Below are 144179 nucleotides of genomic sequence, written 5' to 3' on the forward strand. Positions count from 1 at the left end.
ATCTCATCGTTCACCAGTGACGCAAACTTCCAAAGATTTAACTTGTTCCCCAGTTCAAGCAGAGGCAACAGGTGACTGATCTCCATCTGTTTTACCTTGAAAGTTAGAGTCTAATCAAAGTGCCAAGGCAAGGCGCTGTGAGAAATAAGTTCCCCGAGAGAACCTGTTGAGAACTGCTTTTCAAACCTCATTGTATATCATTTTATTTATGCCCAAATCTATACTTTACAACCACGAGAGAGACAAAGACAGAATAAGAGAGAGGGAGAGAGAGAGAATCTTTCCAGGAGGAAAGGAAGAGCTAATTAAGAAAAGAGAGGTACAGGACCATGCATTTACTCTCAAAAGCTTGTTCACGAGCAAGCTAACATTTCTAACACTACAACCACTCATCTACATCTGTTTGCTAAGTAACTGAGTTCTACCTACAACTAGGGAGCAGAAGGGGTTTTTTCTTTTCTTCCCCCTCCCTTTAAAACGTCAATAAAAATGTTTTCTGTACAAGTTGAATGGCACAAAAGGTGGTTAAAATGCTAAATAACTCACCACAAATGGAGAATGCAAAATTAGTTCAAAACATGCATGGACTGTGTACAGGTAAGCAAGGAATCATTGGCATAAAGCTGCAATATATTACAAGATGATACAGTTGAGATCTTTTGGAATAACCTCTGCTTGTTCTGTCCCTTTAAGAGAACTTCACATAAAAATTCAGTGTAAAGGGAACTCAAGGTATGTATCCAAGCAGAAAGTTAACTATGGGCAACATTATTTGTCTGAAGAGAAAAGCATTTCCCCTCCCCTTCCACACACTCCCCCAAGGTACAAAAGTCAACTTGATTAACATTGCTGCAGGCTTGCCAAAAAGAAAGTTAGATAGATCTGTTTTAGGAGAACGAAAGCACCATTTAAATTAATAGCTCTTTGTACAATGTCATTAATTAAATACCTTATTATTTAAACAAAAACAAACTGAAATTTACCAATCCCAACACAATAACAACTGAACCCTTACCACCCACAAGTCCTCCAAGGTTATGTACACAGAGTTTAAAGTATACCAGCTAAACTTTAAACCTGGCCGCCCCTCCAACCCCCACCCACTGAATGACAATAGAAAATACATCGTGGCCTCTCAGTTATATTATATTGCAGCTTTGTTATTAATGATGAAATCATACAAACTCAATGAATGACCTAAGACAGTAATCCATGATCAGGTTCCAGTTCAGCTGCATATCTCCCTCCCTCAACACAACTGGTCGGCAGATTAGCAGCTCAGAGAGAGCCGCAGAGCGCAGGGCCGTGAGCGAAGGCAGTTCCTGCTCTTCAAAGAGTAGCGTGAAGAACTCAGGCTTGTGCGATGAGAGCCGCTAACCCTAGCTTGTGATTATATTTGTGATTAAGAAAATAGGCAAAGGCTAGTAACAGCAAAGTCAGCAAGCTGATACTCCTTTCCTGTGCTTCTAGACTAGACAGTGTCATAAAATACAGAGTATCATGGAGGGGAATGTGTCGTCATTTCAGAGAATAGAAGGAGATTTGGCTAGACAGGTTTCCTCTTTCTAAAAGACCCTGGGTGTCTTCTAAGTTGATAATCGCAGCTGTACTAGTACTGCCACAGTGATAAAGCTGCCTGGATCACACATCATTTAAATAAGAAGCAAACTAACAACAATTTTACATGTCAGAATTCAGCATGTAATTATAACTCACAGGCTTTCTTGTTCTTACATTCAATACTTCTGCTTCACCTTATCTATAAACACCAATTAGCAGTGCAATTAATTCCCTAGACATTCTTCTTTTTAAGGAGACGCATCATTAGACATCACTCTAAATCTGGAAAAAGCTTTTCTGGTGGGAGGGGGGGGGGGGGAACCCAAACCAAAAGAAAAAAAGCTGTGAGTTCTGCAACCCCTCGGTGACTGTGCGGTCAGCATGAGAGGGAGACAGAATATCACTACATTTCAACTGCCACCTGCAAAGGGAAGCAAATTAAAAAACCATCCATATCTGCTGTGTGATGGTTGGAAGCAGACAGAGAAAAGCAACCGTGCTGGAATTTAAAAACAAAAACAAAACAAAACAAACTCAAAAACACAACCCCCAAAAACAAACAACAACAAAAAAACCCCACTAAATGTTTCACAGGGATTCTCTGAAGGTAAAATTCTTCAAGAACTGGGCCTGGACCCCAGCTCGGGGTCCATTTGGTCCATTACAGACATTTCCTAAGTTTGACTCTGCACATGGTTTTCTCAGAACCAGGTTCAGAACCAGGGTTTGGTTCAGGTCCACCCTGACCAAGTGCCACCAACGTGTTTCATTCTGACTGCATATGCCAGGTAAATCACTTTGCTCTGCAACAACCCCGCTGTTCAAATGTGACTCAAATTAATCTCAATTTCCTATATATAACCGTTGCAAATAGAAATGGAAGAACCAGCTCGGATAAAAACCAAAAGCAGCCTTGAGTTTAGACAAGTCACCTGAAATGAACTGAACCTTCCTTTTTATGTTCAGAGACATTTGGTAATACTTTTCTCAAAAAAACCAAGCCAACCATAAACTTCTATTCTGCTTGGTACTAGCTGGGACTAGGGTAGAAAAATACTGGAAGAAATAGAAATGCTATTTCTAGTTCCATAAACCTGCTGTGCTCAGGGCATGTCTATTGGTAGACTGAAGTGAGATAAAGCCAACACTCTTTAGAACCAGAAAATACAGAGGAGACCCTGATTTGCTATGGTTCCTTGTTTCATTTTAAATTCTAAAAGTTTGAAGATATTTCAACAAAGAAAACTATTTCAGCTTTATCATTAACTATAATAAAACTATACAAAATATCTCCCATATATAACTTGCTATTAGAGGTTCATACAAGAGATCACCTTATAGCTGGGGTCAATGAGGTTTTCTCTGCAAAGTCTGCAGCTGTCACCCAGGAAACTGAATCTGCACTTAAGTAATCAATCACACAAGAATTATTGACAGTAATCAATCTTTGAAATAGGAGACCACCCTTGGACCAAATGGATTCAGCTCCCTTAATTACAGAGGAGCTTCTGCCTGTTTAAAGCAGCGGAGAATTAGGTGTATTGGGTTTCACTTGTGTTATATTGAGCATCTGAGAATCTACAAAAACAAAGAGGTGCAATCTTTATGCAAAAAAAAAAAAATATCTGAGACTACACATCTAAACACATTTTTTTTGCTAAGTCAGTTGTTTTGCCTTTTAGGATTAAATTCACAAGCACTGTAACTGAACTGAATTTAGAAAAAAGATAAAAAAGATCTCATGAGAAAACCAGTGTTAAACACAGATCCCCTTGTTCAGCACGGACTTCCCATTGATTTATTGAATGCAGCAGCTCTCACATATGTGGCTAGGCATTTCATGGACAAGATCATCATCAGCCCCTCAGCCTGCACAGCAAATCAAGGTAACCTCCTCCAGGAGCCTGTCTTGGCTTTTCACCCTGATGCTGGTGGGTTGCTACTTTTTCCAGAGTTTGCTGAGCTCCATGGGAAGGGATGGAAGGTTCAGAGGTGCCCTCATTATTCTCTTGCACATGTCTTGCAATTCCCCAGTGTGCCAGGGCTGTCCTTCTCCATGCCAGGGCATGCTGATGAATTTCTATTTCTGATTGATCTCATAGGGAGGAATAAAAATAAAACCAAACCACAGGTCGGTGCTGTCATTCAGCAAAGGGCTGGATCTTTTACAGATCATCCCTTTTAGGGATGACACGTGCTGGCAGGAGAGTAAAACAGGAGCAGGGGAGGAACTTCAAACCAAGTTCTCCTGCCTGCGGCCAAGTGTGACCTTATTTCTGCCATCGGGAGTGGGGGACACACTGTTGTGGCAGATAGCCTGCATCCTGGCTTAGATACCTGCAGGGGCAATAACTCTCTCAACATGCAGCCAGGAAGCCCTGCTGCTTTTCTGTCCAGAACCAAGCTGTAGATCCTCAGCTAGCCCCAGGCTCCCCTTTTGTTTGTCCCTGGAATTTCTTGGCTTTTGTCTTTTATTATTCCCACACTTCAATGGCACTGACATTTCCAGTGCTCTGCCTCATGCTCTCCCTTCCATTTGATTTTCTGTGAAGTTCAAGCTCATTTCATGACTCAGTAAATATCTCCTAACAAATGTCCCCTACCATTCCTCTTCGAAACAAGTCTTTTTCCTTTGTTTCCCATGACACTGGCCACCATGGCATCTTTCTCTAATGATGCCAACTTTCTTTTTTCAGCTGACAGACTCTTAATTACTGCAAAGATTTGTTAATTCCCTTTGGACATCCTCCTCCTTCAGTTGTTTGAGTCATAAACTGTCAGACCTAGGGAAGCTCTAAACCGGCTCAAGAGTCCTGACTTACAGTTCATTGAGATATAGAGCAAGAGCCAGAATAGGTTAGTTCAACTAAGTGCATTAAGTGATGAAACTGAAAGGCAACTCTTTCCCATGAAGCCATCTGGCCATGAACACTTTCTAAACAAGAAAGCTTTCAACAACAGGCCCACTGTTTTCTTGGTAGAAGGCCACTGAAATCATTAGACTTATTCATCGTTTACAAATACAAGGCCCACATTTTGAATGGTAACATGAATTGCCCCCGATATGTACACGTACATGTAACAAAAAGAAGGGCAGCAGGGGTCTGTGTTCAGGACAGAGGTGGCAACTCCAGATGAGAGAATTGGGTTGCTGGATGTGGATATGGTCTCGCTCTCAGGGTTGTTGCTGGCTCTTCCATGGGTTTTGGGGGAACTAAAAATGATGTGTCTATCTTTCACCACAAGTGAAATAATGAAACATTTTTACAGCATAGTTTTGAGAGGGCCAGAGTTCCTGAAAAGACTTGTCAAAGACAATGGACCATAGTTTGCTTCTTCTATAAGGTTTTCAGACTTTGCAAAGTAATTAATAAATCTTAAGAGCAAGCTCTTCCATAGCTCTGTATCAGCCTATCTCAATGCACCTTACAGATGGAGGTAGGTATTGTGATCAGCTCTTTATGCATTGGGACACCATGGCACAAGGAGAACTGATCTGTCCGCAATTATGCCAAAGACCAATAAGCTCCGAAATCCCAATGGCTCTGAAATCCCACTGCTGAATCCACTAGGTTTGATTCTTATTTGCTCAGAAGCTCATTTATTGCCTGAAAATTGGTGTCAGTGTTTTTAATCATCTCTAAACAGAGTGTCCTGAGGGATGGATAGTGGTCTGTGACCCCAAAGCTCTGCATTTTCACCTGCAGATGTAGTACCCATACCCTACTTTGCAACTGGGATTCTGTCAGAGCAGCTGTGCAATGGTATTGCTGAAAAAAAGCCTTTCCGTCTACCCACTTACAATCTCTGAGCATCTCCCCTCTCCCTATTAAAATATGTTTTTTGTCAGCTTGGCACCAGACCTTCAGACAAATATCAAATGACTAGATCTGTTCCAGAGGAAAGAAAACAAAACAAAAAGAGGGCTCTATACATATTGCTAGCCCCAGCCTTTCACCTGGAGGCACCCGCAATGAGAGATGCCAGATCTCAAGCCAGGAGCAAAGAAGGAGGGTGAAGAATATCTGAATGACAGAATCGATAACCAATGCAGCAGAACCCAGCCCAGTTCACTCCACAATCAGTGAGGAGTGGCTGCACTGTGAGACACAAGACTCGGCTTTAACATTTCCTGAGATACCATGGAGAGGCCTGCTCAGATTCATACAGATGGGACAGAGGCATCAGCCAGAAGAAATCTGTGATTCTGGCTGAATAAATGCAAGATGGGCTAAATATCTCAAGAATCAAAGTCTGTCCTGTCCCCTTTTGTCAAGACCATTTTTACGTAGGCCTTGTTGGGCACATGTATAGTCCCACTTCTGAAGCCCAAAGCGTGTTGGAAGGCACTTAAAGTCTTAACCTTCTTGGTCTCGTTACACCAAGGTGGTATTTCAGCTGGATCTCTTCTAGGTGTCTTGTGCAAAGCACTAACCCTGTTGCATGGACTGACCTCACTCTTTATCTAGATAGACAGAAGATCTTCATCTTGTGCCATCCATTTGCTTCTACAAAGAACCTCACCAGTCCCAAATACTGTTCCAGCCTGCTTCCATCAGCAAGCAGAAAAATAACTTTGAGCCTAAATCACCACTAGAAAAAAGAAGCTGTTTTGTTCTGTCTTGGTCATGATCAGCACCTTGTGTGTGGTAAATGCACCTCTATATAGCTTTTCTCTGGTTGTGGATTGTCTTAGCTTGAGGAGACACTTTCTGGACTAATTTTATACCTACTTTACTTGGCTATTTTTTCTTCCTTTCTCCAAAAATTATTCTGCCTCTACTATAGTAAAAGACAACTCTCCAATTGCCTTGAAAGGATGTGGTGTACCACTGAAGTCAATGACAAAATACACTCACGTGCTCTCACTGCAATAAAGGAGTCTCATACTGTAAAGTCCATACCGTGCCCCTGCAGAGAGGATGCAACTTCCAGGGATGGCTGTCACTGGAACAGCATCTGTGTAGGGGTTCAGCATGATATTACAGAGCAATTTCACAAGGTGTTCTGTGAAGCAGCAAAAAGACCAGCACTGACCTCAAAGGCATGAAAAAACAAATGCAAGGCATCCTAGAAAACGTCATCAGTATCCCTATGGATAAGGGCAAACTAACACTTTATGCCATTATTTCCTATTAAAAATGCCTGGGTGTAACATTGTTTTGCTGTTTGCCACAATTTTTGGTCCTACCTCCCTTTTTTCCCTTCAAAAATACTGTTCAAGCAAATGAGAGAGGAATAACAGCTAGACTGCATGTGTGATTTTTTGCATGCGTATGTGTGTGTTAGCTAAATGTGAAAGAGATGTGGCAGTTTTTTCTAAGCAGAATTATTTTTCTGTTGTCTATGAAGATAACACAATTAGTGTTTCTAGCTCCCAAGATTGTAAATAATGCGCAGATACAAGAAACACAGACAATGGTAGGCAAAAGCTATTTCCATCTCCCATTGCAGAGTGGACCAAGGTAAAATCCCATTACCAAACTCTTTCAAAATTACTTCGAGGTGTAGAGTCTTGGTTGCCTATTTAGCTGGTGGAACTGACCTAGCTCCAAATCTTATACTAGATGAGGCTTTAACCCAGAAACTTCAGGATTATAAATGCTTTACAAGTGACAGAAATCCTAAGACTGAAGATTTTGCTGCATTGCCCTGATCTTCTACAGTCAAGACCATCACTGGAATGTACAAATACTAAATACATCAGTCTATACTTGGAGGATTGCTCTAATTCCTTCCTAATGATTGTGTGTCTGAAACAGGTATTTTTACTGCATATGCAAATTTGCTAAAATATAATGGATACTGAATAAAGACAGATTTCAAAGAAACAAAGCCCTACTACTTTAAGAGTCTCTCCAACTTGCTTTTAAATACTTTATTGTTTTAAAACAATGTAGTCTTAGTGATTCAATTAGTCTCCAAAAACACTAAAGGCAGCCTCATGAGGCAAATTAGACAGGGTTTTTATAGCAGAATTAATATGGCAAATCCTCATATCCTGTGGAGTTTTATGTGCTTGTAAAAGTAGAAAAAAATATAAAAGGTAAACTCTGGAGTATATAGTGAAATTACTATCATCTGCTCCAGGATCTCATAGGGTCTGGAATTATTATAGTATATTGAAAGTAATTACTAATTCATTCCAGTTCAAGAAAGCTTTCTGACCAAACCCAAGCTTATCTCTTGTGAAAAATCAACAGGAGTAAAGCATGTGCTAAAAATTAAGCATGACTTTAAGTTCTTTCCTGAATCAGGGCTGTCCTTATATTTAAATGACTACGGTACGATGCTTGTGCATTGTTTCTCTTTGTATTAAAATCTATGTTAGGGATCCTACAAAGCCAAAGATAACTAGTTTTGAATGGAGGTAACATTCCACATGCATTTCTGTACAAGAACTCATGCAATATTGGCATTAATACAGACTCAACTATATGTTACAGCTGAAATACTCGCTGACTTCTCCTACTGCCCAGGCATTTCTACCTAGAAAATTGCTTTTTAAAACTTGGGAGTTTGACCTCATACCCTGTTTTCTTTGTGGCTGCTACTGGTTTGAATGGCTATTTTTCCCACTGAACAATTTTTTTTTTTTTTTCCTTCTTTTAGGCCTTTTCAAGGTGCCCCTAATTCCCTGAAGGAATTGTTGGGCTCAGCCCCACCCCAGGATGAGCCTCATGCAGACAAAACTCCACTCCCAAGGGAGCACTTGCAGGATCAGATTTTAGATGTGTCACTAGGTGCAGCTCAGGAAGAAGACCTCAGTGATTCCCTAGCACTCTCCACCAGGAAGAGCATCTTCAAATAACCAAACATGACTTGTGGCCAGAAGGAAAGGAACCACTTCTCAACAGCTACCTCAACAACCATCCATCCAAAGGGTCATTCACCCCTTGGGATCCTGCTTTATCTTATACAAAGTGAACTCATGGATACTGGACGAAAGTACAACTCGGACTCCTTTCCTACCACCATCAGCTCTAGCAGTTCAGTCTGCTTATGGCTATCAAAGATTTAGGTTTTCCTGGTGGATCTGGGGTGAGTGTCCTGTACTGAATAGCAAGAGAACCTAGATGTGATTTCATGGCTGGTCTCTGGGTTTAGCAGAGACTCAGAGGAAAGGTGGCAGGACACGGTAACCCTGACTATGAGAGGAATGGCCTGCGTCACTGAAGTGACAACACCTTTGACTGGAGTCCAAGTCCATCATCTCTTACAGGCAGGGTCCTGACTACTAGTCAGGATCCCTGGAAAAGCAGAGACCTGGGGAGGGACTCTGAGATTTCCACCAACAGAACAGAGGAGAGGGTAAAAGCACGTCAAATTATCTATCCAACTAAAGCTTTTACTAAGACAAAAGCTCTGATGAATAGTGTTGTTAGCATAACCATGGCCTTCGACATCCTTATGCTTAAAAAGTCCTATTTTTTCATGACCAGTATCTACAGTAGCACCCACAGGATTAAACAGCCAAAAATTAGCACCCATAACCAAATCTGCACCCAGAATACTTCAGCACCTTCTGTTAGAGGATCTGAAAGCACTTTACAAACGTTAAGCAACATTTGGCCTCACAACCCCCAGTGAGGTAGAACAGTATTGTCCCTGTAGGGACAGATAGGCAGATTGAGGCACAGGGTTACTAAGAGACCTGCTCCCATTCAGACACTAAATTTAGCAGTGCCAAGGGCTGAATGAAGGTGTCCTGACTACTATACCTACGCTTTGTCCACGCTACCATCCTTTCCCCACAAACCTTCAACATGAGCCCTTAGCCTTTGAACTAAAACCAGGATTCTATATACAATGGGTGAAACGATCATTTAGCAGTCACGTAGTCAGAGAGTTATTCAATTAAATGAAGTTATTTGTGGGAACGAATGATTTCTTGTGCAAAACTCTGGGTGTAAATGATCATGCACTAAGACTACTGGGTGCAAATTTGGTGCATGACAACTCTGACCCCTTGATAATTCCCAATCCTGGCCTCTCTCAGATTAATCTGTTTTTTTAAGTTGCATTATATGTATCATCACATGAACCTCTAAAGATGCAACCTGCACAGATTGTTTTATACCAGCAATGCAAGCAAACAAAATGTGGAGCGGCTTTGGGAACAACCCAGCATTTATGTAGCATCAAACATCACAACATTATAGTTCATTCTAATCACAAGGGGTTGCAAGGCAATAGGGAATAGGTATGAATGTTTAAACAAAGGCAAATAGAGCAACAAAGAAAGATTTGATTGCACAGATTTCATTTAGGTAAAGTTCTGTAATAATCAGTTTCATCGAAAGCTTATTCCTTGAGAAAGGGAGGCAATGCCAGCTAGCCTATGACAAAGCTTCAGCATAGTAAAAACCACCAGCCCTGCGTGAATAGATGAACTTTGCATTCTGTAGGAGTCATTACTGATTAATAAAAGCAAAAGATTTCTCTAAATACAGTAAGTTTGTTTTTGTCAGATAGAAGAGTTTCTTAAAATACTGGTTTTTGAACACCACAAAATTCCATTTGTTATATAAGTAGAGAATCTGGCCATAGTTAGGAATACTGAAGTGTAAAAAACCAAATACGTAGTCTTAAACATTACAAAAACTATCAAAACATTCAATATTTTGAATTGACCTTTTTTTTTCCCCCTACGAGTGTCTGTTTTGGCAGTGATGACAAGTTTTCTAAACTGAGTTGTTAGTACTGTTCTGCAGTTGTTGGTTGGTTTTTTTTGTACATTTTTCTGAATGTGTTTTTTAAACAAAAGAAAATTACCAGCTTTTATAAAAAAGAAGGAGCTTGAATCCTTACTCCCAAAACACAGATACAAGGTTTTCCTTTATAAAAAGTGTATTGATTTTTTGCTATAAAAAGTGACCTATAGGGTGTCAAACCTGAAAACAAATTTTCACAGTGTTTTCAGTGTTGGCTGTTCACAAGGCATTACTGTTACAAACAGAGATAGAGAGATACCATAGGGTAGGTATAAAAATTTGTTACCAGCTAGCAGTATCTTTGGATCATATGTGAAAGGTGTTCCACTCCAGATAACTCAGCTGACTTACACTTTTTTTACTTAATCATTAAAAAAAAAAAAAAATCCCAATATTTGAATCACTATCGTACTAACCTTACTTAGCATCTTAAGCAACGATTCCTAATCTCATCCAAGCTTCTGCTGGCATATTAAGCATCAAACTAGTAAGTCATTTCCCTTCCTGCCCTCCAACAATAAAAACAATACTAGTTAGTATGCAGGTGCTAAAATCAGGGCTGCAAATGAGGAGCAGGTGAGCTGGCAAACATTGGCAGTTTGGACAGGTGGAGAGTATCATTTGCTCTACTTGAGCTTGCAAATTGGTCAGCAAGCAATCCATTTGCACACTTCCAGGGGGAGCTACTTTACTATCACTAGGAAAATTACATAGTTGCAGCAGAAGAAGAAATAATAGAAGAAAATGGGAAACGGACAGGATCATTGGCATATTGGCCCCAAATTTCTCGCAATGTCCATTTTGCATCCCTATAACTCAGAAGAATGGTATCCCTCTATCTCTATAGACTGGTAGGTGTTGATTTGTGGCACGAAGGATAAATCACAGAAAAAAAATGACATATAACTGTGTGTCCTTTGTCTGATTTGAAAGCACCAGTCACCTATCTGCTTATTTTGGCAGAAGTACTCTACTGTATCTTAAACATAGCTTGCAATATGGACATTTAGCTTCGTGTCGCTTTACATGGAATCTCCCAGGGAATCAGAGTCATCCAAAGACAGAGGCAGATACAAGTCCTGTAGGAAGAAAGAAGAAAATGTTAACTCATACAATCAGCTTCCACCTTTGGTCATGTGTAAGGCAGCAGTTGAATGGTCTAGCTCTGTGCAGTTCACAGGGACAGCATGGAAAACCCATGCACTGGTTACTGAATGGGCTGACCAGTTGTCCAGGTAGTTCAAGGCTAAATCAAGGCAGGTTACTTGCACAGTGGAGCAAGAGAATCTTGGTACCAGAAGAAAGATGACTGTTCGGTGATAAGTTTGAGAAGTATTTTTTTACCGCTTCCGGATCAATGTGTCCATTATAGCACATGCATGAAAAAGGAGGACCTTTCCTTAAACAGATCTCTTTGAACCTGTCCACAATGAAGTCTTACCTTGATTTGACAGCTACCCTTAGAACAAATCTCTAGGAAAATCACATTCCATGATTTATTCTTTAAGTCATTTCTGATGAATTAAAAGGGTTAAGAAAATAATCTCAAGTTTATTATTTGGATCAAATGCTGAATGTAAAGCTCTTCCAGGGTGCCTTTCTGGGGAAACCATCTTATTCCAATTCCTTAAAGTTCTGCATGGAACTAGGTACACAAACTGGCTCAAGGGCTAAAGCTTTTCTTGGACCTTTTTGAACTCTGACCCACACACAGGTACTAACTGTGAGCAAAATGAAGAAAAGCCTAAATACACAAAGGAAATTCACAACAGTCTTGATAGAAGAAGAGGTAGAATAGGACTTTGTGGTGAACTCAACCTAAGCATTTATCATTGGAGCTTTAGGGGAAAAAAAGAAAAGTTATTACATCATAAGCAGGAAATTGCTCCTCGGAGAAAGACAATGATGCATGAATATTCCGGTATCCTAAAATGCTACATTCGTGTTTGCTGATTGGCTTAAGTTAGTGGAGAAACTCATAGATGTATTGGCTTTGCCCTCAGCAGTCACCATCTATTACAAATGTTCTAGGGGCTTCACTGGAAAGGTCATAAATCAGCCAGCTGAAAACATACATAAAACATTAAAGGTGGTAAGTTTTACTTGTCTTTACCAGGAAGCAAATCCTCATCTCCAAAGTCCTAAATGAGATAGTGTTTGGAAAGTATTTTAGGTCCTTGATGGCTGAAGAAAAGGATGCAGTTTACAGCATTACTTTTGCTGAAATACACACAAGCAATTGTTGAATTCAGACTATGGGCCAGATCCTGTTCTCAATTATAAATTAATAATAAATCTGGACCCATTGTGTTAAAATTGGTGCGTTTCCTCAGACTTAGACTGAGCAGCTGAGATCAGCATGAAGTCCTCAGGAAAACATAGATTTCATTTGGATTCAAGCTATACCTTTGTTAAAGAAAGTCAGATAAAGCTGAGTAACTACAGCTTCTCCATATGTTGGCAATATTTTAAAGATCTGATTTTTGAGAAGCTGAAAGTCCACCTCAGGCTCTCCCAGTACCATTCAACCCCATGTCCAAAGGTCTGCAATCCAAAATCTTACATGGTAGAGGTATAATCCAAAGCCCATTGGACTTCTGGGCATTATTCCCATTGACTTCTCTGTGCTTTGTTCCACCATCATAACAACTGTAGTCCAGCTGCTGCTGCTACCACTCCTCACTTTGAGAAAAACCATAATCCTCAAACAAAATGAGTTCAACCCATGCAATCTATACCACAGTGGGTTACGTGTGGCTGGCTGACTGCAAAACCTCAACACTCTCAGAATTTTTTAATTACTCTGCCAGAATTTCAAGTCAATGCTTTCAAAGTCATACTTGGGCTGAGAGGTACATTCTGATTACTAAACAGAAATCCCACTGACCTCCTCTCACACTTAGATTCATGTCCAAATTCCAATTTCCATATCCAGTAAAGACTGTTGGAAGCAACACTGTGGCTATTGCAGAAATGAGAAAGCCCATGGAAATGCCAATCTGGACTCAGCGCAGAGTGGCATTGAATAACAGGAACATAAAAAGCTGTGACTGCTACTATACCTTTTAAATAAATCAATACATGAATTATCTATGAGCTGGCACAGGTTTACTGATCTCTACTAGGATGCCTTGCTACCTGTTAGACAACCTGTTTGTTACCAGGAAAAACAGCTACCGTACCAGAGCACAATTATTACACCAAATGTAAAAAATCACTTATTTCCTGTAAAACAGAGGATGGCCTTAAATAATTAAAAAAAAAAAATCCTTGAGAAGCATCACTAAAGTGATGTCTTAGAGCTTCAGTAACATTTGCATTTCTTCTGCTGTTTAATGGACCAGATTTGCCAACACTTAAGGCTTTTCAAGGGAGGATTTATATGAAGATCATATCCATCAATAACTTGTGAACGTTTTCAAATAGTGATACAAGCTCAGGGTTAAGTTATCTGTTCTGATCCATATGGATGATCTCCAGCACACAGTAATAACTCCAGTGGAAGAAACAGGCCAATGATTTGTTATTCACCATCTTGCTAGAGCTCGAACTGACAACCCTTTTAGGTAATGGGCCAAATTCTCCACTGTTTCAACATAAGGAGTTGTGCTTCCACAGAATATGGCCATGACTTAAATGTCATACAAATCTGAGTAGACTAAGGAAGAAACAGATGTAGTAAGGTATAAGAAACATAATACCTTGTGCTTACGGAGGCTCCCTGGGCTGGTAGGTGTGGAGATTGGGGACTGCTTTGATTTGGGTGTAGACAGCTGACTGCTTGAGGTCCCATTTGCTGTCAGAAAACAAGACAGAAGCTAGCAGTCAGATAAGCAAGAGGAAGATCTTTCTCCTTTGGGGAGATGGAAGGTATCCAAACATTCAACACAGAAAAGCTATAGATTATTTATGTTAGGCAGGAGAAAAAACCCAAGTGAACACCATGGCTATGCATCCAACTTAAGGTGTTCAGCTGTTCAGGATAATAGACTGTAAAATACAGTGAAATACAAAATATATTGAAGGACCAATATTTTACATTACAAATATTCACCAAATTGATCCAAAGTATACATCCCCAGAAAAACAGGAAGATAATTTCTATGTTCTCAAACAGTTTAACACAATTGAAACCACATGGCGTTTAAGGGCTTGAGTGGCTGCAGATATCCTGGGTCCTACACAAGAAATGTTAGATGTCAAATATTCACATTACAAATTAGACAAACAGCTGCCTGGAATGCCCTGGATGTAGGTAGCTGTGGCTGGGATTAAATGACCAAAAGAGCCCTCCTGAAGCCCTGGTGTAAGCCCAGGGTGGCATGTCCCTGTCCATGTCTCTGGGGAGAGGCCAGAGGTGGCTCTCCTCTTCCTCCACTGCCTGCACCAGAGAAGTGAACGCGGTCCATCAGGAAGAGGAACAGGAGAATCACATCAAGCGACAATCCTCTTGCAAAGATCAAAATCTGGCTTTTTGGGTTGCTTTGTTTGTTCCCGTTGCTTTGAAGAAAACATAGCTATTCTCCATTTAAAAAAATATGATCCATTTAAACCAAACAGCTTTTGGAAGGGTTCACTGAGGCCTTTACAGACCTGGCTTTCAGTTAAAGTGAAGGGCCCTGGGTCTATGTCAGGGCAAGGTATTTATTGGACACATTTATTGGACTAAAAAGGAATCAAAGTAAATAGCATATTATGCAGAAAAATGAAGGAAAACAAAATAGAGTAAGGAAAAATTAGCCTTTTCCTACCACTGATGTTCTTTGAAGTAAGCTAACGTCTTTGATAATTGCCAGGTGCCACAATACATATTTCATAAGGACATACTTATGCATAGTGAACTTGGTCATTCATAGGTTGTGTATCAACTCCAGGGATACAGACCCTCTTGTTACCAGGGGTTGTAAACACATAGCTCCATCAGCACAAGCAGCATTACTTGAGGGAAGGAAATTCAAACTCATGCTGGCTCTGTCCAAGTATATTATCTTTTCTGGCCTTCTCTTTTTGCAATCCAAGCAGCAGCAAGCTGGAGGCCTTATGAGCATTAAACTACATAGCCCAGTCAAGTCTACAGAAAGTGACATTTCCAAAACCTACTCCAGATGTTAACATATTCAGCACAAGCCATAAAACTAAACCCCAAGTATTTTGATTGTCATTTCCTTAAATGGCAATAGTGTTGCCAGCCCTCCAGATAACTGTACAAATCCCTACCCCTCTTAAAGAAAGCGTTTTTAATTGTGTTGATGTTTCACACAGAGAGAGAAAGACAAGCATATAATGATGCAGGCTTGTTGTCCTGCTCTCTAAGTGCCCAGTATCTCTCTATACCATTACTCTAACTGTAAAGGCACGCGCACAGGAGGATGGATGATTTCAGCATATGGGACTTATGCTTTCAATTGTAATAGCTGAATATGCAAATCTGTTACGTAAAATTAAACAAGTACTTGAGTGTCTGGAGGAGACCTAAGAAATGTATAAAGTATCATACAGTAAGATGAAGAAGGTGCGTGAGTGTTGTATTTTCAACAGCAAAACCAGCATAACTCTTGCTTCAATGCCTAAGACAGCTTCATTCCTCTTCTCTGTTATCTTCTTGTGAGAAAGAGGGGGGCAGTTAAGGTTTGTTATCACTGGCCCAAATGTAGAGGTCATACATGTGAATTCAAGTAAGTGTAAAGAAACATGTGCTCTAAGCCACAGGACAAAGGAGGAGCTGCTGGCATGTTAAAGCAGCTCAGACTTAACAGATTCATGGTGATGTGGGCCCTCTGTCTTCATATCCATCATTTCTATGCAGAAGGCACTATTGGGAAAGAGGGGGCTATTCATCACAGACAGCTTTTTCCCCGTTACAAATGCACCTCGCTGAGGAAATAGGTATTTCTTAAAAGGTGGTAGAAATAATGATCTATAGATAATCGGGGAACAGAGTGACCCTTCACCTCCCCATTCTACTCAGACCATTCTTTATTGGTGGGGGGAAAAAACTAGTTATGGAAACCCAGAAACTATTACACACGGATCCCTGCACTGTGACATGCCACTCTTCACTTTGCTCCAGTTCTACAAAGTAAGTGAGCTGCCCTTGAGGTTGGTGGGAAAAAAAGTAGAGTTCACTAACTATATGCCACATAATGAAGGCAATTCAGAAAAAAAGAACTTGGATCTCTTTTATGTTTTTTTTCACCAAGTGACTTTGGGTTTTTTATTAAAGAAAATGTGGGGCACAATAGTACTAATATAATCTGTATTAGCTAGAATCCATCTCTAATTTCTAAAGTGCCTCTTTCTTTCTTTATTTCCAATTGTCAGTGATCCTGAGGCAGGAAGTAATCCTTCCTAAGATGAAGAATGACACTTAACAACTCTATAAAGAACCCTAATTTCCCTTCCACAAACAGGAAGACTAGAACGGCTAACAGTCAGTGTGCAGCAAATAGATGTAATTGCTGCAGGGAAGGACAGAAATTCCCTAATACAATGAGACTTCTAAGTGCTACAGCAGGGATGTTAATATTTTATGAGCACCAACGAAAAAACAGATGTGACATCCAAATCAGAAATCCAATGAGACGGATATATATCACTACGAATACTCACAAAGAATTTTGCAGCAGGAGCAGCAACTAAGAAGCCCAGTTTAATTTTCTATATATCTGCTAATGAAGAATAGTGTTCATAATCAAACTTGCATGCATTTCTTTTGAACTCAAATGCAAGAAAATAAGAGGCAAAGAGCAGATCCCAGGTGGTGTATAACGCTGCTGCTCCACTAAAATCTGCTGATGACTTATGATAGCTAAGGATTTCACATAAGCTTGACTATTGGAAACCATTCTTTATAAGCAGCTTTCATTTGAATTCATTTGGGTTTTTTCCCCCACATTATTGTCTGTGTTTTACGTCTTAATTATGGCATTGTATTTGCTTTGCAACCTCAATTTACCTTAAAGCCCCTTTGTGCATATGACACATCCTTTAATTGCATGTACACATGCACTGCCTTTTTTCATAGGATCCTTACCTCCTTCAGTGCACAAGACAATTTATACTCAGGAGATAAATCAGGCTTGTCCAGCAAGTGAGAGGGAGGATGGAGAATATAGCATCACGTCATGTCATGTCTGAGATGGCTATGAGAGATCCAGGTGAACTGAATTCTCTGCCTGTTTCTCCCACAGATATTTTAGCCAAACTTCTCTCATGCAATAGTTCCTTGAGTGTTGCTGAGGTTTGCTTGGATGACTGGGACTCTGGACCTGAATTTCCAGCAATGATAAGCACTAAGACCTGTAAATGAGGTGAGTGAGGTCCATGTTTTCAACTCACATTTCTATCTATGAACAGAATTGGAAACAGCAGGGCCCAAGGATCACAGTGAGTGCTCAAAATGTGTGCAGATATCTCTTTTTCTATCAATTTGTAAAATAATCCTTGCTCCATTGGGGTTCCCGGGGTTCTGCAGATGCGTTCCTGGTTTGAGGAGCACATGCTTGTACATCACAAGAGGGAGAGAAAGAACCATGAAACAGATGGATAGTTTTGTCTCCAGGTCAGGGTTTGAAGTGTCACCAAGAAAATAAAGAGAGGCAACAGCCAGAACAAAGACAGCATAAAGCAAATGTAGAAATAGCAGCTCATTTAGTGAGCACAAGCCATCCTGCCCTCCAGGACAAGAAGCCTGTGGGAAAAATAAAGACTCCATTGTAGCGTTAATCCAGGAGTGGAAGAATTCAGATTGCACAGGCATCCTTTGCTCAGGCACCTCCTAACTTCCAAGCACTCAGCTCTGCAGTGTTGGCACCCTTTCCTCATCACGTTTTGTGAGGGTGATCTCTCCACTGGATGCGTACGGTGGATTGTCAGCTAGCAGAACGTAAGTAAGCGCAAGTGGGATAACAAGCTGCTCTATCTTGTGTGCAATCCAAAAGACATCTGCTGCCTTTTTAACACATTCATATATAATGACCCTGGGGAGCCAGATCTGCAGTCAGGACAGACTGACGTTCTGTATCTGTTTTGCTAATTGCTGCTGGCTTGTGAATATGCTTTTGTCCCTCTATCCAAACCCTTCCATTAGAGGACTGAGAAATTAAAGTCCTGCAGCAGTGCCTCATTCCCGTTCATAGCCCCGTTCACAGGCTTCCTGCACCAAATCAAGGCAAGGCTGGGGGAAGACATTTTCAAATTTCAGCTCAGGTACCTGTGGCTCTGTACTGCGAAGGACTAAGATCATGCTGGTTTTAAAAATCATAAACTCTCCTATCACAGCACATGTATCTATACAACTGAACCCTTGTTTGTTATGTGCATTTCTGTAAGAAAAATTTGTATTTTCATAACAAAGAAGTAATGGCAAATGACATCATTATCTTCTACCCTGTATTTCTCCCCTGAGATTTAGCTCTGTCTTTTGTTTGGTTTTACTTCTTACTGGAGTGATCTGTTAAAGAAATTTTGCCAAACGTCATGCTGACCCTACCCCATTTAAATCTCATGGACTATAGCAGCAGCACAGGGACTTATCTCCTTATGCCCAGTTTTCCTTTGTCATGTTAGGAGAAGGAATTGGATGGTATACTGCAGGTATAGTTTATATATACTATACACTATAGTTTAGTCTGGATTTTATTGCTCTAAGCTATGTAATTTAGCAAAGCTGACTTCATAGAAAGAAAGACAGGAGCTAGAAATAACCATAGAAGCTTTGTAACTCCAATTCTGTGCTTTAAATTGGGATCAGATGCATTTGGGTCATGCCCAATAGAGATCTTATTTTTTAAAAGCACCAAGTCTGACAGGGACTCACAGGCTCCCTAGGAGACCTGCTTCAGTGACTAAGATGCTTAAAATTGAAAAGTGTTCCTAATATTTGATCTATATATCCCGTATTAAAGGTTAAACCAATGTCCTGTCCTCTTTTTAATACTTCGAATGCATTTGAAGAGTGTTAAATTGTCCCTTCTCAAACTTCCTCTTTTCTATGCTGAATCAGTCCATTTCATTCAACCTTTCCTCCCAAAGTTTCTGAACCCTAGGAAATTTCTTCTGGATTTTCTCTAGTTTGCCTTTGTCTTTCTTTGCATATTCAGTCCATACTAAAACACAACAACCCAAGCTCAACTAAGGCAGGATAGAGACACCAATCCCTTCCAGTCTCAATTCACATCTGATATGTGAGAAACTAGTTCAGGTCTACTAGGTAACATTTGGGAGACAGAGAAGAGAAAGGCACTTGGATACATTCTTGTAGAGGGAGAAGTAAAATCCTGCTGTATTTTGCTAATGGCACCTTGCTGAAAGCAACATGTTGGGAGAGTTCAGTGGAGGATATAGATGAACGATTGCATCACAGCTCCCGCACCAGAGAGATAGGAAACTAAAGGATATATTGGAAGCCCAGTGGGAACTGCTGGCAAAGCAGCCAAGGCCTTCCATTCAAACTGAACCAGGAGGTGAAAACAGCCCCATGATGGAATGATCAGCACAGTGGCGGGAGGAACAGCTGGATCAACACAGAAGTACACTGGCATTGCTGAGAAGGTATATATATGGGTTGGGGGTTAATGAGAGAAGGAAGAAAGGATTCCCCTTGGGAATATAAGGACCGTGGTCTGTTACCATCTGCTTATAGCAAGACACTTCTTCATTCTTCATTCATTCTTTTCATATTCATTTAAAGGACTGTATGGTAAATAAAGAGATAAAAGTGCCATGCCAAGAAAACAGTGTTTAACATGTTTCTGTGGATTAGCTACCTCATTTTTTGAATATCCTTGGAGCTGAAGGTCTCTGGCTGCCTAGAGGGAATTGAGCTTTTCACAGCGAGGCCATGACACATCTAGGCAGGAGGCAAATTACCTCCGGCAGAAGGTAGCAATTCAACCAGTGACCTCAAATCACTGCAGCTGGGAACTGGCACTCTGTGCAGTTGCACTTCTGTGCACAGCCTTTTGTCCTGACGTTTTTTAACAAAGTAGTTTGTTTACGTGTTCGTTGTTGCTCCATGTTAATCCTTGTTATTTTGGAATGGGAGCTGACCACTTACTTAGGTGGCACACTACCAGGACTGCTGTAACAGCACAATCAAAGAATACATTACAGTTCACATCTAGCTGGTGATAGGAACAATTAAATGGCTTAGAAGCTGCTTCCTTTTCAGTGCTAGATTTACAGACTTGCTACATATATTTCCTTCTGTATTCTGCTGTCGTTCTGACTCAGAGGTGGCCCCAGAGACCACAGTCAGGAACAAAGCTTTGGGTGCCATCAGGGGAAACTGGATTCCAGCTTGTAGCACACTCTCTCTGTGGCTCTTCCAGAAAGCTAGTTATACCTGGATCTATGTTTCTTATTGAGAAGTAGATCACTAAATCCATAGCCAAAACCAGAAGGAGCAAAGGGTATCAAAGATGAATGGAGATCACCTGGCACAGAAGGCAGATCCCTATATAGAAAGCTTCCAGGCTAATAAATCAGCTCAAATGGGAATCTACACAGTCTGTGATGATGGCTAACATGGCATCAGGCCACACAGTTGTATTCATTCACCTGCATAACCTGACAGTTTACTGCGGCAGGATTGAATGTGTTAGAGAGCCTGCAGGTTGCTGGAGCAGTCTCTGATCCACGGGAGTGTAGGTGGTGGCCTTGCTAGAGTGTGGCTTGCCTCTCTTGGAAGGTCTGGAGCACATGCTGCATTCACTCTGCTGCTGGAGATATCTTTTGTCTTTGGCAATCTGTGAGACAATAGCTTTGGTTTTAGCAATATTATTCTCCAAATGCTTTCAGAATACACAAAAAGCCCCAAATAAAGAGCCTCGAAGCTCTTTCCTGTGCATGATTCCATGGGTAGGTTACAGAGCTCTGTATACAGACTGGTTATCACTGTCTTGGATGATCCATTGGGAAAGAAGGCATGAACAGCTTAAATAATGTACTCAAAGCCACGGAATGAGTCAGTGGAGGAGACTGGAATAAAACGCAAGTCCTCAGGTACTCCAGCCTGTGTGGAGGATAGCAGCTGCTTGGGCACAAAGCATTTCCACAGCTTTGAATAAGAAGTGTTTTATTTATGTTGACACATAAGATCAGAAGCGTTCCTACAGTGAGTGGAAGGGAAAACGGATGCAATGTTTGCATGCTGTCAACATTACATCCTCAGAATTAGCACTAGCAAGCTCTGCTGAAGCAGTTTTTTCTGCTCTCTCTGTGCTGTAACAGTTGACTTACTACTTTTGTCCACTACCTGCTGGCAGCATCGAAGGTCTTGCCAAGGAGTGAGACACAGTTGTGCATGCACCATCTGCTTTAAGCCTTAGCTGCCTCTGTGGGCAATGCATGTGGACCACTGTCCACACATCAATCCACTGCATTCTCATTTTTGCTGTTGATAAATAATATATACCATTTTCCCATATGCATTAACAGGGAAATGGAAAAATTAGGATGAGAAATGGAAGAAGATAACACCCTTTTCTGTAACTATGGTGTGCTTGTAATGAGGAGGGTTCAGACTTCTTTCACTTAAGCAGCATGGAGATTTACTTCAGAATCTGCATTTACATCAGTGCCCAGATATGTCACAAGGGCCTTTGAGACTATGGTGGAAAAAATGATACAGAAACCTACATGGAAAAGAACTGAAAAGAACAGAAACTAACAACATAGAATCAAGGAAACTCCAACTTCTGATATAACAACCATAGCAGAATGAAAGACAGCAAAGACAAAAGGTACAAATGGGTAGGAGATCAAATGCATAGCAAAAATATTTAATATCCTTGAAATAAAACTGCTTTTAAATCATTTCACAAATGAAACAGGTGAGAATTATGAAAAAAAAAAGGGTCAGATCATCTTTTATTAATCAGGCTTCATTCAGCATTCCTTGCCTTTTTAATGTGATAACTTCAAAATCCAGCTAAATGTAAATATTGACTCTTAAGCAATGTGTAAACCTCTTACTTTATTACAAATTCAAGGGACAAGAACATGAGATGGTATTCTTTTTTCTCTCTGTCCTGAGAAAACAACGGTCTTTGATTACCTTTCCAGCACTGAAAGAGTTCAGTCTTTTTTCATTCTCATTAAGCAGGACAGGCTGCCATTTTTTTCTGTATTGAAATCACAGGAAAGTACGAAAGACCCTTGTCTAGATGGATTAAAGAAACCTGATTTGTCCTTCATTACTGGCCTTAACTCCAGGAGCTGGCTATTGTTCAGCATTTCTGGTTATTTTAATCTCCTTCTGAAAGGCTTTACTAACTGTGTTCATTAAACTTCATCAGATGACTCACCATTTTGTCCCTGTGAGTCATTCAATCAGTTAAAATCAGGAACACAATAGTTGCCATTTCACATTAGACTATATGTTCATGCAATAAGTCTAGTTCTGATGGTATTTAGCACCTGATGCTTATGGAGAGGGTTTAAATGCTGTTTCACAACTGATGCATGAGCTGACTACCAGATCAGTGAATGCGAGTTGTTTGGTTTTTTTTTGGGGGGGTTTTTTTAAATGAACATATTTTCCATCATGCTTTCAAAGTACCTACGCAACCTTACCACGCATTTGGGACTGTAAAAGCTTTTTAGATTACGGCAAGCCTGGAATCTTGAAGGAAAACTCTATGAATGAAGAATCACCTTAGAGAGAAATAACTTTTTAAAAATCACAGTCTTGGCATGTACCAACCAATTTCACATTGTCTCTTTAAGTAGCTGAAGAACATCAGGAGACCCTAAAAAAATTAACTGCTTCCTGGGGAAAATCTTTCTGAATACTGTCAGGAAAATTTTATATCCAGTAATCCAGTATCTACTTATGGTCAACTGTTGTGTGGTGTTCACATGCAATATGCAATGTGTTACTGTGAAGGTGAAAAGCAATTTCTGGTTTATATCACCTGTGTTAATACTGTAGGTCACTTGAATTTAAGTTATGAAGCTTTCCTGGAATCCTGAAGTGCTTATTTGGTGATTTGGCCATTTTAGTGAAAGGCCATGTCTGGTTCTCTTTTGGAAAAAAACGGGCAGACAGATGACACACCTAGAGATCCACCCTCTCCATCATTACTCTAAAAACTATCAATTACCAAAAGTGTGATATTCAGCCCGGCCTTTAATTTATAGGCTCTGCGGCTGTCTGGGTGTGCTACACCACCAATCCAGTTGCTACTGAAGAGGGAGGGAGGCATTTCAAAGTGTGCAAGCTGCTGCAGCAAATTGGGATTCCCATTTCCTTCTCTTCTATTACTGAATGAATGTCTCAGTATCACGTCAATAACCCCGTCACCAGTTCTCCAATTGCAAGGTCAGTCATCTTCTTTAAATAATGATTAGAAGGGAACACTTCTGACCTGTACAATAATTAACATTTGCTTTTCACAGGAGGTTATTCTAAATCAGTCTGTATCTATAGGGAACATATGGGAGCACTGTGGGCCTTGATTTCCTGCCTGTTAAATGGAAACTTCTTTTAAAATTTTGTTAGGGCAGGAGGCTGTGAGGCTGTGGGTGGTATGACCTAAAGCCACAACTGCACTTAGCTGACCAGAGAATTCCTCTCCAATATTTATTAAGTGCCCCTGTACACTAGCAGCAGCTCCTTGTTTTTAAAAAATGCCAAAATTTCATATGCAAACACCCAAGGTCAATATATCCAAAGACACACAATACATGTTTTTCTCTTGAGCACAGTTAATATTCAGACACCAGAAAACAATCACTCACCGTCTTGATGGTTACCTGAATCGGCTGGAGACTTGCTCCGGCGCATGGGGGCTGGACTCTTTGCTGAGCTCTTCTGAGGGGTGGGAGATGACTTACTGCCCGTGGCCGTTGCAGGGCTCCCTTTCATCACCCGGCACTCTAAGGAAACAGACAGCAACCGTGGTTATGTCCTACCTACTCTTGCTGCCTATGGACACCAGGTATGAAACACCCATGAGCAGCTTAGTGCTTTGTCTCCAAAGAGCTGTAGAAAACATGAATGGCAAAGGAAAAGCTGGTATCTCCACATTTTCTCCAGAGCAGAAATGAGGCTTTTTAGGGGGAGGGCAAAAAGAAGAACAGCTTTGCTTGTCTAAAGGAGGTGCTGAGACAGCATACGTCAAGATCAGGCTCGCTCCCTAGCAGGGCCCATCTCCGTACCTGTGTCCTACCAAAGATTTTCTGCCCTTCCCCTTGCCTTGATTCGCACCAACTGGTGAGCACAATGTAAACGGTCAACACAGACTGAGGGAAGAATCAGGCCAGTTAATTTGCTGTAACCCTTCCTTGAAGACCTAGTAGTAGGAATGATGAGTGCAATCCATGTAGGTGCAGAAAGCCAGCAAACAGCTCATGGGATGACGTAAAGGTCTCTAAGTGGCAGATGGGACATCTGCCCCAGGAGGCTTTCACCCAGCCTGAATCAACCTCTTCTGTGGTTTCAACATGCTGCAACTTTTCAGAAGCAGAAAGCAAAGAAGACAAAATGGTTTTACAAAACACATCCTCTGTCCTGGCCACTCATCCCTTTCAGAGAGGTTTGTATAAACAAGTCTAGTAGATTTATGTACTTAAAGACATGAGCAGATGAGAACCCCAACTATGTTTTCTTAAAAAATAAATAGGCCAGGAAGAGTGGAAAATGTAAACATGATCTACAGTGTCCTGCAGAAGGGAACTGCAATACTAACAAACCTCTGTGTGTCCCAGGATTTCAGGCGTGCCAGATCTTCAAAACCAGGGTTTATTTACACTGAGAGCTAACAGAAAAAGCACTTTCCACCCCTCAAGTTATTAACTTAACCCAGTTAAGAAGAAGGCAATAAAAAAGGGATTTCCTTTTTGTCAAACGCTAACTGGTCTCACCTCATCTCCTGCAACAGATTGGCCTCACCAAGATGTGAAAAACAGGTCTTTTTTACAGACGTGAATTACATGTTCCACATACAGACAATCTTTTATGGAAAAGTTCAGTTCAGCATGCATGGGCTGGACTGAGGACTTCCTTGACTGGATTCCATAATGGGAATCAACTAAGGCAGCACATAGCTGATAAATAATTGGTCAACTGAAAACAAGTTGCCTGACCTAAATGTATGTGTTATTTATTTGTATATCAGTATACCTATGAAAATGTAAATGCCTTAAATTTTTCCCCAGGCTTTCCTCATTCTCAGACAGTCAAGAGTCAGTCTCTTCTACTTCCAGATGGTCTGCATGAGAGTTTGCTGTTGGGTCGTGCAGTACAAGAAGATGAAGAGAGGATGCCCTGTGCTCCAGGATACTGCATGGTGATAATTACACCTACAGCGAGTTTATTCTCTCTCCTGCTAAATGGATTTTGGGAACTGTAAATCAGGGATAGAAAAAGTTGTGTGGTGTTTTTTTTTCAAAGTACTTGACTTCTCACAGATGATGCCAGAGAAAGGCTTGTAGCGCTCCAGCACTGATATAGCCCCAACTTTTTATACAGGAAGAGCAGTAATGACTGGGAGGGGGGAGAGGTGTGGAAGGTAGACTATCCCTCCTCGATACTAAAGAATATAGTGTTTGATGAGACACTGTGAAATAGCCACTAGGGAGAGTGTGCAAATAACTGCTCCTGGTGTTAACCAGCCAAGCCAAAACATGGGGAAAAATCTACTTCAGTCACTGCAGTCAAGGCTCTTACATATAGCTGTTAAACAAAAACAGTGCAACATCTTGATCTTAGAGCACAATTTGTTTGCCCAGCATAGGCACCAAATGCTATGTGAGATACACTAGAGTACAGCCTCCCCGGAGCAGAGTGGGTCTCTTGTGTCCCTGGGTGATATCTGTCAATCATATATCACGTGGGTATCTCAGAAACCAAGGGGGTCTCAAACGGTGTCAGACATCTGTGTTTAGTCACCTGAATTACTCCCTAAACAAATAAACCTAAAAAGTGAAAATACTTTCTTGTGTCTTTTCAAAAGCTTTCAATTTTATTTTCTTCCCAGAGGAGTAATTCCTTGAAAAGAAACTCAGCTTTGCATTTTCCAGCTCAGCCGTTGGCAAGCGTCGGTACGCCAAAGGCAATCAGTGAGCATTTGGACATTTTGAAAGGTGGAAACCTGGCTGCTGTGCTGAAGTTAGTGTAAACAGCCCTCTACACATCACGGGGGCATGACATTTCCGTGGGCTGATGCTGAAACCAGTGGGTACGAACGAGACAGAGCAACCTCATCTGGAAGGAGCTCAGCGACAGGGATTATAGGGCGGAAGCTGTGGTGGGCAGTCAGGAGGAAAAAGATGACTTAATCCTCTCTTATGCTATTTCTCACTTTGTTTCCTGATGTCCTGCCAGAGTGAACATAATAACCAGCAATCCAAGTGCACGTCATCCAAACAGGCAAGAAAAAGCACCCCATGACAGAGGAGATTTTAATAAGTGACATTCATCTGCAAGACCTCAAGACTTGCAGTTCTCCTTGCAGCATCTGACTTACAGCAAGGAAGGGTGATGGCTGCATAATGGGAAAACGCCGCTGGCTAATAGCTCCTCATCTGCTTCTTGAGAGGTGCAGGGCACCCCTACTCCCCTGAAAATACCACTGAGAGCTGCAGTTACTCGGTGCCTTCCCAACAGCACGCTTGGCTTATTTTTGTTAGAGAAATCCAAGCTGGAAAAACCAGTAGTAACCAGGAGTGTAGGCAGAGAGCTGGGCTTCCCATCAAGTTGTTCTGCTAGGATTGCATCCAAACTGTTTTACAGTGTGGAACTCCCTGTGGAGCTGACTCAACTGCCGAGTGTTAAAAAAAATATGAAGCTCAGGTTACAGATCGCTTCCCCAGCCTGACACAGGCTTTATTCTCTGCCTGCAAAGTTTCAGCTGAACTTGGAAACTTCCTTTGAATTACCCAAGACCATCAAATGGGTTCATCTGGAGTACACAGGTCAGAAGTACCAGCATCAAATAAAATCAGCCTTGCAAAGGAGTCATAAAAATTCAGTGTTTTAAGATTAGAGGCTGTTTGACTTCCTGGTTTACAGCAAAAGTCCTCTTTGGTCTTCAATGTGGAGCCAGTTTGAAGCATATAAGAGAGCATGGGGCTCCTGTTCCTTATACAGGATACCTAGAGCTTTGGCAAATGAGCCTGAATGTTTGGAGACCACATTTTCTTCTAGTTTAAATGGTCACAGTTACATTAATTTACACTTGCTGCACTCACTGGCAGCAGCAGACAGTTGCCAGGTTGGGGTAGGTGGTAACTCCTGCAAGCAAGCTCTGTATATTCTGTGAAATCAAAGATTTCATGGCTTAATTGATCATAGAGACTCACATTATTACAAATCTGTGCTTGGCAGTTGTAACAGGGACAAGTAATGGTGCTGTCCCAGTCACCCCCCTAAAAAGGGAATTATTACCCTGCTTTTTGAATCAGCAGAAGAAAGCAGTGGAGGGAGTGATTTTTCTTTTAGCTGTGCTTGTTCCCATTTTTTTAATATTCACATGTATATGTAAGGACAAGAGTCCTTCCACTGTTTAATTCTCAAGAAAAATGTTTCTATCTGACTGCAACTGGATAAGACTGATTTTGCAGTAAATGTCAAATGGTGTAGGAGTCCATCTACTCTGACTTGGGCTACCTCAGTCAGTGTTTGCTCGATTATAATATCCACTGACTGTACAAGTATCACAAAAGGATGTTAAGTTCTATGTACTAGGTCTTAAAAAACAGAAAAAAAACATGCAGCGTTATTATCTGATAGAAGCAACTGAATGGAAATGAAATAAAAACACAGACTGGAGGGCAGTGTGTGTTTGATGTTACCGCTTTCATCCAGAGAAAAGTCATCCTGTGCATAGCGGAATTTTTCTGGACCACAGGCGATAAACACATCATCATCCCCAAAGAAATCGTGGAGACAGGTCACCTACAGAGAGAGCAAAGTCATTCATTTTATTTTTAATTGGCAACATTCTGATGTGGCTTAGTTTTAATTTAAACAGGAGGGAGCTGCCTCTCCACTGTTTCCCCTGTCCCATGCTAATTTGGTCCTACTTCCCGTAAGCCTGGTGCACAACACACAACTTCTCTGCGCAAGTCACGCGTAAAAGTGTAATTAAAAAAGAAGAGAGAAAAAAGAATCCCAACTACCTCGCAAATTCTATGAGGTATGGCATTTGCAACCCATTCAGGAGCTTACAGAATACCTTAGTCACCCTAACGAATGACACAGGCATTCCTGAGCTACTGCTAAAATAAGAAGCAGGGGTGCCCCCCATGCCACATGGGTAGGCAAGGCTGTGACACCACTGCCCATGCTGATGAGTATCTTAGTACCAACAGAGCCTAAAACCTCAAAGAACCACTAAGAAGGCAAAGAGCCACTGGGCACAGCACAGGTGCAGAAATGTGACTCTTCCTGAGCAATCTTGATGACAATAGGTTTTAAAGCCAGAAGGTTTATCGGCGCCATTGAAGGAGAGGCCAAAGGTATCGTTGGACGCCCTTCCCACCCCAGCATACTTTAAATACACAGATTTACTCCAGATGTTGTGTCTCCTTCTCTCTGCTTCTGCCACCCAGACATGGGAGGATAAAGCACCATTCCTCGCCGCAGAGCTGCCCATCCCACCAAAGGCCGAGTGGCGGGGAAGGTGGTTACCAAGTGGGAAAGGCACAGGGCAGGCGAGAGGAGGTGTGCGGCAGCCGCCAGCATGGCAGCTCTGCCCTAGGACAGCTCTGCCAGAAAAGGAAAAACAATTGCTTTCAGTCACCTAAACCTAAGACCCCTGTCTGGGGACACCACAAAAGCAGGATGTAGAAAGCTGTTTGAGATAAACAGAAGACATGGTCATGCTGGCTAATGGCTCTGAATACCTTCCTTCTCTTTTTTGCCATTCTAAATGGGGGGGAATTGTATCTTGCAGTACCTGGAGCTCCAGACCTGTGCCTTGCCTCGCAGCATCAAATAGAAGTAAAGCACATGACGTGGGAGCTCCAGATCCACTGATTTCATCAGAGACCTGATATCTGAGAGTATGGAAATCTGAAAATGCATGGCAGGTCACTGGAAGCATGCTATCAGGAGAAAAGTTTAAAATGCCATCATGCTGGAAGCTAGTCCTCATATTCAACTGGCAGAGATCTGTAACTCTCCCTACTACTCTACAGATGATGGACTTGTTGTTTTAACAATATTTTTAACAAAATCAAGAGGTGAACAACCAACATTCATCACAAAAAAACAAGCAAAATACCTGATTAGGTACAGGAACAAGGAAAATGGAGGAAGTTCTAAAGACTTTGAAAAGCACATTCTAGTGATAAATCTTACTCAAAAGGTGGGCTGACTGTTGGGACACGAGGGCACATCGGGCTTGTGTCTTTGTCTTCTGTCCTACTTCTCTGTAACTAGTTGCGAGATGAAGTATAGGATGAAATTACCATCTGCCACTGTCCTCCCAGCTGGCTGAGGAATATCATCTCACTGACTGGGGGACAACTCAGCTCTCTATACAGCTAGAGGGTCCTATTTAATTTTTTCCCACTGTTTGGGGCATTACAAACTACCTAAGGATATCTCAGTGACCTGGGACAATAGTGATGCCCATGGTTGGCTTCTACTCCTTTTCTGCAATATAATATACTTGAAGGCATTGTTATTGGGTTATTATATTTGGGGTTGTTTGAAATAGGACTCAGATTTCTTATGTCATGCTAGGGAATATTCTTATGGAGCGTGCAAGTACATGGAATGGATATTCTCTAGGCCTCTTGGCTACAGACACCTACTTCATACTTGCAAGCTGTTGCAAGGAAATGGGCCACCACATCCTGTCCAATGATGCCATCATAATGAGAACTGAAGCCACATGAAGATACTCTGGGACATGTTAAGATCTCTTGTTCTGTACTGACTTTCTAAAGTAATGAGCCTGGCTCTGCTGCAGCTCACTTTCAGCCGGAGCATACTGCAGGAGGTGCAGCCTCTCATTCCTGTCTTCTGCCACCTGCCATTCAATATTGACAAATGAAAGGATATACAGGTTTTGCTCTGACTGAAAAAAGACCATGGCTGCAATCTTATTAGACCTTGCCTGTCCAGATCCCAATGCACATGAGTGTGGGAGACAGCAAGACACCAAGTCCAGCAGACTCCAGATGTCCGCTGAGGACATTTATGACTTTGCTTATTTTAGTGAGAATATCAAGAAGGGCTGAAAAGCAACACATTCCTACAGAAGGTGTCTCCACTTAGCACCATTAGCACTTCAAGCGGGTAACACCTTTGCACCTGCAGGTACTTAGGGGCAGGAGACCTTAGTGCCACTTGTGCAGGGGGTTGGCCAGCAAAGCTGAGAGCACTGCTGTACATCTTTAGTACCAGCCAGGACAGTATTGCTGGTGACTGTTCAGCATCCACTTTTCTAGGTACTGTGGTGTGAGTAATTAGCCATTTGGATCTTTACACAGTTACGGTTGTGGTAATTTACACAGTTACTAGTGAAATGATTGATGCAATTACACAGCAACAGCAAGGTAACTATGCCAGTGGTAACTCCACTGGAATCACTGGTAATCACGCAGTAACTCATGATAATGCTATTGTGTTATCTCCATGTACCTAAGGTTAATCTGAATCATCTCAGCGTAACAACTAGTGGAAAATGTGCACATTGCTCTTTGGAGAGAACCATAAACACCTGGACTTGTCATCAGTATCTTGTAGAAAATTGCCTTTTATTTAGGCTCCTGGCAAGCTGATAGGTGCTCTTCTGAGGCAAAGAAAGATGATGCTCTCCCATCTTTGGAAAATGCTTTGAAAACTCATTTGAAGTGGAAAGTAACACTGTTATTTTGAAGAGGAGAAAAACTACTGAGAAAATGTTGGAAGGCCCAACTTCAAAGCCTCTGTGTAGCTATTCAAGAGGCAAGTGTTCAGCACAGCACCCGCTTCCAAGGGTGAGAGGGACAACAAAGTACCTCTATCCAATTGATTTTTGTCTAGAACTTCAGTCTGAGCTCCTGACATCCCAGCCATATACGAAGTACTGTATCAAGAGGAGCAAAAATGCTCATCAGCAAACACACCAGAGTGGAACATCTCCAGCATCAGCCGGCCTGCTGCAACCCACCAGCCACACATCTGAGCACCCAGGTGAGCCCAAGGTGAACATGGTTTTTTTAAAGTTCCATTTTTTCAGGAGACCATTCCAAGCAACCACAAGTTTGGCACTGACATTTGTAACGGAGGTATGAGGCTGACAGCTGATGCCCAGTGTTTTGGCATGTCTGGGCACTGGGGTCTTTACAGAGGGTAGAGGCATTGCAAGGGACTGGAGAGCACACTGGAGATAACTATGGGGAAACTTACTGTAGACAGAGCTGAATTTCCATATCTACTGATCTCTTTGAGCTGGACTGTGAAAAGTTAATTTCAAGCTCTAATAAATCAACTAGAAAGAAGGCTTTTGGCTATCTTAATAAGGCTCAGTATTTCACACTGGTTAATATAATGTATAATTAAAGCACTGCCTAAGAGTGCCAGCTCTGGTTACAATGCCAAACATAGTGAAAAACTTGCTCTTCACATCGGCATGACTTTCAAAATGGAGCAAGCTGAAATCTGCTATGGCTTTGATCAAAGGTAGAATTGTCATTGCAGACTTCTGTGAATTCCAATTTCTGTTTGCCTAAAATTAGCTTGAAAATAGTAGTTAATATGTTACCTGCAGAGAATTCTCCCACAGAAAAGATGACATTTCAAACCAGCACTTGGTATTACAGTCCTCCCCGAGGATGAGTGGCACTGATTTATTTGCAAATAATTGCGTTTGGCTCAATACACAAGTTCCCATTTGAATGCTAAGTACTATACTTATGCCATGGAAAAGACTCATGGGTTGCTTAGCTCACCCTTCAGTACAGAAACCACTGTGCAGTTAAATGCAGTGAAAGCTAGATCACAACATAAGGGTTCAAAAATTTCCCAACCTTTTAGATGAAATTAGAAATAACCCATAGGTGCTTTTATTGTCTCCAGGTCATAAGTCGAAGTGTATATTTTGTCCTTGAACTCCTCACAACCACCACAAGCAAAAAGAAAGTCCAGGCAACGAAGAAAACCTTCAGATCAAGGGTCCAAACACAATGGAAAACTGCCAGCATGCACAAGGATAGAAACCTGATTACGTGTCAAGCAGAGATACTTGCAATTCACTTTGCTGAACTCTTGTCCCTTCAGATAGTACATTATTATGTGTATTTTATAATTATGAACAGCTGGCTGGATGACCACTGGAGGCTAGTAAAGAAATTAGATAATCAACTTGTTGAGCTCCTAATATTCAGGAAACACTAACTTCTCTATTTGCTTTATTTGTTCCCTTTTGTTTCCTGCTGTAACCTCCACCATTAAGAACTCACCATAACATGGTAGAAAAGAGCCAAAAAACAACCCCACTCTCATGAAATAGTGCAAAACATTGCAAAATTCAGAAAATAACAGGTGTCACATATTATGCAGTTTTAGCTATGTTGCTTATGTTCACGATGTGTGTGGTATTTTCTATTTACCTTTTGTTTATTAAACTCAAATCCTTGGTCATTACTGTATGTCCCTAAAACATGCCCCATACGTATTGCTGTCTACATAAAGTCGCTGGAGTAAACTTTCTTTGTGAAAACATGTGACTTCAGTGCTGGATCTTACAGCACCAGAGCCAGCTTGCCTAAGTGGTGCATAGAAGAAGAAAAACACCAGGAAAAAGCCCTAGATATGCTCATCCCTGAAGGACATGAAGCTAAAGAGGATGCAAGCCAGGAAGCAGGACCATGGGCTGCTCTGCTGGGAGAGCTGGTTTGAGACCTTATTAGCCAGTATGGGACATTTGAGGGTTGTTCTTGACAAGCAAGGCCAAACCTCTACACTGCATTAATTGTTTTAGGGGTTTTTAGTGACTCCTGAATAACCTTTTAAGTATTCTTATCTCCAGTCTTCAAAAGTCTTTTTTCTCACATTTTCTCAGTTAAAAAAAAAAAAGTACAAGTCTCCCCCCAAGCAGTCTGGACTGTTTTGAAATTATACGTTCTGCTTTATCTTGCCCTAATCTACTACTCTAATTATATCCAATAATTAGTCTGGAACACCATGAAAACCCTGAAAGAAAGTTCACATCAACAAAAATTTACCCCAGCTAATAACCTGAAAATCATTGTTTTTAAATGCTGCATTTTGCTCTTAGCTATAAATTTATTAATGCACAGAACCTGAAGTAGCCTGCTAGTGCAAGGACCTATGCTGCTACCCGAAAATGGTGATTTTGCTGGTGACTGTTACCATGCACCCTTAGCAATGACACTGGAAACCATCAAATTAGTAAGATTTTGTCTTTTTCCATTTTTAAGCCTATGAGCTTTTTTATTTATAAGAAAAATTAAACTTGTGTATGTAATTACAGTAGACAGGATAAATAGCATTGATTTCCAAGATATATGTGCATGCCTTTGTTTAAAGGAGGATAATATTTAATTTGAAATTCAGGATTAAAAAGACAATATTAACTTAAAGAGGATCATACTGCATGAAATGTTTTCTCTCCAATTCCTGTAGCTTAAGCAATTCCAATGAAGGAAGTTAAATCTTCACACTCCAGTCAATGAGGCACAAATTTATTTCTTACAAAGTAATTCTTTCTAATCGATTTGATGGTAACATTTTTCTTTGTGTCAAAGTTTGATTTTTTAGAAACTTTATATTATGGAAGAAATAGAAGTTGGTAGAGATTAACAGAGATTTTGGGAGTACAAAACTGTTTGCAATTCCTTAGGTTTTCATTAAGCGTGGTTTCTTTTCTCGTTAAATGAAATCCTTTGCTGTTTATATTAGAAAAACCTTCCCTGAGAGGACAATATAGGTAGGATTTCCAAGAGGGGATTTCTGCAGTGACAGTCCATTAGTGTCTGCTGCAGCAATTTTAATTGCAGAAAGGAAAGGTACGGCCTTCTGAAAGATGCTGAGCCTTCTTGTTCATTTTAATACAGTAGTTGTAGAACTAAGCATTTTTCAGGATTTTAACAAAATGGAGCTTGCCTCAAGCATCTCTCTGGATGTGAGCTCAGTTTGCTGAAATATCTGTGATGCTACAGATATTCTGAGTTCACCTGGAAAAGGAGCAGTAAATATGCAGGATATATACCTGGACAGCAGTGAATAACCAGCTATTTCTACCATCCTCCAGGAGGCAGCAGCAGTATTTAAAAATTGTAATTCACTAATAAATAAAATAATCAAAAGCCTGAAGACTTAAGCCTTAGTCTGAATCACCTACCAGTGCAGAACCTTCTGTGCTTTAAAAGGGTGTTATGATTAACCAGCTCCTTTTGTTCCCTTTCATACTCTGCAGAATGACAGAGTTTGCTGTGTCTGCATGGCTAATGGGCTGCCCTCGCTGTCATTCTCTACAACTACCAGTATGAACATCGTCACAGCAGTAACAGAGGCTCCAGCCACCTTTTGGTTGCTTTCACTGCTGGATCAAGCTCTGCAGCTCCTGTAGCTGTCACTTTAGCAGGAGGCCTCCGGTAGCTGGATTGGCCATCACGGTTTGCCAAGGTGACGGAGCACGTCTCTGAAGAGGAATACATCACCAGGAGGGTTAACTGAACTGTCTTCTTCACCTTTCTGAGAAACGTCTTTATCAGAGGTTCCTATCTTTAGCTGATGGAGCCGGGTGAGGCTGAATGATAAATGATCAGACACTGTAGCTAGTGATTATTCAGAACAGTGATTTATGTTCACAGTCCTGCTTCCAGACTTTCCATCTCTTCCTTATGTCATGGGATGAGGAAAGACCTCTGCCTAAATGGCCAGTAGAAGTCTGGCAAAGGAGATTTGGAATAACACCACCACAGGTTCAGCCTGGGGGCTGAACATCTTCCATCTTGGGGACTGTCATCTTTAACCAACTGCTTGACTCTGCACAAGTCTTAGGATAAGGGAGGGCCAGCGCAAGGCTTCTTCCTCTGCGCCTCTCTCCCTTAGTCATAATGACTTTGTTCACTGTTCTCTGTAATATCCCTCCTCTTTAAGAATTTAGACAGCAGAACAGAAAGCAATACCAGAACATAGGTAGCTTCGAACTGTTCCCTAAGTTTCTGCAGATCTGATGGTTATGCTCAAAGAAAAGAGATGTCCATTTGCTTTCTTCAAATCGTCATACTTCTTCAGCTTCCAGGCTGAGTTCAGAACAGAGGAAAAACTGTCTTCAGAAACAGCTTCCTTTAAGGCCGAAAATACCATAGAAGACAATTTGCATGCCATACACACGTAAAGCCTGTCGAGAGCAGAACTGAATTAAGACATACTCTTATTTTCTAAGTTGCCTTGATAAATGCTATAAAATCGAACCATGTGTTAGCTAAAGACAACGTGTTTTAGATGCCTGCTCGTGTCCTTTCTCTTTCAGCACTAGATGCTAGATGGAGCTAAGTCAGTCAGACTAGCAGCTAGACAGGCACTGAGAGTTAACTGAGCTGAGGATGTAACTAAAATCTGTTTAAACTCTGTTTTAACTCAAAGCAGAAATCCGATGGACTTATACTCCAACACCTGTACCCCAAGTCAAATTGGCAGTGGTCTGAGAAGCCAAAGTCCTAAATCACAAAGGAAACTGTGCTTTACAATTCATCAGTTGGGTGTTTGCAATCAATAAAGAAACTACAAAAACCAAACACATACAGACTTGTCCACAGGACAACTCAGTAAGGTCATGTGCCAGAGTGAATATCGGGAACTAATGAACATGCAGAGTAGACTTTAAATGAACTGCTTTCTCTTCTCTGACAAGCACTTCACCACATGTCCAGAAAGAAAAAGATTTCAGAAGACTTAAGGGGTTAAGGGGATATGATGGAAAATAAAAATGTTGATATTGGAATGCACAACACTTAATACATTTATTTTTTTTAACAGTCTGAAGACTGCAAGCCCAAAGCAGACACTGAATTGATTTACATTTTATTAGATTCTGGTTTCCTCCATTTAAAAAGAAGAGATGTTTGCATTCATTTATTTCTTTAAAGTATGCACACACCCACTCAATAGATTCCACATTTGCATTCACAGAAAGAGAATTACTTATCTGCTTTTATGAAAAAATACTGCTTAAGATGGATAAGCACTAGAAAGATGAGCAGAAAAAGTGTGGATGTTGACATTCAAAAATGGATCAGGAACACTCCCGCATTCCCAGCCCATGCCATAGAAGTACGTGGAATTACACTCTGGGGAGCCCCTCTCTGAGTTACCCATCAGTAAGGGAAGGGGACTGTCATCTGCTCTTGAATCTCTTGTTCTCCTATGCCACCAAACGTACACATGGAAACCTGGCAAGACCAGCATCATGCTGTCCCCTCACTACTGTGTTTGCAGTGAGCCATCACGAAGGGTAGGAAAAATAATCTCTACCATCTAGGTTTCAGGGCCCATAATTTGACCTCTCAGTAGAAACACACAGTGAGATTTCCATTCTTTAAAACATTATTCAGAGATCTCAACTTTTTCTTGTAAGCCATGGCTTACATTTAAGCCTAGACAGTTTGATTGAAACAATCAAATTCTACTCTTCTGTAGAGATTTTTTCTTCCTTTCTCACCCTCAGAAGAGAAAATTCTGGGCAAGTCAGCATGATCAAGTGTTTTTCTTTGATGCAAGAGGGAATTTTTACACCTTTTTATTGATGAAAAAATGGAGATCCTCTTAATAAGGCTGTATAACTACAGTAGGTTGATTATGCGTGCTTTACGTCCACATGGACTATTTTGTTATAATGTGATTAAACCAGAGCAGGGACACCAACTTCTGACCAATATGCATTATTTCTATGATAAATATTTGTGATGCTTATTTAAGTGGAATAAGAAATATTCATGCATGTATGTGCACAGCAGCTTGTAAGACTTGGCACGTGAAGAAACGCTGCTCTCAAAAAGGCTGCAGCACAAGGTGCCTGTTTATTTAAGTATTAGAAATGGGTAAGTTTGAAATGGAATAGAATAAAAAGCAAGGTCAATAGCCAAGCTACCCAGTAGGAATGTTAAAGCTGAATTTACTATATCTGGTGAATTAGTGGTGCTTCCAAACTGTGTGAAATCCAATTAGCCTCTGGAAGAAAGGTTAGTTTGTTATCCCCATTCCCTATACATAGGGAGGGGACTATGAAACATATTCAGGCTGTTGATTCTTTTTACCTAGAAGAAAGACTTGCTGTTGCATTCATGAGGGTATTATGCTGAGGATAAATGTGCTGTGCAGTTTGGGGGCATAAGGACCACAGCCGTCAGCACCAATATATAAAAGATTACCCTTTCTCCAGTCAGAAAACCATAAAACCAGAAATTCTAGGTGACAGATTAAGACTATGAAAGGAAAGATTTCCAGCACAAATTGCCTCAAAACAGGTAGCACTTTAAGAATTCAGAGAACCGTCAAACCATTCTTCCTAATCGTCCCCCCTCGTCACTCTTGAGAGGAAACAGTAGTTCTGGACTAAAAAGAGCACCAGAGACTTTGGAAGTAGCATGACTATAGGGCCAAGGTCAAGCAACACTACTTGAAATGGGAGTCTTGAAAGTAGGGGCACAGGGACGCTATCAACCTACTCAAGGTCAGGTTGAAGAAACAACGGGCTGGAATTTCCAGTTAATAGGATTTCCAGCAACAAGCTCCTAAAACCTATAGCTGTAGCTGATCCTATTGTGCGTATCTCCATAAAAGAGAAAGGCTTTTGTTAGCTTTGTGCGAGTTTTTCTTTAACTGTAACAATGGTACTGATGGTGATGGAGAGGCATTGGTAAACAGATCCTCGCCCTGGTTAAAACACAAACAACCAAAACACCCTGTACCAGGATTGAATGGCTTGGTGCGTGCCTGCAAGCAGCCCCCTCCATCTTCAGGGAGCACAGAAAGAATATTACCATTAGCTGACCAACAGGCCCGGAAGGATGAAAAGCTACACCAAGCATTTACTGCTTGTAAGGAAGCTCTAAGGGGCTAGAGGAGACCAATAGCCATACCCTGACTTTGTCTCACAGCTGGTCCCTGCTTCCCCCAAGGCCCTTATCTCTGTATCCCATGCCACAGCACCAACCTGGTGCGTGAGGAGGTCAGAACCAGCGTCCCCACAGGCACCCTCTGCCTGTTGACTTTCGGTTGGGGAAGATGGTGGGGAAGGGAGGAAGTAAAACTGTGGCTGTGAGAACTGCTCTCGTCCCCATGTGCAGTGTGTGTTGTCTGCTCAGAAGACTAAGACGACATCTCTACTTTCCTTACCCACTAGCAGGGTGCCCTGGGAGAGTCTTTCCATCTTCAATGTCTTACAAGCGTTCCTGGCTCCTGCTCCTTCTTTTCTCTTACCAGTCAACATTATGTAAAAATACTTCCTCCAGTTAATTACTTCATGGTCAGGTGCATCAAGAACTTAATTCTCAGCCCAAACATTTCAAAGGACGGTACGTTGGCCAGCTACCAAAGAGCTCCCTTCGTACTTTCACCCACCTGGGTTCGATTATGGACTTCAGCCCAGTACAGCAGTGGCCAAAGATGAATCCTCACTGGGGGACAAAACTGATCTATTCATGCACTTCCACTTTCCAGGGGTAAGTCCACTATCTCACAACCCACCCATTCTGCCTAACTATTGCCCGGCATGTAGCCCTGGAAGCAGAGGGTAGCATGCCTGCACAGTGCTTTTGGGCAGAATAAAGTTCTGGCGCAATGAAGAGGGTTACACAGTTGTATGAAATAGCAGGATTTGTTCTTACAGCCTCTTTGTGATGTGGTGTAAAGAGACATAAGAGAGGAGATTCTGTCTTCAATAATCACCCAGAGTGACACAGGAAATTATATTGAATATGAACAGATTTGGTTTCCATGTAACAAGTGGATGTGTTTTACTCACTGAGGCAGTCTCTCTTTAAGAAATGTAGTTATTCAACCTTGTCGTGAGTCCCGCTGACATCACTAACTTCCTTCCAAAATAAGTGCTAGGCAAAAATCAGTGTGTCAGACTTGCCATTATTATTAGTGCATCAGGAGAGCTTGAGGACACTTCAGTTTAAGTCAGGCATCAGCACTGACTTTGAAGGCAGCGCGTTTTGAACTGACTGTGTCTCCCCTAACACAATTCACTACGGATAACCTTGTCTTCCTTGGCATTTGTGGTAGACAGCATATGTTAATTAGGACTATGGCAACGCCTTATCACAATTTTTCCTGGGGAAGATGCACTGTAACTCTGTAATTAAAAACCTTTTCTGACCAGACAAGACTATTCTGTCAATTCAGCTTATGCACATATTTGTATCTCAGCCTGCACTGGTTTTATTCAGGGTCTAGGTCTCCAACTACACAGCCTTTCAAACATTTCTGCTATTTTTATCGTATCTAAAGATAGTTCTTCTATTAATTAATTCTTAGATGTGTCACTGAGCTCATATTTTGTACAGGTCCCCCTCTGTTTTGTTCAACATCTGCAAAATTCAAAACACTTTTTCATCAAAAGAGATGTTGAAAAGCTAACACTTTTACTTCATGCTATCAACTTTAACGGAAGAAAGACACAAGTATGAAGTATTCAACCTTCAAGTCATCCTTCCTAATATGCATCTCCAAACGTGACAATGAACAAACCGTCCTGTCCTCCAACAATGTAACTTCATTTCCAGCCTATGGATCCAAGTCAGCCTAATTCTTGAAGAAGATGAGAAGATGCAACCAGTTCTGTATCTAATTAATGCTGGCTTTGCATTTCGCCCCACTGATGGCATCAAAGCTGTTGCTCAATTGCTAAAATACTCTGTAAAGGCTCCTAAAGTCATTTTGACTAGTTAAATTTCAATGCTTGCAAGGATCTTTATTACACTGTTAATTCTGGAGATTAATGGGAATTAAAAATGGTGTTCTTTAAGAATTAAATTGTAGCAGATGCTACATTAAATCTAAAGGAAAGTAACAATTGCCATCAAGCTGTTCTTTCAGGGAGTTAAAATTTCTTCCTTAATTATAATTCTGAACATATTCTTTGTGTTTTGGGAGATTTCCTGAATTTACAGCAAATGCATATGCCCTCCCTATCGGAACAATTTTGTTTTCACCCTAATTTCTGTTAATCTTTGAATAAAGCTATTAATTTTTTTCTAATTAACAGGTCTTTTCAATTCAACTGACAGCTAACAGTGTAATGGAAAATTCAGCATTATGTCTTGAACTAAACCATATTAGGGTAGAAATTAACAATGTTAAGCAGGCTGTGAGATAGAAATACTTTGTAGAGAACATGCAGCAAGGCTGCTGAAATGAATGTCCCAAAGCCTCTCACATGGAAATGCCTTTTTTTTTCTTTTTTTTTCTTTTTTTTTTTTTAATTTGAAATATATCCCATCCCTTCCATGTCTACAGGACCAATGACAAGTTCTAGCTTAGTATGCAGTAATGTTAATAGAATAATTGATGCAGGAATACTGAAATAGATGATGTGTAAAATGGCAGGCTGCATAATTGTCTGGAGTGAGTTCAAGCATTTCTGCAGTGAAAAATAGTCCTGCTTTATAATCCTATCACGTCTCCTTGCTGCTGTGTAGCAAGTAAATTTCATTTGGAGATGATCCCAAGATGCAGTTGATTTACTAGGGGGATTCCAAAAGCCAAAAGGTTAAAGCCTTCTTGCCCCAACTAAATAGCACCTGGGAGAGGTATTAAAGGGTCCACACTAATTTTGGGACTATCATTCAAATTACATCATTATAATAAATGTATAGCACATCAGGGTGAATCTTTGCCATTAGGCAGTGTCAGAAGAGTACCGGATTAAAAAAAAAACATTCCTTTTTAATTTTTTACCTTTCTTTTTGAAATATTAAGTATTATGTGATGGAAGAAGAGGGAACAGAAAGGAGTTTTTAAAAATATGATGCAATTCATTTCTGCTTCTGTGAAACATACAAGAACCATTATGTTTGGATGGCATTTCTCATAAAATGAGTTGTAGACTAATGAATCAATTAGAAACTAATTGGTATGAGATTCCCCCAAGAGATATATGATAAGAGAAACAGGAGATGGCCAGAGACTTTCAAGCAGAACTGTATCTGTTTCTTTCCTAATCTCTAAGAAACAGCAAATTCCACTTCTACATGTGCAGAGGTGACTATATGAGCTCACAGATCAGCCAGCTGCAGATGGTTGTACACATTTACATTCCCTTTGTGCACTGTCTCCGGGATAATTGGGTACTGCTTTTCTTATTTGAACCACAGAAATAACACAGCTGGATTTTTTCCTCCTTTCTCCATTGCTGCATAAATTCATCAGCTCTTCACCTACCCTTCACTGTCCGTCTCTTCCCCAGTCCTCACCCCTCCAGACTGACCATGTCATTTCCATGATAAATGGATCCTTTCTGCTGGTGTGAAGAACACGAGCCTGGCATTTGCCCACGCAGGGCTTCTCTCTGCTGCTGCCACTAACAGGACCTGGACTGAGCTATTCATCCTCAGCTGCACTCTGGTGCGAGACAACAATCAGACAGCACCTTGCAGGAGTCGTCACCTTTCCAGGGGTAGATATTGTAGATTCTTTCCTCCCCCGACCCTTCCTGCTGATCCTCACCTCTGCAGAAAAGAAAGTTCCTTGAAGATTTTGAAGCAGCTTCTGATCTCACTTATGCACCCAACAACCCTGGCTCAAAGCACCCATTCCAAGTCCTCATTGTGACTGTGGAGGTCAGCAACTTTGCAACTACAGTTAAAACAAAAGGATGTTAAATAACCCTTTGTTAGGTTCAGCAAAGCTGATACCTTAATACCAGTTAAAAGATGGAGGTGTTTTATTTGTTTTGTTGTTGTGTTGGTTTTTTAATTCTTGTTGCGGATGCCAAGAAAGAAACAAGGCTTGCTGTCTGTTCGTGGAAATGCTGCTCATACATAAACTCATATGTAGACACTGCATAAAGACGAAACATACAGTTATGAAAAGAAATGTAAACAAAAGGGCCAAATCTGTATTGGCATACAAGCCTCTTGATACAAATCTACTGAAGTCAAAAGAATTATACAAACCATCAATCTGACTTTACTCCCTGATCATACTGACAGCACTTCTAAAACTTTGTATTTTTATTTTTTCCCGTCAAATGTTTTATAGCTTCCCTTTGCTCTCTTCCCCTTTCATCTCAGATCATTTTTGACAGGTAATAGAGCAATATCAGCCTCTCCTGTGGAGATCTTCTCTATACCCAGAGTGGTATGCTTTCAATTTGCTCCAGCACTCTAATAAACTTCTAGTGCAGACAGTGCGGGCTGAGCTTTTTAAAGAAACACTGAATGTCTGCAATTCCAGTTGGGTTCAATAAGAACTACAGAAACACAGCATCTCTGAAGCACAGGATAGCAGGATTAAGTGGAGAGAGGTAATTGTAACAAGACCAGTGCTATATTTTCATCGGTGTCTTTGAAGAAATACTGTTCAGTCCAGAATACATATTTCCACAGGGAATGTGGTGCTAGAGTTCACTAAAATGTCACTGTACTAAACCAATTGCCATTTTCTTTCCCTTATTTTTTCCTCTGTACCAAGAGGCAGTAAAGCATCTGTAACCAAATAAGGCAACACATGAACACCCTCTAAAAAAAATTAAAAAAACATATCCTGACAATTAGCATGCTGGTGCAGTCAACTCTTGGAACATCAAGTCTACCATGATACTTGCACACTAGAATGATTTAACAAGCATTTTGCTTTTGCTGTGCTGTTTCAAACTCAAATATGCTGAAGTAATTTTAAAAACTTGACACATTTTCCTTTGTAGTCCCAGCTAAATATTTTGTTTCTTTCCTCAAGACAATACATAATCCACACTATTGTACTTGGAAGAAAAAACTAACTCTGGCTGCCTAGAAGAAAATTAGCCTTAGATAATGAATAGTATATTTTTCTCTGCAACTGCTTTTCACTTTTTTGTAATATCTAGGCAAATATTAAATTCTCTTATCCAAGCTGACTTATATGTAAAAAGCTTTACTGAGAAGTGTGCTGTCCATTTTCCCTAGTTATCTGATCTGGTTCTGTAGATCCAGCCACTGTCCCTCTAGTGTGTTGCATTAAGTCGCAAGTTTTTATTCGGTTGAGTTCTGACCATGGAAATCACTGCTTTGGCACAAACAACATGTTTGGTACGGGGCTCTTGCCGAGCGCAGGACCGTGCTGCTCAGGAGGCACGCGTTACTGGGAAAGCAGCGGGCAGCTCTCCAATGCAGAGCTTCCTGGTAGTCGTACGCAAACCAAACTCTTCTGGTTACTTCTCGTTTAGTGAGATGGAATTTTGCATGCAGACTTCCTTCACTGGAAGCAAACCCAGACTGTACCAGTATACAATTACTTAAGGACTACCAGGTGATCATATAACTAAGCATTACATCACAATAAGACATTGAGTCATAAGAAAAAGGGGATTTTTATGTTATTCTGGCTACTAGATGTAAAATTTAGGCCAGTGGTTGGCAGATAAAGTTTCCAGTCTTTTCCCAAACAGATTTTTCTTCTCTTCAGGATGTAATGGAAATCTGGGAAGTCTTAACTTATGGCCTGAGCCGTTGTTTTTGTAATCCTCTTTAAGGTGCCCAGCTCACCTATATTGAATTAAAAATAAAGCATCAACATTGTAAGCCTTTCCACTGTGCTCCAGTGGTACACCAATTCTGCCTTAAATGGACATGTCTGAAGAGACCCTAGGGGTTCTTGTTCAGTCCTTTGCATCTCCTCTAATACTGATGAGTGGTGTCTCATCCACTGTAACACCAGAATCTGGTCTTTGAACTTAGCCTGCTTAGAACTACACATGGGGAGATTTGAGCCCTAGATATGCTATCAATGCTTGATAGCTGCTCTAATAACTGTATGTGGTGCAGAATTTAAACAATGTGACATATGTACTTTTAAACGAATAAGACAATGAGATACAAAGAGCAGTAGCATTACATATTGTGGTGCCTGGAATATAGCAGTAAGCCATGTGAAAAATAATGCCATTTAATATAGAATTTCCTTGTACTAGATTTAATTTTGCATGTGCTGATGAGAACCTGACCCTTTTTTTAGCAGGTAGCATCATACCAACACACAAGAAAAGGCATCCTATTTAAATTGCGTATGTATTCATTTTATTGTCATTTCCCACTCACAGTCATAGCCGCTAATAAGATGACTATTGCTTTCTTGTTTGTGTATACAGACCAGCTTGCCATTTGGGGGTTAATGAATGATAGCAAGTGGAAGCATGAAAATAAAATTAGCGATGCCCAGAGCAACTCACTTTATCAAACTCACCAGTTTATAGGATTAGCAATGGATTCAGTGCAAATCTCTGCTATGGGTATTATGAGCAAGATTTATGCCAATTAGCAGTAACAGTGCAGATTATTTGGGAAGAGCGTTGACAACAGTTAAAAGCTCCTTCAACTTTTAAACTATGTTGTTAGGACATCCATTTCAAGCATTCATGTCCACTTATAAGACTATTTTTACTCATGTCCCAAGTGCTATTTAATTTCTTATGTGCATTCATGGCATTGTTTCCTGAGGCAGTAAAGAAGACTAAATCATTTCTTTTCTAAGCTAAGTCTTGCAGTAGCTACTCTCAACCTCTTTGGATTCAGGTCAGGTAGCTCTGAGCAGAATCCAACATGTATTACATTCTTCACTCCTCTGTAGCAGATGTGATTCTGATCACACAGAGCTCAATGGGAAAATTCTCTATTGACTTCAAGATGCATTGGATCAGGCCTTAAATCCCCATAGCAATCAAGAGACCTGAAGGAAAGAATTAGAGTAATCTATTGGTAGATGCCACTTGACCAGTGGAAGACTGGCCTGTCTCCACCAGAGGAACATTGCTGATAGCCTATAGCTCCAGGCTTCTGCAACGTGTAGTTCTCTTGTGGGCGTCAGGACAGCAAAGTCCATATATAAATTTCACTGATAGTCTGATTAGAAAATGACAACTTTATGGAAGGTAGACTTTTCCCATATACTCTTATGCCTACAAGACAGGGACAAGGCTGAAGCCAGTGCCATTGCAGACTAAAATACCCCTTTAAAAATCAAGCCTGATCCGTTTTTTGGGGGGAGGACCTTTTGCTCTGCTTCTCTACAACCAAGTTCTAATAAATTACTGAACTTCCAAAACAGTATCCTCTCATCTCTGCACAATGGCTTATTTGGAGCCATGGGGGATGTGTGAGCTGGTACTACTTTGCAGCACCTGCAGGGGCAAGGGCAGTGAGTTCAGTCTAATTCTATGGATGCATGCGTTACACATACGCCAATAGATACCCTCTGCTTTTGCTCTAAAACAGTTGATAATCTCTTAGCCAGTTTATCCTGAAGAAAAGCTGGTTGATATAACTAGTTATTTACAACTGTGACAATTACATTGAAGCAATTTGTGTGCGGACATAATTACATTCCTAATGAAGATTAACTTAAATTAAATGCTTTTAATTACAATTTATACAGCCTTTGGCTATTGTGCAGACAGTATTCTGACATTTATGCCTCACCAGAAATGAGATTTATACTTTGCTGTGTCAAAGCTGACCATAAGTATTTGATGGATATTTGATGTCAGGTGCTGCTGACATTGCAAAAGGTTTCAGTGCTATAAACCATAGTGTGGAAGGATTAGAGATTGAAGCTTTGTCAGTCACTTTCAAGAGCCATTTGCTCAAACTCCTCTGATAACATTCCATCTGCCTTCGTGATTGCAAGTACTTCTACCTGTCTGCTCTAACTTTCTCCAAAAGCAGAGAGAACGTTGCTTTTTATTTCAGTAGGAGCATGTGGAGGCCTGCATATCTGTGCAATTTACCAAAGTCCCTTCTTCTCAATGTTAAATCAGGAGAAAAACAACTATGGGAGCCCAGCTTACATATTAGATCCAAATTTGAAAAATTAATTCCAAAGGATCCTTAGAGGCAACATCTTCATTATTCAGAAAATCTTGGCGTGTAAACTCCACCTACCAGCATTCAAAAGGAATGAGTGATCAAAGCCAGATTACAAATTCATTAGTGATTAATCTGTCTGGAAAACCTTCCCTGATGCTTTGCAGGAATATGATAGTAATATGATTAATAGTTACAATAGGATTATGGCCAAAACCATAAACAGCTACTAAGAAACATGACCACAGAAGCCTTGGAGTTTCATTCCCAAAGAAATCGTGTTTGGTGGAGATGTATTCAGAGCTCTGTCCCCTCTGAATCACTATGGTCACTGTGCTAGAGACCTTTGCAAGTCTTAACATCATGAATTACAGTATCTTGCGGGATCCTAAGTTATTGCCTCTGTTACGCCCTGTGCAACTCTAACGCCTTTGGTAAAATTGAAGATGACATAAGTCAGGGTAGAACTGGGCCCAGGGCTTCTCCTTTTGGGGTCTGCCTTGTTCTTTCTACAGTGTTCTCTCAATGTGTCAGAATGGGAATGAGTCACAGAAAGTATTTCATCTCTCCTCCCTTCTTTCTATAAGAGACTGTCATGGAAAAGACTATCACTGTGTGCACACATGCAACATACTTCACTTCCAGGCTGGACATCCCTGTGGCTTGCAGCCTGCATCAGCACTTTGTCCTTCTCTGGGAGGCTGTGACAGCTCCTTGCCTGCCCTCCTTTTGAAGGGGAAATCAAAAGGTGCTAAATACCCCTTTAAAGCATAGTCTTAACATAGAGAAGGAGTGTTTTGTGCAAGACGACACAGCATGGAAGCTCTCCAACATCTGCACTGGGCTAACATGCAATGGGGCTTCTCCATAGGCCAAAGTTACAGCTTGCCAGATTTGTTTCAGTTGAGAGTCATGCTTATCCCACTCTAGTATTCATTCCAATACATATTTCATCATGTTAATGCATACTTTATTGCACATTTTTTGTACCAACTCCTCTAGCATTTTGCTTTTGCAATGGTGACTAAAAACCCATGGTTGCACATAGCCCTGTATGCATGTTCGTGACTTGGGCGATTCCTTCCCATCCTGAGGACAGACTGATCTTTCCAGACTCCTATTCTTGCTATGTACTGCTTCCAGTTTAGTTCTCTCTTCTTGGGTTTCTCAGCCCACATGTTCTCCATTATAACAAGAGTGACTCCATACCACGTCTTCCCAGCTCCACTCAGGCCTTTCCACCAAACTTACACTGTTCAGCTTTTCTAGATATAACATCTATGGACACTCTACCCATATAAACCAGGTCTTGTAACTTTTACTTTCACCCACAGTCCTCCTGGTTGGAATAAGTTTTATTCCTAGAAATGCGGGTTATTATTTGGTAAAATATTAAGAAACAGACGTATTTGCACAAAAGATAAACCAAAGCTCACCATCAACCTTTTTCTGACCTGCTATTTCTGATGTAAGAGACTGGCTCTTGGGCTGGCCATTGCTAGCAGTGCACCATACTCTGAAAAATTAGGCAATGGAAACGATGAACATTCGTGAAGTACATTATTTCCAACATGTTATTTGACCTGCCAAAGCAGTCTCCTAGCTTTTGAGAGCTCTGCAAGAAGAATATATAGCATAGTCTGATGATTCAGCTGTCTCATTCCACAGTCCAAGCTAATCCTATAAAGATCTATCTGAAAATACATAAAAGTGCATGTCTGCAGAGCTGTACATGTGTATGTATGTTTATACACTTACATACATGTACACAAATATAATTTCACATCTTGAAACAACATACAATATAATATTTTACAATATCACAGAAGAAATGATGAAATAGTTTCACCGTCAGATCTTCAAGGACAAGAGGTTAAAGCAGCTATTTAAGTTGCAATGCTGTCAAATTAGTTCCTATAAGGAAGCGCTTCACTGTCTACAGAGATCACTAGTGGCTTTAATGACTCACGTTAGGATTTAAAGCATTTGAAAAAAAGCTCCATGAATGTATCAAAATCATTAAAAACAGTATACTTGCAGAGTTATGTTTTTTTAATCAAATTCCATTTATCTTTTTGCACTCAAATTTAACACACGAATTTTAGCCTGTTTCCCTAAGAGAAACCTAATACACAAATTTCATATGTATTTATTTTTAGCAGTACAAAATGCATCCTCTTCCTAACACACTTCAGGGCAGATATACACAAACTAATTAAAAACCCACACACGTATGCACACACACACATATATATATCCGCTTCTGTGTAAGGGGAAAAATTACCATCTTTGTGGTCACCCAACCATGCCCAGGGAAACACCAGAGAGAACAGCACTATTGACATTTCTTCAACGTTGAGTGATTCAGGCATGACTGGGCCACTGGGGAAGGCAGCTTCCAAATGTGAGGGCCCTCAATGTGAAGTGATCGTGGAGGTATTAGATCTAGGAAGCATCCAGGGCACCTGGTTGGTCCTAGCTGGTGCCTCAGCACTCGAGGTAAAAGGAGCCGTCTTAGAAACTCATGCCCCAAACTATCTGCAGTTCTGCAAATTCAAGTCACTACCCTGAATTTGCATTCCAAATGTAGTGGAGGGAGAAAAAGAAAAAAAAGAACAAATTTAAAAAAAAAAAAAAAGGGGGCTAAGAAGGGACAGCTTTGCACTCTTTTTTTTCCTCTCTTGATGTTCCCTAAGCAGAACACAAGACAAAGACAACCAAATTCACAGGTTACAAAGGGTTGGATTAGCGTCCTGAGAGCCAGTTCACCAGAAGCAGATGGCCCCAGAAGTCCCTTGGGACTGCATATCACAGACACTGAACCTCTTGGGCAAAGCAAGGAACAAAACCTGTCGCGCTGTGACAAGCACATACTGAGAACAAGTCGAGATCCTTTCCATGACCCTACTACAGGCCAGAATCTTGTCTGGACGGGCTTCAGCCAGTTTGCTCTTTGCCAGCAAAGCGCAGATACTAACCTGACTGAATTTAGCTAAAACAAAGCATTTCACTCTCTCACTGAAGGTAATGTAACCCAGCTTGTTCCTCACCATCCACTGCTACATCCTAACCTACACAGCACCAAGGAGGACTGACACAAGCAAAGTTCCAGAGATCTATCATGAAAATGCAAGGATGAAGGCACGGAGCAGCGGTACCCTCTAACCAGCCCTCGTGGGTGAGCAGGGAGTGCCTCAGTGAGTACCAGCCCGGGGCAGGAGGAGTGCAGACATCCAACCATTCCCGCTGCCAGCAGGCTTGACCAGGAGGGTCAGGATATTCCCTGTGCATCCAGGTGCTGCCAGGAACAGGTCATGCCATTTATCTGGTCAGCAAAAAAGCTCAAAAAGCATCTTCTAGTACTCTTCTTTAATAAATACTAAGCATTGATGTTTGCAAAGGATGCTGAAAAAGTACTACTGATTCTATTTTAGCCAATTCCCTTGTTTCTCCTGCTCTTTCAAGTTGTTATGTTCCCTGTGACAGACTAATGATGTAGGAAAGAAGCTCTCCTAACTAGCCACACTTGGGGCAAGTAATGACCCCAAGCCTTAGGTCACCAGCATGTTTGCTGCCCTCTTCTTTCATCTTGTATTGCTCTCCACACGCACCTCTCCCACAAGGAATTCTTTGTTCATTTGGGGGCTGTGAAAAGAATCAAGTTATTTCAGCTGTTCACACCTACAGACCTGTTTCCATCTTGCAGTTCTCCAGGGATAAGTGAAGATTAATTGCGCTTTCCCCAAAGTCCTTACTTTGATAAATGAAGTTTGCCTACACACTTTCTCCAGGAAGGGCAATTTTGAACAGGTATGGAGCGCGCATAGTGTAGCAGTTAAGCACAATGCAGTTGGGAGTTTAATTGACAAGGAAAAATAGAAATAAACCTTCCAAGTACTGTGGGGAACAAGGCTACATTAGTAGGGGAGGCAAGAAAGGTGTGGGAAAGGATCACTCAGCTGGGGGGGTGGGTAGGGGAATGCTGAAGTCATCTCTTAGCAGTCATACCTGCTGGGTGACCTCAACAAGCCAAGCAGGCTGAGGGTGTAAGGCAAAGACAGATCAATGAGGGAAGGACACTTGGCCACTTTGAGGATCAGCGTGAGCATTTCCTATCTGTAAAATGAGGACAGTAACACATGCTTCTTTTGCAATGTAGCTGAGCTGCACTGGTAACATGCTTCCTGAGGATGCCGCGTTATCTCCCGCGTCCAACACCAAGATCTCTTTGACGCTATTCTCCAAATGTACTTGCTTTCCCTGGATTTTGGTCTCACTTGCCCTTGAGTAACTTAACCAAGCATGAGGTGCCTAAAGTATTCTTACGCTTGACTAATTGCTTGTTTTGGAAGGTGCTCTTTCCCCCCCAAATTAAAAGGTATGCTTAGCCAAAGTAATCCTATTTTGTTGAGGTGTAAATCCATGGATGCAAATTGCCACCCAGCTTTTGAGGGCTGGAAAACTTAAAAAGTGTCCTATATTGGACTGAATTGCAATTACGTCTCCATTCCACCAACATTTCCTGAACTTCCCACTCTAAATTCCTGCAGCAGAGAGTCTGTCTTTCTCTGTCAGTGTCCTTACATTAAAATTTTTAATCTTTTATGCTGCCGGCTGGGAAAATCTGAGAAAGGAACCCAGAATAACCACAGTAATCACAACAGTTCTAAACTTTGAACTTAAATTCATCCATTTGGCACCTGTGATTACTGAATTTGAGCCCAATTTGACACCACCCTTATTTTGACGCAGATTTGCCATAACACTTCTTTTGCCATATGCCAGTTCAATTACAAATACTCTTTCTCTGCACTGCTGCCTTCCAGATGCCCTAAACTTCCCTCCTGCAGACTACAAGAAAATGACTTGGCTCCTTTTCCCCTGCTTTCTTTTTATTCCATTACATCAGGCAAATAAACAAGACTGATTTGCATTATGTTAGTATATCATTTACAACCCCCACACACCCTTTCTTTCCTCTGGGCAGATACCAACAAAAAAAAGTGCATCCAAACCTCATGCGCTGGTAACTTGCATATTTAAATATCCATATCCTTTCTTATTCTAGGGGACAAAGAGAGGGATAGAAAGCAAGAGGAGTTACTGTAACAACTCCCCATGAAGTAAATGTTGGTTATCTTATATAACTGAATTACATTACTGGTGTTCAAGGGCCAAATCCTGCTTGAGCTTACTTTTCAGTCCACCAATTTTATATAAATGCTGGAGTAAGAGGGAGGAAAATCTGGCTAAATACACTAAACTAGGTGAATAAGGCACTGGATATTTGCCTCCTACAGATTTTTATGTTGTAACTTCCAAGATCCAGTATCTTTGTTACAATTCATCCTGTGATAATTCTTAGAGCAGTACATATTCGTAGACACAGATGCCAAGCAAAATAGCACTGCTTACTTTCCTTACTCCTCAGTGAGCAAACCCCTAGCAGAGCAACTGCAGGGTACTTTATGTAAGTCCCTTCAGACTTGAGATCAACTGTAGCAAGCAAATGCAGGTGACCTATTCGATAAGGCTGAAATAATAATCAAACTGGATTCTTCTTATAACCAAGCAAACAAACTTTCAAAGCTTAATGATGCCCCATTTGTGCAAATCAATAAGATAAACTTCTCTAGTTTAGCACACATGCACTGGCCACACTGGATTTAGACCACTCGAGGATTTGGCCTTCTACAACGATTTTCGAAAGCCCCTCTGCCCCCACTGGTTGTGTTTCTAAATAGCTACCTATTAAACAAGAAGTCTCATAAGCATATAAATTTGCAAGAAGGAAGCAACATATCCCCAAGGCACCCTTTCATTCACCTGTGCTGATACATGATTTACTTTTAAGAGACTGACTTCTCTGCCCATTGGGGTATGCAAAAATAGATCCTTCCTTACCTGTCTTCCTCCACAGCCACGTGTGGAAGCTGTTGTTCATCACCTATCAGCCAACCATACTAATATGAACTGGTGACACATCTTGGCAATGGCCTGTGTGAACCAAGGCTGTCTCCAGAGTAATGCTACCGTAGCAAGGCAGAAGAGCTCTATAGTCACTTCACTTCTGATTTGCTGTAGCTCTGGGGAACCCACACCACCAGAGCTCTTCGTAGACCACATTGCCTGCAGCCCCAGGCTTTGTTCAGTCATTTACACCAAAATAAAGTGAGTGCAGACTGCAAAGCAAGACAGAAAATCAGGGCCTTTATGGCCAGCTGAGCAATAAACAAACATGCACCTCTGCTAATAGGATTAAACCTCTTGCTAGATTACAAGTGTGTCAAATTTACAAATAATCAGATTGTGGCCAAGCCCTCAATTTGCAGCGCTTGATGCTACAGGTGACAGCTAGCTCTGGGGTAAGCACCCTGAGCCTTTTGGTACACGCATATTCACATTTGGAAGCTCAAGATAGCACCCTCATCCTCTCTAGTCAACCATTTTCCTTTCAGCACATGAAGTGGATTTCTCCCTCACCCCCCTCCGACCAGGTTCAGTTGGCTTGTCACTTGCTACCACGCTGATGACACGCGCTTGCTAATGGCCTCTGCGCAGCGGACAAGCCAAGTGCAACCTGAAGCAGATGTCTTCTCAGTAAGTAAAAGTCTGTATATTACCTCCATAGGAATGGAGGAAACCTGGAATCAGAAGTCTATTTTGTCTTCTCCAGCGCAAATGGACAAACGGTTGGACTGATAAAGTCCAGTTCTGCTTACCAGATTCTCTGATGAGGTTTGGACACCACGGTATTGCCTCGCTGGTCCAGTCTGTCTTGTTTACTACATTTCTGTAAACACCCCGCAAATTACTGAGCCAAAGTAGAATCTTTCAAGCTACTTCTCTTACCCGCCCCTGATGTAGCAGAGGCAAAGAGGCTGTGTCCTGGGCTAGGGAAAGGTTTGAACAGCAGGAGCTTGGGTGGCTAACTGTCCATCTCTGACATGCACAAACAGAATAAAACCGAGCTAATTAGGAAAGCACCTCTGAGGAAAATTTCCCTTCTAAGGCGAACGGGAGAAGTTCTTGGAGCTCCTTTCTTTCTCGTTAAATGCAGCTCATCTGCCACAGCCCAAGCTGCTCAGCTTTTCCACTGAGCTGAGGCAATTGCTTAAACAAAGGATTTGCTGGGAGCTCGGTTACATCATTGCTGCTGGCTCTGGCAGGCTGCTGAGGAGGAGGATGAGTGATTTACATATCAACAGAGATGCTGAGTGGTCAGTACGAAGCAGGCTGACTGTACGAAGCTGCCGTTCTGCTGAGGGAAGTGTGCTACAAGGATGCAGTTGCTTAGAAATTATTCTGACCTGCTCCGGTCAGATAAATTAGGAGAGATTTTTTCTTCTGCGTATTTTTTTCTTTCCTCTGCAGCAATGAAGAGGACAGACAGCAAACCTCCTGCCTGGAGCTGCCTCACATGCTGCGTGTTATTTGGGGGGGAGAAAATTGTAAAGATTGTTTCACAAGGTGGTAATCTGGTGCCTAAATGGATAAAATGGCAGATTTGCCCTAAGAGGAAATTGGGTAATTGCTGAGACTGGTAGAACAATGCTCCTATTAGTAGTATCATGTTCAAAATCCTCTGAACACCCTTTCCAAATACATTTTTAAACTGTCAACACTTAAGCAAGGGACAGAAGTAAGTGTTAGGAAGGACAAGGGCAAGCAATAAGAACTACATTACTTTGATTTTAAAAGCAGCTTTAGGAACAGATTATCAGCTAGTGTAAATCAATAAATCTGCACTGTTTTTAATAGACCTTTCCAGGCTTATATCAGTTCTTACTCTGCAAATAGCACCTCAGACCTTCCCATTTACAGCATCTCAAAATCTTGCTTTGAGGATACTCTATTGTCAAGAAGTATCTATTTTTCTAACAGGTTTCTTGCAGACATAACCCAAAATGTGACAGCCAGGCAACTCCCATACCAGCTCTGTTAATGGATTTCTGCAAGTTCAAGACCTGCGTGCATTGTGCTTTGGGAATATGTTTGTTTTGAGTGCTGTCAAAAATAGCATGTCTACCACTGTGCCAGCTCAGGGAGAATTACATGGGTGCTACCCACATGTAATTCTTTTACAGCTCTCCACTGAGAGTTCAGCATCTTCCTCCAAAGTATCCAGCTAAAAGGAGGAAAGGGGATAAAAACCTAGAGTATCATGCCTAGTTATTGCAAATCCACTTAACTGGTAATTGATGGTAGCTGAGGATGCAGTCTCCTGTGTCTCACATTAAGTCTAGCCCTCTTAGCAGCACAGAAATTGCTAGCCTTCTCAGGAAGGAGTTCAAATATTGAGGCATGGTGCCCAAATGACACCAGTCAGAGCCAATGTGACCCGACATCAGCATCACTGATGTGCAAGGACCAGGGGAATCCAGCACCCGCAGGTCGGCAGGAGACAGCTGAAGCAGATGAGAGTATGGTGTGGGCAAGGTGCAGACCCGCTCTGCACCATCTGGCAGGCACGAGAAGAGATGCACTCTGGCTCCCACAAAATGGTGCAGCAGTGGCTATTTGAATATCTGCTGCCCCAGTGATCCCAGAGGCATGGCACCTGCCTCGGGCATAACACCCTTGGGAGCTGCTGTCAGTGCACACACCACTATCGATCCCCCAGTGAGGATGGTGCCTCAAACTGCTTTATACTGAGAGCAAGGCCAATGGGCATATGTTGAGAATCTGGCTCACCACCCCCCATCCCCCTTTACTCTTACTACTGCAGCATAGCCTGATGGAAACAATAAAAACCTTGAGGCTATTTATGTTTATTGTGTTCATTTGCCGCATTTCTGTCCAGAGAAGCAATGCAAGGCAACACTGAGCAGCTGCTGCAATTTGATCTATGGCAGTACACCCACAAACACACGTTCAGTCATGCATCACCTGCAATCTCCTTTATATTAATCAGCACTTGCTACCAGTATGACTTGCCATTTGACAGGCAAGGTAGGAAGCTTTAGCCTGGCTGCAGAAGACTCCAACTATTCGTTATGTGAGTTTGTTAAGAAAGCCTGGCCTGTGGCTGAATTAAGATGCGACACAGGTGAACAGAGTAGCCGTTACAACTGCGGCAATAGGGATGTTCCCAGTCTGGGGCCAAGGTCTCAGTTTGCAGAGTGTCACAGAGCTTAGTCTCTCCCTAAGCTTGCAGGCCCTATAGGGTATTTTCTCTCTTGCAGATACCATTTAAAATCTGGTACAACGACATAGGGAAGAGACAACAGCCACGTACTTCTCTACAGTCAACAAGATACGCTATTTTTATGTCAGAACAAGTAGAAAGCGCTGAGACAGCACAGAGCAACACGGAGCAACATTGGTGAAGTGCTCAGTGGGGCATCAGAGCTGGAAAGGCAGGGAAAGAGTGAATGTTGCTCCGCTCCCTCTCCCTCCATGTACCAGCTGAACCAGGCAGGTTGGACACAGGCACTGAAGCTCTATTCAAGACGTGATCCAGTGAGGCTGGAAGAAACCTCTGGGTTTTGTCATTTCTGCCTGAACTGCAATGAGATACTTTCTCCTTCCTTATAACTTTTATAATAAATTGTTTCAAACTCTTGGCTTAGCTATGTGGTAAAGACATAAAATGGTGAGTGTGGAGATAAACACAGTGTGCTTAGGCACCTTTAGTACAAGAAAATGCTGACACAGGACATCAAAACCAGGAAATACAGAATTGCTTTAGTCAGACTGCAAAAATGACATGCAATTATCAAAACCATTAGAAAAACCCAGAAAAGGCTGCATTTGCAGGGGATCCACACAGAGACTTGACTATAGCCGCAGCTTCCTCTAGGTTTATCAGGGGTTCCTCGATGTCACAAACTGAACCCAGCCAGGACAGGGACATCTGCATGAGGGCACAGCCCTTCTGTGGGGCCAAATGCACACAGGTCACTAACTCCATACCAGAGAGGAGTAAAAGAAAACCAAACAAGTAGCTCTTGGGGATGCTGTGACCTTTGCTGTTACAGATGGGTTTATTCTAAATGACAGAAGCATTTAAATAACCGGGTAACAGTTTCCCCCGAAAACTGCATTTTTTGCTACATCAGACATTGCTGACTCTTAAATTATAGTTTGTCATAAAGTAGATTTTTCCAGTCCTTGCTCCACAGGAGCTAGCTGGGACAGTGATATCATTCCTAAGGAAAAGCCACAAATGCTTAAGTGAGCTATAGTCAAATCTGATTAAAAACAACGCAAGTATTTAGAGTTACAAAGAACGAAACTTTCCACAGCCAGCTGGCCTGGGGGAAAAAAAAAAAAAAATCAAGGCTTAGTTTGTGCAGACTCTCATGTATAGTAGCAGATTTGACTCAGTGCACTGGTATTTTGGATGCAAATTCTCAAAGGGTTGCACTAGTAGAATGGACTCTGCACAGAATAGATATAAAGGCCTGACTGTTGAAGAGCTTCATTGGTGCACCGGTGAGAAACAAGTCCAAACTGAAGCGTCTAATAACAACAGGGCAAACAAAGAGCAGCCAAGAAGGACTGGAGCTGCAACAAGAGAGCAGGGGATGGAATAACAAGCTTCTGCAGTGAGAAATAAACTAAAACAAAAGGCTGGTTTGGAAAAGCTTTGGCAGTGGAAATAACGGGACACATGTACACAGATTTCTTCCAAATGGCCAGCTAACCACTGTTGCTTGTAAAGCTGTGCACGCATTGTGTTCTGTGTTAGTGGTTAATCCGCAGCTGATTAAGATCCACCCTGCCTGTGCGTGCATGAAGCGGCATCTAGCAAACAGACTGGGGGAATGATGCTTAATAACAGCACATCCAGTTGCATGATTTGCACTCACAATTATCTTCACAACCAGGAGCACAAGAGATACAAACATGGTCCTTCTGAGTCTGAGAAAAGAAGCCTCTGTGGGTAATGTAATTACTTCTCAGCTGAGATGTGAAACACACTGGTGCATCCTTCTTTTCAGAGGCGGCAATTCAGAAACAGTCTTGGTCTTCCCCTTTGTCATGGAAGGCCCCGAATACACTGGACCATCAGACTGAGGTCATGGCCTATGGAAGTCTTCTATAGACTTCAGCAAGCTTTGGCTGAGGCTCTGCAGCTGGGTAAGAAATAAGTATCCATGACTCAGAGATTAATGTATATCTATATAGAAAAGGATGAGTTCAAGGCACTGCCCAGGCCCACCCCACGTGCTATACTTCAGCATTTTTAATACTTCTTTGAGGTTACATGATAATGTAAGTTACAGGTTTATTCAGAATGACACCACACACACTGATTGATACTTCTTCCAACTTGAGCAGTGGAAGCCCAGCACACAATGAGCAGTGCTAAGCTGCAAGGCATAACCTAGATCGCTGCAGGGGTCAGGAGGGAATCCTTTTCCTCTCGCTCCTATAGACTCAACTGTATTGCCTAGGGAGCATTTCCAGCTAAAGCAAAAAGAGCTGGCCAGGGCCAGGGGCAAAACGAAGGACTTGGTAGGCTAATGGTCTCATTTGGTGTGGCAAATCCTCTGAAATCCACTGACAATTTAGGAACATAATCCCCTCACTTTTATTAGTGACATGCTTCACTCTTCCATGCAAATCGGAGACTACAGTTTCCCTATTACCACAAACTTACATACAGTGATTTTTCTGAAAATAGGATGCATCTGTCAAACTGCCTAGTAGGAATGTCTTTGCCACTGAACATAGCGAGGATTAAGGTGTGAAATTCCTATTAAGGCAAGGGGATTAGGCTGTTGCATTTACATAAGGATTTGACACAGAGGATCAGTTCATCGGCCGGTGTACGCAGGCTGATGCACAGCCTCTGTGAGGGGCTAATAGCTGATGTTTTAGAAGAGAGGGATGCTCCTCCTTCACAAATGCACTTACATCTTTTTGCATGATGCTGCTTGGAGAGGCCAATTCCTTCCTGATCCCTTCAGTGATCACTCTAAACCCTAAAGCATGAGGTACGGGGTTGCCCTGATTATTGTCTCAATACATTTACATCTGAAGTAGTAAATTGGAAAGCAATTGATGAGAAAAACTGTCAGATTTGGAATCAACAAAATCTATGTAAATACCATGCACACAAAAATATCTGGGAAGCACCAGCTCAGGGATGAAAACTATGCCATAAGTACCTGGATTAGAGTGACAAAATGTTTGCAGACCAAAAAAGAGACTATAGCTCAAGCACATGATTTTTAACAAAGATTTTTTAAAAAACTGCCCACCTGCGTTGCTATCTCTTCACTGAAAAGGTCCATGTAATAAGGCCCTGTGCAGGCATGTGGGCATAAAAAAAAAAAAGGTCCAAAACCCCAGGGTGTCTCTTGTAACACTTGCTATTACAGCTCTTGAATGTGAGGCACTAAAATTCAGAGTCCTCATTTTCACAATCAGATCAGAAGATCACACCAACTTAGTCTGTTCCCTCAGCAACTCTGCATGCTAGATTTAACACTGTGTTAAGCAGGTACATTTCCACTTCAGTTCACATTCTTCAATCTTCCTTGACTTTAGCCCTAGGAACAGAGCGGCCCAAACTCTCAAAAGGTAGTTTTATTTCTTGGTACTTCAGGGCTTTTGATCAGGGAATAAAATGCACAAACCAATAACACTTTCTGGTTCTGAGTTTAACAGCAGATCCTTTAGTATATTCATATATCAGTTTATCCACATTACTGTGCATTTCATCAGTGAACTGTTAAAATTCAGTGTTAGAGTTTACTTGTTAGGTTACTGCATAGCACCTTGCATAATTAAGCTACCCAAAAGCATAAAATTAACAACTGACTAGAATCAATATATTATGATTTATACCTGAAATAAGAAAAAAGTCCTGCAAAAACAGAGCTTACAGCTTCAGTAATTTAGGAATGTAGTCACTGGTCACTATTAAATATAATGGCATTAATAAGAAGAGACCAGTTTCAGGCATGGCCAGCTTCTTCACCTTTCCTCTGTTAGCACTTAACACTGCTCCTCAACCTCTGCAAAGCATCTCCACACAAGCTAACTTGCAGGAAGCTATTCATGTGCTTAAAGGCTTTGATGCATCTGAGTTGGCATGCTCAGCGCTTGGCAGCACTCAGTGAGACCCGACACATGGCTGATTGCTGGCACTAGCTTGAGAAGTCCTGCTACTCCAGAAGCACAAGCTGAGCAGCACTGATGTCCCTGTCACCTTTTCCTCTGTACCTTCTTGCGCCTAGGTCCAGCCAGCCTGCTACTAAGTAGAAATCAGCTGAAACACCAAATAACTTAGGATGACATAGCCTACATAGAAGCAGAAATGAGAAACCAGGAGTTCATAAAACCAAGGCCTGCGTCCAGATCATTAAATCACAACACTTTCACCTCTGGAAGTTATTAGTTGTTTTTATCTTGCACAAAATCTGAGGAGTGGTGTATCCTTCTGAGGTAGAAGAAAGGTCATCAATAGGTATTTCATAGACGTGACCTGCATATGCACAGCATATGATTACAAAGAATGAACAGGCAGGCAGTCACACGTCGGACTAAGGAACAATTATTCATAAATCCAAAACGCAGTCTCACATGTTGCTTTTATATAGGACATGGTAAGAGCCTGCCTGAACCAGAAGGGGAAACCATACCTTTTAATTTTATTCCTGCATTTCTGAAATAACAGGCCACTTCTAGCGCATGCTGTCACTTCCCTGACTCAGGGAGAAAAAGGTAGATGTTAAAGAAGCCATAAATAGTATCTGCCGGTGCTCTCTTTTCTATTATGTCGACTTTGATTCAGCTCCCTGCAATTAACAGGAACAAGAGAAAGACAAATAAAATTATCCCAGCTGTTTGTGGCCGACAGACCTGGCCTCCCAGCTGAGAGCTCTTTGTGCTGCTGAGAGCGTCACCAAGCAACCAGCCCTTGCAGCTGCCAGACTACAAAAAAGAAGTGAAAGCATGACTTATGGAAAGGAAGCACATGTGAAGGTTGGGACTGAATCAATCTCCGCTTTGTCTCCTGCCTAAATATGGCACCAGATACAAGAAGAGATCACTCTCAATGGATTTCACCCGCTGAGGGGGCAGAACCCGGACACTTATGTTGTTTTAGAAGCCAGACCCTTAGAGTACTAAACCCAGGTATCCTGTATGCGATATCTGGATGCAATGAAAAGACGAGGGATTGAGTCTGTTATGATGCTATTGAGACTTAGTATTCTTCATCAATCTTAGCTGGTGGTCCAAAAAGCAGCAGAAGGTGGCCCACAATGCAGCTGCCAGAATGACTATATTGTCCCAGTCAAGCCCACATATAAGTCAAGTGGAGGTGAAAAAAGATTGATAATTGAAACAATATGGCAAGGAAAGCAAAGCAAACAGGCAAATCCCCATGCACACAAGCAGGAAATGAATAAAACGGGAGGGGAAAAAAATGGAGAGGTAAATGAACATTCAAACTGTGCTCTATGTTTTACTGATTGGTATAGCAATGTTAGCTGTTAGGAAACTGTTAGAAATGGGTAATAGGCATTCTTCCTACAGAATCTAGGCAGTCCTTTGAAAAAAAAGGGTTGAGAAACCCTGACTGATATCATCCCTGACCTACACCATCCCTCCAGCTCTCAGCAGTACAAGTAAGTCTTACAAGTGAGTCATCTTCTGTTTTACCAAAAAACAGCTAAGACAAAGATGTGTGAGAACTTTTCAAACTTAAACATCAAAGACAAATTGACAAACTCCTTTCAACCCCCCTATGAGTTTAAATGTGTCAAGGCACACCTGTCTGGAAATGCCAAATTAATTGCCTTAACCTGGGTCACACACTGCAGCTGAATCTGGGATTCATGCCAGGAGCCCTGAGACCCACTCTTGCTGCTTGAATACCTGAAGCACACTGCCTCTCATCTGTGACATAAGATATTTCCAGTAGCAACTGCCTCCTTCTGTTTTTGAGAGAAAGTAAGTCTTTGGTGGGCTATGCTTATTAGAAGAAAACAAGCTGGTTTTCAGCAGTATTAAATATTACGAGACCTGTAAATTAGTGCTCAGTGTATTCACTTTCAGCCCAACTTTATTTTTCCTTGTTTACTGTCCATTTTACACTAAAGTGAACACTTCACACGTGCAGCTGGAAACAACCCAGACAATGAATGTCAGGATCAGATGGCATTTTTTCCAGCATCTATTTTCTGGAAGAAAAAGAATTCTGCAGAAACAGTAAAATGGAGCAATTCTGCACTGTTTGGCACTAGATCGCTACCTGCTGCCAAGAGCAGTGCAAAAACTTTATGAAGAAGCTCATGATATGGATAAAAATTCAAGGAAAAGCAGACATTTCAAAAGCTGTTCTCCATTTTAAAACTGCAAGAAATGCCAAGTTTGTAAAGATCTCTGTTGCTTTACAGTGCTAAAAATAACATTCGCCAACAACTCTATTGAGACTCTTATACAAAATTCAGCCAGTCTTATGGCTTTCATTTTGATTGTGAAACGTATGCATCATTTTGCAACCTTCTGTGACTAGGGTTGCCTAAAATGAAGGAGATCCCCAGTACCATTTACTCTCAAAGTATTAAAATTCACTAGAAGCAAAAAGATGCCTCCATTTTCAGCTGGTATTAAGAGATGTAAGTTCTTGTTTCTAATCCATTATGAAGGGCTTTCAAGTAGGCAAGAATAACATTCTTAGCTCCTAATGTTGGCTAACTCAACTCTTTGATACACTTAATTTACATGTAATCCTGCAGCCTGCCAGCAGTTGATAAGGTTCCTGATATGTGCACATTTGAGAAAGGGAAGTTTAGTCCTCTTACTGCCTTTCTGGAGAGCTGAGCTCCATGATGGAAGGCTGCTCAGGTTTAAGGTTTCAAACAGATTTTTGCTTCTCTGCAAATGCTTTTCAGCATTTGTCCCCAAATAATTTATCAGCTAGGTTTAAAATTCTTGACAAAGTTGAAATGGCTGCACTGCATTTTTACTTGTTTCCATTGTTAAAATACTTCACAGGCTCTTGTAAAGACTAAGTGGCATGGAAGAAGGGTGAAGGATGTAATTTTTCTCTCCACTCCAATGATACAGTTTTGTAGATATAAAGACAGTGCAAAAGTTAGACATATCAAAGAAGTGGTTGACAGAAGTTACAAATCCTGAGTTAATGGCTATACAACACACCTGACTGAAGAATGGACGAGTACATATACATTAAGAACAAGACTTTTACAAGCACCCTATTTTGTGCCCCTAATGTAACGACTAGGATCACTCCACGCAGTTCTGACAAACTCATTTCAAATGTTCCACCATGCAGTGGGATGACGTGTCACCTGTCTATAGAAAGTTAAGGTATTCCCCATCTATAGAGCTACAGCTATAGCTTGTCTCATCGTCTTTGCATAACTAGACACCTTGGACCAAAGGAAGTTAACTTATTGCATGCTGGGTCATATCAATACCCCAGCCACAGGCAAACTCCCAGTTTCATACTTGCAGGCACAAAACCATACCAAGACTTAGCAGCTGTGGAGAGCCACGTAAGCCTGGGTGATTTAGCACTAAACACTCCATAGTATACACACTCTGATCATTTGTAACGTGCTTTGTGTTTCACCAAAGTCCCAGTTACAACACACTGTATTAACAAAAGAGTTTACCAAGCACGTGCATGAGTTACCCTACCCCTTCTAGCCGCTTCAGAAGAAGATGGGAGAGTTGCAGAGGACTGCAGTGCAGCACAGTCACTGGAGAAACTTCTTTCTTCCATATTCTGAGACACATTTGTGAATGACACATTTGTGAATGTGGAGAGGTGAAGTGGAAGGGTAAATGGAATACAGCAGTATTTTAAAAAGCTGTTCCTTTCTGTCTGAATTTTGAATACATGCCATATGGTTTAGCATGTTGTTTTGATTCTGTGCTAAGATATTTTTTACTAGCCTGCCTCAAGACCAATCCTCTTTGCAGAATAGTTATTTTTAATTTAAAAGGTCAGTATAAGAGTACTTTCTACCAGTGTGTGCTGCTTTGCACTTATGATCATCCATTACACTGCCTGTTCATCTCAGTCTCTCGCTTGTCTCCCAACTTTCTTTATTACAATAATTCTTTCATTGTCTTCACCAAGTACTTCCACCTCCAGATCACTCAAGACAACAGTAAACACCACTTGTATCTTGATACTTAATTTTTACTCTGATAAAAAGTTATTTCTACCCTGCTTTCTTCTTCTAAACCTGTTTCCCATCTGTGATAGTATTTGCCCATCTAATCACTACTTCAGGTTCCTTAATAAGTTCTTGAAGGAGCCTTTCCTCATGATATTTTGAAGTCCAAATGTCCACTGGCTCTGTGCTATCCGTGATTTTATTTGATTAGTATAGAATAATAGAACATCAAGGTGAACGTTTTTATTGTGGAAGTTATGTTTGTTCATACCTTGTTATGCCATGTTGTGTATTTCACCATTTTAACTTTCATTTCAGTTGATTTATCTAGTACAGAAGCTGAGTTTCCTAGTGTATTTTTCACCACCAGACATACAGAGAAGAGGTACACCCTTTAGTCACCATACTCAGCCTCTCTGTTCCTCTTTCGGCAACATTATGGGCATGAGGGAGTGAGGAAGGGCACAAGAGAATATGTCAAAAGCACAGGGGTACAGCAATAGCTTGAAGAAATGCTTCTTTCACAGAAGCATGCACGCACCACAAGGTGCTTTCCTAAACCAATTATTCTTTCCTGTTCAGAGAACCCAAATAAAAGACAGACATCTGTAGCCATAAGCTGTTCTCCCAGTAGCACAGTTAGCATGGCTAGGCGTCTCATGTGGTGGCTTGAACTGGTCCATCACAACCAGGGAGCGATGTCCACAGCGAGGCAGTAGCAGAACCAGAGCTGTGGGGCCTTGGCAGCCGCAGGGGACCGAGTACCAGATAAGCGGCACAGAGCAGATGGTGAGGGCAGGGGAGTGCAAGGAAGGAGCCTGGAGTCCTGCTCTCCCCTGCTGCCCTGCAGGCTCACTGGCTGCATAATTATTCCTGTGGAGCCAGTAAAGCTCCTTGTGTTCATTGTCCTCCAGATAACAGAGCTCAGACCTGGAGGACTGACCTCTCACGCCAATTCTGACCGAAGCAAAATCCCCTGGAAAAATCCTTCTAATGAATGGTGCATATTATCTCATCTTCCCCATGTCTGGTTTTTGTCCATTCTGTTCATAACCAAGTCCCCCATTTGGGGAAAAAAAGAAAAAATAATTAGTAAAAAGCAGGCTATATCTTACACCTACTCTAGTTGAAAAATCCATGATCTAAAGTATTTTTCAAGATAAAAAATGAGAGAAAAGCATCATGAGCCAACACATCCAAATTTCCTATTTAGTTTAGATTATGTGGATAATTTAAAAACTGTTAATGACAATGAGATTTGCATTTATCTCAAAGAATAATTTAAAAGTAAGCAAACATTTTCAAAGTGCAGTTAAAAACTCCAGTAAAATGCCTTTGGTTTATCAGAGTAAGGGAAGAAAAAACAATTACACCACTTGAGGATATGACTGTCAGAGCACAATAGTCCCTGGGATCCTTTAACTAAAAGGAGAGTTTAGACTGTTTAGACAGCAAGTTGAGATGCAGAGTTGTGTTCTGCAATACTTAGTAAAATGTATTTATGAGATAAATACACATGCATATACTCATACACACCCTGCTTGCTGTTAACCAGGAAACTAGAACTATGTCTATTAATTCAGAAAGGAGTGGCTGTGTGTTCATGGGGGAGAGGGTGTGTCATGGCTTGGAGCAGGGAATGCTCTAGTTATTAGCCTTGCTTATTTTTCCCTATTCAGTTTGAATTCAGAGCTAAGCAAATCTCCAGGAGCAGGCCTCCAATTCCAGCTCTGTATGCTAATCAATTTGCCACAGCCTGAGAAGCCCTGAACACAAGTTGGAATAGCCCTCAGCTTTCATGGCTTGTCTTTGCGCTTCCCCACATATGCAGGCCTACCTTAGCCAATTCTGAAAATCTGGATGGACTGGATCCAACTTTTTTTCTCCTCAACTCCTTTAGACATACTTTTATTACACACAGTTCTGTGCCAATATCTTTTGTCATCCCTGGCAGACCTGAGGGTGGATGGAAGCTGTCATCCTCTGCACATGAGCAAAGCTATCCCTTGTTCCCTTACTGTCCCATACAGAGACCTTTGAATGGCACTGGCATCACGTTCAAAAGACACGATGAGGAGACTTTTGACAACCTCTCACACTCAGTCTGGGCCCGTTGCAACATGGATTCATTTCCTTAACACTTAAGCTCCATCAAGATGCACATACTACATACAAAAAATAATAATCACTGGTTCAGTTCCGTGTGCAGTTTCAGGGACAAGAAAGGAAATACTGTTGTGCTGGATGATGGTTCTATCGCACTATTTCTTACCAGCCTCTGTTATTAGGCCGTATGCCTTTACCCACATCTAGTGCAAGCTCTGCCTAAAGAGAAGTGTATGCACGAGCTGTGTCATAACTTACCTGCTACTGAGCGAAAACAGCCTTTTGATCAAAGGCCAGTAAGAGCTGAGAAGGCAAGGGAAGCAGTGGTTTCAGGCAGACAAGAAGAGGTGGAACTTGCAACAAGATGTGGAATATGGCACCAACCGCCATCAGATTCTCAAGGTGTCTCACACTGGGTGAGCTCAGAGGAGTATTCACACACTCTGTGAGCTACCACAGGTAGGGAGATGTGAGCAAACATACTATATGTGATGCCACTTACAGCCTAAGACTAAGGACCCCGGTGCACCAGAATAAGCAAGGCATTTCCCCATTTCAAACAGGGAAAAGACATGTTTTTGATTATCCTATGTGATCAAAAGAAATAAGACGTTTACTAGAGTCCATGCATTGAGGTAGACACTTGCTCAGAATACATTCAGCGTAACCTGCTCCCTCTCAGAGCAGGAAGGACTCCCATTCACACAGGTGGGATTTCTACCTGAGCACCAAAAAGGAAACAGAAACTTAGTTTCATGTGACAACACAAACCAACAATGGAAAAAACTACAAGGCTTTCTTCGCCTGTCTCAGCTCCTGATACTCAGCCTGATTTCCCTTGCTCATTTTCAGCCCATTTATTCCTAGATAAACCCTCTGGCACTACAGTGAATAATCATCTTCTCTCCTGGGATTCAGAGTGAAAAGGGAACGTGTCACTCTGTATGACAGAAAGAACTGCCAAAATAAAGATGCTAGTGAGGACTGAATTTTTAGCATACATCTCTTTTGGGGTGTGAATAGCACCAGGATTCAGTAATAGGGGCCACGTACCTCTAGGCCACCAGGTCAGATCTGACTGCATTTTTCAATAATTTTGACAGCCTGCCATCTGTGACACGAGTAGCAGGTGTTCACATGGATCTTGGTCAGTACATGTCTACTAGCAAGGCTTGTGTTTCTAGAAAATCAACAATTTTCAGCAAGCAGCAGTGCAACTCTGGAGCCTACTTCTGGTCTTGGAGCCTCACTGCCTTGAGAGGACAATAGATACGCCACAGCTTTAGCCAGAATTTGCATAACAACAAAATGCCGATGAATACACAGCACCAAAGCCCTGCTGTATGGCAGGCAGGAGCATGACAGCTCCTCCAGAACCTGAGGCTGAGGCAAAGCAATGGCAAAAATCCACCAAAGTTTGCAAGATGATGGTCTCCTCTGCTGTCTCCCCTTGCTCTGCACATGCCTTGGGGAGCTGATTAGAGACCTCACTGATGGCAGCCAGGTCAGTCTCAATGCTCATAGGAGAACAGACTCGATCAAGACTTTAGCTGCTGAGATCAGACTGCTTCTGCTCTAGTAAGTGCAGGAATTAGGATTTACAGTGTTCCAGATAGGCCCCTTTTCACCCAGATTCTGTGGCCCACAGACCTAAGTAAACAGAAATTAATAAGCATAAGGCTTATGAATAACATCTCAGAAAGTCTTCTGAATATTTCATCATAAGTACTTAGACACACATTCATGGAAGCTTGGCTTATTCATTCTAGCGAATGATAAAATCCTTAAGGGATACCTGCAGACTAATTGGTTTTGTCTGTGTTAGTGTCTAGTCATTGCATGAATCAGGCAATGCTGAATTTCCAGCTTAGACTAAGAGCTCCCTAAAGGTAGAGAACTAGGCTGTGTTGTCTGGCAGTATAAGTGACTTGGGTTCAGAAGTTCTTCAGCCCATACATTATTACTAACCTTCCTTGCATGACACATGGTTGCTAGAGAGGAATAATCTCATGCAACACCCTAAATCAGAGTAGTCTGCAAAAGCAATGAGGAGTGAAGCTGGGAGTTAATCCTCACCCCGAGCGATCTATTGAGGGAGGCAGCTATGGGCAAAGACCCTGCCTGCACAATTCCTCTGCTAGCGCTTGCGATCCAGACCTGTCCTCTTGGTATCAAAATGGGAGATTTATGCAAGGCCTGCCAAATCTCAGCAGTTAACAAGAAGCACTGAGAAGAAAGGACTGAGAAAAAGATGCAAAACAGATACAGTTTTATTGTTCCAGCTTTATGCAGCAGGGAGGGAAGATGGGACTTGCCTCTCCCCTGTTAGCACTGCCTGCTGTAGTTTGCAGGATGCAAAACACACTTGCACCCATCTCCTGCTCTTCCCTCCCATTTGCTTTGGGGCTAGATCCCAGCTTTACACAAGTGCAAGAAACTGCTTTATTCTGGGGTTACTTCAGTGCAGTTTTTCAGTATCCAAAAGGGCAGTCAATTATCTAGTCTCAGAAGGATGAGGAGTTTCTGACATCCTACCCCTCAACATGTGTAATAACGCAAACCAATTTGCTTGCTTTGTAACCTTGAACCTCATGCCTCAGGGTGTAAGTTAACTATCTCCAGGCCTCTAGAGGGAATATTTTCCCTCTGATCTTTCAGATGTTACTAGGTACGTCGTGGAGGTATTCACCTTCTTCTTGAGCATCAAATACAGATTACAGCCGTTAAAGGCATTTGTATATTTTGGTACAAACCTTGTTCTATGTCACATTGATACAACTTCATTAATATAATCAACAGAGCTACACTATCCTGGCAGAGTTTGGTCCACGGCTAGCATTGACACTTGAGCAATGAATTTTTTACTAGTTTGTTTCCAAATACCAGCTTAAAATCAGTGCAACAGCTCCAAAGTTTGGTTGGTTTCTCCAGTGCAACTTGTATGGATGCATCTAAGGTAGCTTTTTAGTAGTAGTGCAGTGCTAGGAGCTGCTTTATCAGCTACTTTGATGGCTTTGGTCCCGAAGACCCAACCTTTAACCTGTTGTGAGCTTAGTCATCCTGCTTCTCCCTTTGTGGCTGCTGCCCTTCCTCAATGCAAGTCATCTAAGATGAAATGGCAACTTCTTCTCTGGACAGGAGAGGTGGGCTGGCCTCCTAGGCATTTGCATCAGCTTTGCAAACAGAAAGATGAACTTCACTCATCACCTGCCGCATGAAATCCTTATCAAAGCAAAGACTGCTAGAGGGGACCATTTTATTAAGACTAGAAATTCTTTTGGAAGCACAGTCACAAATGCCCTGACATATGAAAATGTATGTAATTTCATCTGATGAGACAGCTAACACTCAGATGGAACAGAAGCACTTTGTCTAGGCTACATAAAAGCCAATGAATAGCACATTCTCCCTGTGCTTGAAGACTTCAAAGTTCAGAAGAGATCATTGCATGTTATCATGGCTAAAAATGCATACAGTTCCCTGCTTGTTGACGAGAATATCTATATCTATGTGAAACTGAAGCGTACAAGCTCTCTCCCCTCTGAACAGCACCTTATTCTGCTTATTTGGTGATGCTAATTGATGGGTCACAGAATGGGATATTTAGTTAATGAAGACATGGCAATACGTCAGCTGGAGAAAAAGCAGAAGGAATTCCATACCACAGAAAATATCTTAATGCTGAAGCACAACTGAACATGCCTGATGAATTTCTAGTCACTTCAGAGTATCATCCACTCAGCCAATCACAAAAAAAAAGGGACTAATTTTTGTTACTACCTCTTTTCATGTACTTGCTGAACAACTCACAGACTTTGGAATACAAGACAGCACAGGAAAAGAGAAGTTCAGTACATACAGAAGACATTAGCTTTTACACGTCACTTCTTAAAAGCAGGAATGAATGCAGACAGACACTACTCGCAAAGCAAGGTGCAGAAAGCAGAAGATGGGCATTGGGCTGTCAGCAATGAAACAGACTCCGCTTTTCCAGAAAAGCACCTACTTATTGTATACCATGGTGAGAAAGAAGCTCAAGCACAAATAGGACAGTAAATCTATACAACATTTGCAAAGTCTAGCTGAGACTATTGCATTCAAAATATCTGAATGCAACTTCATCCACAGTCTCAGATTCTGTTTTCTAATTTGGTTTATTAACGACATGAGGCAGCAATTGTCATCATGTGTTTATAAAGCAGCCAATGCTCCCAGGAATCCAGACTTATTTGGGACACTGGATATAACTAAGACTTTAAAAAAAGAGAAAGAATCTACCAAAACAACTGTTTTCCAACATGATCCACAGATCAGATCAAATTCAATCCTGGATATGTATATGTTAATTACATATATTACACATCTCAACACAACAGCGGTTGTAATCATAAAACCAAGTGCTGAATTTGATCCAATCTAGTGTTTGTTTAATGCACTGAATTCTTTGTCCTATACCATTTCCTATATGGTCATGAAAGTTCAAAAGTTAAATCCCTATTGTGATTCTCTGTCATGACTTATTTTTGGTCAACAATTCGAAACCCCTTTTGAGTTCTGGGGTGTCCATCAAGAGGTGATGATACACTCCAAGGAGGGAAGGATCTTGAGTACAGACAGACAAGGCACAAGGCATTAGAACTATGTACAAGACCAAGATAAAGAAACTACTTAAACACAAGATGCTCATTTAGCAAGTTTCAAATGGGCCATATTTCTACAGACAAGGCAAGACATAAAAAGAAACAAAATTACCCGAAAAAAAACTAGCCTCACTGTTGTTTTGAGTGTCACATTTATTCAAACACACCCCATCCAGCTCTCAATTAACTGCTTTCTCACTCCAAATGCAGCAGCTCTGTAGTGCATAGAAATGTAATTATTTACACACCACTCTATCATTGCCACTACTGTCTGTACTTCTGAAGCATCTTGATTACTCTACTGATGAACACCAGGAAATGCCTATAAATAAAATAATCATCTCCCCTCATTAAGTTACAGCTCATGGACTGAGGAAGGATGATTTTCCTTTGTACGTTCCCTTTGTAAATTTTATCATTTCACAACAGAGGGAGTAACGTGCCTCTGATGACACTCAAAGAGACAGACTGTCAGGATTCTTGTCAGTATTTCAGCTTTGAGCAGCTTGCGTTTTTGCATTAATATTTTCTCCTGAAAATAAAGTACTCTTTGTCAAAATTAGGCATTCAAGAATCTCTTTCTAATGTCAGAATCAGACATGCAAAAAGCTCTAATATCATGTCAGAAGGTCTAATTTTATGGAGCAGTATGTCACAGAAACCTTAACAGCAAACACTGCACCCACAGCAGAAGCTTCTAGCTCTAGCTTCAACACTAAGAACACACATAGGTGGAAAATTTCCAATAAACGTAGATTAAAAAAACAAACATTGAAGGAAACCTTCCAATAAAAACAAAGCCTTGGTGAACCAGGTTTGCTCTTCAGGAAGCTTCAACAGTAACTAGTGCCACAAACAAATATCAAACATTCCATTATTGTCAAATTACAAAATCGCACTCATTTTAGTAATTGCAATACTGCATGTGCATTTGCATGCAGTGAAGCTCCCCGTAGTGTCTCTAACACACAATGAAATATCAAATTTCATAAAATGGTGAATTATAAAGCCAGCAAAACAAGTTAAATGTGATATCTTTACTCAGACTTTACTGAAATCACATTTCTGCAACAAAAAATGATGGTGAAGGTTGCCCAGTCAAAACAGTGCTGAATTAAGGCACCAGGCACTGTACAGCTATCAGAGCCTGACGTGAAGAAAACAAGGTTGCTTTTTATTTTTTGATTCAAGAAGAGTCATGTATTATGTGGTGTCTGCTATGGACAACAGTTTACAGTAGGAATTGCTAAATTACACAGACCTTTGTGCCCCTTGCTCGGTTGCAGCCCCATGCAAGGCAGCCACTCCAACAACAGGTTGCAGTCTACCCCACAGCAGCACTACTCTAGGCAATCTGTAATTTGAGAGCAAGCAGCATTTCCCAAATCCCCACTTAGGAATTAACACAATTTCACAGGCGGGTACAGTCACCAGGCCACAAACTCAGTTCAGTTTATGGGCTGATTTGGTCTTGCTCTCCAGTCAGAGGTGGAAGGGGAAACACCACTTACTCCTGTTACCAGCTAAAAGGTGGAGCAGAGAACAGTTTGATGGAAGCTCACGGGGCATCCCTATTTCTGCACACCATCCAAAACAACATCTCACCTACAAAATGCTGGCACTTCTCAAAGAACTGAGGCAATTTACAGGTTCAGATTAAGATCCTCATTCACAACTGTGAGAGCAACAGGACTCTGTGTCAGCAAGAGTAGGCAACTGCTTTCAGGCCATATCCATCTATTAAACCCTTTGTAAAGCTGCTGTGATTCTGTGGTCCTGTGCCTATGTATGATTTCCTCAGTGAGGACAGATCATTTGACTCTCTCCTTCCTCTTCCCCCAGCCACTTCCAAGGTTTTCAGTACATCACTCCCTGTATCACTGCTTATTTACAGCACACTGCTCTAACTATGGACAGTCTATCTGGAAAGTCACCCACTTGTGTATAAATTACACATCTTATGAAGAAAAAGTGCTGGGCTGAGACAAGTGGAAAGAAAAGCTTTGACAGGCAGATGAGATTTTTGTATATCTGAAGCTAGAAGCAGCCACTAATGTGCAGAATACAGAGGCTGGGACAAAGCAAGACTATCAGACAGGTTAGAGTGACATGCTACTTTCAGCTCCCAGACACTGCACCCGGACTGTGCAGGACACTTTATAAGCCTATATTTGGGGTTAGAAGGATGAACATTTTCATATGTAAAGCCTGCATGTTAGTTGGGCTCATTGCCCAGGGTTGGCATAGTATTTCAAGAGCCAGTATTTGAATAATTTTCTCAAAAGATAGGGAAGAGAGTTAATTTAAAGCAATAGCATCAATCCCTAGAACAGCCAGCATCCAGCCCCCACACAAGAGCTGTGTTGCCTCACTCCAGAATCTGAAGCAAGAAAAATAGTGACAAAAATAAGATCATCCCTCAGTTACAGAAGACACAGAACTGTTAAATCAAGCTCAGAATTGTCCTTGAAGAATCTAGCTCTTCCCAGTCCCCAAAGTTATCCTCCACATTCCTTTAAGGGTTTTCATAGATACAGCTGCTATGTGTAGCTGCTAACAAGAGACAGATGTTTCCTTCAGTTCCAGGAAAATGTAGACATGAAGCACATTATGATGACCCACTAAATATTTTTGACCCAAATCCTTTTCTGCATGTTATCTCTTCATGCATTTAGACAAGAAAATGCAACACGGTTCCATGCTTTTCCTGCTAATTACTGAGCTAGCCAGAAGAGCATGCTTGGATCAATTACTTTATCTTAGCAAGCCTTCATCTGAGGGCAAGGAAAGTCAAGCAACACATTTTCACTTAGTGAATCCAAAGCTCAAGAGTTCTTGCAATTACTTCAGAGCCAAATCAACTGGTGGCTGTGAGCCGAACTCCCCATGCTACTTATTTAGCTAGTCCGGAAGACACGCACTGCACGCTGGCGTGCAGGATGGAGCATCTGTTTCACTCAGACGGTTGGCTACATTCTTTACTTGATATTAATATCAGTGAAAATTTAGTAACTTAACCACTGGCATGAGAAGTCTGACTTCTAAGAGAACAGATGGCAGCGATCATCTCAGGTTAATTTTAGGCTTCAAAAATTGTTCTGAGTCAGCAAAGCCTCAAGATAAGAGAAAGAAAAAGACATAACATCTGCAAAATCTCCTACCTGTTTCCCATCCAAGGTATACAGCTTTTTGACCACTCCCGTCTCCAGTTTTATAGCTTCAGTGATATCGGTGAGAACTTGCTCAAACGAATGAGCAGTCTTCTTGTTCAAGAGCACACGGACTGCCTTCCGGGGCTTCACCCCACTGCGGATGATAGTTACCAGCTTGGGACGCACAAAATCTTTGTTCTCCTTTGCCTGAGCGCTGTTGCTGCTGGCCAGAGACTGAGGTGCTTTCTGGTTGGCAGATGTTTTCACATTGACAGACCAGTTGGGATTGACATTCTTGGTGTATTCCACCTTCTTGAAGAAGTTATCAGATGAGCAGACGTAGCTCTCCCCTTTTGAAAGAAATGAACACCAGTTTAATTCTACAGTTATTACCATAAGACTGCTGAAAAACAGACACAATACATCTCCCCCCATTAATCACGTAAATCATTAATAATTGTTTTCATTATCACTTCCATGACAGCTTGTTATTAAAACATTTTGTCTAATTTTATATTTATGCTTTTTAAAAATATGACTAGTATTTCCCCAAAGTAACAAGTCAGCCATAGCTTGTATCGGCAAATACATACTACCACTCAGTCACATGAACCAGGGGTTAAAAAAGTTGAGAGTTATAAAGGTATTTAGGTACCTGAAGATGCAACTAAGCTGTCTAAAAGCTCCTAAACATCAAATTCATTTAATCACCTAAATTATTTTGTAAATTTGCCAGGCTCCTCTCCATCTTTACGGATCTAGCTACTGCTTCAGTCTGTCATCCCCTGCCAAGAGGATATCAACATTCATCCACAAAGTACCTTCTGTGTCATGCCTGAAAAATAATGAAAATCTGGTACTGAACAGTCTCTACCAAAAGTAGCTTTGATAAATCTAGCAGGCATAACAAATATGCTTTGTAATAGTGTCAGTGGTTTATTAGAGGACAGACCTAGTGGCAGCTGAGATAAAACACTACACCAAATACCACTGCTTGCTTTTATATGACTGGTACCAACCAAAAATACATTAAATCCAAATTTAGACATGGTAGAGAAGGGTTACAGTCTTGTTAGTAATTCACAAAAAAGCCCTTCCCTACCCCATCCAAAACTAGTTTCAAGCTCTGTCTGTAATTTACAGGATCCTACCTATCTAAGGTTTTAAGAGCACTTTAAAGGATTTGTAGGATCTTCTTTTGGGCCTGCAAATCTGATGGATGCTAGAAGAGTTATTACTAGAATGAGACTGTAAAACAGTATCCCTAAGGGAATGTAGCTGTCTAGTCTGAAATGACTCAGGCTGCTGAGCACTTGAGGATGCACTGAAAAAAAGTCAGTCATTGCTAGAGGAAGAAGCTTTTGTCTCACCATTAGATTAAATTTTAATAGGAACTGAAGGCATAACATGGGTACCTGTAGGATCTTATGGAGTTTCTTTCAGTGTTTTATTGGGCTGATCTTACAGAATGAAGTTCTTCAAATATTACAATAGGTTTGAAATCAAAATATAGATTTAACTATTTTGAATAAGAAAAAATCCTTCTTCATATAAACAGACTGGCTGCATTTCCTTATCTGTTCCCTACTGCAAACTCCAGGGCCCGGACAGCTTTGAAAAGCCTACCTGACATCTGAGTCTGGCTTTCCATTACAGGATCTCTAGGGCAGGATTTGACATCCAATTGTTAAAGGCGTAAATATGGATTTCCAAACAGCCTACAGATTTCCGCAGAAAATTCTGCTGAGTAAACTGCATTTTTGATGGAGGCACTGAGACGATCCCTTCATAGAAATTATGGTGAGACCACTGACGGGTACATAATAAACAGAAGGCTTTAATAGGCTTAAAACGATGGTCTGTGTAGTATTTATGCGCTTATTACTGCTAAGTGTTTGATGTCACAAGCAGCCATAGAAAAGATGCAGGATGCTAACTATTTTTTTAACTCCGACTTTATACCCAGTTTGCCAAAAAGTGATGTGTACTCGTGGTGCTTATACCACCAACTGCAGCTTTTCTCCATCTCCCCAGTTGCATAAAATTACCAAAGTAATTTCTCAACAGGAAGTAGATATTCTGTTTTCCCTTCTGAAGATGGAACAGAAATACAGAAGGAAGAAGAGAGCTAACAAGGTTCATGATGAACACTGTCAGTTGGGCTTTTTGTCAACTAGTGTAGCCCAAACTAATGCAATAGTCCCACCATGAGGTTCTGTTGGCTTGAACAAACAATAAAAATCTGTATTTGAGGCATGTATGCTGCCAGCAAAACCCCTCAATAAACTGACCATGTAGTATCCATAGGTGAAGCTCCTTAATTCCTTACATTTCTTGACTCTGACTCAATAGACCATAAAGATACCCCACAGAATACCATACATTATAAAGAATTCCCACTGGGCATATGATTGTTTTCCAGAAGCACTGAATACTTTAAATCTTTCTGATTAATAAGTGATAAGTTGTGGTTTATTCATCTGCTTCAGCCAAGCAACACCTGGTGCAGAGGGGGCCCACGCTTCTCTCCAGTTTCACAACCGAGTGTGAAGTGCAGCAAGGGGAGTTTGAAATGCTCGCAGGGAATTAGCCCTCCTAAGAACCTGAGCCCTCCCAAGCCCATAATCCCTGGGCGGCAGAGATTTTACAAGCGTGCTCAACAGAACTGTAGCATTATCCTTTGAGGAAAGGGATTTCTATGGTTAAATGCAATACTATGAATAAGTGATTTGACTACTATTCTCACCCCTGCCCCATGCCTCCCGGTGGAAGCTCCTGACTTCACCTGCACCTCTGCTTCCCTACCTGAAAAGCAACAGTGGCAACATCTGCCACTGGAGTGTTGCAAGGCTTGACTTTCATCTGGGTTTACATAATACTATGGAATAGAAGATGCCACAATGAAAGAAAGTATGTGTTTGTGCTGTGTTCTATAAACATGTGAGGTGTTGGAATGTATTTTCCATTAATAAATTCCATGTCTTAAAGTAAGCAGAAGAGATTATTGGTCTGTTTGGTAGAGTACTACTACTCTTAGTTCCAGCTGAATCGTTTGAAATTCTTCACTGCACACCACAGCTGTCTAGTGTATTTACAACAGCATACACTGAAGGCAATAGTGGCATGAAGGCAATACTCTTCTCCCAGTCTTTGTTTCCACAAATGTGGTATTAGGGAGTTGTGCGTATATATACACTGGCCTTTCAAATTATGCTCACCGTCACAAGTGGAAAATGTAATCTGCCCTTCCTCACTTTGTTTCATTTAACCCACACCCTAGCAAATATTTTATTGAATTCTAAAACTGGACAGAAATTGGCTTGGAGTGACACTTCAGAATGGCAGTTCAGAATAGCAGCTCTTCTCAGCATCATTTCTGCAGTTGTAGCAGTACAGCTCCAGGGAAGAGGAGCTTTTCTTTCCTTCTTCCCTGACCTAAAGATGTAACCTGAAGCTTTAACTTAATTTAAAAATCACTTCAGCTGATGTCTTCCCAAACTCAGTTTATGGCCCTCAAATAGCCATTATCATTCAAGTTCCTCAGTGAGGCACGTGCCTTTTACCATTTGCCAGCCAGGAATACGTGCGATTTCACTTCCCACAGCTGAGTTTTACCCAAACCTTACCATTAGGTGGTAGCAGGATTGGACAAGCATGGGCTAAAGACCTGTGAACTTTGCAGCTTGGAACATGCATACTCTGGCCAGAAGATCACAAAAGAGAGAAATCTTATGGGGAATAGTGCTACCATAGAAAGAAGAGTGGTTTCTTGGATTCTTCGCTACATCTATCTATGCTAAGCCTATAATGAGAAGTCTAGGTGTATAACTCTGCCAGTCAAAGAAATATAACTGATAGACACAGCATGGTTGCAGAAGATGTGCGCAGCATAACAGAAAGAAAGGGGAGGAAGTGGATGTGAGATTTTTGTCAAAAGCAAAAGAAACAACTCCAAGAAGTATATTGGTCCCCGGCCCTAAGCATAAAAATCTGTGCACAAATATTTTTAGGAACACGTCTTTAGACAGCAAGCAGCTGTGTACATGTGCAGAAATCCAACTATAAGCCATGAGAAGGTATGTCATTACTTCCAAACAAAACCCCAAATGGGAGGCCCAAAGAGAAACTCTTATGCGTTGGGGGTGGGAAGCTTTTGTAAGACTGAGAAGCATCATCCCGACAAGATCCAATCTGCTGCTGAACACCACACTATGGGCATGACACCAATGGTGCTACGGACAACATTTTTTTAGTGCAGTGCCAGGTCAGTGCAAGATGTCCTTTCTGCACTGTGAAGCCAAAGCCCTGCAGGATGATGTGCAGTTGTCATCATGCCAGTGTGCTCCAGAGGTGTCACAATTTCTATCGTGCCACCAAACCAGGCAAGGCATTTATTTATTCCTTCTATCCTGCCCTTAGCAATAGATGGACTGACTGTAGATCTTTGACCTTAAGTCATGATCAGCATATTTGCCATTTGAAGCCACGGCTTGTATCACACTGAATTACTCTGGCTACAAGTGCATCACACATTACTGTGCTACCAATGTGATAGAAGCACAAGGCGATTACTCAGCTCCTAGAGAAGGGATGATCTCAGCAAAGATAAGGTTTGCCTTAGAGGATCCTCAGAGAAAATCTAAGCTCAAGATGAGCGCTAATCCTTCAACCCTCTTACAGCAGCTCCTTGTGACAATGCTAAAAATGACAGGCTGCGCTTTCAGAAAAAGTTATCCTTTCTCAGCATGCACCAGCAAGTTTTCAAGTATAATGAACTGTGGGCAGAATTCTTGCGAGAAAAATTGGGAAAGCTGGATTGAGGCCATTTTGAAAGTGTAACTGCTAACAGTTATTCCAAAAACAGTCTCTGCAGGCTGCAGTCAATTATTTTGGTTGTTAGCTCTGATGTCGCAAAGTTGAGATTATGCTACTGTGCCCAGCTTTCATGTTTCATGGGATTTACTATGACTTCAGTGGGAATTAAGGAGACTTAATACCTTGCAGAGTTCATTATGTATGGTGTTAAAGTAGGCCTTTAGTTTCAAATCCATGAACTTCCTGCTACTTTATGCATTAAAAAGGGTCTTCCTCTGCCTCAAGACCTACTCCACCATGGCAAAATGAACTCTGGAAGAGCTTCCTTCCTTTGACTCTTCCACAGGGAGCTCTCCCATGAGAAAGAAGCACCTCTTGTTCTGCTGAAAAACTGAAAGAAATGTGTTATTACCAAATCGCCTTCAAAACCACACGATGTACATAAAGAATTTATGGGACGACACCGGTCCTAGTGTGACAGCCAGGATGAGCAAGCAAATAAAACAGAACCACAAGGATAAGTTTTGTTATATAGGATGTAATTAGCCAAGCTGTCAGGACAATAGCCATAGAAAACAATGCCACAGGTTACCAAGACTTCAGTATTGGACTACATGAATTTCAGTTTTCCAGGCAAACTGGAACACACACACATTGGGTGGAGGTTTCAATATACTTCCTATAAACCCCTCAGTCCCAGCACACACCAGGCTCTGTACAGCTCAAGGGTGGAGCCCCTCCTATGATTAAACACTCCTGGACAAGTTTTTGGAAAATATTCCCCAGGGCATGACAGGATACAAAAAGCTTGGAAACACTTTCTGGAATATCTCACACAACCCAAGAATGTTTGCAATGAAACCCCACCGAGCAAAACAAAATCCTATTCAGCTTTTTCTAGTGTTTAATCTGAGGCAAGAACAAATTTCAGACAAGTAGCCCAGCATAGGACAAGGACATAAATCCACCCTTGGATGGGCCCTCCAAAAACAACACAAGGGGGGCTGTGCCCTGCCTAGCAGCCTAACCATACCAGGAGCTCAGAAGGGAGAAGCTCTACAGTTTCAACTAAATGTTGAGTCTCTTAAGTTCTAGTTTTAATATATGTCTGCATTTCTGACTTTACTGACCATGTCTAATCCATGGTATATTTATATTTGATGGGTTTATTTGCATATATATTTCTGACCCTGACCATACACAGCAAAGGACACTTAATTCACATGAAATCAGCCACTGACTAGAAGCAGATCGAAAGTCCACTTATAATAAAAACCCCCAAAATATATAAGTACCTCCAAACCACTGACCAGACCCTGAAAAAGGGGAAGGCAATGAAAGCACTTGAACAAGAAAGCTCAGAGCTCTGACTTCCATCTTTGTCTCACCGACGGACTTTGGACAAACAAGTCAGACCGCTTTTCTGCATCTCAGTACATTATCAGTAATAACACCTTCTTCTACCTTGACACGTTCAGACCATAATCTCCCTGGGTAGGAGCTCTCTCTTCTTACACATTTAAATAATGCCTTGCACAGTAGGATGCCCCATTTGGTTAGCACCTCTAAATACATTGCGACAAATATCTAATCTTTACAAGTGGGGAATTGGGCTTCTGGAAAAGTGTCAGTCCCTACCTCCAGAGGAAACAAACCAGTCTCCACCAGTACTGAGGTTAACCTGGAGCTGCAGTGGCTTCAGCAGCCAGGAGTTTGCCTTGTGCCTTTCCCTCACGCTCAAGTTGCACCTCACCAACCCTTTCATTATGCCAAGAAACTGCTAGCGGGGCTACATGGGAAAGCAGCAAAATTATGGCGTGGGCTACAAAAATCTTCTGTCCCACAAAGAGCTCATTTGTGGGACAGCGGGGACAGCAAGTTGCAACCTGATTTTGGAACATGTGGCCAAGAACAGCATTTCTTAAGCCATCTTTGCTGCTGAAGTCAATGCGTAACATCAGCTTCTACCTTTATCCGGCCCTCCATTCAAAGAAAAAGAGCAATCAGAGCTGAGGCAGGGAGAATTTGCTGTCTCATCACAATGGGTCTATGAGAACACAGAGGCTCAGAATGAACCAGAGAACAAGCTACCCTGTCCAGATGTCAAAGGCAACTAGATTTTAGTAGAAACTTGGATGACAATGTGAGCTGCTCTACTATCAGCTTGAGCAAGGCTGGAAAAGATGGCACATGATTATTTTTTTTTTAGTGACTTTCACAGTCAAGTTTTCTCACAGCATAAGGCACCAAATTAACTGTTACAACAGTGGCTCACCAATAATCTATAAAGGCAGCTTCATATATTGAATTCATAAAGCCTTGGTCGCTAGAACCAATTATAATATGAAAGGGAATAAAGATCACCTGGTGCTCTTTTCCAAAAGATTCACTTATTGAATAAAACAGCCATGGTAGATAATAGGACTTGGGCCCAATATCCACTCCTGACTCAGCCAAGAAGTATGCAAGTGGGAGATGCTGTCAGCAATTTACCTGTAGTTAGGATCAGCTGTAACAGTGCAGTAATAGGATACAGTCCTAATCAATGGCAGCATGTGCATTATTTATAAATACATTAAAACTGAATGCTGAAAATAGGGAGTCAAGATTAAGACAATGACTACAATGATGGATGATGGCCATTATGAGTGACTGGAGGGAGAAAAAATGATCAGACAGGTGGATTTTGAGAAAAGGTCATTGGGAGACATGGACATAGACAGCTCTCTGGTACAGGAGGCAGTACGGAAAAGCAGACAGTGGCAGGTGAGGAAGAACTCAGCAGGCAGCAAAAAGCACCTATGTGACAGAGTCCTGGTGGGCTTCCAAAATGTCAGGCTTTAGGGTTCCATACAGGAAAGGACCAAGGGGCATATCCTGACTGGCAGCTGGAGGGATGTGATCAAAGAGTAAGAGAGACTTCACTTGTTCCATCTTGGACAAACTGGGAAGTAAAACATCCATCCAGAACCTTATGAGAACAACCCTGAATGCCAGGGAAGAAAAGACTACAAAGTCTGGGTCTGGAGACCAAAAGGGTTATTTTCAAGTCTGATTTAATTAGCAGCACACCAAGTGGTTTTTGTTCACCTGAAATGTCTGTCTCAAGGATATTGGTATCATGCAATATCATTCTCTACCCTCCAGAAGTACATTCAGACTACACCATATAAGCACATTTTCAAATCATGCAGAAGTAATCGGTACTTAAAATGGGATGTGAAATATTATCAGTAATTCACCAGCTTTTGCATCTAACTACTGAGATGAGCCTCTCTGATGACTTGTTTTCCTAGGTTCTACTTGTTTATTGGAAATTACAGTAATAAATTGGTCACATTATAGCAACTAGAACTGGTTTAGTTACCCTCAGTCTCCAGCTAGAAAGCTAATTTATACGGCAAACATATACTGTTTGTGTATGTACTGTTCTTGTATGTCACAGCACAATTATGCTGAAGTTCTGTTTTTCCAGGCATGTAACTAGTACACACTTAAACAAACACCCAAGCTAACAGCATAGTTTACCACAAGGTTGGTTACAGCTGTGATACTATAAATGAAAAGTAATGTCTTTCCCAGATTGCTTTTCTACAACAGATGCGTATGTCATCCCTAGAAATATGGGAATATTGTTACCATTAAACTGTCAATAACAGCATGCAGGTCTACTTTTGAATTTTCAAACACTGGATTCCTTTGTTTTCATTCTGCTCAGATTGTATTTTCCTAGCTGATGCTCTGCTGAAGACACAGCCACACAGACAATCCTATTTTTGTTTTAGTGCCACCTCTCCAGTGTTGTTTCCAGATACCATTTTGGCAGAACAAAGGCAGAACCCAAATGCCAGCATCTCCTGCCTGTACCTGAACCAGTAAAAAATATTTTCAGGAACTAGGTACCTTCTTACCTGCAGCAAAACCCAGAACAACTAAAGGTTTCTTAACTTCACTGACAAAAAGCAGGAGGAGATAAAAGGAGAATAAAGAAGTACATTTTCTCCTGTGGAGTTACTCCTGAAAATTTACATAAAACCTAGGACAAGCAGGACTGAGAGTTGCCATTAGAGAAAGGCTGTGGCCATATTAAGAGATCAGACTGAAACATGGCAGAATCTCTAAAATTAAGGGAGGCCACACCTCCATTTGACAGCTGTAACTGGGCTGAGAATAACTCCACTAGGACTGCATCATCTCTCTGAAAGGCAGCAATTTCTTTCCAGTAAAACTCCTCTATGGAAACCAATATTTATTCTGTGTGCTTGTCCCCATAAAGTATTTTGGGGAAATGAATATCCCACTTGACAGATAAGGAATTCTAGGGAGAGATGCTTTAGTCAAGGTCACACAATGACTCACTGCTGAGGCTGCCCCTTCAGTTCACTGGCTCACACATTCACATCCATTGTCTTATTAAAGGCAGAAGCCTTGTGGATTTTCTGTAGTTACCAAATCAGCCAGGTCATCTGCTTGGAAGAAAACATCGAGGAACAGGGAAGAGCAACTCCCCCCCTTGCAACACAGTAATCAGAATATTCCAGGTCCAAACAAAGAACGGAATATCTGAATTGCTCCAGAAAGAGAAAAGCAGGGTGGCTGTGGGTGTCCTCTGTGCACCCCACTTCGGCTGCACTGCCAGCAGAGCTTGCCCGTGGCCATGCCTTGGGCAAGGAGGCAGGACTGGCCATGTAGCAATTTCATCCTGGGGGTCCTCCTGACACTCCCCAAGAAAGGCAGCACCCACAGCGGCAGCCCACTGCTGCAGAGGGAGCTCCCCAGGCACAGACAAGGCTGGCAGCTGAGCTCCAGAGGAGCAAGCCAGCCCCCAGGCCACCCCCTCCGGACAGAAGGATTGATTTTTGACTGATCCTTCATCCCACAGTTCAAGTGACACTCAGAGGAACAGGCACACCGACACCCTCTCTAGATACAGGGATACACTCAGACCTGCCCTGAGCATCCCCTGCACACTCAGACCTGCCACGCAGGGGATGCTTTCCCACATCCCCCCCACAGACCTACCACAGCAACCCACCCCACCCCACCCAGTCCCTGCAGAATACACCCCCTTACACACACACCCCATCTCAACATCTCAATACGCCTCCCTTCCATACAAACCCTGCATGAACCATGTTCAGACGCAGCACATGAACTCCCAACGCCCTCTCTACACATATCGCTATGCAAGACCCCCCCAGCACTCCCTCTTGCACACACACAGCCCAACACACCTCCACAGACTCGCTGAGCACAAACCCCAAAGCACATCCTGTGCATAAACCCCCTCGAGGAATCCCTACACCTCCTCTGCAATGAGCCCTCCTTACACCTTCCTCCACACACACATATATATAAACCCCCAAATTCCACCAAGTGCAACCCCCCCTTCTCCAAACACACACCTTGTTTGTGAACTCCCCCCTCTAAACACACTGCATGAACTCCCAACGCACCCCTCCACACACTCCCCAAACACCGTAAAGAACCCTAACACCCCACCTTCCACACATCCACCACACTCACGCTGCATGCCCCCCCAACACCCCACTCCACACACACTCAAGTCCCTGCACAGCCCTGACCACACCCCTATACACACACATTGTGCATGAACCCCTTAAAACACCCCCAATACACAGAGTGCATAAATCCCCCTCAGCCCCATTACACACGCACTGCATGAATCCCTCAGCACCCCTCACTTGTCCATTCACACCCATCCACCCCAGTGGGAAACCCACATCACCCCTCAGCCACCCCCTGCACCCATCTGTGACACCCCGACCCCCAGCTGGGACGGACGTGGGGGACGCCCTCAGACAGCCCCCTGAGCGATGGACACAGCCACGTCTAGCTAAGAGTAAGGCACACCCCTCCGGCTCCACATCTGCACCGGAGCGATTGTGCCGGGGGACGTCCTGGGGGTGTCAGCCCTTGCACCGCCACCCTCTCCCGCACCTCTGTGGAGGGGAAGGCGAACGGGCAGGTTCAGCACAGAGGGGCAGAAGCATCCCCGTGCGCCCCAGGAAATGTGACCTTAACGGCAGACCCAAGTGGTGCAGCCCCCTTCCCACCCCGCCTCCTCACTGCACCAGGCAGCAATGCTAATTACCTTCCTCCAGCTCATCCATGCTCCCGATCTTCCGCGACCCATCGATGGTGTAAATGTAACGGACTCCCTGAGGCAGATTAATGTTGTCGGACAGGGACCGGGTCAGGTCAGCCAGGAGAGCATCAAAACTTCGGAAGCGGTCAGAGGACACGGCATATACAATCCCCTTGAAGTAGCGGTCCCCGTTGCGATAGAAACGCACCTTCTTGGCTTTCTTCTCGTTACTCAGTGCCTGTAAGGTCCTGGTTCTGTAGAAGCTACAGTGAGCGCTGTGAGTGGGGCTGGGCAACCCGTTCATACGTGAGCCTCGCATGTTTCTGGACGCCTTGTCTCTTTCGTCAAAGTGTCCAAAATCAAGTTCCATAGTTTGGTGAACCCTAAAGATCTGAAGCTGAGCGGGAAGGAGATGGGGAGAGAAGGAGTGCAAAGGGACAGGTTAGAGCCAAGCAGAGCCACAATCCAGAGAGAAAAACGACACTAATGCAAGAGCTGTGTCTGGAGCAGGACAGATGCATTTGGGAAGCACCCCCTCCCCTGACCCAGATTTGTATGGATTCTGGGGACTGAGGGTAGGAGGGGTCCTCGCATTTTGAAAGGGATCCAACTACTGGGGGCAGGGAACACGTTTCTAGAGAGCTGTCTGCTCCTGCACCTGGGAGTTTTCAAAGTGCGGTAAATTGGGACTTGGGGCCAAAGGGATACACGGCAATCACAATTCAGCCCCCAAAAACTCGTCCAAACACCAGTTGGCAATGAATTAAACCTCTGAGCCCTGTGAGGTTTCCTTTGGCAACAGAAAACAAGGAGGTCCCAGTAAGTCAGCCCTTCAATCTGTCGAATCACGGAAGCAACCAGAGCATCTGAATGTTTAACATTAGAATAAACTGGCATTTATGAAAGAATGGTCACAGGGGAATAAGCAGTTTCTTTGTGACAGCCTGTTCAATAAGGGTTAGCAATGAGATCCAGCCCACCCTTCCCCCTATCCGCAGCCCCCTCCTAGCCCATCAATCAATTCTCAGGACCAGCCTACATCTCTAAGAAGAAATGACTGGAAAGAAAAATCTGTCATTGAATTGAGGCTTCGATAAGCTCTTTTCAGCCCAAGTCTCCTCTGAATTGCATTTCTGCTCCCGTTTAATGAGGAGGAGAAAATAAAGGGGCTATTTCCACCCCCCTTCCAGCCTTAAGTGATTTAATTGCTGGAAGTGCCCCTGCCCAAGGGACACGCCGCCCCTGCTAGCTCACCTTTCATTGTTCTGAGCACGGGGGGCTCCCAGCGCAAGCAACTAGCACAGAAAAGCTGAGACTTGAGCTGACACCCAGCAAGCAGGAATTGCTGCATGGTCTCGACTTTATGTTCAAGAACAACCTTCCTCCTGCACCAAACCCCAACACAAAAGGGGGAGGAACCCCCAACCCTGCAATAGAAAGACCCTTCCAGTCCCCCAGCACAACCAGGAACATGCAACTCACGTATGTTGCTTGCATGTTAACCCAGGGCAGGAAAGGGGATTTACACCAGCACTTGGCAGCCAGGTGTAAATCTAGAAAAAGCTGTTGCTATCTCTCCCCCACCCCTTACGTTTGCCAGAACGAAGCTCCTTCCCTGTATTTTACAATGTCAATGTGACCTGTGCAAGAAAAATCATTGTCCCCAGCCTGCAATAAAGCAGAAGATGACAATGCAGGCGATCTGCACAGAAACCCCAAGTTGGGAACATTTTCCCCACGATGCCGGTTGGGGTAGATTCAGTCTGGTGTCATGCAGTGAACAATGAAACATCCAAGCAACTTCGGGAATGAATCAGAGGATGCAGGGGGTTTTGATTTTAAAATGAACTGCAGATGCTGTAAGGTACTAAGAGAAAGATTTCTCCTTTCTATCTGACATCTGTTACTTTTCTGCATGCAAGTCACTCAAAAAAGCTCTACTCACCGGTTTTCAGCGCGCAGGGTGGAGATGCTGAGAGAAAGAAAACCAGGCTCACTCTGCCTTTGTTGTCTGAGCTCCAAGCAAGAAATTCCTGCCAGGGTGGATGAGACGCCTCCTAGGTCCTAGTGCCTTGTTCCATCCCTTCACGGTAACTTTGCCTCAGTGGTTTTTACTCTCACCATCAGTCGTCTGCTTGTAGTCTTCTCTGTATTTGAGAAAAAAAGGGTGCGTTCATTCCAGCTCTGGACAAGTTAACGGATGGGTAAACAAAAAAGTTTAAAGGGGCAAGTTTTGGGGTGATGTTCTGCAGGATGCAAATTTCCCCTTGGCTCTAGCTTTACCAAGAAAGCATCTGGCCCTGCTAAAAAAAAGAGCATAATCGGACTGATGCACCAATATTATAGGATTACCAGTACAGGGAGGTCATGGCTACAATCCTACAGTGTGCTACAGTGCTGGCAAAAGACTCCTGTACGTTAGGAAAGCAACTAAGAAAAAAGTTGACCAGTGGAACTGGGCACAGTCCTGCTCCTGTATTGGTTTTACACAGTATTCATGGTTTACACTGGCAAGCAGAAAGGGAGAATTCACTTGGTGGTTCTGCATGCGGTGCCCCTGAATAATTTTTCTCCCTTAACGTTGGACACAAGCCAAAGCCAGAGCTCTGAATCCCAGTTCATTCAAATCCCCAAGGGGTTGAGGATGGAGTCATTCAACACAAGCTTAACCCGACAGATTCAGCCTGGCTCATATCCCAAACTAAGAGAAGTTTTTCTGATTCCACTGCAGGAGGACTCAGCTGTTAGAAAATTGTATTGGGCTCTTTCACTTTGACAGCAAAATCTTTCACCTGCTGTCTGGATGGAGATTTCTGTCCTGCAGTTAGAAGAGCAGCACCACTAACCTCACTCCTAACCCCGCTGGTGCTGGTACCATCTTTATTTTAGAAAAGAACGGGATTTGGAAATGGGAGGGTCTTCCCATCTGCAGAAGAAAATGTTTCCTAACAACACTGTGTCTGTTTTAAATGAAAACATCAGATTTTGTTATTTTGGCACATTACAGCAGTATCACATTTACACAGAAAAAGTTATATTTATTCCAGATTTGTCTGCCCTGTACATGATAGTCCAGGCAACACTGACACAAACCTACTGAGAGCTCATCGTTGTTTGCCAGCAACTTTCACACATGACATTTGTAAAAAGTTTCTTATTCCCTGAAACCATCCTTTTATTCAAAGGCTCCTGTGCATCCTCCACTAAAGCCATTGGCTGCTCCCTTATGTGCTTGGTGGGATTGCTACAGAGGAGACCACGGATCTGCTCTCCTATGTCAGGAATTAGCACTTGAGAGGACCACAGGAAAGAGCAGGGTCTGTGCTCTCCAGGGCATATTTCAGTAGGTCTCTGGATGCAGATGCAAGAAGTAGGTGGGACTTGAAGCCTTCTCCTTCCCATTAGATCCCATCCCAAATTAGATAACACCTGGCCATTCATCACCATGTGCTTAATCTGTCCAGGATTAACAGTTTTTCCTTATACGACAATACTGCTGTAAATATAAATTTATTCATACTTTGAAAATGTGCCAAAGATACAAATTATTATGCATGTGCTAAGTACAGTAACAGCAAGAATAGAGAAAAGAAAACCAAATTCAGTCTTCAGTGGTGCACAGAGCTTTGATAGAGAAGAGGCAGACTGTTTGGGACAATGTCTAAGGATCTGGATACTACTTCAGGGTAACCTGGCAGGATGATGTAAACCCACGCAGTCAGTGGAATTGTACAACAACTTGTCTCCCAAGTTTGACTTGTATGGAGAGTTCTGAGGGCAGCAAAGGGTCTCAAACAGCATTAACAGATGGCTCTTGACTTCTTTCCACATATGATACCATACCCACTTGTGAGAAGATGAAGCATGTCTATATGGACATGTCTGCTCAGGACACTGCCAGAAGCTTTTTGGAGCATGGATACTTCCTTTTAAAAGCAGAATTACTCCAGCAAGAGACCTGGTATTTGTTCCTGACAGAAGGATAAAGTTTCTATAGCCAATGATGGTAATGTTCATCCTGGGTAAAATCTCAAGTTATTCCTAAAAGGTGCCCAAATCACCTTCAGTACAGTTGTTCTCCTTTAATCCTGCCACAAGACAAGAAGGATATCAGGAACCAGAGCATCGCTGGAGGTGAAGAGCCCTGGAACCAGACTGATTTTTTATGTTCTCAGTGGCATCGCACCATATTTGCTTGTCTTCAGATGAGAACAGGATCACCTCATACTACAGACATTGGCTGGGCTGTGCAATAAGACATAGAAATAAACAACTCTTTCTTGATGAATGCAAGGGCCTGCTCCTGACTTCATTTCTGTTGGTCAGGCACAAGAGCTTCTTCACTAGCCTTAAGGAGTTAATGCTAGTCAAAACCTATTTACATCAGAAGAGACTCACCATAATCTAAACCATTTTAGGTAGCATGAGTGACTGAGAATTGGAAAGAGAATTCTTCCCATCAATAATTTCATCTAGCTAAAAAGGAAAGATAAATTTAGCTCTTCAGATTAAATTATCTGCTTTAAATCAGGTGAATCATCTTTCCTCCAGGAAGCTAACATTTAGACTTCTGCCTGTGTAACTAAATCTGTATAAAGACATGTTTGTTGACATTGCTGAGCAACTGTGATACTTTCAAAAAGAAAAGGCCGCAGGTAAAAGGGCTTTTGTGACTGCTTTGTGCTAACTTCTTCACATGCATCTAGAAAATCCAGTTTCTAGCATCGTTAGGAGTTACAGTCTTAAGTACCAACTATGTCAATGCCCAATTACTTTGCTACATCCATCCTGACTTCTATAAAAAATTGCATCTGGTAGCACAGCATGTACTCTGATCAGGATGTAAGTTAGGGTGATAAGTAGCCAAGGTCTGGCTGCACCACAGATGAGAATTCTGGAAAAATTTAAATCAAGTGATCACTGCTTTTGAAGGAAGTCTTGGATCAACATTTTCATGTCAGTCTATTTAGATGCACATGTTTAATTACATTTCTTATTTTAACCTCTGTTCTTCTGGACTGATTTGAAAATGTCATCCCTGATGACTGCTTTCAAAGCTTTGCCTGATGTGAACTTGCACGCCAAAACCCTCTGAAATGACAAATCACTATTTCAGGGCTCTGCCAAATGTGTCAAGGCACTCAAAACTGAAAGGCCATAAAGCCAATGGCTCAGTCTCGATCCTATAGAGCAACAGACTTTAAACCTGAATCTTCAAAAGGGCTGACAGTTCATCGAAGAATTATCCTATATCAGACTATAGAGTTAAGTCTCCTACATAATACTATGAGCTAATAAGCAACGGGGACTTGGCAGACTTTCACCACATAACATTTGTTTCCTTTGGAGATGTATTTTTACAGGGACCACACACATCTGAAAGTCTTTTAAATACCAATGCTAGTGAGCCAAAGTCAACTCGGCCGCTGGGGAGAGAAGGGTGGAGGAATACCTCCATAGCATAGATTCACCACTCCAAGCCTTGCAACCATCTGCAGAGGCTGTTCAGACCTTGAAGTCAGAGGGCTGGACCCTTCTACAGCCTGAATCACTGGAAACCCCAGGGAGCAGCAGGGACAAAGTTTTCAGTCTGGGGAAGGAAGAGAGGGTGGAAGCAGAAGCTGGGCTCCAAGGCCACCTCCAGCAGCCGGCCAACGTGGGGCTCCTCACCTGTGCTGCACAGGACCAGTATCTCTTGGGTGAGACCTGTCACTCCTCCAGACCCCAGAGGCTGTGCTGAGTCAGTGCATTTGTGCTGCAGCCCCACACCCTCAATCTCAGGAGATGACTTTGGCTTCAGATAAGCTCCTGCTGAAATTTGGGAGAAAGAGGCCTTCACATCCTCTGAGGGATAAACAGGAAGTAGGCTGCAAGTGAAAAGGCCATTTCCTGTGCTAATAAGTCCTTTGTAAGTATCTGGAAACGATGGAGCTCATAATCAGTTATTGGATGAACTCACTCAAGACATTCCCAACACATCCAGATACAAGAAAGCATTAAAATGCACTACAGTCGTCCAAAAGAAAAAATACCTTTTGCACTAGATTTCTTCTGGCTCCATCCTATCCCTACAAGCAAATCACCACAATCATTAAATCTTTCCCAGCTGAAAACAAATTCCCTGATAGCAGAAAATGAAGCACCCCCACCCCAGTACACACCCCACGATATCTTGGATAAATCCTGTCAGACCCGGTAAGCTCCACAAGCCAAATTCTGGTGATAGTTCAGTGGCAGTGTTTTCCCTTAACAGCAATTTGCAAAGCTTGCAGAAAGCGATGGGAACGTCTGCCACATGCATTGCCTGTACCCTGGGGGACATGCAGAACCTCACAGAGGTTGTAAGTATGTTTTTGCTGACCAAATGATGTATGATATATGGTCTGTAAGTCCCAGCCAAGGTCATGACAAATGGAACCACAAGAAATCCAGATGTCTGCTTTCTCTGAGGTTGTCCATGGGCTGCATCATAGTAGTTAGGAGACTCATGACCAAGAATTTAATAATTTCTTGGTAATTTCATTTTCTACAGTAATTCTAACTGAACACATGATTGCCAGCCTCCCTCAAAATGCCTGCTGAATGTAACACTGGTTTGAAGGACTTTCCTGATGGAATATTAAATGATGGAAAGGAAAATCCCATCAAAGCCATCATGGGGGATCATGTCACGTTCAAGTTAGAAATGCAAGATACTTCCTTTCAAACATAGATCCTCTCTGTCACTCTGAAGGCAGTGACAGTGAAGTCAGGTGACACTGGGGGAGCATTTGTAAAAGATACCCAAACGGCCCACCTTACAAACTTAGAAATCACAATAACAGACCATTTCAGAAGTTGTTTTCCACAAGAGACTTCCACTCAATACACTCAGTCAATGTCATCCCAGACCAAGCGCAACAGAGGCTGCAGAATTAGCCATATAAATGTCTCGGGCAAATACCTTCTCATTATCCAATAATGAATGTATGTGATCTACAAAATTAGCATTTTAAATAGAAGACAAAAAGATGCCTTCAGTGACCTTAGGAGACATTAAGAGCTTTTGAGCTCTGATATTCAGCATGACATAGGACAAAGGCTAGAGGTCACAAGACGGCAAATTACACCAACCTGGAGTTCACATAGCCTAAAACTCAGTCTCATTTTGAACTTTCATATTACAAGCATGTCAGGTCCATGCACCCCAACACATTGCCCATAGGTAGTCTCAGTTCAGGCCCACACCGTCTTTGGAGCACACCCCCCTTATTGGTAGAAGGCTCACACTCTGGCACAGCCTGTGTTTATGCCAACACATCTGGCCTCTGGCAGCAAAGCACTGGTGCTGGAAAACTCCCAGGGTAGCTGTAAGGCTCTGAGGAAACCTGTCTCTTGGCAGGAGATGAGTAATCAGTATTTAGAGTGTGGATTCTGGCTGAGCTCAGCTGTTGTGTAGAAGCTTTGAGCTGTCAACTGCATAGTAGGAATAATTGTCATTCAGCTTGCTCACCTCCTTCTACCAGCAGTAACAGCTGAGAGATAGAGGCAGCTCAAAGGTTTTCACGCTCTCCAGGAAAGAAGAGAGCAGAGTAGGGAAAGAGTGCTTTTGTGCTGGTGTTTTATTGTCTTCAGGGGATGGTTCCAATCTGGTTTATCCTAAAAATTCATAGAGAACAGTAATAAATGGTGATTTTTCATGGCTGCAGATACTGCTTAGCTATTTTGCTACTGTTCTTCAGGCACACATATCATTTATCTATAATAAACTATTGATAATCATTGCTTTGCATCTGTATTGAAATGTCAAGGTAGATACAGCAATGAAAAAGCTCATTTAGCTACATTAAAAGAAAAACTTACCTGCTCAAAGTCTCATGCAAATTAGAATACACAGCACACTGAAAGACTATTGTTTAAACATCAATGAATGGAGATTTCTTGTATGCACAGCAGCAGTCTCTCACTCTAGATAAAGATGCAGACTCATCACAGTCAGGCAGAATGGAAAAACAATAAAACACACTATAACATACAAGGTCAGCACTGACATCTTCAGTCCCCTTTCTCCAGCAACCAGAACCCATACTGTAAACTCTATCCTAAACTAAACCAAGTCTGATTCTTCTTCTCCCAGAATTACTACCAGGCTTTGAAAAGCTGGGTCTTTGAAAGCAGCCAGCAATACCCTGTTTGTTTCCAGTACAAGGCACCCTTGAGCACTGTGAGCATGGGAAGGAAGCAGGTTCCAAACATGTGCTGAAACGCAAAGCCCTGTCCCTGGCATTTTTACATATCCAGGGATTTTAGATACCTTCTGAGAACCTACATAGAGCACATGTATGTTTTATCTTTAAAGCAAAGGTTATAGTATGGAAACACTGTAAGACACTCTGCCTTCTAAATAGCTGTACTGAAACTCTGATCTGATCTTCTGCAGCTCTTCCCCTGTTCCCTCCATGCATACCAGAGTTGTGCTGACAAGTGAGAGATGGCTTCAGGCGGAAGTTCTCCTCCTTGTCTACAGTGTGACCATCAAGAGACAAGCACGGGGCATCCTCCTGCACCATTAATGTCCCTGAACAGACTCACCGGAGAGAAGCATCTCATCCAGCAGGGAGACAATAACTATCAGTGCTTTGGTGCTGACCTTTTTAGGAAGAAAAAGTAGTACCCTTTTTTCTTTTGAACATCTGCAGCTTGCTGAAAACTAGGTAATTGTTTAACATCGCAGGGGAGTACTAGGTGATTGTTTGGGAACTATTGGGTTAGAAGCTGACACCAGAAGCTCCTCAGTGCTGATTCTGATGCTATTTTATCTTCAGCCTATGCAGGTTCTGTTCATTAGGAAACCCTCCCAATGTAAGATAAAAAGGTATTACACATTGCTGACAGATTATTTGTTCTTCCTTGTTAGATGGAATTCCCAGCCTGGAAAACTTTGTGAATCACAGTATAATTGAACAGGAGAATAAGAACCATATCAGAACATCAGGACTAGTATCCCGAAGTTTGGATCAAGAACCAGATCAGAAGAAACTCCTGGTCTTGTCTGAAGGTGCTGTCACTACACTTCTGATTCAGTGAGCTCTCATAAGGGCTACCCAATACCAGCTATGTAAACACAAAAATTGAGCAAGGACAGTAGAAGCTCAGGCACCAGATAAAGCAGGTTTCCATTTTGGACTCAATTCTAAGCAGTTATTGGTCAACACAGAGACAGAGCCAAAGGCAAGCCACAAGGAAGTATGGATGTTTCCTGTGACCTCAAACTCCAGAGAAACAAGCCCTAGAGCCACTTACTGTTGAGTGTACAAATGGGACTTGCTCTCCTTCCACTGTGAATTTGGGGATGGTCCTTTCATGGGATGCATGGGGACAAGTGGCTCAAGTCAGAAAACCAACTGATGAGATGCTGTGGTAGTGCCAAAAAAAATTCAATCCTAGGTTCAATCCTAGCTAGCTGCAACACAAGGATATCAGCAGCAGACTGGCTTTACCAAGGGCCCTGTGAGCTATAACCACAGTCCTCTCCTCCATTAGCATCAGCTAAACTACAAAGGCAAGGGCCCTCCTGCAGCAATAGGCTCCAGCCCCCAGTGCTGTGTGTACATTGTTAAACCCCAGCAGAATGTCACCATTCCACCTTTATACCATGGGATGATGGTACATTATTATAAAATTGCTGCAGCCACTACTTTTGTCTTTCTGCCGCTTTATTCTAACCACCAGAGAAAGGCAGATCAGGTAACTGCAGCCCCACTACAGAAACAGGGTACAGCCATAAATACTAACAGGCCATTGTTTTGTTCTTTGTACCCATGAAGTGCTTTGCTACTCCAAGTTAAATTTTTATTGTTTCCAATTAGAAATCCAAACAGCTTGTTGGATTAGGTGACTTCTACTCGCTAAGCAACCCAACAAATATTTTCAGTTTGATCCTTACAGTTATTAACCCTGAAAGCACATGGAACACTCTGCTCAAATACCTCTTACTCAAGATTAATTCAAGGCCCACACCACAACGTGAATAGCCTTTGCATGTCTCCTGGGCACGGTCATGACTTGTGTTATTGTGGTCACCCTGCAACATTCCAGCCCTCAGCACTACCTACTGGCCAAATCTCCAGTTTGTGGGCTAAGTCTGGAGACATAACGCTGAAAGATAATTATGAAAGGCAGTGCTTGTCTCACTTTTAGCCCACACAAGCCCAGTCATCTTCAGGCTGGTCATGCCAGAGATCCTCTCATTCCCTTCTTTATGGCACTCCTCTCTCACTTCACTTTGGGATATCCATTTTAGGCTTCCTTCCTTGCCTCTTCCATAGATGTGTGAAAGGACACCTGAAGAGACAGGTCTGGTTGTGCTTCCTAGAGTACTAATGGCAATCCACATTGCACACACGCCACTCTCACAGATGTAGTAACACCAGTGCACATTGGCTCCCTGCAAGGTTGGCAGACGTGGCAGGAAATATTTGAGGCGCAGATGATGCGTAAGTTCGGTGCACAAAGGGTACCTCCACCGTGCCTTGCAAAGCAGCACAGACCTACAGAGCGCCCACGCGTGCTCATGTGCTGGCCAGCAGTGACACTGTAAGGACCTCCCTGCAACCCTCATTCATGCTGTGTGCCACCTCCCTGTGCCATGGGTGTCTGTAAGACAACAACGATGCCACCCTGTGGTAAAACGGAGCATCAGGCGTGGAAACGGTGATCGCTGATCAGGTGCTGAGCAATTTGCAGTGACTGCTGCTTACAACCGTGCTGCTGGGTTCCTAGAAAGGAGAGGAAGGACAGATGGGGAGGACAAGCAGTCACCATGCTCTAGCAGCAGTACTGCTGTAGCTGTGGGCCATGAAATCCCAGGAAGGGCTTGCAGGAACGACAGCTAGTCCGTCTTTTGTATGAACTGCTATGGCAAGAAAGAAACGAGTCACCTCCCCTTCCACCCCCTTAGCATGGCAGTAAGAAGCTAGGAAAGGGAAGATCCTGGCTCTTTGGCTTGGTGACATGCAAGTACACTGCAAGCTCTGAAGCATACCCACTGCCCCCCAACCCAGTGAGTGGTAGCATAGGTCTCGCCCAGCTACAGAACTGACAACTGTGTAATGGCTATTCATTATCATAATATGCAGTGTCTCTTCAGCATCACATTACATCCTGCTAGAAGTGATCACCTGTAATCAGAAATTCAGGTAAAGCTGAACAAGACATTTAGTATTTAATGATAATTTATTTAATTCAAAGGAACTGATAGCGCTGTGTTTCAACTTCCTCTTAGCTATCCAACTCCTATAACTTTGTTATTCTTCCTTCAAGTTTCAGCATAGATGTATTGGATTTGCATGGCAAGGTTTTGGTAGCAGGGGGGCTAGAGGGGTTGCATCTGTAAGAAGCAGCTAGAAGGTTCCCCCACATCTGATAGACCCCATGCTAGCCGGATCCAAGATGGATCCATTGCTGGCCAAGGCTGAGCCCATCGCAACAGTGATAGTGCCTCTGTAATAACATATTTAAGAAGTGGAAAAAACCTGCTGCAGAACAGCAGCTGGGAGAAAGGAGTGAGAATATGTGAGAGAAACAACCCTGCAGACCCCCAGGTCAGTGAAGAAGGAGGAGAGGAGGTGCTCCAGGCACCGGAGCAGAGATTCCCCTGCAGCCTGTGGGGAAGACCATGGTGAGGCAGGCTGTCCCCCTGCAGCCCAGGGAGGTCCACAGTGGAGCAGATCTCCACCTGCAGCCTGTGGAGGACCCCACACCGGAGCAAGTGGATGCCCAAAGGAGGTTGTGACCCCATGGGAAGCCCGCACTGGAGCAGGTTTGCTGACAGGACCTGTGGACCCATGGAGAGAGGAGCCCACGCTGGAGCAGGTTTGCTGGCAGGACTTGTGACCCCACAGGGGACCCACGCTTGGAGCAGTCTGTGTCTGAGGGACTGCACTCATGGAGGACTGTTTCCTGAGGGGAAGAGTATGAGGAAGAAGGAGCAACAGAGACACATGATGAACTGACCACAACCCCCATTCCCCGTCCCCCTGTGCTGCTCAGGGGGAGGAGGTAGAAAAATCATAAGTGAAGTTGAGCCCAGGAAGACAGGAGGGGTGGGGGGAAGGTGTTTTAAGATTTGGGGTTTATTTCTCATTACCCTACTCTGATTTGACTGGTAATAAATTAAATTAATTTTCCCCAAGTGGAGTCTGTTTTGCTCATGACAATAATTGGTGAACGATCTCTCCCTGTCCTTATCTCAATGCACGAGCCTTTCCTTATATTTTCTCCCCTGTCCAGCTGAGAAGGGGAGTGACAGAGCAGCTTGGTGGACACCTGGCATCCAGCCAAAGTCAACCTACCACAATATACTAAGCATACACTTCCAAGAGCCTAACAACAAGCCAAACTCAATCTCAGCAAGCTCACCTGAGACCATGAGCTTTGAGCTTCTTTCAAATCATCTTGAACAGTCAGGCCTGAAGCGCTGCTTCTTGGCAATGATGCAGATAGATTTATACACACCTTTGAGTTTGCACATTGGGATTTACCATCACTAAAGTGGAAAAGGAACACAGACATACTCTGGGTTTTGCCTTACAGGATCAAAAGCAGAATGGCCCTTGCTTAAACTATACTAGCTTATCATTTGAGCTATTTCTAGGGAAAACAAGCCCCAGAGATGGAATTTTAGCTTAGTCAATATTGCATTGAAACATTAGCTGTAATGTGACTTATTTGATTCAAGTCAGACCAAATGAAGGCTTTGCAGAAGCTAATTATTGTTTTGTTTCATGTGTCCCGTTGGGTGATGATAGTAAGAAACCATTTCAAATTGGAGCACACACTAGGAACAGGCTCCCTACATGACAACACAGCTTTCTTCCCTTTAATGCAAGGTCTGCTAAGCCAGTGCAGACAATTGGCTGAAGGACTTGCAAAACACTTTAAGAAAATAAGTTATCAGGCATTGCAACTTCAGGCTTGCTTGACCCCCTTTTGTAGGTGCCCTCTTTGCTACCCCCAGTAGGAAGCAGTTAAATGCAGTGCCAGCAGATGGCAACCCAGTAAGAGTTTCTAACAGATGTTTGAGCCATGCAGGCCAGCAGCGTGGGCAGCCAAAAGCATCTGCTTTCCTGCCTCAGGAAAGTAGCAAGAGGATCAGAGAGGAAGTTCTGTGTCATTGCAATTAAATCTTTGAAGGAGCTCAGAGACAAAAGAGAATATCTGGGTGTTTTATACTCTAGCCAACCGCTCTGCAATAGAGACGCCTCTGTGGTATTCCCTGAGCAACCCATTTCAATACCTTTAACTCATTCCACAAAATTCTTACTAGCTTCTCAATGCTAACACATGGGAAGTTCACACCACATGCATGTGGTCACTGACTTCTGTGACTTAGCAGTGTCAGTCTCCCTTTTTACTTCCACACCCTTGCTGAAAATTAGATGCAAGTGGTTTCCTTTGAGCAGCACTGTCCAAAATGCAGATTTAAATTCACACACATTGGCATTTCAGGCACCATAAAACCACTTGCACACGGCCCATTTACTACAAGCCCCCATGCCCAGGATTTCCTTTTGGCTAACTCTAGAACTCCTGCTTTACGCTGTCAATTGCTGTTCAGGCATATTTCCCTCTTCCTTCAACAACTCATGGTATTAGCTAGTCAGGGTTTTCAAGCAGAAAACATTTTCAATACCGCTTTAAGCATTCGGAGTCTTCCTGGATTTTCAAAGGCTGTTAGGTAGCAGGTCTGATGTTCCCTGCAGAGTTAATGTACTGCCTCTTTTGAAGGAGCAATGCTTGCCCACAGCCACAGGACCAGCATACCGAGGGACAGATCAGAATCCCAAGGACTGAAGCTAGAGCACAAATTCATACAAGCCACAATCCACATGCTTTTCATCCATATTTCTGTCTATAGCTCAGCTCTGTACTGAGAAAGAGCCCAGCTCAAGATGCCTGCTTGCTGACTATGCCTTACCAGCCTGGCCTACACAGAGCACATGAGGAATATCTGTTCAAGAATGGAGTCCAGCCTATTCTTGAGCCTCTGCTTCTGCATTTACAAAGCGAAGAATTTACATCTGAAATTGTGAAGACTGCTCAGCCTTCCCAGCACTTGAACAAACCCTAAACCCAGGCACATGCTTCACCAACATGAGTTTTCTTGAGAAGGGATGAAAAATTGAAAAATGTCCCTGCACAGGGTGATAACTACCAGGAGAAACACATATGGAAGGACTACTTGAAGTGACCATTTTGGAGTCATTAAAGGGGATATGAGTGAGCTGTCTAGTGAGGGAGGAGATTACAGCAACATCCAGCTAATCAGTAGGGTAGGAGATAAGAGGTCCCATTCATTGAACTACTGATTAAAGTGGTGCTTTTAATTAGGATCTGGATGCTGTGTTGGATGGCTGCTTACCCAGGATAGAGATTAGCAGTAGTTTTTTGTTAATTTGTTGGCTGAAAAGCTAGCAATTTTAAGAGACATTTAGATTTCAGAGAGGGACTGCTTATTAATATTCATCTCAACGCCTATAAATATATTTCTAATCCACTGCAGGATTTAGCAGGTTGAAGATGTCAGATGTGTCACTGTGCACATTGGATTTGTTACAGAGCAGGGGTTGTGTTAGGTCATGTGGGCCTCAGAGCAGGAGTGAGCCCATACTGTGACAGGGATGGATGCTAGCTCACTAGCTGTGTGATGTGGGAGGTGGCATAGCTGTGTTTCTGCTACAGTGATAGGAACTGGACAAGTCCCAGGACAAGGACACATGTTGTCTTATAAGCAGCTACCACAAGCAGCAGTCCTTTTCTCAACTTCTTGGGCTTCCCCAAGAAGCTTCCATATGAACTTCAAGTTACTGTTCCTTAACAGAGAAGGCAGATCTCAGCTTTTTCTTATGCTTTTTCAGGGGCTCTCACAGCAAAACTGTTTCTGAGCCTCTCATTCACATAACAACTCTTCTGTCTTGTGTTTCCCAAACACCTTTGTATATCCCTTTGCCCCAAAGGGACGTAGATAGCTCTAACCCAGACTATACTTGTTAACAAAAAGCAATTACTCATCACCGTTTCAACTTTGCTACTCCCTACCAAAACTCTGCTATCCGATTTAGCCACAGTCCAGCTGAATATAGACATCCCAGAAGCATCACAATTTTCTAGACCCTCCCCATACACTGACCCTTCCACATGCTTCCACTCACTTCCCATCAATAAGAACTGGTTCCAGGATAAGAAAACTTTTTCCCTGTGACTGGCCCATACCAGTTTTAGCCACAACAGAAGCAGAGTATTCATTGGTTTGGCTGCCCTACTGAAAGTCTCCGGTGTTTGCAAAGCATCCAGAGGTCATGCTTTGACATGGGATTCACATGCAAAACCATGACATAGAAGACCTAAAGCCCTGAATCTAAGGAACTAAGATTTCTAGACCACTGAAACAAAGAACACAATATAACTAATACCATTCCAAACAACCACCAGTAAGTTACTCACAAGCTGGGAGAGGCTGCATTGCACAGGCTGGGAAAAGAGCTTTTAGTTCCTTTATGTTCTGCACATCAGCTGGAAAAAACAGCCATGGGGTGGATAAAACTAAGGGTGAACAGTCCTGAAGTGACAGTCATCATCAGACTAACAACACCAAGGAGGAGAGGTGCTACTACACCTTTGTTAGAAAACAGTCTGCTCCATGCCTCAGGAAGTCCCAGAGCAGATTCAGAGCGACATTAAAGAAAAATGTCTTAACTAGCAGGGAACATATCCTTCAGAAATGAAGCAGGCAATAACTCATTCTAGTATAACTATTCCCTGAAGTAAACAGCACTGGATTTGTTTCTGGAATAACTAGCTCATTACCTCAGCCGGTGGCAGAAGCAGCAAGTGCCAGCCATCTGGAGTGCTAGATGGCCCACTGCCAGCATAGCTCTCATGCTATGGAAGAGGTGGAGAGCAGGGGAGAGTTAGAGCAATGAGCACATGTACAGCATAGAAGGGAGAGCAAGGGAAGGAACATGTAAGAAAGAACTAAGGAAGAGAGAACTACTCTTAAAGAGCCTGTAATTCATGTCTAACTGAAAGCAAGCAGATGTTGGAAACAAGATTATTTCCAGTCTGTTTGCTGGCTGCCAGTTGCACCAGGGGAGGTTTAGACTGGATATTAGGAAAAATCTCTTCACCAAAAAGGATGTCAAGCATTAGAACAGGCTGCCCAGGGAGGTGTTCAAGTCACCATCCCTAGAGATGTTTAAAAGACATGTAGATGTGGTGCTTAGGGACATGGTTTAGTAGTGGACCTGGCAGTACTAGGTTAACAGTTAGACTTGATGGTCTACCAACCTAAATGATTCTATGAAGATAGGGGAAAAGGTGAGCTAACCACAGAGTACGATTAGAAAAAAAGAATAGAAAGCCATTCAGGAAAGTGCTTAACCCACCACACAGGTGAAACCAGGTCTTTTACACAGCCCAAAGCATTTTTTCCTTTTCAGATTAAAACCCAGTACTATGACTAGTTTGTCAGTATAAAAACAGCTGCTGTCCAACCACACACAGATACTTTCTAGGAACACAGGTACAAAAAACCCCACAAGCCACTGCTCCCCTCAAAGCTGCCGCCGCCACCACCACAAAAACCAACCCAAAAGAAACACTGTTTGTTACATACAGAAAAAGACCTCAAAATGCCAAATCTCAGCAATTGTAACAAAGCAGAAAAGGACCATCATGAACCTATCAACCTACCCACTAATAAGGCTTTATATACCTTTTAAATAGAGGCTTGCTGGCAAGGATTGGTTCAAAGCAAAGGCCAGGTGTGGCCATTCAGAGTACTTAAAGGAAATGGGGTAGAATGATTTCCTTGTTCTTTTCCTACTACTTACTGATGCTGGTAAGGCAAGGTAATGCTCTGGTAAATTAATTGTAATATTTCAATAGTGTATAAGTTTTGTAGTAGCCTACTATACAATAAGCCTATTTCTGCCTTCTGCTATTAAGGGCTCTTAAAGTCTGACCTCTTTGTGCTGCAAGGGGTTACAGTCAAAGTGTGAGTATAGAAGTCATGGCAGCTGTGTTTGTTTTCTGTTAATGCAAGGACATTAATCAGCCTGTGGTACTCTCCTCTTGAAGTCAAGGTCTCTAGTGAGTGTCTCTCACTACTTTGCCTCCCCCATTTTTCCTTGCTTGTTCCCTTAGGCTCCTTAAAGAAAATTGTTCTACTGTTTAGGAAACTGCACGTGAGAGTCATGCCTGCAGAGAGCTAATGTGATATTGCTGTGCTGCAGAACTGGGATCCCTGTCTCTGGAAACAGGGGAAACAAAGCTTTCCCTGTAAAGGATAAGCAAGCTGTTTTTTAGGTGAAACATGATGAAGAGTTTTCCTTTTTCCCCCCAAATTAAAGTGTACTAGTTTGGGCTGAATCTAGAGAGGAAATGTTGTATCACCAGATGATCAGGAGGCTGGCAGCTAATGCTGATTTAGCTAGCTACAAACTAGGAAGCTAGATCAGATCAGGGTTTGTCTGGTTTTGTTTCTCATAGATGCAGCAAGACAGCAGCTTCTGAAGCTGCTGTAAAACTTGAGTAGTAACACTTGAGCAATAACCTACTCCCAGGCTGTCTGTCAGCCCCACATGGTTCATGGTTGCTCCATGCTGTAAAGTTTTGGTAGTTGCTGATGCTGTAGCAGGACCCTTTTATGTCAGCTTACTAGCTTTTGGGGTCTTGGTTTTTAGTTGCACATTGTGCTGAAAAGTCTCAGTGAATCTGCGCTGTCAGCTACAAAAAACCTTTTTTACTATTTAATAAATTTATGAATACTTCTTGTCTAGTATTGTCTAAATAACTTGCTAAATGTTCTGGAGTCCTGAGATTCTTGACAGTATCCAGAAACAATGACTTGTAGAGGTTATTTAGAAACTTTCAACTAGCATCCACTACACAAAGTGGTTGTCACTGGCTACTCCTGTTTATTACTGCCTATTGCTCTTTACAAATGAATATTGACACCAAATAAAACAACATAATGGGATATGCAGTGAAAATGTGGTTGATGTTTTGGGCTTCTAGAATGCCAATCCATTCTTTTTCAGTGACAGAAACCTCAAAGGTAATGAAATTATTATTGGTGTGGGTTAAATATCAGCCAGATTGTGTACTCAGTGAAAGCTGAACAAACCTTTTATTACTGCAGGGATTTCACAGATGTAAATGGAAACAGAATGTTGTTCTACCCTCTGCATCCCAGAAACTGCCCTGGACAAAAAGATGGGTGGCAAGAAAAGACCCCTGGCATTCAAATGTCTCATGATCCTGATCATGTGGTTGAAGAAGCTGGGGAGCTTCTGGATACAGCAAAGGGAAACCTTCAGTGAAAACTCACAGCTGTTTCTATTATGAATCCAAATGTACTTTGAATTCAGAGGCAAGTAAAACTGAGGATTAGGAGTGTTTCAAAGGAACAAGGGCAGGCTGATGACTTTGCTTTGTACTTTTTATCCCACCTTTGCACTTCCCACCTACTTTGGCTCTTCATCCCCTGGGCAAAGCATGACTATAGGTGGTAAATCTGAGGATCAGTCCAATCTCAAAGAAGAAAGTAGATAATGGAAACATACAAAGCCCTCAGAGGAACAATGATCCCAACTGGGGATAGAATTTCAGGACTGGCCGAGACAAAGCATGTTTCTAGCCATTTCTCTCCTCCTGCTGACCTAATAACTTCTTGGTGGTTGTTTATGCTGCATGAAGTCAGTTTTATGTCAGCTGACAGCTTTTGGGACCTTGGTTTTCAGTTGCACTTTCTGCTGAAGAGTCTCAGTGACTGTACTGGGTCAGCTACAAGCAGTTGCTATCCCAGCCTACTTCCCTGCTTGGCTTCTGTTCTCAGCCACACTCTCATTATCATCATCAGCTAGTTCTGCCATTACTTGCATGTTGTGGGTTTTAACTTGTCCATTACTCATCAAACATATTAATTACAGAGATGATTGCTTTTATCTGCTGCAGTTCCAGAGAGATTTGGAGATTCATGGTTGGATAATGCAGTTTGATATCACCTGTCTCTAAGGAAGAGAGAGTCATGGCTGAGAGCTAGCTGGTTTGCAGGGAATGTTACTGAAGGGCATCAGTATGATCTTCAACCCTTACAGATGGGAAAGTAAAATCTCTGGAAAGTTGTTTTAGTCCACTGCATAGGTCATTAGGGCAACTCAGCAGAGATTTCTCCAGTTGTCCCCAAGGCGGGGGCTGGCAAAGAAATGTCTGTTGCAGCAAGCCAATGGTATAGCAGCATTTGTCTTTGAGCCTTTTGCATATGATCTCCTTTTCCTGCTCCTGCTTTCAACTCTCCAACGGGCACAGCTTTCATGGCAGTGCTGCGCACTGGGCACTGTTGCAGTGATTGGGGGTGGTTTGAGGCTGCACCACCTTCCTACTAGGCAGTACAAAGCCTATCCCAATCCAGGTACAAAAGAAGGCACATGATCCTCTAGTAACACAGACCTGATATCTTGGATATGGAGAGTTTCTCTTAAAATACCTTGGTAGTTTGTGAAAGCCAAAAGGAACTGTTAGATCCTCAAGCCCTTAACTGGATCCTTAGTGTAACATTTCAGTAAGGATGTAGAGCCAATAGCCTTTACACCACTATGATTTCTAATGGAAAAAACCTTCAGGCTTAACCTGAAGACATCAACAATAGAAAGCATCTTGTCCATGGTTTTTGTTTCAAGTGGCACCCTGCCTGCAGCTGCTGTATCCCTCTGGAGTAGCTGGGCTATGCAATGGGCAAAAGTGTCTACTGGCACTTACAGAGCAACTCTTCCAGCTACCAGGGAAAAGGCTGTGCTTTCCAGGCTAAACCTGGATGCTCTTCTTCAAGAAGACATTTATTAAAACTTCATCCAGTTCTTTCAGGCAAAACCCACTAAAGCAAAAGGAAGCATAGCTGAGTGATGGGGGGGAGTAAGAAACCAGGATAAGGGGTCTGCAGTGTAACAGCTGAGCTCCTTTCCTCTCTCCCTGCTGCCCCTGCCTGAGAATAGGAGATGCTGCCTACAGTAAGTGACAAAGGAGTTCTTGTATCTTTCCATCTTCTTCCAGAAATGAATATATCTCTCTTCTTTATGGCAGGGTCTCCAGGATATCTCTAATGAAAAGAACCTTTTTTGTTTCCCTAAGGTTGTCTGTGCTGGGAAGAAGGCCATGCTTTGCTGCTTTCAGCTATCTAATTAGGAAAGGGGTTGTGTGAGTAAGCAGGTAGCTGGGGAGCCAATTTTTTGTGAACAGAGCAAATTTCATTTGTGCAAAGAGAAACGTGGGGCTTGGGCTGAATTATCAAATGAATTATAACAACAGATCACTTGCCCTTGCAGTGATTTAATTATCAAAGATTTTCCAAATTAAGGGAGGGGGGGAACCAGAAGAGGGACAGAGCATTTCCTGAGGGAAATGTCAGCTTGCCAGCTGCATCCAGTTACCTGGAGATGTCAGGCCAAGGTCATTAAGGGAAGGTGACATGGTGTGATCATTTGTGATGGTTTGTGTTGCCAAGCACCAGCTTTTCCATGATGTGGCATATATATTGCCATGTAGAAATAAATGTGTAAATCAAAATATTCAAGTGAATACTTTGAACACTGAAGGCCACTTCTGTCCCCAGAACAGACAGTCAGCCACCATCATGTGTATTAAAGCCACATCAGACAGAAGGTAGGAGAGCAAAGAATTAAGCCAGTTTCACAAGTGGTTAACTGAGGCACAGCAAACTAAATGCTAGGAGAGACATCTAGGATAATGCTCAGAGCTGCACCCAGAAATGGGCCTGATCCTCAACATACCACCAAGTATAGGAACCATTTCTAGAAAAAGTTATTAGTGGATATTTGCAAGATTAGCTAGAAGGCATGCAAACTTCTAGTTTAAAGCATCATGGGAAGATGAAGGATGGTGAAGACTATTGTAGGCAAGCTGGTCTGTACCAGCCTAGTAGCAATACAGAGTCCAAAACCAGTGGGATCAAAAAATATATTTAAAACTTTTAACCACAGAGTGAAAATTGGCAGTGTCCCATGGATTTCTGGGAGAAACAGCAGTGCTTAGTAGATAAAAGATGAAAATGATGGATACCTCAACATTATCTAGTCTCTCTTAGCATATTAGACCTATGCCACAGCCTTCTTCATCCCATTATAGGGAAATGGATCATGAACCATCAACTAGACCTTTGATATCCAATGACCAGCTCTATGGTGCTTTTTGGGACAGTTGCATTCTTTCAACCATGCCCAGGATTTTCAGCCTTGTATTGTTTATGCTGCATAGAAATCTAGTAATGCACGCTTGTAATTCCCAGGCATCAGCAGCTCAGCTCTTACTGTCTGAATTTGTTACCATTGTTATTACTTGCTCATGGAACTAGCTCCAGGCCTCTTTGTTATCCACATCTTAAATTGGGAACTGAGCTCAGTTCAGATATATCTACCAGTCAAACCAGGCAGCACATGTCTCCCCCATGATTAGCTTTAGGGGGCAATAATCAGCATACCACTTTAAATTTAAATCCCAGTTTATCTCCATTTTACCCCAATGAGTTGAGGGTCGTTGCATCATTTTAAACACCCCTTTCTTCTGAAAAGACTTTGGCTTGGCCTTGTACAACTTTGTGCTGCTAAAGCATTGTGGGTGCAAGCCAGGAGTAGAGTAAACCATATAACCACGAAGTTAAACCCTGTGACTTTGGACACAGGCAAACAGAAAGGCGTTTAAATGGGCTTCTGTTCTTACTGCCTCTCTGGCACACTGGTTCACTTTAGGATTGCAGCAGAAGGCAAAGAAGCTTCAACAGTACATCAGGAAATGAAAATGGTGCTCAGGTCATTAGCAATATTGGGAGGTACTTCAACGTACTGAGACCTGAGCAAGATCAGGCTGGGGCAACTGAAATGCTGCTCTTGTGACTTGGATGAGTGGCACTGGAATTCTGTACCTGTGCACTCTCTTCAGATGCTTCTCTGTAGTTCTTTCCAGCAGGCTAGCATGTTTCCTGTCCAAGGAACTTACCCTCTATCTGAGATGAATTATCCAAAGTACCTTGGACACTTCAACATTTCTTGTCAGACTCGTAAAACAAGTCTTACCTCAGCTGGCAATGAATCTGATGTGCTGTGATAGTCACAAGCAGGGCAAAAACCAGAATCATTAAATGTCAGTAGATCTGAGAAAGACCTCAATGTCCCACTACCAGAAAGAACAGGATGTGTCTCCAAAAGTGACAGTCCTGATTTCCGCATAGAGGAATGCATGAATGTAGAGACTGATGTGCCAAGTTTCATTTACACTCTTTTCTTTGAAAAGAGTTATTCATTTGTGGACCTTGTCTTACTATTAGGCCTGAGATTGTGCTTTTCTGTGACAAAGAGCAGGAAAGAAATCTCTATTGTCTTAATTTCTTTTAAAAAATGTTTTCCTGCCTACAGGAAATATTTGATGGGAGAAGACAGCTCCTATATCACAGGTCATGCATTGCAAACTGTGTACATTTTACACAACATGAAGGTAGCTTGTGGAATTATAGCCACTGAAAATGAAATATCTCAAAATATGAAAGGGCAAGAGAAGTTTTATGGCTAGAAAAAGTAGTGGTACAAATATTCCTGCTACTTTAAAGGAGATCAGCTGGTCCAGGAACATTTAGAGATTTAAATTCCCTTCAGATAACTTATATTTAAATGAGCAGAGTTGATTACACTGCAGGGTGTTCAGATGTTCTTTGGTGGCTGGACCTTACTCACCCCCACTGGAATTTAAGCTACCTACATCACTGAAATGGACAGAAGGACTGATTGGAGGAACGTTCCAAGGCAAAATCACCATCAGCATAGAAAATACACTTCACCTTTGCTATTTCCTCTTAACCGGTGGCAAGTGCATTATTTGAAAGTAGACTGGGTGAAGTACTTGTAAATATACTGCAGGGAAGAGCTTTTACTGTGACAGGGAGAAGAGGTAGTTCCTAACAACTCTGCTTTTGGTGAGAAGGGAATACATTCACCCAAATCACTGATGGGTGGACACAAAACCAAGTGCAGAGAGAAGGTGACAGTTTAATTGTGGGACTTGTAAGATGGCATCTTTCCCTTCTGTTTTTTTCCACCTGCTTTTCCTTACTGCTAGCTGAATGCTTGGAACAGCCTCTGCTCACCAGAACATACAGCAGGTGAGAGAGCTGAGAATGAACTGACTGGTGTGAGGAAGCTTCATGGAGCTGCAGCCCACCACAAAGGGTGACCTCCTGGGATGTCCTTGGGGTTTTGCCTGGAATAGAAACATGAATACCTGGATGTCACCCTGGGCCAGCAAGAGTGAATCGGCCAGTAAATTTCTGTACTGTCCTCAGTTCTGTACTGCAATTTAAAATCTAGCAAAGAGGCAAGCTAAATCCCCCCCCCCTGAGAAAAGGCACATTCATCTTCATATGAGTGACCAGCTCTTTTCAGTCTAGTACAGCCTGGACCTTTCCTGCAGTCTCTATGAAACAGAGGAGAGCCCATGTGCCTTGGCAATAGAAGTCACAAGAATCAAACACTTGCAGACAACAACTATGTTCTGCAAAAGAGCCAAGAGCTGCTGAGGTTTTGCTGCGGCAGTGAGTGATAAAGATAGCTAACCCTGCTAATGAGATATGCAGACACTTAGTCAGTCTCAGAATTCAGCAGCAGTTGGCTGATACCCAGCCAACCAAAAAAGCAGATGCTAAAACCTTGTTTAATATTCTGCTGACAGCGCTGTGGAGGTTACATGTGAATAAATGGGAAACAGCTGCCCACTGCTGCTTTTCTGCTGCAGCCCTGTCCGATATGATCTGCTCACTGAAATATGAACATTGCAATGAATTGGCTTTGCTCCTGCAAGCTTTGTGTAAGCCTGAGGTAGGCTGGGGGTGGGGGAGGATGGCTTGGGAAGGACAAGGATGGACAGTGTAGAGAAAGAGGTATAAGGAATAGGAAAGAAATTGAAGTGCGTGGGTGGGGGACTGTACTTGCAGAAATGAATACTGCTAAAGCAGCGAGGGGTAGCTCAGACTTGAGGAACTAACCAAATTCTAGACCTTGTAAAAGGTCTCTCCATTCTTGTAAGAGCATTAATCTTGACTCCCAGCAGGTTTTGAACAAGGCTTCTCCAGTGTCACAAGCATGAGCTGCTATATTTTAAGCTACAAAACCAAGTCCTGTGAAACAAACCGGGCCAGTTTCTGCTCTGTGCTGAGCAACAAGAACATGTCAGCAGGTTACACCAGTCCACTCCTGGCTGCAGGCTCAGAGCTTTGGTAGTGGTAACATCCAACACTGATATGGTAAATTCCAGAGGGTCTGCTACCTACATGACATTAGGTAGGCTAATTCAGCCCCCAAAGGAATACAGCACCTTCAGGTGTTGCAAGCCATCTGTTTGGCCTCCAGAAACCGAGCGATTCAGCTCTTGCAAACAACCAGGGGACCAGGAGTACATAAAATCTGATTCTACTCAGCACTTGTCAGGCCACACCTGGAATGCTGAGCTCAGTTTTGGTCCCTGCTATACAAAAAAGATGTGGACAAGCTGGACAGGGTCCAGAGAAAGGCCACAAAGATGCTCAAAGGACTGGGAATCTTGCCATATGGGGAAAGGCGGAGAGAACTGGGTTTGTTCAGCCTTGAGAAAAGAAGGCTTGGGGGAGACCTTATCACCATTTTAAGGGGGGGCTACAAAGAAAATGGAGACTTCCTCCTTACAAGGAGTCACATGGAACAGGCGAGTGGTAATGGGTGTAAGTTTTTCCTGGGGAGATTCCGACTGGACACCAGAGGACCATTTTTCAGAATGAGAACAATCAGCCACTGGAATAATCTCCCCGGAGAAGTGGATTCCCCAGCATTGGACACCTATAAGATTCGGCTGGAGAGGGTGCTGGGCCATCTTGTCTAGACCGTGCTTTTGCCAAGAAAGGTTGGACGAGGTGATCCTTGAGGTCCGTTCCAATTCTGGTGATTCTATGAAACATCAATGGCTAGGTTAGTACTCAAAGAACCAGTCCCTATACTAACATCAGCCCAAATGTGCAGGGGATGCTGAAGAAGGGTAGCTATGGCCCCTATTGGTGATGCTACTGTGCAGCAAAATTTGCTTCAGGACTGCATTCTCAGTACACAGATTGGGTATGGAGCCAGCTGCAACATCAGTGATGAAGTTGCCAACACCATATTAACAAACAGCTCCTCCAAGGAGCTCAGCTGTGGGAAGCGAGCACACAAATGGTGGAAAAGTGCCTGGGGAAAGCATGGCTCTACCTAGGAGTGACCGTAGCACAGCCCAGCAGAGCATTGCCATCACAAGCTTTGATCATCAATAGAGGCTTTGCATCTGGGCAATATGTGAATGATCTCTTCAGTTATCTGTATGATTAACTCAACAGTGTGCATTAAACTAGACAGAGGACTCGCTGCAGTCTGGTGGGGTCCACTTACAAGAACTTCTACAGAGTGGTGTAAAAATCTTATAGCTGGTGATTTCGGGTATGCTCAAAGCTGATGAAAATTGAGATTTCCTCATCTTAAAGCAGTGGACCTTCGAGGTCTAATCTTTTACACTGTTATCCCATTTAAATGCATACATTTATTCCCAGGATAATCCTTGCAGGTCTGACCCCTGCTGAGAGTCCCAAAACATCACACACACACACTGTACGTGCTCCTGTTACAGCTTAAGAAAGAGACCAGCAGCTCATTGCATTATTCCTACATTTGCTACACTTTTTATTATTTTGAGCCTGTCATTAGAAGCAGAACTGAAGCAGGAAGAAATGTTGATAATAAATTGTATGCAGAAGCAGATAACGTGCCTTCTCCTCCCTATTATACAGGACTAAAATCCTAGGAAACAGAAACAAGGATTTTGTTGGCATTAGCAGGTAAGATAGCAAATTACTATCTCTTCCAGAGTGAAAATAGAGCATTTGAAAGCTTTACAGAGAGCAGCACTAGCACTGAACAGACACTGGCACAGACTTAACATTTCCTAAAGCCATTGCCGGTGAAGGGTTGAATGCCTTTGTGTCTCCAGTGGGAGTCACACGGGTGTATGGAGGGTAGACCTGGCCCAGAATTTTTAAATGTCCTTTAATCTGGGTACATGGAACTACTGTTTAAATAACAACAGGGACCTGCCAGAGAAAAGGCTAGTCTTTAGCAATAGCACAGCATCTACAAGGTGTCTCTTTCAGCATCCTCCCCTGTAGCAATGCACGTCTCATTTGGCCACTATTGCCCAGCAAGGAGGCTTCCTACTGCTTCACAGGACAAGAAGCCTCTCTCTCTTCAAAAGAGCATCACCTGATTTCAGTACAAGATCTATGTGGCAAAAAGGTCAGTGTTTGGAGCTGATGTCTAGGCACTAGAGAAGTCTGGGGTTTAAGAAGCTGGGAGAAGCTGGCAAAGTTGATCTGGGGCATGGATAAAACCTCACCTTTCAGTGAGAACTAAGTGAGGCTGTGTAGAGCAAGGCAGGGTGTGGTGTGCATTTGAGGTCTGAGAAAAGAAGGACCAGGCTACGGAGCAGTGGATTTCACGTGTGTCATGCAGGAGAAGCATGTGGTGAATTCTGGGTAGAGCTCTTTGTCCGTATTGAAAACATGTCTTCATCTATGAAAAGTGAAGCAATAAAGCAACTTTTGTTGATAACATCCTAAAAATAAGAAGAGAGATCAGTCTTCTGATAAAAAGGAAGGAATGTTCAATAAGCTTTTTGTCCAGTCTCTTCACAGAACAGTGGCTTCCCAGACAACTTGATCCTGGAGACAGAAGGGAAATGTATTTTGTGGCACATAGGCTGGGAGGGGGACCAAAACTGGCTATTAATAATCAAGCACATTAGTTAAGCACAGTCACACAGTGACATTTATTCTTTGCTTCATCAAAAATGAACAATAATTAAGTGGAACTGGTCAGCGAGCTTTTTCTCTTACTGACCCAGAAGCTGGGGAAGAGGGAACTTGTGACTGCTATTAGACAAACAAAGGCATCAAATGGAAACACTCCTGGCTTTACCATAAATGTATAGCAACTGCTGTCATGACTCAGACTGAGAGTCTGTCTAGGCTGACATCCTGTCTTCACTGTTAGTGGAAAGCAATACATTCTAATGGTGGTTGTATAAAGAAGCCTCCAGTGAAACAGAGTGGGAACTCAAACACAGACACTATGCAGTTGTTCTTCATTTGTCTTCATACTGGCTGCTCTCCTCCTCTTCAGCACTCTAAAATCAATTCGGGATTAAAATTTAGAGCTAGGGCTCAAGGCCCATCTACTTGGAATTCACTGGTAATGTTAGTTCCTATTATTGTACCTGAGTGACAACAGTGTAGCATCTTTTCATCCAATGAATCACAAAGAATTTCAAAATTGTTTTATGTGACATAACTCTTCCTGCTCCCTCACTCCAGTAGAATAAAGGGCGATACTGTTGCACAGGGTCAGGGCAATGTGTGGGGTCTATGCCACAGCATAGAACTATGGGGCTTTTTGGCAGCAAATGGCAGATGTGAAGGCACAAAGGCTTTGGGGTAGAAGCAAGAGCAGTGCTAAGGGAGTCATGGCAAGAGACAGATCCCTGCTATTGGGAAGGGTCACTCCTGGGAAGTGGATTAAAGAGAAATACCTGAATGGCTGTTTTATGATGCAAAGGAAGAAAGTGCAGCTATTTTTCCCACTCTGATGTTCCTGACTATTTCAGTGATAAACACCAATGGGTTCTCATGCCCACCCACAGGTTAAATACAAACGAGGGCTTATTCCCAGGCACATCTGCGATGTTGATATTTGTGCCAGGAGGCATTATGTCCCTCTGCGCCAGAATCCCTATGCAGAGACCATCAGGAACATCTTAGCTGTAAGATGAATTTTCCTATGTTGCACAGGTAACCACAGACAGCTACCCAAAGAAAATGGGGCTGAGCAGCACTGCTTCAACACACCCTTTCAGACCCATCAAGTACCTTGCTTGGGCAAGGCCATATTGAGGAAGGTGCCGGTAGCTCTGAAGCAGACGGATGTGGGATAATCTGAACCCTTGGAAGACTTAATCCAAAGCCATGCTAGTCAGGTACAGCAACATAGGCTTTTGTATCACTTAAAGAATTTTTTTTATCTTAAAGCATGATAACTCTTTTAGTATAAATGGCAGCAGCTCAGGATTCCTGTGCTGTGTTCTCCTGTATAGAACAGATACATCAGAAGGGAGGTTTTCTTCAAAATTGCAGCAAAAACTGGTGGCAGAGCAGAGATGGCAGTGTTTACATCTATGACTGTTTTTCACTCTCCTGCTGTAAAGATTTCAACCATGTTTCCTCCAAACGGGTTTAGAAAGAGTTCATCCAACCCTGGATGGAAATGCTGATATCTGAAATGTTGAGTGTGTGGGTGGGCAGAGTTCTTTCAGCTGCATATTTTGTAAATGAGAACTCAGAAAAGGGATTTTCTTCTTTAAGACTGGAATTAAAACAAACAAACCAAAGAAATAAAAAGTGATGTAATGCAGTCATCAAAAAATTGTTTTCCTTTCAGTATAAACTGTCATAATTATTATTTAATGATAGCAATTGAAGAACTGGTCCCCCCTCCATATAGGCATAAGCCCATCTGTTAACTGTGAATCATGCAAATAATGTGACATCGGAGACTTCAGAAAAGGGTTTAACTGTTTTGCAGCTAGCATTCCCCATACACTACCCACTGTGCATTCAGCTTTATGGTCTGGCTTGGAGGATTTGGTTAGAACTCAGGGAATATCTGTTCATATTTTAAAGATTCTGGAAGTTATGCCTCATGGGTCCTTGCCATGAGTTAGTGAATACCTGAGTCTATGAGCTCTGGACTCAGACCAAAATACCATCCTGCGTAACAGTGAACTCCAGCTTTAGGACAGTTCTGCTCAGGATTTCAACTCTGAAGAAAAAGCCTTTTACTGATCAGCATTGTAATCACAGTGCTGCCTGGCAAGTTCAGGTGGTACCTTTGTAACAGGAGCAAAGGCACATGTTTTAACATCTGTGATCGTATCTGAGACCTTCCTCACATCATCTGTGTTGTGAAAGGCACCTTTCAGGGAATCACATCTAAGCCTTAGCCCTACAAGCTGTTCCTGCAGGCAGAAATCTGTGTGAAGCCCACAGGAGTCAAAGGGCTCTTTGCACACAGACAGGCACAGCTCTGGGTGGGCTGAGATGAGCTTTGTGGCCACAGCATAACCCGTGGCTCGAGGGTGACTCACCCATTTGCCCATGGCCCAATATTAAGTAACACTGAAGGCAATGCTGTCCACAACCAGAGCATGGAGCCAGGTGGTGGGGAAATGAGGTGGGAATAAAAAATGAACAAGTAGATTTTCAGGCTCCATCAAGAAAGTCCAGTTTCAGAAAAAAGCAGAGTACCAAAGCATAAAACATGCATGTTTCATGCATAGACACACTTCAGGTGTTGGTTTTGATACTGAGGTCCATGCCAAGTCTCCCGTGGGGCACTATCCCTGCTGTGCAGACAGGAAGAAGAAAATTCCATGAGTGACCCAATTCCCAACAAATGCTGCACTGTCCACATGGATTATTTGTCCATCACACAGAGAAACAACCTAGTCTCCTGGAAGCCAGTCTGCTATCTTGTTGCTAAAATAAGGCCCAGTTGTTAGTATTTATTGTGCATTGTCATGAGTCATGTTAAGCTCATCTAGTAAGCAGTGCAGATGGGCCGTAAGACAAGCTTGACTGTGAGTGTTAAAAAAAACAAGCACCCATTTTAAGTGACTAAAACTGACTGGCTCACTTTCATGCAATAACGTCTCAGGTTGTATCTTAGCAACTGGCTAGCCAAAACCAGATGATCAGCACATTTGAAAGCTTGTCCAGACTTACCTGAAGCTCTTGAGTTTAGAAATTGTGCTGAACTCCCTAAAAATAGGCACTGCTGCAAGAACTGTCCTACTTCAGAGGAAATAATAATATTCCAGACCATGGGCTGGAGAACACAGGATCTGTTTTGAGTTCTATCCCTGACTCATTGTTCAACTAATTTTTGCCGAGGCCCACAAGGACCTGTGTGGGACCTTGATGGAGGGTGGCTGACATACTTTCAGTTTGGATCCAGGTGGAACCTGCTTTTTAGATATGCCTTGCTCCAAGCGTTTTCCATACGACCCTGCTCACTGCCAGCTGGCCCTACCTGAGCTAGCTCTCATTGACTTACCTAGAGCACTGGAAGTCTCTTCTGTGAGTGGTGTTAACACCCTTTTGGAGATCTGCAATGCCTTCTTCACAAACTTACTCAAGAAAATGAAGCTTATGACTCTTTCAGACAGAATTCTGTGCAGGACAATGTAGCCCTTCACTGACAACAGTAAATCAAATTAGAAATGTTCCTAAAGTTAGCAGCAACATCAGACTAGGCTGAATTTCTTCAGTTAATCTGTGGGAGAATAAGTTTCTATAAATAAACTGAAGCATTGCAATATTTTTGATGAAGGAAGTTCAAAACAAAGCCAAATTGTCAAAACAGCCCAAAGCCTTTCAAAGCAACAAAACTCTTTCAGTTCAAACACATGAGCGTTTTCAGACACACTGTACTGGACAAAACAAGATTGTGTAGGAATGCAGAGAGGGAAAGGCACTTGGCTCTGTTGGAGCAGTGGGCACATGACCACATGCATTTGTGTCGCACTTAGTATTGACAGATTATTTACAGGGGGTGAGGTACTAGTAATTTTTCCCTTTTCATGAAAAAGAAATGAGACAGAGAGAAGTCAGTACATTTTCTTGGGACCCTTAGTGGCCTAAGCAAGAAGCAAGCTCCAGGCAAGTTTCTTTGCTTTCAGGGTTGCCATCCCATGGATTGTAGTATTTCTCCCTTAAAGCTGGTGCCAGCTAGACCTATTTCACACAAATCTGAATGAGCAATAAATATTTGAATGTCCAAACATTCACTAGAGACTCCTGACTCAAAACCTACTGAAACATGACTTTTTATGTGTTCCACAAGCCTGTTTGTGGTATAGATCATCTGCCACTCGGTTCCAAAAAAAACCAAACCCATATTTACAACAGATTCCACTCTGCCAAGGCAAACAGCACTAAGTGCTGTCACTTGCTTCAGCATCTTTTCCATAGTGACTTACCCTCTTGTTCACAGCACTAGTAAGTTCTAGGTGGAGACTAGGAACCATCCTGATCTTTGGAAGAACAATTCCGCAGGCAACCACCTCAGGCAGTTCCAATTATCTAACTCTCCCCAAGGCAGCAAGGGGCCTCCTAGCACCTCTGTGGATGGCTGGGGCAGGGGTGGGGAAGGCAGGAAAGGTAAAGGACAGATCTTTTTCCATGTAACATGTCTAATATCAGCTGGGCACCTTAGGAGTTGGACCTTGTGGCCTCTAAGGCTAGAGAGGGGCTGGGCACCTCTTCAAGGAGGTGTCCCATAGGTAGCTACACTGCACAGCTATAAAGCCTGTAACAGCCACAAAAGCTGTTAAAATTCGGATGCTTGGCAGTCCTCTTCAATGCTGTCTGTACCTCACAGAGGGACTGTGTAACTGTGAAGTGTCTTGAAAATACAGAAGTGCTAAGTATGGTTACTATTGCCATAAGTGATGAATACAACTAGAAGTTCACAGTGCTGAGCTGATTACTAAGCCATCTGGTGCAGGTTTCTAGCAGTGCTCTCAGGGGAGAAGTGGGTGAACTCCCCCTAAGCCCTCTGAAAGCTAGTGAAACTCCAGGCAAGCCAAGCTGCCTCAGCTCAGCACAACAGCTCAGTCAGCCAAACTCTCATCCAGGCAGGGATTAACCACATAGGCGAAGGAGAGAAATTGTTTTAACAGGAGGAAAGGGAAGGACAGTAATGGAGAAATGGTGAGTTGGTATTAAATGTAACCTCTAAACAACAGGTGGAAAATATGTCCAAACACAGAATGTACTTCAGACGTAACAGCTCTGACTTTAAAATCTGCTCTAATTTAACACACTTTCTGCCCTTAATACTGAAAACTCAGCCACTCTTTCTGTTTTCTCTGTCATCTTTGACATGTGCACAGGCACCTACCAAGTTGTTGCTCTTTCCTGAGTTCACTCTACAGCATCTACATTAGCAAAAGACACCTCTGCTTGGCCCTGGCCCTCCCACACACAAACAGCCCCAAATGATGGAAAGGCTTTAGCTTTCAGCTGAGGGCTTGAATAAACCGTTTTGGGCTGTGCCTGCTATGAAAGGGACATGGGGGAGAGGAGTGCACAGCTCTTTCTCCATTCGCTGCAGCTGCACTGAAAGCAATTTTTAAAGACCCAAAGTATGCATTTACCATGTTCATAGGATTCATGAATTTGGATAACAGAAGAATCCCTATAAGAATGTACAGATTATACTCACTAACAATCATTCAGAGATCTTATTTGCTCTCTGTTGAATTCAAATTTCACTCTAAGACTGGTGTGGGACCATTATGAGAAAGATGTGTAAAATGACCTGATACAAAGCTTGAGACAAACGTCAAATAATGCAAAGGAAAGAACTTAATGAGCTCCCTGGTCTTTTGCCCCCAGATTCTTAATGGCTGCTTGAAAAATTATTTTCACTGGGTTCATATCTCTGTGTATTTCCAAGGGAATTTGTACACCTTCATTTTATGTAGCACAAATTTGTCATTGATTTTCCCAAAAATTTACATAGAGAGAAAGCCTTCTCAACAATTCAGGAATTCAGCAATCATTCAGTCAAGCATTCATCAGCCTCAGCTGGTATAAATTGTGACATTATCTAAAATTCATCTGTCTTTATTATACCCTGCTACAAAGGAAACAAGAAATCTAAGTGTACCCATCCAGCAAATAGCAGTTTGGTCCTACAAAAGGGAGAGATAATTTACTGCAAAATCAACAAAGGGAAAAAAAGCTGAGCAGAGAAGCTGGATTGCATGGACATGGAGAGAGAGCCTTTCATTTCAGCACTGCTCATTAGCATTATATAGAAAGCAGGGTTGCAGGATTTCAACACGTCTGCCTGTCTCTTCTGGGTCTCATAACTCAACCAGGAACATAATTCCTGGTTAAACAGAGCTCTCACTTATTTCTTCTTAAATAAGAGGTCATGTGCCCAGGGTTTGGAGGTGCTGTCAGGTAGTTTGTTGGTAAAGCAGTAATTGTTCAGATTCCAGGGAAAAATACACATAGTCTTCCTTCTGATTTATTGTTGTACTTTCATTCCTTGTGCCTAGCAGGGAAATTGTGGCATAGACTGCAATACTGGGCATTGCACATGATATTACAACAAAGGAAATGTGAAATAAAATCAGCAATTAAAGCTGCCTTACAAGTCTTGGTTTTCAGAGAGTTCATCCCGTCACAGAAGCATGGAGGAATTGTATTTTTTCCAGGTACTATGTTTTATTTATCTAAATATTGCTGCATTGCAATAATACACTGTGCTTGTGAGTTCCAGAGATTGAAAAGCCCTTAGAAAGATGGATTTATAATACAGCCGTCCATGCCAGGAGGATGAAAGAATGGTGCAGCTCTGGGTTTCATTACCCTTTGGCCCCTCTGCTCAGGCTGCGGCCATGGGGGACCAGAGAGGAGAGGAGACAGTTCCATTCTGAGGAGACAGTTTTGAGATTAAATGTCTATGTTTTGTCACACAGAAAGCTGCAGAGAGAGAATGAACTCCGCTTTCCCAAACCCCTGTGTGGGACCCACTTTTCAGAGGGGAACCTTGCTCCCAGTGCCCCAAACACAGGCCATGAAAGACAACCTGTAGGCACTGGGAACTACCACAAGCCAAGTGGTCAGTGTGGGCCTGTGGGTCAGGTTCACCCCATGAGGTACCTCCAGCCAACCCACCTGCTGGGGCACAAAGGACACGAACATGTGAAATACAGCTGCATGCAGCTGTACACAGGTCAGTGCTCAGAGCTGCAAACTGCAGCTACTCTGTCTATGTGCTGGTCACCTCCAGCTGTGCTCCACTGCTGGTGAAACCTTGGGGCTTGCTGACTGATATCTGTCCCCAAAAGACTGAGCCACCCTGCGTAAAGCAAAGGAAATCTTGTTCCCCGTCACCCTTCTGAAACATGCACACAACTAAAATTATAGTGATTCATTGATACGGTTTACCCTAATTTGTGTCATAACTGGAACAGGATCACCTTACTTTGTCAGCCAAGGGGAGCTAAGAAGTGCAAGTCAAAAGGTGTGGTAATCAGAGGGATTGGGATTGTCTGGGTTCTCACCCCAACCCTGGCTCCTTCTGCCTCATTTCTGTGGCACCTTGTAGGTAGATCTGTGCTTCACACATTCATAAACTGGTGAAAATAATTTTTGCCCACAACACTGCAATGTTGGGGTTATGCTTATTCATGGAGAGTTTCAAACTACTCAGGGGAGAGAGAACCTGTAAACTAAACGAGCCACACAGCCCTTCCCAAACCACCGAACAGTAAGCACAGGGACAAAAATAATCAAAAGCTCCAATGCCAAAGAGCAACACTTGGGGACTATCCTGAGGGTCTCTGCTGAAAAGTGACACTTGTCCATGGCTCCAGACAGCAATCCAGCTGGGAACCCTCACCAGGTAACCCTTCCCAAGAGGCACAAACCAAAAAACCTTTGCACCTTCCTGAAAATTAGAGACAGAAACTGATACCTGTCCTCCTGGCTCACGTCTTACTCCACAATTAGCAGGCAGCTCAGTCTTGTTTACCACTTGCAAGCACGAAAGGGTTAAGACGAACCTTGCACAAACTTTGCTGTGAGCTGAGCTCACAGCCTCCCTCCCTTCCCTCCTTGCCTGCTGCCTAGACGCAGCAGCGAGGAGCACTACGATCCTCTCGCTCAAACCGCCGCTGAGGGAGGGGACTGGCTGTTTCCATCCAAGCAGTGAAACTCATGAAGAGAAGGCTCCTTGCCCCCTTCTCCTATTGCCTGCGAAGGAAGGACATCAGCAGTGATGCTGTTCAGTTAGGCTGTCAGTTGACATCTCGGGACCGGCAGTAAGAGCCATCCCTGCCAGCGAACCATGTGAATTCAAGAGCAGAGGAGAAGAAAAAGTGCACTTGGCATGTCTGTTGCTGAAAAGACAATATCCTGACTCCAGCAAGACAGCACATCTTCTCTGCACAAATCTCACTACCTGGGAGGAGATGTTCCTAGATAAATCACCAGCAAGCTCATGGTCTGAACCAGCTGCTCTAGTGCCTAGTCCCAACAACCCCTGCCTGCTCTGAAAGGTAACTATGCTTTATTCCATTCTCTTCATATGCACTACCACAGCTGAGACACTGACATACTATCTTGCACTTCACCATGAGAACAAAAAATACCATCCGCCACTGAAAGAAGAGTCATCCTCCCTTTCCTCTCCCTCAGATCCTCCCTGGAAAAAATGCAAGCCATGGACAGAATTGATACTTTAATGCTTTGTTTGCATTTCTTCAATGTTGATTTTGTTCTCTAGAGGTCACCTAGACAGAATATACCTGGTACTGTCTGTGTTCAAAACCAAACCTTTCTGAGCTTGCCAGCCAGTTCGGTGCAGTTTAAATTAACAGCCTTGGAGAAGCTACACAAGTAATTGTTCTGTTTTGTCCCACTTACCTCTTTGTAGTAGAGTATTGGGTGGAAAAGCAAAAGAGAACTCAGAAAAGTTGCTTGCACTTTCGGAGATGCCTTGCTGGCAAGTGGCACTTAAACCGAGTATGGGAGTAAAAGGAAGTGAGTAGGCAAGGCAAGACAAGACATTTACTGCAGTTGTAAGATCAATTTGTATGGTCTGTCTGCACTGTTTTGGGGAAAATCTTTTTTTCTCTCTGCTCCTCTGTGACCTACAAAGGTGCAGAGTAGGGCCATGCAGGCTTCATAAAACCTCTGCAACCTGAAGTTCCCCAAACCCTGATAGCTGCAGCTGAGAAGAAACCTTTCTGTTGTTTTGTATGAGGCTTCTGTTTTCATTACTGATTTTTATTAAATGAAATATGTTGGTTTGGCTTTTTTTTTTAATCCTTGCTTAATAACAACCACAAACTGATAAAAAAAAAAGTGTCTGCTTGGAATCAATCTGTACCTACTGAGCATCAGTGAACGCTAATGGTGCTTGGCACCTCTCAGAAATGGGAGTATTGACCAGCCAGAGAAGAATGACTAAGCCTTGATCAACAACTTAGATCACAGGGAATGTGGGCTATAGTTAAAGCTGCTCTGCTCTATAACAACTACTTAGTATCTCTGTCCATGGACTTGAGGGCTTCTGAGAGTAATGAGTGAGGTTTTGCCTCCTGTAATCTGAGTCATACAAAGTTATAGTGCTGACCTGCTTTATACATAGTTTTTTCAGAATCTTTGCATACCACTTATTTTCACATGACCTTGGTCTCTACGGTCTTCACGCTTCTATTCCTTAAAGGGGAGTGTGCAAAGCTGAATCTACTAATATCCAAAAAGATGTGCTCAGTGAGATAATTGGTAGATTAAAAAGCAAAAATCTTTGGGGTTGCCTGGAGCTACTGAATTCTGGCTCATTTCTGGAAAAGATGTAGTTAATTTCACAGCTTTCAATGGTCTGAATAGTTGATTGCTCCTGACAATTCTATAGTTGAGACTAAGAAAAAAAAAAAAAGCAAGCTGTGCCAACTCCCCATAGCTAATACTTTTTACTATTAATCTGCTCCTTTTATCAATAAATGCCCAGCTGAGCTTTGTTAATTCAACATCTTGGTTTGTAGTTAATTATTGAACTTCAGACTAATGTCCTCAGCATTCTGCAGTCTAATTTTATGAAGTATGTAAAGCCATTAGGCTCTCTGCTCCTTCAGAAGAGAAACTAGCTCTGGCTTTTGCTCTCAGTAAGGTAGCAGATGAGATGGGCAGACATTGCTCTGTACTTAAACTCACACAGGTGTCAGATTCCAGACTGATTGCATTTCATTATCAACAGAGAAATCATATTGAAAAAACAGAGGTTTAATATGGCCAGTAACCTCCACACCCTCTATTTCCCACCTGCTGTGTAACATAAGAATATTCTTCATGGGGGAAGCATTTCCATTTATAGGTTCAAAGTGTGAAAATCAACAGTTACTGCCCTATAATTGAGAGCAAAAGTGCCTGGCTGCAACACAACCTTCACTTTTATGTCCCATGCTTCTGCATCAGCACCAAACCTGCTGCCAGCATAACTGGCTCCAAGGGGTTGGGTCAGCCCCTGGAAAAATACTGAGCAGCCCAATTTCTACCGTGCTTGCCCACACCCTCCTACACAAAGCACAGCACAGAATCCACTCCACTACCCACACAGGGACTGCAGAAGTCAAATCCCCAGACAATTTTTTCAGTCAGCAATTTGGCCCAGCTTAGCCAGCCTATTACTAAGCAGGCTCTGACCCAATATTCCCTAAACTGGATCGCTGTTATCTCAAACGCTTTGACACTGAAGAAGGTATTGCAGGAGCTGGGAGGTAAAGTGTAGACAATCCCCAGCGTCCCTTCTGCAAAAACTCAGCACATCAGATGTTTCCCCATCACGTGAGCCAAAGTAAGTCTGTCTTGCTTGTAATGAAAGCCTGAATATCAGCTCCTTGATGACTCAGGCCTCCAGATTTCAACCACCTCTCTCTGAAGAACAGCAAGGTGTTCCCATTGGTATATGGGGAGAACGCAACCAAACATTGTCAATAAACCAGCTTTATTTTACAAACTGAAGGCCCATGAAAGTAAAAATGTTTTGCAGCATTACATCTTTTAGGTGAAATCTTTATCTAAAAGCATCAGAGCTTTTATCATTTTGACCTAATGTTTCATTTTGATCTGACTACTACAGTATATTACTATATTAATATTACTCTATCTACATCTCATGTAGGTGTATATGTAGTGAACATTATAAATTACTGCATCACTTTGTTTCAGTGCTATAATTTTTGCTTCAGCTAAAAGCAAAATTCTGGTCTTACCAAAGCAGAACATGATGCTTTTGGATGTACCACTTACAGTGAAATTTCAGCATTTATGTTTTCTGTTTCCAGCTGGAGGAATTGAAAATGCTAAAACATTAAGACTCCCCCCATTTCTAGTAAGTTCTGCTCCCAGGAGGTGAGTGAAGTGTCATATCCTGCGGCAGCGTTGTCCCAGTGGGACAGGTAGGGCTCTGGATGCCTGCCAGGTGCATCCTGCCTCAGAAACAGAGGGTCCTGATAAACAGTAAGTGAGAGACACATGGTGGAAGACACTGGCTGGATTCATATCTTCCCTTCCTCTGTGACATCTAATTCCACAGACCGTGGGGTCTTCTCTTACCCATAAATAAGTAGTGAGTGTTACCAGAGGAGACCTTAACAATCAGATCTGCATGGTCTTTCTCTAAAGTTAAATACTCAGTGTTTCTCCTGATTTCAAGGTGTCTCACAGGAGCATGACAAGGGTTTTCTTATCTATTTGTTCTAAAGATACCACATATAGGCTCTCTTTTTTTTTCCTTTTAGAAAGCTGACTTTTTGACTGTTCCTAATGAGAAACTCAAAACTCCATACTCTTTAAGCAAGTATCAATAGCCCTGGATTAGGAGAGGAGAGGAGAGGAGAGATCCCCCAGCAGTCTGGCAAAGCAGAAAACAACCTTCCCCACCTCATACAAGGATAAACCACCTGCTGTGGGAGAAGCTGGCAGGAAGCTGACTCGGTTTGTTTGGAAAACACTTGCAAAGACCAAAGCTGTGCAATCCTTTGCAGCTCAATTTGAGAGAAGGACCAAAGTTTTTCCCCTACCAAAGGAGGTGACCTACCAAAAGAAGGACCAAAGCATTTTCAGGACAAAATAAAAGCCAGATGGCAGTGTAAAACACAAGTCTGATGCTTGTTGTCATTTTAATAGCAACTTGCAAAATGATTTGCAAAGGCCTGTCTCATGCAGTCTGCTTAACTGTGTGAACCAGCAGTCTTGAGACCAAGAGGATGGAGCATTTCTTGCTGAAGCCATCGTGCCATCTGTACTAAGTTTCCTCTCTTGACCTCCCTTGTGAGTCTGGTAAGGGAAGACAGGAAATTTGAAGGTAAATAGGGAAAATGGACCAAAGCTGACAAAAAGCAATGACTGAGATTTATTTCAAATTCCGCGGAAACCTGACTGGCCGCATCCACTTTCCAACTCTGGCTACAGAAGTAGACACAACAGCAGATAAATATTCCAGCCTCTATGTGTATGTGGGATTGTTCCTAACACTTCTGGCTATCCTTCTCATACTGCTTTTCTCCATGCTTTTGCGCCTGAAGCATGTTATTTCCCCAATCACCACGTCTCCAGAAAGCACTGAGAACGTCCAACAGTTCACAGATGTGGAAATGCACAGCAGGATTCCTACCACTTAGAGACCCCAAAGCAGAGAGGGCTCTGTGCTTGTGAAATATGTTTTGTTCAGCAAAATGGTGGTGGAAAGAATGCCTGCCTCTTTAGCCCTACAACTTATTGCACAACCATCAACAGCAGCCCAGAGCATCTGGAGAGTGGCACACAACTCAGACTGACTGGCTGGGACCTAGTGGCTGTTGACACTACAGGCAACATATGTGCAACACCCTCAATAAAATTTACATTACAGAAACCTACTGCTGTCAGGAAAGACTCATATGGCTCTAAAAGCCCTTGCAGAAAATGGTAAAAGCCACAATAATGACAGCCAAAAACCCAAAGAGACGCATACCAGAATGTGTCCTGGAGCCTGTATTTGCTGACCTATCTCTCTGCCCTTAAATTCCTTGCTTGTGGAAAGAGGTGAATCAACAAAGCTAAGTGGCATAAGCAGGAAGAGCCCACGGGGCACATACAGAAATTATCAGTGGTTTGGAAATTCTCAGGCATTTCTCCCATTCAAGAAGGAAAAGCTTAAACTGCTTTTTTTCCACTTGAACAGCAGATTTACACAACGGAGTTTCAGAAGTATACAATGTTTCATCACCTGCTGGAACTATTGGTTTCTGACGTTAAAAACCATACAGTGAATAGTTGCATTCCAGATATCAGAAAGAGACAGAACTTTTAAAAGACAAAAGAAAATAAAGATAAAATTTAACAAAACTTTAAAATAAAAAGAAAGCATCAGCAGGAAATGAGCAACAGGAGAGAAAAAATGTTAAAAGACACTCTACCTCTCTTTCTTTGTTCTCCATTACATTAACTGAGCTGAATACAAACATGTTCATGCATTTCAGCCTTCCCCATATCACTCAGTAATTAAAATGCAGTGTAAAGTTTGTGGGTCAAATGGACATTGTTCTCCTAACAGACTCAAATTCATAATAACATTTCCTTTCATATCCGTGTTGGGTTTTCTTTCTCAAAAGACAGACCAGTTCTTCCAAAGCTTTTTCATTTGTTTTGCTCCAAAGAAAGTTGAAGAAATGCCAGGGCCTGGCACTGCAATAATGAATAGTGTGAACAGCTTTGGACATAGACTAGTAGGGAACATGCAGATGGAAAGTAAAGTCACTGAGCATTAAAAGATAGGACTGGATTAAAATAGCCTGGTGGATCATTTGGAACAGCGAGGAAAAAAAATGTTTATTTAAATTTATGAAACAACAATCTGACCCAATCCTCTTACCTATGAATGATGTGCAGAGATAGACTTTGCTTCTGTGGACGGGAAAGATAGAATCAAATACGGCATATCCCTTCTGGGAGAGCCACTGCCTCTTACAGAAAAACATTGAGCAAGATTGCTTAGCTACATCTCTAAAGGGCATGAATTTTACCCAGTTTATCTTCTTTGCTACAGTCTAATTCTAGCTTAGCGATAAAATCCCCTGGTGCTTTCCACATTTATGTACACTTACTTGCCAATTCTACTCTCTCCAAGGGCTTGGAAAGTATAAACTCCCCCCACAAAAACAGTGCTAAAATTAGAGAAGACATTGACTCCATAGACTTGTGACAGTAACAAGGAACTGTTTCTCAAATGCTTTGTGTACAACAGGTTTTTTATTTACCTTTGAAGGTCTGCATATGGGTGAGCTGTTTGGACTAGAAATATGGCTTTTACAGTGGATTATGTGTGTGGGGAGACCAGAATGACAAGTAATGTCCATACTGGATACAGTTGGTCCATAGACAGGACTAGTGTTTTTCTCACTGATGTGTTTAGTGCAAAACTATTTAAAAATTGCTTCCTTATATTGAATAGCACCTTTTATACTCCATTAACCCCCACATAAGCAGGTTTAATCTGTGAAATAGCATGGTGACTGTGTAAGAGAATACAGCAAACAATACACTCTCAGTAATATCTCCCCATGCCATGCTTGGCTGTGTTTACCTGGAAAAGAAGGCAGGAGGCAGGTTGCCCTCAAGCTTTCTGCTGTGGGGACAACACACAGGTATCACCATGCAGGATAGTTGGCTTCACAGCCCATCTAAAGATTGGCTCCTCAAGGAGTGCTACTTTCAGTACTGCACAAGAGCCCAAATTCTGTGTTATGATTTGGACATTAATCCAACTAAGAGAGATGGCTACTGAGTTAGTGACATTTAAATTTAACAAAATCTATGCAGATCAAGTTGGCTTGGTATGTGTCATTCACTCAGTCATCATGATACAGACTAGCCCAGGCTCAACACCTCGCTTGCCCTGTACAGCCTCTCAATTTTCTTGATGTGCCATTTGAAAGCCACAATTTACTTAGACCATAAATGTTCTAACATACTAAATCAGCAGCTAAACCACATTAGCCTTTCAGCACAACTATCTGTGGAAAAGCCTTATTTCCAAGAAGCTGCAGGACAGATTCAAATATTGACATAAAATATCAGGCCTACTAATGGAAAATGACAGTATCAGAATCTGGGTTGGGTCCCAAATTCTGATTGCTCTGATCTCAGCTGAAAAGCCCCCCAGAAGTAAGTGTCAAGACTGCATTTCTTTCCGTCATACTAAAGAATGTTAATTCAGAAGAGTCTCACAACCCTTTAAAACTTAATTCAGTAAATATACTGTAAATAAAAGAGCAATCACTTTATATATCATTATGTTATATCACATTATATCTTTGGGCAGACTGTGTATTTCTATATAATACTGCTAAGGAAGACAGCCCTATCTTCTAACACAAAAATGACAAGTTTTCCTTTCTAAAGCGTCACGTCACACAAGTATCTGTCCTACTTGATACATCTACAGTCCCAGATACGCTTAGAGTGCCTCATTTGTCTGTACAATGCCAGCAAATTTTAAAGCCTTTCCCAATGAGAAATAAAAGAATGCCTTTCCCCCCTTTTCATTCTCATTTGTAATGTCCAAGACCTGATGTCTCTGAGAAAAGAGACTGTTAGGATGTGTTGACCTGTGTTTGCTGCGTGGGCTTTAGTGGACTTGGGCATTCTTTGGCTATGAGGAGTGGTTATTGGAACTTTTGCATGGATTTGCTGAATCTTGGAGAACTGCAGGTGTCACATCCATACCCTTCCCCTCCAGCAGTCTGTTTCCTTCCCACTTGTCCATCTGCTACAGAAAATTGGGGTTTTTTTTACAAAAATAAAGAGACATACTACTAGCAATGGTGAGTCATTGACTGCTCTGTACTATTCCCATGTGTAGATCTGAGAGACCAGCCTACATGCAGAAATAGGCTCAAGTGGTGCCACTCATTTCAAATTTATTGTTCGCCTCAGGGGGCATCTGTGTAAGAAGACCCCCTACCAGCCTCTGTAAGTATTATTTGAACCAAGACAGTTTGCTCCCATCTTTACTCCCATCTTAGACATTGGAAACAAATATGGTTATTTAGAAAATTCATCACCTCCTCCATTCCCTACCTGCGGGGGAAGACAGCCACCTGTTGTTCTGAAGGAGCAGCAAAACAACTATGCATTGCTGTTCCTTGTGGGTGGAACTGTGAGGTCAGAGTAAGCCTACAGTCATCAGAAAACCACCATCGCTACCAAATCTCCGAGGGTATTTAGTCCAGGAGCTCTCAGGAACTGAGCATGGTGTAACTCCCCAAACCATATATATTCTACAGGATTTATGCTTGAGTAATCTCACCCACGTGATTTCCATCCATGTCCACGAATCTTCTGCATTAACAAACCCTTAAGTACTGAGCAGAAAGGGTTGATATGTAGAAAATGTTGCTTCTCTGTGTCAGAATATATAAACATAAACATATATTTTCATATCCTCACAGGGCTAAAGAGAAGAACATAATTTTGCAAACAGCATAACTGAGCAGAGGATCAACCTTGAGCTCCCCAAAGGACCCTTTTTGATTTTACTTGAAAAAGAAATAAAAAATGTTGAAACCCCAAAATTATGTGAAGTCACACATCCATTTAACTGTCAGCATTAATGAAAATTTGCATGTATGCCTTGTCTTCACTAGGAAAAGAAATAGGTCCTTACCCTAGTCACTAATGTGGTAACTACTTCAGAAGTAACATCCTAGTGCAGATAGACAGCTGTAACTTTAAAGCAGGTTAGCAGATCAGGAAAGATACAGACAATTCCTCCTGCTACTTAGGCTCTGCTGAAGTAAATGCTACAAGCCAGCTATTTGCTACAGATTAGGTAGCAAGTTAGGCGAAATTGTGGAATGATTGTATTTTTTTTCAAAGAAGATAGATCTTTGTGGTGTGTCTATACTTCAGCTTAATTCTGGTATGGACAGAAAGTTTGTTCAAAGTCTTGTTTATTCATGTGCCCTGCAAAAAATCTGCAGTCTTACAATGACATGCGTGACTAAAAATTCAGATGCAGATATATCTGAAAAGGGGAAAAATCCCAAACAGTATTTTATTGGTACATGATCTGTCAATTTAGTTGTTGCCATTTTGATAGAAAAATAAACCTAGAGATGGTGATGTCTGCTTGACAGGTGCAGTGGGCTTAATAAAGACTACACAGACTGTTAAGTAAAAAGCATCCAAATACATAATTCTATAAACAAATGCTAAAGTTACAGGAGAAGATTTAAGACTACATCCTTGCGCATTGGGGAAGATACTGTTTTCAGTTACAGTTCCTGACACAGATTTCACATTTGTTCACAAAAAGGAACTGCATGTTATACATTCTGTCTACCAAAAGCCTAATCCCATAAAGCCCTCTGAGATCTTCACCATCCTCAGGCTTTTACAGAAGGTTGTGAAATTCCAGCATGAATAAGAGCAGTCTTCAATTCTTGATGTTCGTTCTGTGGGCACAGATAGCTATCACAACAAAGCCTGAAAAATCACAATGCTAAGTTGGTTCTTTGCACACTTACTCTCTAGAATGCAGTATATGAAAATTTCTTCCTCGGTCCTTTCATAAGAGAGAACAGTTAAAGTATCATCTAGGACAGTTGATGTTATGTGTGAAAAATAATCCTAAACTGAATTTGAATTTTGATGGATTGGATTTTTCAGAGGTACTCTAGGATTTTCAGCTTTCAGCTGAAAGCAAAAAGAAGTTGTCCCGCTGTAGGCAATGCTGAGTTGTGAAAGCAGATCTGGATACAAGAGGGAAAGGTCTGTCCAATTCATATGTAATTAATAAATAACCCACTCCCTATACTCCCACCTGAATTTCATGTCTATGTAAACTTGTCAACTGGAAACAAATAATGAATAATTCAGAAGACCTTCCCCTCCCTTCCTACTCCTCTAGATTTATTAACCCATTTTCAAAGTATAATTTGATCAAGCTAATAGCCACAGACTTCCTAAACTGATTCTCTCTGCATTAATTCTGTTTTCATGGTCATAGTCCTACTCTTACAGTCCCATTTAATAGCAATCGATTAAGATACAACAACAGGCACCTGCAAGTCAAATGAGAGCTCAGCAACATTCTTTGATACTTGAAATCTGTTCTCTTCTGCAAGCAAGAAATTTATCTTATTTAATCCGGGCTGTCATCCTGAAGCTAGTTCCTCTTCAAGTCCTGAAACACTTGCACCACAATAGCTACTGGCTGATGTTTATTCATGTGGTTTTATGAAAAACACGTACCTACCAGCAACACTGGAGGAGCAAGTAGCACCTACCTGGGATACTTCTATGTACCCCACACATGTGACCAAACATGAGGCAGACAAGCTCTTCCTTACAATGCAGGGGAGATTCAGAAGCAAACTGGGCTTGGGCTACCTGTCGAACTGTGTGGGCAAGCAGGTGCTGAATTGGGGCACTCTTCACAGGACAACACAAACCCATGAGCTGGATTTGAATGTTTCACTGGCTTTGGCACCCTCCAGCACCCTCCTACTATTCTTCCCATGCCCCTTAAACATCTTCCATATCAGAATCCTGTCTTTGGCCCAGAACTCAGAAATAGGTGTTTCCAGTGCTGTGGTGCACAGAGCAGCTGAGGGTGGATTTTTTAAGGCTATGTAAGCCTGTATTATTAGCTTGAAAGACGCAACCCTGGATGCTACCTGCTGAAGCAAAATTTACAGGGAAGATTTCCCCTTTACTCCTTATGCCTTAGCAATCCTAATTCAAACTAATTCATGTTCATAGCAGTTAATGTGTAGCACTTTTTATATCATTACTCCATAATCTTTAGGTTACTAGAAACCTGTCCAAATAGTTGTGGCATGACGAGCACATAATGCCCCAGGAAGCTCACATCTGGGCCAGTGTGAGGTTGTTGCAATACACTCACTGGCAAATCTTACAGCTTGTCACAACAGAATCAAACTGATGTGGGTTTGCTGTTCACAAATTTTTCATGCTTCCACAGCTTGGAAAAGCTCTGAACAGCCCTTTTGGCACTGACTCTGTCAGGATGTGGAGTCCAGGTGATAACCCCACCCACACCAGTTTGCATTTAGTTCATGTTGGCACCTAGTGGGGAAGAAATGTGACTCGCTGTTGTTGAATGCATCCAACAAAACAGAGAGAGGAAAAGGAGGAGCATTCTGAATGTACTTGGTTTTGGCTAATGTTGTGCTGAATTTCAAAGCTGTTTATTGGTATAGAGTGTAACCAACACTGAAAGGGACAGCTGACAGATAACTACAGCGTGGCAACATTCTCCATTTGCACCTCTGCAAGCTACTCGGGAAGAAAGAAACCACTGGGATCAGAATGCTGAGGCTGCTTTTCCTTTGTTTGACTTTTGCTTATAACTATCCATCAGTTCACTACCAGACACACCACTGGCCCACTGGCCTGCTTACCTCCACAGTCAGACTGCTCAGCACCAGCTTAGCTGGCATGAGGCTGAATAATAACTTGCTGCAAAGCAATTTGGGAAAGATATGCTGACAGACTGAGTATATACTTAGCCTGGGTAAGATTTTGTTCTACTTCTGTTTTTCCAATGAATTTTGCCCGGCTTAGAATTCTTAAAACACCTCCAAATGGATACTGCTTTAGTGAAAATTCAGTGTCTTCAGTGCTCACGCTGGACAACAGCAATAACAGAGATTAGGAAGAGTTTATCGTGCTTTGAGGTAGTGGAATGGAACAGATGCCATCTTGAAGGCCCTTCTCTGAAAAGCTACCTTCCATATCCATGAGCAAGTCACAGTTCAGACATAATGCTTGTAGACAACACCTTTAAATTCAGTATCACTCCTGCCACTTAAAGGCTCGAAAATGCCTTTACATTTTACGAATACAGATTAGTTCAGCATCATTGCCTCTTTTTTTCTCCTGCTGAGGAAACCTGAGATCACAGGAATTACTCACACCTCAAGAACAGGGGACAGAGTAAGATACTTATAATTAAAACTTTAGGTCAGAGTGTCCAGTTTATGCAGGCACACAAGTATCCATGACACGGAGAACAGTAATCCATACAACAGGCAGGCAAGGCAAAGGAAGGTCTGTTGGGGGTAGATGTGTAACTGTAGCTTTCTCCTACGATGAGTATGTTCTACTCATGATCCAGCTCTGAATCCAAGAACAGGCAGAAGAGCCACACAGTAAATCACTGGAATGAATCACAGCAGAGTGCTAGGGATGTTCATATAAAGTAAAAAGACAAATCTGGAGACCAGTTGCACATCAGACAAAAAGGTAAAGAAAAGCAAGACCTATAGGAGGACCACATCAGAGCTTTCTCAGAGCTTAGTTTTGAACTTCAAAATGGGTAGATACTTGCCCCCAACAGTAAATATCTTATGGGAGAGAGGAAATGAAGCAGGAACCAATTCAATTAATAAAGCTCAAAACTCAACACCTTAACAAGAAGTGATTATTAAAGTTTTGTTTTCTGTACTAACAAATAACAGCTCACCATAAATCGAACAGTTCCAAGAAAAGGCTCACTAAGTTGGAATTCGGGCTACTGGATGACAAGCTCTAATGTGCTTCCTTTCTAAAAGGCTGGTCAAAGAGGTCAATGAAGTAGGGGACTAATCTTGTATGGAATACAGCAATTGTCAGAAGGGATTACCAACTCCATCAGCAGTGGGTACCATACAGCACTTGAGCTTCATGTCAAGCTAAAATCACAATAGCTCACGATGGCAAAATGGCATTAAAATACGATGTTGTTGCTTCTAAGGAACTTAGATTGAAAGAAAGGTGTTGTCTATGTGCTAGAACTGTCATGTGCAATGACAATGTCAGTAACCCATTTAATCATAAGAAGCTTATGCTATACTAGCATCACTTACAGAACCATTACCTTCTCAAAGAAATCAGATGGTGCTGTAAGTGTCAGTCTCAGAGGCAAAGACATTGGCAGAATCAACTGCTCCCTTACTGGTAGAGCTGATCTTTTGGTCCAGTGCTTGGATTTTAACAACAATTGACATATCATTCACCACAATTAACTGCACAAACTTTTGTATGTCTCCTCTACAGGGATGAAACAGACTCAGATCAGATGGGAATGGATAGTGTGATTGCAGAGGATAGTAATTTCTTGTTTCTTACTTTAGAGCAATGTTACCTCTCTCACAGCAGGAAATGGACTCTGAGAAACCAGCAATAGCCAAACCAAACGAAAGAGTCAATGCTGCACTGCCAGCCAAAGATTTTGGAATGCAGACAGACTATGAGACTATTTTTTTATAAGTAAAACGTGCTTTGAAAAAGTCTCTTTCAACAAGCAGTTCCTTGCATTGAGGTCAGGTACACCAAATGCAGCTGAGCTGTACCCAGTTTGTCTCTGTGCATGCTCCATGTGCTTCTCCTTCCATTTACCGTTCCATATCACTGTGTCAACCACTTAAGAAAGAACACAGGAAACTGATAGCAAGAAATTATCTAAATAAAATCTTCACATTCTTAAATTTACATTCTCTTTGAATGTAATTTAAAGGTAAAATGAGGAGAAGCCAACCAGCTTTCCCTGGACTGTTATCACATAGTTCAACTTCAGCATTATTGAGGCAGGAAGACCTGTGAGTTGCCAGGTTTTGTCTGTTTTCTGGAGATTTTGTCTTTGTGGGTGTATAAATTCTCTCAATTGTTTCTTTCAAGGAAAGACTAACACAACAAACAAACGTCTCCATGGCCAGGAAGCAGTGAGAGCTGTTGTTTGTCTCTCGGGTGATCAGATCCAGCTATACCAGGTTTTCACTTCCCAAGATATCATCTCTCAGCAGTAATCATCATTTGGTTTTGGTTTTTTTGTAGATCAATCTGTAAATAAATGCAACATGCAGTCCTCCTTTTGGGAAGGCTGTTTATTCTTTCTTGTAAGTGACTCTGAAAGATCTTTCATTCAGTGTTATGAAGTATGTGAGACCATTCCATTGAATGAAAATAAGAGTTTGAACTCAATTTCACCAGACAGCTGGGGAAGGCATGTTTTAGGCAATTTCAATATTAAATACCACCTCTTTATTTAATACTGCAGGTTTAAAACTCATAATCAGGCAAAATAACTAATGCCTAGTTATGTGTATGTGTGGTTATCTCATCCCCAAGTGACTGTAGCCTATTCTTTGTCATTCTCATCTACAACCATGCTCTGTAGTGCTGAAAAAGCCTTGCAGGCTCTTCTCTCTGATGGCTTTTTTACCATTCAGCAGTCTTGAACAACCCTCAGTAAAGCTTTGCAGCCTAATGAACTATCTCAGGTTTGCAGAAATCCAATCAAATTGATGTTGGAACCTGGTCTGAAGAATAGGATTGGGAGTGAGGAAATCAGAGGTTTTTCCCTTTTTGCTCACAGGCAACCCATTTCATGGTATAACATGCCTGGTGACAGAAACTACAAAACACAAAGCTAACTGCATACCTGAGTAGTCTGGGTACCCATGCTAGTTTGGAGTGTCTCAGAACTTCTTAGGAGTATTGTAGAACTTGTTTTCAGCCATTTTCTTCCCAAGTTTCTCTAGTCCAACATTATTCCTTGAGTATATGTCAATAAATCTATCAACTCTCAACTGATAGTAAGGCTTTTAGGCATAGATCAGTCATTATATTTAGTAAAAGCCTAGGTGAAGGATGAGAGGAGCTTATACAAACTACTTCACATTCCCTCTTTGTGTCGCAGGGTAGTCCTTCATCTTTTTCTGTTTTTTTTTTTCTGTGGTAAGTGGCTGACGCAGGCTTTCTCTGGCTCTCTTTATCTATTGAGAAATGTATTATAATTAGAGTTCTTTAAGATTTTTAGCATTTCTAGAGGGAATTAGTTCTTTACAGAAGAAGGGTTTTCTCCATTGTGGGATTCATACCATAATTAGACAAAATGATGGGCTAAGTCCCAGTGGAAAAAATGCACTGTAATTGGTGTTCATTTTTGTTACATAAACCCATGGAGATCATGCTGATTCCTCCTACTGCAGCCACTTCTAAAGCATAGTGTTCAATTTAAAACTGATGTATCATTATTATTTAGTACCCACAAGTATCCTCAAGACTTCATCCATCTAAGAAGTCTGATGTGAATCTTCTTCCTCTGAGAAAAATAAAATGCCCCAAAGAAAATTTAAGATCAGTGGCATTTGCATTGCCTACTCTCAGAAGCAATAGATTACAGCCAGGCATGCTTTGCCTCATGTTCCTTGTTCATGCATCCTTGAACTCAAGTCAGAAAAGAAACACTTGGCATGGCACAAATCGTATCTGTATGTCAAAGTAAGACACACAAAAGAATTTCTTCCAGCCTACGCAGAACATAGGCCAAGAAGATAGCTGATTACAATCATAGAACAGAGGTACAAACCACCAAAGACAGATTGTATTGAGTACAAGCAATATGTGGCCAGACTTTGTGGAAAATAAATAAAAATATTTCAATGGGTTTATTGCATCTAACAAATCATTAATGAGGATGGGTGTTAAGAATTAATCAAATATTTGTAATTAGTTTTTAGATGAAAAATACCAGTCTCAAAAATTTTTGCTATTAGCTTGCTGATTTCAGAAATCCAGTATGCTCACAATTAAGGCAAGCAGTTAAATTTACCTCAACCACAAATGTATTTTTATGGAGGAACAAAACAGTACTCTGTGTATATGCAATTCTTCTAGCTAATTAGCACCTTGGGGTACGTTATTCATAAACAGAAAATGGTAAGGGACCTGCAATATATCCCAGCAGTACCTTGTGTAATACCAGTCTCAGAATCGATTAAGATTTCACTTGAATCCTCACCAAGTCACTGCCTCACAAAATAAAAAATAAAATTCCAGGTTCAGAGAAACCAAAGGGAATGTTTTTGCCTATCATGGCAGAAATCTAAGGCCCTGGAGGGAAATGGAACACTGTTTGCTTCAGAAGATGTTTCTTTTTGATCTTAGACATGAATCATTTCTTCAATATCAAAGCCCATTACATTCAGAAAAATTAACTTAATTTTGCTAGTTATGCCAGAATTGTCATCATACCAACTGTGGGTGCTGCCAGGCAATTATATCCTTTTGATAAGGGACAGAAAAGGAAGATTATGTGCTTCATGGCAAAGGCATTGGGTCAAGTACAACACTGTCTGATAGCAACCTGATGTTATTCTATACAATGGTTGCCCAGCAGCCTGCAAGTGTCCTCAGTCCAATTTCTGATGGCCAACTGCCCATATCTCCACTGAAAGCTCAGAGACATTACTAGAAGGATTAGAAATGGACCATGCTGTGAAGCATGAAGAATTTTCTCAGCCTTCATAGTTCCACCTCCCAAGCAAGACAAAGGAAAGCTGACCTGTCTGTATATCTGCCAAGTACGTTTTACCTCACTTTTGGATTGATTAAAGACCTCAGTCTACCCTCAGCTGCCAGCCCAATCTCTGACACACTTAAAAATCAGATAAATCAAACCCAACGCTCTTCATTGGACTGATTTAACCATGAATCACCATTTTAATACAGCACGGTGACAAGAACAGTGCTTTGTAGTGTGCCACTAACAGGAAACATTGGTACACGAAGCCTTATGTAAAGGAACAGTCACATTTAGTATCGGAACATCTCTTAGTTTCATCAGGGAAAGGGAAAGGCAGTGTTACTGTAGATGGAAGTACAGGTGGCCATGCATAAATATGCTACAGGGTGAAGCAAACAGGACTATCGTGAGTTCAGCAAAGTTTTCTCTAGGGACAAGATAATGTAAAACAGTCTTGTTTTGACATTAGTGCATGCAGCAGTAATGACTCTCCCAAATGTAACACTGAGCTCTGTTTTAGACCTAAGTCAGTTAAATTACACCTGGGATGAATCTGGTCCAATATTTCTGAGCGAATTCTAGCAAGATTATTTATTTTAAACAGCTGAATGTTATCCTGGAATTATGATGCAAGAAATCCTGAGAGCAGATTCACCATTATATGTTGATACCTAAATCAGAGTATATATTTGTAAAGTGCACAGGCACACACACTCAAAACAGTTTTCCAGTTGTAAACATGACTATTTATCTCTCTTGCGTGTCTCTCTGCATACATCCTTAGGACATTAAAAAATAAAAGCCACAATTTTTTTATCTTCACATCTGTGAAATTCACAACATAATATTAACCTTCTGGTTTGCCTCTGCATAAAATATTTCTAGCATTTCTGGTGGTAAAAAGAAGGCCATAAACAGGAAATGCGTGCAAACAAAGATATTTCTGGTATTGATTCTTCTCAGTATGATTCACTGCTATATAAACATGCAAACAAAAAAAATGGTGGCCCAGACAGAGCTGTTAAAGAATCTTCAAGTTGAGCTCAGTGGTTTTGGCAAGTATCTAGTAGCTACTTTGATCCCGAATGTCTAATGGAAACTAGACTGCCTGTAAATAAGCTGACTATCATCTTATTAGTACAAGCAAAAAGGAGAGATAAATGAATCACGACTCTGTTGCTGCTATTAGCACCCCCACTGCTGTTGCAAAGGCTCGGGAATGATGCAGAGGGTACAGTTCCTCTGAACAAGACTTGCTGGAAACAGGCAGGCTTGGTGCATGAAACATCATTAGATCTTTCAGGCCTTGTGCAAATCCATGGCTATCTATGGCTATCTCTGTTGATCAGCTGGGAAGTGAATCTCATGTGCTTTCACTATTTCACTTTGGTTTTGAGAGCCAGCTTGAGAAGAAAAAACAGGCATTGCCAATGTAAAGATGCTAATATTATGCTGAAAACACCGAGCAAAAAGGAGCCTGCATGCTTGATGCCTTTTGATTCCCTCAGTGCAGTGTATGCGGGAAGCCATCTACTGGTATGAACGCCACTGATCATGTTTGCCCAACACCGTGCTCTTCTGTTTCCTTTTCAGGCAGAATTAGAGTAGGTTTTCATTAATCGTAGGGTATATTCAGCTAGTTTATATACTTCCAAAATCCATTTACTTAATCAGTGGATTGACTTAGGTGTCCCTGAAGACTTCTGAAGAGCAATTCAAAATGCCTACATAAACTACTGCTGCTGAGAGCCAGCTGTTGGACAACAACAGGCGAATGGACAGAGGTGCATTTTAGAATGGGTTCATAGGTCACCTCCTTACCTATTTTTATGCTGCATAGCAAGGAGAGATATTTATATGTACTTGTATAGTTGGGACTGGCTGGGAAAAGGGAGGAACTCTGCTCACTTGGAGCTCCTTCCTAAAGATCTAAACCTGTTAGTTTATTTGAGCATAACATTCTAATTTCCTTCAAAAACGCACATCAAAAAGAATAATTGAAACATGAAGTCTATCTCAGTACTTGTAAAAATGCATGCAAGGCACCTCAGGATTTGATTACATGTGCACCAGCACAAGCTGCCTTCAGAGAACAAAGCTCAATTGATTTCAAGGAGTCTGATTTGCCTGGATGAAAATGAATTTTTAATAGATTTAGTTGTCAGAGGGATTATGTAGGAATATGAAATGGCAGGGCATTCACACAGTGGATTGCTGCAGACGTGTTTGCTGGTGGCTAGTAGGCAGGAATAGTGGTGTGTGTTTTCCACAGACAGCAAGGAGTAGTGCTGGGCTGTCACAGGCGGAGGTTCTCTGGGGAGCTGGAGGGACCAGTTGCCAGGAGACATCACCATATTGAGCCTCACAGCCAGGATAACGTTCCTTGTGACAGACCTCAGACTCCCTCCTACATCTGCATACTGGCCTGTTTTGCAACCATTCTTCAAATTATTTCCTTTACAGTCTCCCAAATATCCCCAACACTTACTGGAAATTACCAGCTTTAAGAAATTTTACTTGATATGAGCCCATTTTCTGGTTCTTTAATGCAAGCATTTTACCCTTGACAGAAACCTAGCAGAGGCACCAAGCATCAGCAAAGGTCCAGTTCAACAGCTGGTACATATCAGTTGAGCCACACTGCTTGTAACAAGGATTGAAACAGAGCATGTGCTACATCCCAGTGTAGAGGTGACCTCTTGCTTCATGGGCAGGGCAAAGACCAGCAGCACTTTACTTTCATAAATGAGTAAGCTCTGAGCTTCCAGAAGTCAGGTCTCAAAGAATCATCACATCGTTTAAATATAAAGCAAAACAGGAGTAATAAAAAGATACGTAGTTATATATTATATTTATGTGTTAGTCTTCAGGGCCTTAACGTTCAGTGAGTTGTTTTCTTGGTCTCTTCAGAAGCATAAGGCCTTAGAAATCACCATCACGTAATTCCAGAACCTGGGGCTTCAAGGCACACCATCAAATACTGCAAAATTCAGAAAAATCCATGAGAGTTGTCAGATCATGGACACTCATTCTAGCTAAGCCACAGCCTCCCCTTTCACTTCAAATGTGAAATATTTAGTCAGCAGACACAGTTCCTCTGTGCTGCTTCAGCGCCTGTCTTCTGCTAGTCAGCCCTAAGAAAGAGGTGATCGAACATCCCCTTGGCTGTCTCCAGTCAGTCTGAGCCTTTTCCTATCTGTAGGCTAGTCAGCCCTGAGAAAGAGGTGATCGAACATCCCCTTCGCTGTCTCCAGCCAGTCTGAGCCTTTTTCTATCTGCAGGCTATCTGACAATCCCCACTGCCAAATAACAGGCCCACAAAGAGACAATTCAAAGGATGTAGAAGCGTTGTGATGAAATATTTCAAAGTATACTATTTAAACTTGCCTGACAAATGTTCCTCTGTTATTTTCCCAGAACAAGCATCTCTGAATCATGGTAATATGAAGGAATCATTCCCCAAAATAGTGTCCATCTAATATTCACAGTTCCCTATGGTAACAGAAATATCATAGGTACAGCACTACCTCTAAATGAGAGAGGAAAAGGAAGTGAACATTTTTTCAGTTCAAATTTATATAAAGCCAACTGGAAATAGAAGTAAGACTATCTTTACTCATTTTGCACATTCATAAACATATAAAAAGTACAGAAACACAATGTAAATTTAGTGTGGAGAAGTCTAATTGCTCTCTTGTGCCTCATGTCATCCACTGCACCATTATATCACAAGCCAAACGGAGAATCAATCTGCACAAAATACAAGGTAAAGGAAAGACAGGGGTGCATTTTTAACTAGCTAGTCATTGGCTTTTTTTTTCCTTCAGAGAAAATCAGACTATGTAGGCTTACAGGTTTACCTGCCTTTCTGTTGGTGTATATTTTTAAATTATATGTTATGATTCATTATTTGATACATTGTCTGCAGCCCATGCATTTCACCGGTTGTCAGAGTTTTATTGCAACAGTTGTGAGTTAGTCTTTAGACTTCAAGAGCAAACTGAGCAGTATATAGTTTTCAGAAACCAAGATGTGAACTGACCAGTTTATTTTCATGCATTTTCTTACTCTTGAATAATATAATTATGGAACTTTCAGGGCAAACTGTGGCAAGCTGAGCTGAATACAAAGCGACAGTGCTCAAAACTGAGCCATCCAGAAACACTTCAAATAAAGGCTAAGGAGAAGGGAGGAGGCATACATCATTCCTCACTTAACAAAAACCAGCTTGCACTCATGCCATCTTCAGTTTCTTGCCCAAATGTTGTCATGGGAAGAAAATATCAGAATATTAATTATACCATATAAAGCACAGATGGGAGCAAGCTCTCACAAGAATGTATCTTCCATTTTAGCCCTTTCCTAGCCTCTCTCTGGGGTCTTGGACTACATTATATCCAATTGAGCCCACATTTCTTGAATGTCCCTGATAATATCCCACACACATATCTTGGAGAGAAACAATTGGCACTGCAAAGAGAGACTCTCCAGCCCAAGCAGTGACAGGTTCACACAAGGTTTGCCCCAAAGGCAATGGGTACTCAACCGCCTGAGCCACATGGCTCAGAGAATGTGATCGCAGCTACTAATGGCAATGAAGGGGTAGACATAGGTGCAATTCCCCAGCATTTAAGCCAACCTAAATCCAAGGTGCCACAATTCTGCCTTCTTCCTTGTGCTAGGAGTGGTGCTCGTGCAACTCAGGGAACTGATCTGACTGCAAACAAATCACTTTCCGGTCAGATCAGTTCTCTGAATTGGATCACTGCGTGGTTATACGATTATCTGTAGAAATGCAGAAGAGAGGTAGCAACGAATGGCCAGAAACAAGGCATAGCACCAAGTCTGGATTACATGATCTTTAACTGCTTTAAAACTGCAAGGGATCAGCTCCAAGTATCTCATTCTGCGAATGATCTGTAGTTCTCATGGACCAGAGCACAAGTGCTCAGGGGCAAAATTCTACTTATGCCCTACACAACATCTAATTAAAATAGCAGGTACAAATTAGCATGAGATTGAGTCCTTTAATGGATGGCTTTCCTTTTTCTCTTTAGTTTAAAATCACCGTAACAAGCCTAATTCAATGTGCTAGCAGAACGTATCCTCCAGTGAAAACTCGGATGCAAATTTAAGTCACTGTAATGTTACTTGTGAATATTTTTTTCTTCTAGTCCCTGTACAGCATGATGCTGGGAGTACAAGCTGCAGAGGACACTGACTTTCAGTGACACATGGAAAATACCAAGCTGGAATCACACAGACTTACTCCATACCACAGAAATCATTCCAGTGATTTCTGAATTCTCTTCATTCTAGAAAGCAAATGAGCAAAACAGGGGCCTGTAGAAGTGAAATTCAGCATTCATACAATAAAAAGCAAAAGAATCTAATGTAAAACCTGATGTGCCACAATCCTGAACATACTGTATTTTAAGAATAGCTGTTTTAACCATTATTTCAAACAAAACTGTATATAACATCTTCCACAAGCAGTATTAAAAGAGATTCAGTGTAAGATGGACTCCCTGTTGACAGGTGCTCACTCACTCCTGGACATTTTTGATTAAGAAAACTGAAAGATTCCATTTAACACACTAGTAACATTAGGTCTGGTTTTGCAAACTGCTGAGTATGCTCAGCTGTCCTTGAAACTTGAAGTACTGTGCTCTTACGCAATCAGGCCTTCTACATTTTGGAAGAAGAGCAGTATGCTTTCCTCCCTCTGAGCAGTCCTCTGATCACACTGCAATTAGTCCAAACCTCTTCTTAAGAGTAAGAAGAGGTCAGCGAATCTGTTTTTTTCTTGAGCTGCATGAGTTTATTGTTATCTAATGTGTCATTCTTCTAAAATGCCCAATGTTTAATTTAACTTGTTAATACCCTAAAGCACTAACAAGAATAACTGAGCAGAGTTTAGAAAATACCACCAAATGGGTACCCATTGACTGGAAGAGTAAGAAGTTTTTCTGTATGCAAACATTAATAGTAAGAGCAAACCTAGATATAGGAATTTAACTCACAGTACTATGCTGACTGTACTCCAGTTTCTCTCTCGCTTGAGGGTTACGAATACTAGTATTATTCAAAGTGTCTTCATTATTCTAAATACACATTTTACTCTGCTGAAATTTGAGGGAGCAGTGAGAGTATGAACAAGATGCTGCTCATGCATGGAGTATTTTCTTGAGAGTGCCTTACTTTATACGAATTTTAAGTTGAGTGGATGGCTGAAAGCAAGGTCACAGCTGAGGTACAATGGCAACCACTGTAAACCTGCAGAATGAATGTCTGGACTTATCATGATGGTGAGTTTATTCTTCAATTTTGGCAGAGTAAGAGCATGCATGTGGTGAGTTATACTGCTTTAGTCACAAATGAGCAGTAATTTCCTAAACTACTGTAATTAACCTAATATAAAATAATTATATAAACAGGAAAACACTCCAATGTATTTAAATTCTATCCTCATTTAAAAAAAATTACAATCACTTAATTATCCTGTCCTTACTTTTTCTCACAAAGATTTACACCTGTGCTGACCCTCATCTCTGACACACCTGAAAAAAATCAGCATCCTTCCTTTTGTCCCAAAGTCTGACCTCCTATCCATCAGTTGTCAGGTCCTTGACTGCACTAATAGGTTTTAATTGCCCTGACCAGCCTCAGCTGGGGCTTCCACCCACACCTTCTGATGGGGAGTTCATTTAAGCTCGGTCTTTAAGTAGAATGGTTTGGAGGGATTTTAAAAACATCTAGTTGCAGCCCCTTCCCTCTCCCTGGCCCACTATGGGCAGGGACACCTTCCACTAGCCCAGGCTGCTCAAAGCCCCATCCAGCCTGGCCTTGAACACTTCCAGGGATGAGGCATCCACAACCTCTCTGGGCAACCTGTTCCAGTGTCTCACCACCCTCACAGTAAAGAATTTCTTCCCAATATCTAAATCTACCCTCTTTCAGTTTAAAACCATTACCCCTTGTCCTATCCCTACACTCCCTGATAAGAGTTCCTCCTCATCTTTCCTGTAGGCCCCCATTAAGTACTGGAAGGCTGCTATAAGGTCTCCCTGGAGCCTTCTCTTGTCTAGGCTAAACAATCTCAACTCTCAGCCTGTCCTCATAGGGGAGCTGCTCCAGCCTTCTGATCATCTTTGTGGCCCTCCTCTGGACCCGCTTGAGCGGGTCCATGTCTTTCTTATGCTGGGATGACAGAGGTGAATTGTAGGTGTCCTTGCTCTAGTTCTGCTCCTGAATTGCTGTTTGGGTTTCCTGGACTGACCTCGGAAATGGCTTGTTACCATGTCGTGCCTGATGGTCGCTGGACCTCTTGGTGCCACTGCTCTGCTTGCTTTTCTCTGGTGCAGTCAAACTGTGCCCTGTTGGTGAGGTCTTTGCCTGGCTTGTGTTGTGATCACCCTCAGCTCCTGGCTTCCTTGTCCTGAGGGAGAGCAGTAAGAGCTGACTGAGGCTGGTCAGGGCCACAAGGCCCTGTGCATTTGGGATTCCCATACTGTTTTGCTCTATAGCATGTTTCCCAAGATAAAGTGCTACCCTCCCCCCTAGCCATGTCTGCTGTCAGCACCATTTGCTTTAATCAAAAAATAAATACATTTCACTGTGGCTCATTATGCTAAATGAAAGCAACAGGGGGCTAATGAGCATTGTGAATGATCCATTAACATGGCAATCAGAGGTATCCTCAAGATAGCTACATCTTTTCTGCATCTTTCTTGGAACACTTAATAGTGTATACAGATGTGACCTCATCTATTAAATTTAATCCAGGGAATAAACAGATTTAGATGTCTAACTTGGGTAGTTTCTTTTTGTAGAATTGTACATTGTGTTACATTTCCAATTAAGAAAACTGCTAGTTCAGTTTGTGCAACTGCTAAGGGGTTATTCCTAGCCTTCAGTGGACAAGACTGTTAACAGATTTAACATTCAGATTTTTTAGGAGACTAAAATGTTATCCCTCTCCCCGCCCCTGGTTTTCATCACAAGGGGGAAATGTACCTTAAATAATAAACTTGCTGGTGACTTCATCTTTGCAATTGATTTAATGTGGTTTAGCACTGCACAGCATTTTTATTTTTCAGAAAGGGCCTTCATCTCCAGCCTCAGCTCCTGCCTGATTTCCTGTCCCTTGGCTCTTAGGATCACATTCCACAAGGAGCTGACATGCCTTTGCTCAAGGGAGTACTTTCCCTTAGTCCTCATTAGAAGGTAGTAAGACCAGCCTGAAACAGCATCAGAAAGATGTGTGCTTAGAGAAAGGGCAATAGGGAGGGAGGGGAAACCTACTTGTATTCAATGATACTGAGAACGTATCTTTCAAAAGGCCAAGGGAAAGAGGGTAGGCAAAAAAACTATTCAATGTCTTTACAAATTTGCTACAGTGAAGATTTTTAAAAGACTCAATTCTTCTTCAATTAGAGGAGATAAATTGCTAAACACTGCCTTGCAGGTGGAGAAACAGAAAAGATGAGCACCTCCCAAAGGTGCTAACACTGGCCAGCGGCAAAGTGAGGAAAATAAACCAGGACAATAGAACTCTTAGCTTTGATTTCAGTCTCACTTTCAGGGTTTTCCTTGAGTTGCAGTCTCAGGTCCTGTGACAGGTTCATCTATTTAGGCCAAATAATTTTTATGCCTGACTTTCCGGAATCAACTAGGAGCCAGCAGACAGCAGTTTCTATTGGAGTTTGCAGCATTTCTGGGATTTTGGGGGGAGTGGACACAGTGCACATACATAGCCAGAATTATTAAAGTTCCCTAAAAAACCCCATAGAATGTAGAGTTCAAACTATATGTCTCTTTTCCTTCTGTCTCCTATCTTCACCAGTCCCTGTGGTATCAGTGGAAGTATCCACACAGCAAAACCACCCAAGTTCACCCACCAATAGAAATATA

General features: G+C 42.2%; 1 protein-coding gene across 1 annotated transcript; it reads right to left on the reverse strand.

Moving 5' to 3' along the window:
* Positions 1-11296: 11296 nt before the first annotated feature.
* DCX (doublecortin) lies at positions 11297-86298 on the reverse strand. Its single transcript, XM_010569034.1, has 8 exons — positions 86129-86298; positions 84190-84580; positions 73269-73609; positions 28074-28176; positions 24018-24155; positions 13976-14070; positions 13422-13424; positions 11297-11353 (listed from the first exon to the last, which is right to left on the reverse strand). Exons 2-8 carry the CDS (start codon positions 84551-84553, stop codon positions 11297-11299), a joined length of 1101 nt encoding a protein of 366 aa, XP_010567336.1. The 5' UTR covers positions 84554-84580; positions 86129-86298.
* Between the last annotated feature and the right edge of the window lie 57881 nt (positions 86299-144179).

The sequence above is a fragment of the Haliaeetus leucocephalus genome, unplaced genomic scaffold (genome assembly GCF_000737465.1).
Source record: "Haliaeetus leucocephalus isolate CR32 unplaced genomic scaffold, Haliaeetus_leucocephalus-4.0 Scaffold262, whole genome shotgun sequence".
Taxonomy (NCBI): domain Eukaryota; kingdom Metazoa; phylum Chordata; class Aves; order Accipitriformes; family Accipitridae; genus Haliaeetus; species Haliaeetus leucocephalus.

Bases quoted from the DNA above. Each gene is read 5' to 3' on its own strand.
- DCX (XM_010569034.1), bottom strand. From the start codon at position 84,553: ATGGAACTTGATTTTGGACACTTTGACGAAAGAGACAAGGCGTCCAGA. The intron at 73,610-84,189 runs GTAATTAGCATT...TTCTTTCAAAAG, and splicing joins CATGGATGAGCTGGAGGAAG to GGGAGAGCTACGTCTGCTCA. The intron at 28,177-73,268 runs GTAGGAGATTTT...CTCTCTCTGTAG, and splicing joins ATACCTTGGATGGGAAACAG to GTGACCTGTCTCCACGATTT.